Source organism: Channa argus, chromosome 14 (assembly GCF_033026475.1).
Source record: "Channa argus isolate prfri chromosome 14, Channa argus male v1.0, whole genome shotgun sequence".
Taxonomy (NCBI): domain Eukaryota; kingdom Metazoa; phylum Chordata; class Actinopteri; order Anabantiformes; family Channidae; genus Channa; species Channa argus.
Window position 1 is genome coordinate 10,052,113 of NC_090210.1, and position 142,120 is coordinate 10,194,232.

Below are 142,120 nucleotides of genomic sequence, written 5' to 3' on the forward strand. Positions count from 1 at the left end.
GATGACTGCCTTACCAACTGAGCCACAACCACCCTATCCCAAAGGCGCAACCGGTTCTTCTTGAAGATCTTCAAAGGGCTTTTCCACTTCCAAAACCAAAGAACAGTCGTGACCTGAATGACAGAATCTCATTAGACAACTGAAACAACTTGGACCTTGCCTTTGACATTGGCAACTGTAGACAAAAATGTACAATCACCAATAAGTAAATAAATGCAAGGAATAAGATCTACAGATACATATTCACAACCATTTCTCTATATACCCTGCTCCTCCTCTAATGAGAACCAAATATTACAACCAAAACGAATATGTCAGCCAAGCGATCAAACTGATTATCGTCCACCAAAACACGACCCTGATTCTACACTGATCTTTGAATCTTTCTATGAATAAATAGGGCTCCACACATCATTCTGTGGCAGTACCATATCCACCAAAAAATGAACGATGAATGAGGCATCATTTTGGATCATGGGCCTGCTGAGGATATTAATTGATTTAATGAAAAATAGGGAAAATAAGGAAACAAAATCTGACCATCTGTCCAGAGGATGAATAAATAGGAGGAATGAAGAAATGGTAAATATGACCCGACTGATGAAAACAGAAACTGTCAACTGTTAATCTGTATCCCTTAACTACAAAACAAGTGTATGATCAAGTACATGTACCTCAGACACATCTGGTACACTCTCAGTAAGCCAGTACAGTACAGAAACTCATCAGATGTTTTTTCAAAACTGTCTAGAGACTCAGTGTGCTGGAGTGCAATGTAGGTCAGGTGTGTGAGCTGCAGTGCCGATTCACAGCACTGACCCAGTAACAAGCCCTCTGTCCTGTTTGCTGTCAGCCCACCTTACCTGGCACATGATGATGTTTCAGTCCCTTTGACTGTGTCATACAGCGGCAAGAGGAGTAACAAGACAGGAAGATCCAGCTGTTTGATCATCTGCAGTTTCAGCAGATGAAGGTGTCCAGGTTGCCAGTTTGTTGCCAGCTGGTTGATATATATATATATATATATATATATATATATATATATATATATATATATATATATATATACACTTTTAGTAAAATATATATATTTTACTAAAAGTTTTCACCTTTGACTGTGTCATACAGCGGCAAGAGGAGTAACAAGACAGGAAGATCCAGCTGTTTGATCATCTGCAGTTTCAGCAGATGAAGGTGTCCAGGTTGCCAGTTTGTTGCCAGCTGGTTGTTTATATATATATATATATATATATATATATATATATATATATATCACTTTTAGTAAAATATATATATTTCACTAAAAGTTTTCACATATAATAAGACAAGCTAAAGGAGCAGTAAAAGTACTAGTAGGAGGTCATCTCAGATTTTAAGAGCCCAAGCAGCAAATACACAATCCACTGGCATTAGAAAATATGTAAGAGATTACATTTCTCGAAAGTGACTAATTACAATAATAATGCTTCTTTTAACACAGAGCTACGCAGCTGCAGCTTAATCTAGCCTAAATGCATTACTATTTTGTGTGAAGCAAAACATTTTTATCAAGAACATATTGAGTCTAAGAAAAAGTAAGAATTATTCTAAAATATGTTGAGGTTATGCACAGAGTGCATAATTTAAAAGTCTCTTGAGAGTACGAAGACTGGCTTTTGACATACCAAATTATAATTTCCTAACCTGGATTAAGTGTCAGCAACTACCAATATGATAATCTTGATCTGGGGATTTGATCCTGGTGACACAAGTCTCACAGCTTAATAGCAGACGTCAAAAGCTGTGGGAGCTCTGCTGTTCCAAAAAAGGTGATTCTTATATAAACACCCTGATCTTTAGGATAACTGCAAAGATGGTCCATATTTGCTGTACAGATAGAAATATGTATAAATGTATAAATAAGAGCCGACATTCAAGTCTAACATCTTGACAAAGGCCATGTTTCTCTAAGGTCCCTAAAATCAACTTAGAAAGGTAAACAGGAGGGGGGTTGGTGTCCTTTTCATTACATCTTGTTTCTTTCTCCTATGAAATTTGGACAAAATTGAATAAGCAGGTTGTAGATTAAGCAGCCTATGTTTAGTTTATGATGCTCACCCTCCCCTATCCTTTTTTTACCTCTGTTCCCTGCTCCCACTTTTCTAACATGTCAGGTCTCTCCCCAGACTGCTCCACCCTCCTCCTGTACCTGCCTGTGAGGCTCCACCATGACTCTGTGTTTGTTGACTTAATGCTGGAGCAATGCTCTAATCTGTCATTAATGCAGAGAGAGGCTTAACGGTGTTTCTCTTACAAATCCACTTCCAGAAAAACCCGACAGGGATGCTGCACTGCATCTCAAGAGAATGCTGTTAGGGTAACTGTTAGCTGGAAAGGTGAAGGGGGAGACAAAGTTAAAAAAGAAATGAGGTGATGAAAGAAAGGTGAGAATAAAAAGAAGTGAATGGCTACAGAACTACAAGGACAGCCACAGAGGGAACCTGTGGGTGCCTAAATTAAGAGTGTGTGTGTTCAATATTGCATTTGTCGGTGTCTACGTGGGAATAAATGACACAGGAAGGGAGGGGAGTAAGAACAAGAAAAGGAGGACAAAAGGGGGAGATGGTGGTGCTGTGTGGGTGCTCGAGTTGTAGAAGGAGGCTATTGGACTGTACCAAACACACATCCAGTATCCATAAATCATTTGCTTGATGTGCTTGATGTTGTGAGCAGTTGCTGACAGATTCCTGCTCGGCATTTTAACCCTTTTCATTTTGTTCAAACACAACAGATTTGTTTTCATTTGTTCCTCATTCTTTCTTGTTTTCTTCACCTACCCTTTACTTTCATTACAGCCAGACTATACAGCCCCCCTAGTGTTACTGAGATCCAGCCCAGGCATGACTAACACCTTTCTGAAGGCTGTCCATCTGTGGTGGGAACACCGGGGAACTAGAGCAAGGGTCTGAAATGGAGCAGTCCTGACAGGCAGATGGCTCAGCTCCTCCGTGCCAAGACTGGGCCCAGTTCCCTCCACCCCCACAGCTCACCTCCTCTTGGCTCAGTCCATCTGTGGACTGGCCTTGAGGGGAATCAATGTGGCCCACCTGGGTTGATCGGCGGCCCCCGGTACAGTGTCCCTTTTTGTTCTGGTTCAATTAAATGAGTCAGAGGTCTGTCAGAGAATAAAACATACTTAGCAAAGGAGAGACCGCCCACGCTCATCCAAAGAGCTGCCCTTCTAAAGGTAAGTGAAGGGTTTTTCTTTCTTTTTCTTCTTCTCTACCAAACACTCTTGGCTTTCCATGGGCAGTTGCCATGGCTACAGCAAAGTAAGCGACCACCTGTGGGCTCGCTTCTGATACAAAAAGGGGAAAAAAAGCAAAAAGAGACAAATCACCAGACCGCAAACTGATTGACCGAGAGTACCCTGGAATAAATCCAACATTTCAAATCCTCTGATGTTTCAAGACATTTACGCAGGCAGATAAAAACATCTTGATTCAGCAGACAGGCCAGTCTCTGGATCAGTCAGATAGGAGCTAAAGCACAGTGGGCACGAGCAGCAGATTTGAGCCCGGGTCAGAGAAGCTCAACCCCCCCCACACCCCACCCCCAGAGCAACTCACTCCACAGATTCTTCTTTTGCTGGACATCAGTCTTCAGAGCTGCTGTCTAGGCAAAGAGCCGATCTCATTTCTCCTCTGGAATATACTCAACCCTTGACCTCCCTCCCCTCAAAGCCCTGGTGGCTGTTGCTATGGTTACTGTAAATCAGGTGGTACTAGTAGTTGCAGCCCTACGGGATGCAGATCCCCTGTGAAAACTATAGGAATAGATATAAATTTGTACAAGCCTCTCACCAATTGTAATTGAATGTATTCAGGGAAGCCCCTCTGTCGATAAATTACCTATTTATTTCTGGCCTTAAACAAGGTGACTGCATGTAATGCGTGCCAGCACACTGCACCGCTTGATGCCCCGAGTGAGATCAGAGGTGGATCCTGTTTAAAAACACAGTGGTGCACTGTGCACACAGCAGCAGTGTGTCTGCACCAGTGTGTTCTGAATGTGTACGTACATGTGTCCAAACGTGTGCTGGGGCTGCAGTCATGTGAGGCAGAGCAGCGTGTCGACTGCACAGCTGCGCGCGGGCAGCTCCCATTGGTCGAGGTTAACAAGGTAAAGAGCACATCTGCATCGGAGCAGGCCATGGATGAGTGAAGCTGCCATGCTCTCTCCCTCTCTTTCACTCCCCAGCATGTGTTTTTGTGTGTGTGACAAATGCATGACATTGTGATGTCAGGAAGAGTGTCAATGTTTCAGTGGAAGAAAAATATAATTTAATCATTAAAAGAGGATTGTTTGCGTTAGTCTCTTAAGTTATATACCGAAGATTCAAACATTGGTATACATATACAGTTCACTGTCCCATGTGGTCATGCTGTTGCGACCTCTATCCAAGTGTTCACAAAATAAAGGATCTTCCCGCCATTTGATCTGGAAATCATAGACACTATATAAGTGTCTAGGTGCTTATTTGAATATGTCTGTAAGGTCATGCATGAAATATAGACAGCGATAAAAAAGTTCTTAAACTACTCTCTAATTGTGTCAGAGTAGTAAATCCACATGTAATTTCACATACAACTCCTGGGTTCAGCTGAATAATCATATTTTGCTCTCCTCCTGTTCTCTACTGTACTTCTCACCCTGCAGCATACACATTTATTACAGTTTGTGTCACTACACTGTGACTTCACAAAAACAGTAAACTGCAATCTTCAATCACTCTACTGTATAGTCATCAATTACATGCGAAGTGGAGTAAACACTGCAGTGTTTCCCTCTGACATGTAGTGTAGTACAAGAATGAAGAATTCTAATTCTGAAAAAGTAATTTGACTTATCTGCCATGCACAGTTACACAGTTTTAAATCTTTAATGTCCTCGTTGCCAGGTTTCTAAAAATTAAGGTTTTGTGTTGTGTATCTAAATGTCAAATACTGGCAAATTCTGAACAAGCTGTTGAGAAGTTTGAATATAATCTGAGTTGTAATATCTGAAACCTGAATATAAGTACTCTGGTATAAACTGGTATACTATATCATGTAAACAAGTTTATCTATTTTCTTATTATTCATTGCCACGTGTGCATTTGTGTCCTCAATCGGGTAAATAGAGGTCTGTTAGTAAAAGAAAAATTCACACCAACAGTCTATGAGTCTAGCATTGCTTATCTGTTGCTCATCTGTTACAATACAAAAATTGTATTGTAACTCCTGTTATGGTGATCAAATGGTGGGATACAATGTAGCAGAGTTTTAGCAAGAAGCTAGGTTCCTCCTCATCTGTGCAATTCACTATCTGAATCCTGTAGAAAACAATACACACAGTGAGATATCGGTGCTCAATGTAAATATCATATCCCCAAATGCAAATTCTCAAGATTCCAATAATGTGACATCAATATGTGATAAAATAATGTGAAATCTAAAAATCCCTTTTTTCCTGCATGGATTGTGAGTGCCAGTATACAAGGAATCAGTGCTTGACTTACAGGTGCATCGGGTGAAAAACAAAATCAGTAAACTTATCCTGGCAAGAGGTGCAGTCATGCAAAGGCAATAAGTTCTGGGAATAAACACGCACAAACTGCTTGGCAAAGAGAAGGCACAGTAATACAGTACAATTCCATTCACTATTCATCAAATTTTATCAACACCAGAATTCATTCACACGCCTTCAGTGAAGATTTTGGCTCTATCTCCACAACAACTGAACCTTTGGGGGATTCTATGTGGAAATATTTTCCCTGCAAAGAGTTCAGGGCTAAATGTTACAGTATCACAAGAGCACTGAAGGACATGCAGTGGCTGTATTCCTCATGGGGCACTTATTTATCTAAATGTGAGTTGCTGTCCCAGCCTCACTATGGTCTACTGCTAACTATAAATGTGAGTGTACTCAGTCATGCATAAGTATCTATTTATGCTTAATTGTGTTTCTGTGCACAGTAGTATCTAACTAGGACAGCAGCATGTAGTGATTGTTGTTTACACAGCCTATTTACATTAGAAAGCCCTGTAACAGACATTCTCACCACGTAGATACGATAGCCGGGCGTTTTAACGTTAAAGCCCATCGTCCTTATTGTCTGTCTCACCCAGGGAATGTAGAATTAACAGATTAGCCAAATGGAGGGGAGGGAAGAAGAAAACACATCTGCTGTTTGATTTAGAAAAGGAAAGACAGTGGTGATTGTTTGAGCAAGCATGTATGAATTCATGTGTCTATTTGAGGAGAAAGACTGTGTCCATAAGCACACAGGACCTGATGAATGTAAAGAGGCCTCGATAATAGGCTAATGCAAGTGTCTCCCTTTCCATGTTGGCTCCTTTTTTTTAAATATGTGTGTGTGTTTGTGTTGAGACGTGTCTATGAACTGAAGCGTGTGTTGAGAGTGAAAGAGAGTAAGAGAGGGGGCAAACATATTCCTCTTTACCTTGGATTCACTGGCTGAGTCACTGCAGATGGAGGGCATTTTTCATGCTGCATTGCTACACACTTCCCTTTACTGCGTTATTTTTTATGACACTCCTCCCCAAGGATGTTGGTGTCTTAAGGAGCCCCCTGACTGTGATTAATATAACAGGCTGCTGTTACAGACTGACATTTGATTTCTACTGCAACACCATTACGCGTATGCCTCATTCTTCATTGGGTGGGTTACGGCGACAGACGCACGTCACGCCACAGTACACATGGAGGGATGGCAGTTAGCTGAATATTCAAACCTCCATCTGGTTCTTCTTGTAGCTATTTTTTATTTTACTCTGATTGCCTTCTACCTTTGTCGCTCCTTCTGTCACTCGCTGCTCCCCTCAGATCCAGTTTATTTTCTCCTCCTTCAAACAAACAAGGAGCATCTCTCTCAATCTGCCTCATTCCTCATATACAGCTGCAAATATTTACGTTTCTGTTACAAACTGGTTGCAAACATCACATCTAGATGGCCGGCTTAAATGGAATTTGGCTACTCAACACCATACATCACTTGTTTACACTGAGAATATTTCTGGTGTAATTAAACAGAATATTCACGGTTCGTTAGGATATAGTGTTGTGTTCTGAAGCCATGTATCTCAGAAACGCCCCCCATGGAGCAACTCAAAACTGGGTCAGAGCCTCAAAATACCAGAAGAGGAGCTCTATTATAATTTCTCTACATTTCAAGCTTCATATTCTGCTACTTAAAAACTCTCTAAACCATAGGTTGACCCATTTAGGATGGAGATGAGGATACTGTGGGAGAAGAGACATACCCACACCCTGGATGCCATTGAAACAGGCTCTGTGGATGTCGATTTCTCCAAAGCACCCTCCAACTTCTAAATAACTCATAGTGAACATCTTTCTGAACTCACTCCTCCGTGATAATCAAAACCTCCAGTCTGGGCCCTGAATCATTTCAACCCCAGACATATCTAATCTCTGATCTGAGGGCAGCCCTGTACATAGGGAACTGTGAGTGGAACACCTCACTGTCTGTTAGCGTGCCTCTGTTTGCATCTTGCTTGCGAGTATGTCATTTGAAGTGGATGTGGGTGGTTAAATATATGTGTCAGACACTGTGAGGTGTGCAGCAGCTGCACCCATCGGTCTGCATGTGCACAGGAGTGTGATGATGCAAACATGGGTATGTAGGTGTGCCTGTCAGTGCTGTGCAGGGGAGGTCTGAAGGAATTTGGATGCTCTTGATAGAAAATCAAATGCTCCCTGGCTCCCTCCTCCTTTGCCTCGACTCCCTGTGCAGAGCTCCACTTTTCTGATGCGCTCCTAAAAGATGAGCTCCATCTGGGTGCCACACTGTAAACCATACCCATCTCAGCTCATCATTTAACTGGGTTTGAGTTTTAACATCTTATTTGCTTTTGAAAAAAAAAAGGTTATGGCAATAAAATCCCTTGTTTACAAAGCTTGATCACCTGTTCAAAAACTCTTATGACTTAAAATATGGCAGAGGACTGCTGAATTAATTGAAGATATTCTTGCATCAAGGAGATTTGTAGTGGAAACAAGTGAGGTAACTGCTGATAGTTTTTTACTGCTTGCTTGAAGAAAAGTAGGATATTTCAAATCTGACATAATATGACATAAAATGTAAAGAAATTAAGCGGGAAAAGATGCATTATATGTTTTTGATGTTGGTTCAAACATTAAAATGCAATAGTCTTTATCAACAATCTTTTACCAGTTTACCAGTCCACAATTGGTTTACAATTTACCAGTCATCAATCTCAATTCAGGAAAATGTATATTATTATGTTTTTGTCTTGGCACACAAGCTAATCAATTGTCTTTACGCATTTCCTATTTTTTTATACAAATACTGTATGATAATGATTAATACCGGTTTGCATATATCTTCATTCCTACAATTACATTAATGAGTTGTAATTCTGAGTCACAAATACTGTCATTTCTGACAGCTGCAATATCTTCCACTGCAAATAACTACTCAAGTAGTCAACAACCTTCTACACCCCTTCACTGGCAGTTGCATCTAAATAAAATCTAATATCAACAACAATACAGTTTATTTTGAATTGCTTTCTTGTTAAATTTAGCCAAATTTACAAAAAAATCTGTTTTAAAGTTAATTTTAAAGTTTTTAAAATGCCTCTTTTATACCTAAATGCACTTTCGGCCAGATATGTACAAAAACTTTTAACTTCAGTGTCATGGTTGCCTCCTTTAATCTCACTGCTGCTCGCTGCTAATCTCGCTGGATTACAGCTTTTGCATTTTACTTCACAGTCTAAATAAATCTGTGCATGATGTGAGCTGATATTTCAGAAATAGTTAAGGTTTTTCATCATATTGGGTAACCATAATGTAAACACCATCAAACTGTGACGTTCATTTTTAGATGAAAACTGGGCACATCAAGTAACACTAAGAGGATCCAGACAAAAAAACACACACTGCAGTTACATTAATAGAAGTATTCACAACACTGAAGGTAGGATTACCTTGGTAGTGATTGAATATGTTCTTTCTCTCAAATAGAGAATGGGCAATGAACTCACAGCACATTGCATTCTGGGTAGCAGTGGTAGCATCGCACTCATCATAATGTTACAGACATTTAGGAAAAATAAAAGACCTTCGGAACTGAAGGAGTTTTTAATTGTTTATTCTGGTAAGATGTATAAATGTATGCAGCCTTCGATTTGTGCGACGTCAGCTGTGTGTCAACAAATTAACACTGTCATGTACGTATATAAATGCAGACTGTTAAATGTAATTGGATTATATCTAACCTGTGTGAAAATGGAGCAGTGATGCTTGTTCACCTAACAGCTGTGGTATCTCTGCATTCTGAGTGGCACGTTTTTGGTTTCTACACTGGAAAGCTAAAAAAACACACTCCAAAGGATAACATTAACTTTTTCAGCTGTCAGAATGGATACGACAGTTAATAAGACAACAAGTTTCAAGTGCTTAAGTTGGATGATATAAACACCACCATAACTTTGACTTTCACTACTATAATTCCCTGGTCTCTACTTGTATTTTTTTATGATGTCACGATCCCATTCTCTATATGTGGCCTTATCTCTCTCCTGATTTTCACAAATCATTGTCTTCTTTTGGTCATCTCACCTTTACATGTTTTTCCATTCTACCAATATTGTGTAAAAGCAGCATCACTGTAAACACTTGTGTAACAGTAGCTATTCTGGTTTTTAGTCTTTCTGTCAGCTGGCTAAACTTTTACCATGCTTCTATTTTAATAACATTATCTTTAAAGGGTTATTTCATTTCGTAAATCAATCATGTTGTCCACAGTAACCATACAGATACTTAAGCCAACGCTGAATCTTCTCTAATCACTTTTGATTAATTGTCAGGCTGAAGAGGCGAAGTGTCTGTATGGTGACTGTGGACAATATGATTAAAATGACCGAAATAATCCTTTAAGTACACATTTGATAGCCTTTTCTGCTTTTGGAGCTCCTTAGACTAAAAGACTTGCGAAGAGGAACATTTTCAATGTGCATTTTCAAAATAGAGAGGCACAGTGGAAGAAGTGGTTCCCCGCCTGTACTGCATTTACTGTGTACCAGTCTGTACTTCCCCGATGCTTTACTTTAATCAGAGCAGCTCCCTCTGTGCATTCATTTGACACTTTGTGTATGTGTCTTGGGATTTTAATCATTGACATGTGCAACACACATCCACATGACATATTAAAAGCCACTCACACATGCGGAGGCACGCAAGATGAAATGCACATCCATACACAAAAACACCCCCTCTGTGTAGTGCAGTAAATACAATGATTGTATTTTGGCTCAGTTTTCTCCAGGGTGGTGACAAGTATTTTTCCTCTCACATGGTTGAAATGAAATCCAATTATATCTGTAATGGCTCTCCAACTTTTCTTCTGCTTTAAAGGAGTCAGCTTGCTTGAGTCACCACTGCTGGACCCAAATGTGCTCAGTAAATCACTGATGTGCAATGGCACAAATATGCGATGGAGACAGATGTAGTGTCTGAGTTTGTGTGGATGCCTGAGTGTGTGTGTGTGTGTGTGTGTGTAACGAATGGGCGGGGTGGTGGGGGGTCTGGTATCTTTTTTTAGGCAGCTAACATTCATGTGTGTTCAAGTGACTGAACTCTCGTCAAACTTTGTTACTCTGTTAATGTGTGGCATGTTACAGCTATAGCTGTCTATTTGCATATTTTAATTAAATAGCTAGAATTTAGAATTAATCACTTCCTAAATTTATGGGGTAATTATACGGTGTTTGTCCTTGACTTGGAATCGTCACCCACCGTGAATAAATTCATCACAGTCTTCAGATGGCAGGCAAAGTTACGCTGACACCTGCAAACTTTGTTTCCTCCGCTTACCCCTCAATTACCCTCTTTTACTTTCTTTTCTGACACAATAAATCACATACTGTCACACTGTCTTTGTCATCGGGGCCCTGTGACAACTTGATCACAGTGATGTGTGGGTGGAAGGAGCGCAGACAAAACGTGCTTATCTGTGTGTGTGTGTGAGTGCGTGTGAGCATGCGTGTATAGTATACCGTGTGTCTGTGTGAATGGAATGTCTTTCTATTGGTTGTGTGGACAAATTTTAATTAAAACTTAAAACCATAAGTTTGTGGACGTTTAGTTTGAGGTTTAAGCTAGGGGAACAATTTATATCAGACCGGTACTTGTGTTGGTTGAGGTCAGGGTGGGGGAAAGGTAATACATATTGATAACTAGTGCCCTCACAGCTACTTAAACTTCACAAATATAGAAAGACCAAAGTATGGATGTGTGATTGGATTTCTAAATACCCTCTGCACTCACTAAAATAAAGGGCCTCTTTGACACACCGGACATGAACGAGCTGTCATGTTTCCATGGCACCCTTTAGAGACAATTTTGTGCTCATGGTTACCTATTGGTCAAAACAAGTGCCATCTCAATGTTTTCACTTCTTCACTTCTTCACTAGTATTCACATACCCAGTAGATTGACCTGTTGGGTGTCTTACCAGATATGCAATGAGATTATTGTTAGGAAATGTCCACATAGCACAGTTTTAAATGTAAACATGTGGCATCAGCAGTACTTGTTATCCATTGAAACAGAAGCACCATACATAACTGTTTATGATTTATGAAGTATGCATGGCTGCTCATTCATTGCAGTCAAACAATATGCAGGAGGACTGTGACTGCAGGAACAAAAGAAATGCAAATGGATCATGGAGTTCAGACTCTGCCAAATTTTCACAACAGATAATAACAAAGACATTCTGACTCCCGATAACTGGCGCAAAGTATCTGTACACAATCCTGTATCCAAATAGTGTACAGATGCAATGTAACCATAGTGTCAGTGCTTTTAATTAAGAATTTAGCAGATGGGTATAAAACCATTGCCTTTTCCCTCCAAAATGCAAACTGGCACCTTTCATTGTCCATCTGCTTTATTTCCTGTTCTTGTGATTTAATATAAGCAACTAATAAACCCTTACACCTTGAGCTTAAGCTTTATCAATGTGTGTCCTTCAAGCTGTTGTTAGGCCGTATGGATGTATGAGGCACTTTGGATTTTAACGTGTGGATCATCCAATACTTTACCTGGAGTTACCTTTTTGTATGCATGTGTTTTACACCACAATAGCACAAATCAGCATACACAGATTTCCTTCTAGTTCGGTGTTGGTTCTTTTAAATTTGACTACTGTGTGACATTGAGGAACATTCAAGAAATACAAGGTTAGTCAGAGGACATTGAAGCCTGTAAAATGACAATTTTTAATCTTGTTTCTACCCAAATAGAAAAATAGGTTGCATGAGGTTTTTCGTGGTCTGATTATTAAGTTTTATGAGCGAGATTTTCTCTGGATCCTCAAGAGAACTGGTGACACTTCATGAGCTCAATGAACAGATTGTATTGCTCAGGCAATAGCAGAGATCAAGATGCGAGGACACAACAAATCTAAATGTGTGGCTCAGCAAGACATGTACATTTATTAACCCTAGTGAGCATCAATACTGCATTAGTCTTACAGCAGTTTGGCTGCATTAAACCTTTTGTATCTTGCTGTGTGCATGCTGTTTAAGTCTGATAATTGTATTAACCACTAAGTGAGTTTCTTAAAGCAAAACTGAATTGATTCATTAAAAAACGTTTAACCACTTGGGGCAGTTGAAACAAGCTGTTAAGATGTTTAGCACTGACGAAAGGTGCTGGCAACGAGCTGCCTTTAACACACTTAGCAAACTGAATGCAGAACGACATATATATTTAATCATTTTTCATATGCTTTTATGCAAAGCAACTTACATGTGAGGTACAACACAACCATCAAAGCTACAGTAAGTGAGGGATAAATGTCATATGTATTTTTGTTTTTCACCAACTCGGGAGAGAAGTTTCGGATTCTTGAGCACTAGTTGACTAAAATTGGCCAGTCTGAAATTTGATGCTGGCCCATTAGCATACAGTGGGTTTATCTGGGCTCTTTTTTTAAAAAAAAAAAAAGCTTCCAGCTACATCTGGTAATGATACTGAGGACTGTGCATTGTGGAGCAGTAAACGATTAAGGTGACCCGGCAATCCAAAACAATGAGCTGAAAGACACTAATGGTATAATCACTATATTGTCTCAGCTGTGCCTTTGTGGACACAGTCTTCACCACAATCACTCCACCAGTGCTTGAATTAAAAAATACAAAATGTATAGTCTACATGTGGCCTTTCAATTCAAGTCTCAAAATAATGATTAAAAAGGGGACCTGAAGCTGGTTGTTAATTTTCTGGGAATCTTTTCAAATTACATAATTATTTAGCTCACTATTATTGTAAATAATATTGATAAGGGTAACAGTGATACAGCATGTGAGATATTTACTAGTATTTACTATTGATTATCTGTTATGCTGCTACAAATTAAAATTTTAGACGGAACAGACAGAATGAATCACTCAACAGAATGAATGTTCGCACAGGACACCTGAGTGCATGATCTACGTCTCCTAATCCAATGTGGGTGAACTATTACCACAGGTGTTCTGCCTTTTTCCCCTGAGTGTGGCCTCCAGACTGCTGGTGTCTGAGTACATTGTGATTAGCCATGCTGCAGGAAATGACCTGGTGTGACAGGGATAAAAGCGGAGGAACTTTTCAGCACCCGGAGCAGTCAAGGTCGAAGGTCACGCGTCACTTATAAATGTCAGGCCTTTCCCTGCCCTGCCTTTCCAAAAAACGAATCGCTCAGACACTGCCATGACAATACGATTAGACTTGATTAAAACACTCCATTAGCATAGAAATACAAGTAGGTTAAGCAAACACTCCTCTGGGACATGCTCATTCTGTGACTTGGTTCTTATGTCAGGCATACTATCTAACCAGTGGTCTTTAGTAAGCTATGGGCCATTACGAACAGCAGGAAACTGTGGCAAATCATCAAGTGTTTGCATCAAGTACATTTGCTGCCTTTTAAGTACACGTTATGTCACATCTGTCATTGTAACCAGGGACTAGTTATTGATCAGCATTCACTCCAAGGTTGTTCAGGGGGCCACCAGTTAACCATCCCTCCGATGAGAGATGACTAATCATTTGCCGGGTGGCGAGATGAGAATTTTGACTGCACTAATCTGTGTTTTGAATGGAGATTAACCGCTATGTGGGGTGATGACTCTCCTCTATTGTCTTTTTTGTCTGGATAGGGATCTGCTCGCCTTATCTTATCACTCTGCCTCATCTCTCCGGGGCAGTTCCCTGCCGTTATCAACACAGCTCCATCTACATGGAAATCAAAGCTTTTGCAGAAGTGGAATATGATTAGGGGAGGGGGAGAGAAGTCTAATCTTTCCCCTTATGATTCATGCTAATAATACACCGCAGCAACCTACCGAGTGCTGACTGACTTAACGACAACAAACACTTTCCAGTTATTGTAAAGATGGAGGAATGGATGAACAAGGTGTCCTAAGAATGTTGTGTTTATATGTAATTCTTAAAACATTACATCTGCACTGCTTATTTTTGTCTGTGGGCCTTGAAAACGAGGATTAATTCTCGCCTCACGGGACCCAGCTGCCTGATTCCGCTGCTGACACTGACCTCCTTTGTTTTTTTATCAACCAAAGAGTAGATGCCTGTGTGTGTGTGTGTGTGTGTGTGCATGTTAACAGGGGTGGCCGCTAAAGGGAGGGCGGGTTACAGAAGGGATTAGAACACACACAGCAGCCTCCCTCCCCAGTAAACAAAAGTACATGGGACTGTAAAGTGTGTGTGTGTGTGTGTGTGTGTGTGTGTGTGTGTGTGTGTGTGTGTGTGTGTGTGTGTGTGTGTGTGTGTGTGTGTGTGTGTGTGTGTGTGTGTAATTGTATAACATGCCACTGCCACTGCTGCTGACACCAGACAAAAAGAGAAAAACTGAGTCCATCTGTGAAAGCATGTGGGATTAAGCTGTGTTCAAGCCAAGAACTACATGTCAGTCAACTGCTACATGTATGTGTGACTGTGTGTACTTCTGCTCTGTTTGTGTGTGTGTGTTACATATACAACTGTACACTCATGTAAACACGCGTCAACTGCTACATGTATGTGTGACTGTGTGTACTTCTGCTCTGTTTGTGTGTGTGTGTTACATATACAACTGTACACTCATGTAAACACGCGCCTGTCAGACGTGTGGGGGAAGGGGGACCCCAATACTGTTGCTTTGATTTATAATCTGCGGGATGGAGTTACACCAGCAGTAAATAAGAAACAAGACACAACCAACATGCAAAGAAAAAGGTTTTATTAAGCATAAAGAAAATCTTTTTGCACCATGACCCATGAATGAGATAGACCATCTAATACATATGGCATCTTTTTCTAAAGTAGAATTTAGAAAATGCTTTAGATGTGCTAAGAAACAAGAATGAAAAAAAAGATAATTCATGCTGATATTTTATCTGCTGGAATTTTGCAAGATGACACCCAGACAGTGTTTTGCACACTCCCACACATGGGTCACCCATTCCTAATAACCCCTCCCCTGTTGGATGGTGTTTCATTGAGAAGCTTGTTGTTGTGCTGTCGGGACCCCCGACTGTTCCCCCATAATGCACCAGTACTTCTGCGTGGCCCCCCGCTTGGGCCCGTCTGAAGCTAGCACTGTGCAGACTCCAGCCACTCACAAAGGCGAAGGCCGTCTTATAGGAGTGGGTGTGTGTTGGGGTCCTTGACCTGGATGTAGCAGCCTCGACAGTGGCGGCGCATGTAGGTGGGGGGTCATAAAACCCTCAGGTGTTGTGTACCAGTTATTGAAGCCGGCACACTCCCCTACACCTTTCACCCCTGCTAGAGGGGGAAATTGAAATCAATACAGACTATGATGAGGCGATGGGGGGGCCAGGGTCGGAGAAAAGAAAAGGGAGGAGGGGGAGAGCTCTGGGTTGATGGATGGCTGGTTAACGGGGGATGATCAATTACCCTGATGGATTGCTTTTAGGGTTTTCAGAAATGAGATGGATTTCTGCTCTTTAAAGACTACGGAAGAAGAGAGACTGCTCCACAGCAGTTTGTATAAGATTCTATAGGCTGGAATATCATTCACTTATATCTTTGTTGTTGTGGGAAGAGGCAACTGGTTCCTCCTCCTCTCTCCAATCCTTTATTTTTCGAAAATGTTTAATCCCCCCATCTCCCCTCCCCTCCTCCACACATTCTCCCTCTAACGGATCCCCTCTCTGTCTACATTATTCTCTGTGCATTTTAATTTTTTTTTTCTGTCACCGGGGGCCCAGTATCCCCGCCCACTCTCCTCATTTTAGTCTGAAACTGGAATAGTGGAGCCAAGAAATAGTTAATCTCTCCGGCTGCTGCTATGATTGGCCGCTGTATGCAGAGCTTCAGCCTCCTTGAATGAGAAACAGGGGTAACCAGGCAACTTCAGAGCTGGAGAGAAGAGGGAGAAAAAAAACAATATAGCGCTTTACGGGATCTTAGAATTATGGAAGAATTTTGAACATGTAAAAAACTGAAGGCAATGTGATTTCACCTTGGGTGTCCGGAAAATGGAATTAACAAATGGATTTTCTTAAACACTCTCTCCCTCTCTCTCTCTCTCTCACTGGGGGAAAAATAGAGCTCCCAAATGAAGGAGATACAGATGTGGATTAAAACGCATAAATGGGACACTCCAGAAAAGCATTCGCTGAGTAAAGGTGAGTGACATCTCGGTTCTGAGCTTTTCTACTAACGACACTGTTTGAAAACTATAAAGCTGTAGAGCTGTTTAAGGATGCAAGGCAGCTCGGCACATGTCAAGATTTATGGATAGGATGGCCGCTGAATGAAAATGGGCTGCGGAACAGTCCGCTATGGATGACTGGGACAGACACAGTCACATATTCAATATAACATAATAAGTGTGATCATAAATGAGTCTGTGAGTAAATTCATCGATGGTGTTTTGATTAATTTAATTTTGAAGTCCTTTAAAGCGCAAACGCCGGTCGCCTGTCAAATAACCTGCTGTCCCGTAACGAATTGCGCACAAACTGGAAATTGACATTTCGTTGTGAAATGATTTCGATACATGACCTACACACATAGGTTATGTTCTTTCACGAATTGCGTCCGAAATGCAATGATCAGGAATAGCCAAAAGCTTTTTTCCGCTACGGTTGTACCCCCTCCCTTTCTAAATATTCAGACGAAGAGATGTGCTGCTGCAACAGCAGTAAGTCATCTTCAAACGACAGCTTGTTAACGCGCTCTGATGCTACGCAAAATGAGTGAATGATGACGCATATGTTGATGCATGTATTGATTTCTGTGCAGAAACTGTTAGAAAATGCTCAGTGTTTGGCTGCATTGGGGGCTGAGAACCTGTGGATGGATCATTGGATGAGAGCGCGCAGCGCAGCGGCACCGGTCTGACCGGCAGCGTTAAGCCAAGGTCCGCTTCAAATCAGCACATAGGCCTGTAAGAGTTAGAGTTCTCTGGTCTTGGTTCAGTTCATTGGGTCATTGTGGGGGATAAAACAATCCTGTTAAATGGGGAAGTGTCCGGGAGTGTGGGCGTTTGAACTGCGTCACGGTGTGGAGCTGCGTTTATCCTTGGGGGGTTACTGATTAGAGATGCCACTTGGCATGACACTTTGTGACACTTGGCAGAGACTGCCTTGATTTTTATAATACAAAACCTATAGTCACTTATTGGTTCTGGTTCTGTCTGTTAAGATTCTGACTAAATCAAACTACCCCAAGTGAGTCTGCACTGTAAAAATATTAACATTAGCACATCATTGTATTTGAGTCTTCTTTCATTAATGAAAGTGAAAAAATAAGAGAGGACGCAAACGATTTTTTGTAATCTTCCTGATAGTGTTTAACCCTTATCTTTCATGTGTTTTCCATGGTTTTTAACCTCTTAAAAGCCAACCCACCCCCTTGGGCCAGAACTGAACCTCAGCCAATTTTGCCAGTTCAAAAACACAATTTAATACTGGACCATATGTCACACATATCACGATGCCCTGTGTGTTCTGCTCGAGTGCTCATGTAAGAGCAGCCCTACATAGAAAATGGCTAATGCTGGAGAAAAACAGCAAAAACACACAGCAGCAATAAAACAAGCTGCTGGTGATAATGTGACTCACCTTCACGTTGTTAGCTCAAATAATCACATCATCTGTATGTTGTGTCTTGGTAGGATATAAGCAGAGGTCAACGTTATCATTGAGACCCCCCCAAACTTCATTGGCGTCTTCTGCCGGCTGGACAAACTGCATTTACTAATCTCCTTACACAGGATGTTGTGCAACAGATCCTAAGCTGCACACTGGCTCGTTTGTAGGACACATGTGGTGCACACACACACACACACACACACACACACACACACACACACACACACACACACACACACACACACACACACACACACACACACACACACACACACACACACACACATTCTCTTTATACACACATACACACAAACACATATGCACTACAATGCCATTGCAGTCCAGTGTGAGATGTGGTGTTTAGGATGGAGCTAAACAAAACACTAGAGAGCATTAACTTTTTTCTGTAAGGACCTTTTGTTGAGTCTCTCAAATGAATCAAGATACTTAATTTAGCTTATTACAAAGAAATTAGCAACTGGATAAGGAGTTACTATATCTTGAAAGATTAAAGCCACATTGTCTTTTTTTCTTTTCACAATGAATGTAAAGTGCTTTGCATGTTTCCTTTTCATGTGATCTCACAATGCAAGGATGCAGTTTTTAGCCAGTAGTTGTTTTGCACTTGTTTGCACTTTTGTCACAGTTGTCTTACAGATTGGCGGTTGTGTTGCTTCTTGCCTTTTGTCATGCTGTAAGCCTGGTGTATTATCATTTTTGTTGTTTCTCTTCATATCGAAGTGGCATTACCCTAACTTGAACTCCCTTAACATTTCTCCAGTGCTTGGAGATAATGCATCTAACTAACAGGGCTTACACTGACATTAATGTAGTGCTTCACCATTAGACACAGAGTTACTGAAGTGGCTTAAATGTTTTATAAAACTTCATTTAATGAGCTTGCAAGATTGTGTCTGAGTTCTCATTTTGCTGGTGGCCTGATCACATCGAGTCTATTTATTGATGAAGATGTGGCCCCTGGCAGAGGCAGCAGAGGTGAGCTCGGAGGCCTCAGCTGAACAAAAGCAAGAGATTGCTCAGATAGCAGTGCATTGTAAGATGCTGAATGATACACATGCTCCATTCGGGGTGTAATCAACATGACAGGTGCATCTGAAGTTGTGTGTGCAATGGGAGGGGTTGTGACAGCTAAATGTGTCAGGAGCAAAGACTCAAACCACAAGCTGTTATAGTAGCTAAAGAAACAGCGTTCAGACCCCCGTCGAAAGAAGTTTAATGGGATAGTTTGGCATTTAGAGGTAGACTCTTATTTGCTCTCTTGCAGAGAGGAGAAGATCTTTGTACAAAGCTAAAGGAAAAATCAGGGTTGGCTGTTTTACAATGGTTGTTATGTGCCAGACAGCTTCTATTTGTGCATATTTATTTTCTGAAGATTTGCTAGTTGTCTTACAATTAGTCCCAGACAAGAAGGTCTGACAGCAACTTCTCACATTTCTTTTTATGAACATGAACCAAACCGGGCATTACTTGTCAGGTAGATAATTTAAAATATTTTTACAGAGGCAGGCTTACACCTTACAGTAATCACCTGCTGGCTCCAATGTCACATTGTGACTGTGGTATCAGTCTTCTCATTAAACTATCAGCAAGAAGGATAATAGACTTTAACATCTTCCCATTAAAGCCTTCTGCTAAGAAACTCAATACTTAGCTTGGTTGGACCTCAGACAAGGCAATATAGTGGAAACAATCCTCACTTATTACTTCGTCTCTCACTGGAACCAACAACTTTAGCAGTCAAGCAAAACACAAAACATGAAATTGGAACATTCAAATGAGCAATTTCTCTCCAGTATATTTGCTAGTCCTGTCATAAAACTGGAAACCAGGCCCACACATTTAAAATTGAATTCAACCCCCGCAGAAAAGTATGGGGACTGAATTAGACAAAGTGTTTTGCACATTAAACAAAGTTTTTTCATAATGAAGCTGTAAATTGTAACTCCATTTCCAGCCATATGTTTTGTTTTGTTTTTTGTCCTTTCGGCTTATCAGTAAATTCAGGGTTGTCATAGCACAGTTTTTATACTAGATGCCCTTCCTGACGCAACCCTCCCCAGTTTCTACCGGGCTTGGGACCGGCACAGCATTATCCGGGGACAGTTCAGTGTCTTACCCAGGGACACTATGGTGATTTGGGAACAAAGCTCCAACCCTATTGTTGTTAGGCAGCCGCTCTACCAACTGAGCCACAGCCACGCCATTTCCAGCCATAAGTTGTTATATATTAATTCATTAAAGTGTAATTGAGGAGCATTTTGTTCAAAAACGTGTTCAGCCATATTAAAGTGTAATTGAGTTAATTTTACTGAATTACATGCTGAAATGTGAGAAAACTGAGAACACTGGAAGTTATCTGGAAGGTAAAAGAACTGGGCCACTAATTAGTGCTAACTGCAGCCAAATGGTAATTTAGTCGCTTGTAGATATGTGTGCAAATTCTTACAAGCACAGCAGTCAAGCACCATTGACTTCAAGTATTTTCCCACAGTTATGTCCCTTCTCACACTGACCCTATTGAGTTGACAGTGAGGCAGTGACCCCCCCCCCCCCCCCCCCCCCCCCCCCCCCCATTATAGAGAGTGTTACTGGAATCAAATGGAGCAGTGAATTGCCAGCCCATCACACAATTGTTTCCATTGTGCAGACACTGGTGGTTAGTATTCCTGTAACATCTGCTGAATGAGTGAAGTGTTCAGTGTGAAGTCAGCAGTGTCATCCTTCCCCCAATTTTCAACCAGAGCAGCCGTCACAACCCACTTCGCTTCCAGAGGACTGGGCTTCCTCAATGCATCAATGACACCAGGCATCATAAGGGACATGTAGCATGCCAAACCAATGATTCATTAGGACTCAATTAGCTGGGAGGCATGGGGCGCCCTGCCATATGCCTCAAGGTTCCATGACAATCTGTACCCACTCCCTACTACTGTACTCTCAAATGACTTTGAGGCTGTACAGTCTGTACATGCATCAATGCTGTACAGTACCAGCACAGGGCTACAGTCTGCTCCCGTCTACAGCGCCGTCTTCTTTCTACTATTAAAACAAGTCAGCAGAAGAGATTTAGCAGCTCTGTCTCCAGCCACCCAGCTTCTGAGTTGGAAATGAGTCACAATGACCTTCAGCTCAACTCATGTTGCGCCAGTTGGCACCGTATGAAATACTCATCCATCTAGTGAAGTATGGGGCTGTGGAGCTCCAGATACTGTAAATCTTAGGAGGTAAGAAAGGCCCCGCTCAATATCGACTTCATTTCGCTTGCCAAGAAGCAGCGTGTGCTGCCGACAAGATCTATCCACTCTCAAATCTAGTTTGTCTTCTTATCTGCGCCAAGGTAAAGGACCCCCACCCCATCCTCTGTGCCCCCACTCCCTCGTCATGCTCTTCTATAACCTGGAGTTAATGAAATTGGATTATAGCACCTAAAGAGAACACACCAACTTCCAGATATTGGATGCAATTGTCAGGTGTGTATCCGGTATACAGGCTGTCCATACAAGCCTGTATACCGGCATATGATATGTGTTAATACTGTCGAGATTTTGAAGGTTGGTTCTCCTTGGTATTAAAGCTGCCACTGGACTATTTGTTACATGGATGTTTTTTCGTGTAAGGGTGATCTTATATTTATAACAATCAACTGGCAGTTTCTCAAGACTCCATTAGGTGGTATTTAAACGCAACAAGGAGACGGAACATGGTTTCCTAAGCAATTAGATCAGATTATTTAGATGTTTGATTGGATCACTAAAAGGCAGCTAAAGCTTCAGGGTCATGGGTTTCTAAAGTACAATAAAAAAAAGTGATCATCAGCCTCTGAACACACATCTTCAGTGGAGAATCTGTTACAAATAAATAAATTAGACATCAGCCAAATAGATGTGACTAATGAAATGTTAGTTATATAATTATAGTGATGCTAGTTACTAGGAATCGTGAGCTTTTAAAATACGTGATGGGGTGGTACAGCAGATCATTCCAAATCACATTTGATTGGATAAAAGATTCACAGAATGAGTCATCACAAATTGTAACCATGATGCAAACAGAAAGGAATGTTGGTTTAAACACTCAAACTTAATTCAAAAATATTTTTATACATATACGTATATGCAAGAAACAGGAAGTCACAAAACAATAACTTTTTTATTTATTATGTTTTTTAATTTCACTTAGCTTGTATAGATATATCAATATAAAGCTATACTTTTTATTCAAGCAATGACAATAATTTTTAGTTTATTATTATTAATGGTCTCTGGTATGTTATAATAATCAGGAAAGAATCTTATATTAGCAGAGGACAATAAGCTAATATGTGGAATCTTAATCTTAACAATTATATTAATATAAATAAATAAAAAGGACAGAAATAATGAAATATAAAAAATAAAGCTTCTCTTTTGGATTTTGTTTATATTATGTGACTTTTTTTGAGTGAGTGATTTCAAGAAATTGAAAAATCAAAGCATGTTTTGGCAAATGAAAAGCATAACTTTTCAATAATACCAGGAGCGTGAGAGGAACCCAAAAAAGGATATCAAGTCAAGTTAGAGCAGCTCTGCCCCAGTTGTTGGCACGTGCAGCCACCCAGCTACACTCCACCAGCATTTTCACCGCATTACCCAGAAACGCTTCACTCGTGTGACCCAATTTATCAGCCTCTCCTCCCCATTCATCTGCTCTCACAGATGCACTGCAGGAGGCTCCATAAGCAGCAGAGCATTCATCACCCCTGAGTGGTGAGGACCTTTGGTTTCATCCTGTTGGCCCATTCTACAACACTATTCCCCACAGGCGGGACGGGGAGCTCCATATGTGGCTGATGATTATAACAGTGTGGCTGGGTTGTAACAGCAGGAACTACTGTAGCCGAGGCGCATTTGTGCGTGCTTTTGTTTGTGTCTACAGAAATATGTAATCAAATATATGCTTAGCAGGGTTTTGTCTTCCACAGTCCATTTAAGTATTGTGTCTGCCACATCTCTTTACTGCAGTACTTTTTCAGCCCCTGGAGATAACCAAGATGTTCGGTTCAGCCTAAAGGAGCTAGAAGGCTCAATTCTCCTGTGGTTTCATATAATGTTTTTTTTTAATGTTTCGTTTTGTTTTGTTTTTAGCACTAGCGCTTTACTCCCTTTTCACTCATTTACGACTTTGAGAAATCAAACATGATGACTCAATTCAACAACACCACAAACTGCAGCCTAAAATAAAATAAAAGCTCTTTGACAAAAAATGATTATTAACTTGATGAATAAGGTATTTGTTGATTAGCATTTGTTGATTAATCTGCCTTGTTGTAAAACAACATGAAACCACCTTGAATGTATGTAATAATATAATTTTACAACGATAGTTATTTATTTCAGCTTCAAATTTGGTTAGTTCTCCTCTTGCTGTAAATTCTGCAGCAGGTATCTACCACCTTGCCACTTGGGCACCAGGGGCCGCCAATCAGATATTTGTCTACGATCCTGCCCCTGGCTATACTGAGTGCATATTGTTTGGCACTGTAAAAATGTAGTATGAAAACAAAAAGTACATACAAGGATTGCTGTGATTCAAAAGCTCGTTAGAAACACCAAAGTCATCTAACCTCGATTACCGTTAGATAAAATTTTGAAGAGCATACACAGAGAATGACTCATGCTGCATTTTTTTAAAATAATGAGATACATGATTTAAAGAACATATCTGTAAAGTGTTCAATGAAAACACAAATATTGTATCTTTGAGTCTAAACACTTATGTTTAGGCACTCAAAGTGTATGCATACAGGATAACATAGGAAAAATGAATATATGCAGGGTTGTTTTAAATGGCTAGGGTTAATCTCTGTTGAGCAGCACTTGTTCTCCCTCTCCCTGTGGAACATGTATGTACAGTATGTAGTGTGTAATTCATTTGACCACGCAAAGATGAGTATTCAATTCATACACACAACACACGCTGAAATAATTGTACATTACCATTGAAGCTTAGACTGACCTTCGTGGAGTTCAAGAGTTTGTTTGTTAATGCATCATTGTTACTAAGCAAAATACTGAATGTCTCTCCATGAGCATCAACTGAGCTACAGAATCTAGCATGTAAGTTCAGAAATAATGTTGTTCTTGTAATAGCTGATGACGTTTGATTCTCCTACTGAGTAATTGCAGTTGTTTTAATTTTAAACTTTGTACCCTTTTAATTAAATGTAGATCCATCTTGTCATGGCGTCAGCAGGGAATGGATTGTACATTTCTGATGTGGAGCTTCACTGAGCGAGAAGCTTCTGGCACAGCAACAGCGGTCAGCATGACGTCTTCTGACGAGACCCTTTAGATCACTTTTCATCAGAGGATCACAGTTTGAGACTACGCTGATGTTTTGCTCTAATCAGCCATCAAGTGTCATATTCAGAAAGCTTCACTCAAGCTCATATGCTGCCTCTGCTTTGGGTTTATACAAAACAGCAAGAATGACTGAAGAAGCACCACCTCAGACAGACAACAGTGGCACTGCCTGTGGTGTGTTCTCGATCTGCGTGAGATCTTGACCTTGTGATGCCTTTGTAATGAGAGGCAGTTGAATATTTCACTTATCATTAGCGGCATGATTAGCTGCCAATGGACTGTGCCTAGTGTGGTTTAATCCTCCTGGTCTCCAGAGTGCGATAACATATGAGATGACAACAGTTTCACACCCAGTTTCACACCTCCCGTGGTTCCATACGTCGCAGCAGCCTAATCACTCATGTGAGATTAATGAGCGATGTTGAGGTGTAGTGGAAGATTCACTAATTACACCTGCACATATTGTATTGCAGTCGTGGGAACAGACAGTCTGTGTGTGTGTGTGTGTGTGTGTGTGTGTGTGTGTGTGTGTGTGTGTGTGTGTGTGTGTGTGTGTGTGTGTGTGTGAGAGAGAGAGTGTTGGGCGGGGTTGTGTGAGATTCTTTTAAACTACTGTTTCATGATACCTGTTTCCCTGCAGCAAAGGTGTCCTCAGGAGAAAAATAGAGATAGCAAAATTCCTTTGTAGAAAGGATGACTGTAGCTGCAAAATCAAAAAATCTCCTCACCATAAAATGTCACTAATTGGAATGGTAATAAGAGCTGTAGTGCAAAACAAACAAATATAATAACCAGATGCAGTCATAATACTCCCCTTCCCCATCCAAGTTATCATAGCAGAAATTAGAAAACAGGTTAACTTTTGTTTTTTAATGTAGATGTCAGATACTCCCATAATATTTTGTGCTTGATACACCCTTTGTGTTATTTCTGATGTTGAAGAAATATGTGAATTAGCTGAATGTGTATTAAATGTTATATTTATGAAAAAGCATTTTTTGTTTGCAAACAGCCAGAGATGATCAAATCATAGCTACAATCAAGGAGAATCTGTACGTTGTCTGTCTGGCCTTACCGTGACCATATCCATTTAATGACAGCAAGTACAGTATAAACACCAAACTACAGAGGTGGACAAGTGAGTGGATCAAGTTCCAAAATTGGCATAATAATATTTAATGTTCCCAATGACCTCAGTAGTCTCTGTAGTAGACTCTAGTAGCCACTTGTAGCAACCACATGTGTAAAGACATGTAAACGCTCTAAAATACGTGGGTGGGGTATTTGCTAATGGATTTAACGTCGTAGTATAAAACTTAAAAATCTCTTGACCTGGTGTTAACAAAAGCCCTTATTTAATTCATCTAAGGAAAAACATCTATTCTAAAACATTCAAAAAGTATAGTGTTTGGGACAAAGGCACGAGAGGTGTAAAAATGCTAACTAATTTTCTGGGTGCATTAGGATGGAGTGGGAAAAAACAAAGTGAACTGGTACTGTATCTTCGTGCTTCTGATTAACTAAATACACCTGATCCAGGTAATCAGCAGTGGGTACAGTAGGGATAGCTGGGAAATGAGCAGGGCAGGGGCCCTCGAGGACCTGGATTAGAAACTAAAGAGCAACTTAAGGTGCCCTTGCATTAGAGCAATCGAGATAAGGTGCCGTTTACGTTGCACCCAGAACCACATTGTCTGCCCCTCATACAGCCTGAGTCTGCCACTGTTTACTCCCTCTGTTCTGCTCAACTCCTTACCTGTAATAATTCATAAAGAACCCCTTCATTCAACCCAAAATGACCACAGAAAGAAGAACAAAAATGGAAAGTTTGACTTTACCTAGTCAAAAATATGTAATCTTTTATTGCTGTTTTATTGACATGAATGTGTGTGATATGTCACATTACGACAGCATCAATAAGATAAAGTCACAGTAAGTAAGACAACAAAAAGGTTTCTGTTCTGAGGGGACTCTTTGGTGCTTCCCTTCAGCTTCATTAATTCTGTCTGGCACACTGCAGGTAATGTTTTTGTGCTCAATGGTTTTGATCATGGCGACTTTTATCTCCGCTACACTTGATCTCTGTTTTGTGTGATAGACATATTGGTTGTCCACATTGCTGCTGAATCAAATTTATGTCTTTTTAGACACGAATACAGTAAAACCAGCCAACAGTAAAACAGCTATTCACAGTCAAGTTTCATAAAGGTGCTGCTTGTGCATCTTAATTATATCCATGGCCCATGTACAATTAAAGAGGACACCTTTTGGCTATTTATTTAGTTCAAAGAGAACACAGAGGGAGGAAAAACCCTAATTGTCTCATTAATTACTCTCCACATGAAATAATGTCCAAACCAAGGTATCCACAGTTCCTTTGTAACTATCAAAAGCAGGCAGGGTGGGGGTGGCAGCAAAATAAAACATGCTCCAACCTTTTTTTCACGAACATCATTACGTTGAAAGAGAGCAAGACAAAGAAAAAAGAGGGCAGACGAAAACAGGAGTGGGAGGGAGAGTAAGAAGATGATAGAGAAGTAGAACAGAGTAAAAAGGCTACAGAGATTCAAATACTGAAGAAATCATACTGAGAGGGAAGATACACAGATTGAAAGAGAAAAAGATTGGCTGTGAGGTGACGTGATGTTTGTCCAGGCTTTCTGCAGTCTGCCCAGTTCTCTCTCCCACTGAACGTGGTAAATAGGCTGTTTTAACACTCTGTTCAGACACTGAGACACAGCACAACAACAAACTAACTATCAACAGTGAATTAAAGACTCCTCGGGGAAGCCAGCGAGTAACACAGGGGAGGTGTTTTGGAGAGCCACATCCACCAATTAACTATTGTGACAGGTGTCCTGGAGTCTAACTCAGTTTTCAGACCTGCTACTCTATACCCAATGGGTGGAATTAGATGACTAAAAGAGGAAATGTTGCTTTATGTTGTTTTCATGCTATTGTTTACTGTCACCATAGGGAGCTCGTGACACTTTATTAGCCTGAATATGTCTGTTAGAGAGGCAGGAGCAGGCTGAGAAATGCAACGTTCACAATAAACCTCATTAATATTTGCATCTTGAGAATATTGCTGCGCAAGCTTCAGTGTATTTGTTCATTTATGTCATGTATCTCAGACTTGACCAGACCCCCCTTCACACACCCTCAAACTGTCCTCGCTCTTCTTCCAATTAAATTGAACCCAGTTATCCTGCAGCTGAGCTGGTAAAAAAGATAATGCAGGAGCACTTCAGAGGGCACCTCTTCACTGCCCTCTTGCTTGGCATGCTCCACACTGGAGCCACGCCTAACTGAGTGCACAGCTCCAAGGCCTTTACTGACATAAATCTGCAGAGCAAAGCAACTGCGTGGCAACGCTTATTTAGTTTACCAGCTGTAGTTGCTGAACCTGAAGCAATGAGGCCTTTCTTTCCCTCAGAAAGTAAATGAGAGTGGTTCAAATGCCCAAACTGACATTTTTTATATGCATTTTCTCCTCCTCCCTGCTTGCACACTTGACTGTTCCATCATCAGAGGCTCTCCATCTTGTCAGAATGAGGTGAACTAATGGGCCGTGGCTGAACAGCCTGAGCTCAGAGGCTATCAGTTCCCCCTGGAAGGCCGGGAAGGCAGAAGGCAGAGAAAAGGAGAAGAAGAAAGGAAGGGCTCCTCTCTGCCATATTTCTGTTCTACTTCAGATAAATTCTTGGAGGAAGCAAAACCAACAGCAATGTTTCTATGCCCCCATTTATATTAAGTATTTTTTTTAATTTTGCATCTATTTTATATCAGTCAGTGTCAGTGTTATTTAGATTATTCTCTAAAGTTCAGGGTTGGGGCTACACCTCAAACACTGCCTTTCCAGTCCGGTGTCTATAAATACATACTCTAATACATACAATACGTTCTCACTTTTGGTACCCAACCCACACTCCCCTGCCTCTGTCTTTTTCTCTCCATTCTATTGTCTCCATAGGGCCTGGGGGCCTTCCGTGCATGGAGAACTAGCAGAGCCTGCCCAAAGCCTTCCCTAAAAATATAGTTGTTCCGTCTCATGGTTCAAACCATGGTTGCTCACTTCCATTACAATTCAGCTGATGCTCCATATTTTATCTTCAGTAAACTATTCCTTTATATCATATTTTAAAGTGTAGTCCTTGCTCACAAAATTCACATTTACTATACTATTGCTCATTTGAAACTCGGGTAATTTGTTCAATTAGAAACTGCCTTCTTATCTTTAATGCTTAATTTTACCCATACCAACAGTGTCTATTAGCTGACTGAGTAACACCACTGTGGTGCAAAGCCCTTCACCCTGACCGCTCCAGTGGAACTGGTCACTGGCCACAGTCCAGACTATGGTCGTACTGGGCAGCTCCCAGGTGTGAACATGTATGTACATGTGTGAATGTGATTCAGGTGTCCCTGAAAAAAAGATGTGAGCTCTAAATGAGTCTTCCCTGATTGATTTTGTATCTCTTTATACAAATAATGTTATATTGCTAATATTGGTGTTGCTGTTCATTTGGATGTTTCTGTGGCCAAACAGTGTTGTAACATGATATTGTGTTTATAAATGACAGCATGACTCCAAAGACTCCTGTAAGCCAACAACTAAAAAATCATGCATACAACTGTATTGTTGACTCTGAGGATGAGAAGATGTAGTAGTTGGTGGTCGGATGAGGTTTGTATAGGTGACACAAGGTAACACAGCAGGGCTATTTAGAGAAGCTTTGCTAGGCCAGGTTGTGACAGCCATGTCCCACTCCATAAGCTGGGGGGCATTTTGTAACAAAGATGACCAGCGCAAGGTGCCAAAGCCGGTCTATCGAACAAACGTTCCACCACCCCCAGGCTATGGCACCATTGGCCAAGAAGCAACCGAGATGGTATGGGGACAGGGCCTCCCCACTCCTCAGCAGTCACATGCAAGCTGGAGAGCACATACTGCTGCATCCGTCGGGACCAAACTGAATGGAGGTGTAATTGGCCATATCCACTGATAGATGGCTGTTCAACCTTTGCTGCTCATCGGTTGCAGGGTGTACGGAGGCTCATCTCACAATGTGAGGTTGATTGTGCAGCCTATTAAACACCAGTCTCAGGAGGAAATGTTAGTTATTGGAATGCTGAAGCTTAAAAGAATGATCTGATTTAAAAATGAGTGTGTGTTCTGTGATTGCCCATTATATCTCTGAGACAGTAAACAGGATTGAGAATTTGATCACACTTAATGACTAATTTTCACCCACAGAGATGTGTTAAAAACTGAAACTCATTGTAATTGTTGGAAATTACAACATTTTATCTCCCTGCAACATAAATCGAAGATCTAAATTATAGTTTTTATTTTATAGCATACAAATTATAGTGTCAAGGAAATTGTATTGTGTTGTATACGCATAGATTACACAATTATGAAGAACTAAAAGTAACAACATTGTATATGTGATTATGATGCCAATTTACAGCAGGACAGGTATTATGAGATTGACCTCAGGTTCACCTCACTAAAGATGAAGCCTTCTGACAATACCTTAAAAATGACAAAGAGAGATTGGTTTCTCTTCGTGATAAACATTCATATCATATTTCATTCCATTATGGAGGGTGCATGACGACATATGCACCTGCATCTTGCTCCGGGCGTTGTGTTTGTCATGTTAAGGTATAAAGTCAAACTCCCCTTCTGAAAAATCAATTGCATGCATGATTGATGCGCCTAATGTTAAGGAAGGGTTGGCACGCATCAGGTTTTTTCAAAGTGTTCCTGTTTTTGTTCAATAATCCGGTTACGGGGTAAAGATTCTGATGCAAGCAGGAAACAAATATCTCTAGAGATGATTTAAGAAATTCAAGCAGACAGGCAAAGACTAGGAGAGCTGTGGATTTATGCAGCAAAATAAAGAAATGCAAGCAGAAATGAAACTGACGACCTCCCTCAAGGAAGTTTTCCTCTGCACTTGAGAGAGGTAATATTAAAATGAACAAATTAATAAATAAAGGGTACCTTTTGTCAAGGGCTTTTGACATCCCCTAACAGTCGAGAGAAGCTAGAGAAACGAGTGATGCTCGTTAACTCTGACCCAAATCATAAGAGACACTGGGAGCTGTTAAAACACGGAACAGATTGGGGAGCCTGGGTGACCTAGATATCGTTAGTTTTGAAAAGCAGCCGTACATCACATTAAATCATTCTTCCGTCTAATACAATGAGGCATGTCTTCCGTTGGTAATGAAAATAACATTCAGATTCTCATTCTAAAGTTTCTGTGTGACATGGAAAATACCTCTACCTTCACTGATACTCCAAGGCACTGTCTATGACATATTTATAGTGAGACGACCCCTTTGCATGGACCTGGGTGCCATTATCTGCCACATAAGCACACATGAAAGGTGACGCATGGTCTAGACAGCAATGCACAAGGACAGCCGGTGGTGATGAGGCACTTGCAGTGGTTGGTTCATAGAAATTAAACGTGTCCCATTTTGCCCCCACATTGAGTTGAGTTAGTGGAGTTGATTGGGACATTTTAGATGCTCAGTGCATTACAGATGTCTTTAAATGTGAAATACCACAATCTCATTCCAGAACCAGTGTCCAGAGGACACACAGTCTTTTTAGGATTACTGTATTTCTGATGAACATTGAAATACAAAAATGGGCATGAAATCTACACAATTTAAATGTTTCCCCTTTACTGAAGTTATTAAAGTTAGCTGTGCAACAAAAGCAGTCATGCATACACATCATGAATTGCTTTGCATTTGACACCTTCTGAAAATAACATCTCAACTTTAGCCAAACAAATATCATAAACATTTCAAGTAACTAGTGTCTTCTTATTTTTTCCTTTGTACGACAATATATTTTTTTGTACGACAATATATTTTACAAGAGCTAAATTGTTGGAATAATGCAGGGTACTTGGCTGGTACTGTGTTGAAATAAGAGAACTCGATAAAACTGTTAAATACATTAGAAAATGAATCTTACATGCTCACAATGTCAAACAATGTCATACAGACTAATGTGGGCCCAGTGCTCGATGTGCAGCAGCTTTTTTCAGGCCAGGATAGGCTCAAGGCCTCTTCCTCCAACAATAGCCATCACCATGCCAACAGAAGTAGTGCCAGCCACGGTGCCAGCTTGGCACAGCCCCCTGTGTTAGCAGTGGATGATTCAAGGGCATTAAAGCACAATGTGGGGGGTTCCAGTTTATAGACAGTTGTGCCAGAATTCCCACTAAACAGCCTGTCATTCATTGCTCTCTGCTCCTTCCCCTCCTCTCATGTTGGCCTGAGCTGGGAGCATTAACAATCCATCTTCTGAAAATTAGCTTTGCATGCACAGATGCATCAGTCATGCCTTAATGTCCTATATTTACTCACAAGCAGTACATAGAAATAGTATCAAGCATTTCGCCACAGGTCTCCTTCAAGGATCGGTGCTGAACAGCAAGCACTTGCCGCACTCTCATTAAGGATTGATGATCCAGAAGAGATAATAACATCTTTGTTGATTTGGTAAATTGGTGCCTGCCATTTTGTATGTTAAATTAATGTTGTAATGAGTGATCAAGGGGCATGTGTTTGTCATTTTAATTTTTAACCACCTGCAGCTTAAAATTAAAACTGTCATCCCTGTCTCTTTGCCTTGCAGCGCTCAGAGCAAGTTAGTTTGATGAGCTGTCCGACTGCATCTGAAGTGCTCTACCAAAGAATAATATCCACTCTTGACCTACAGTGAAGAACAATACTTGATTCAATCAATGTTGCAATCTCCCCTGGAGGGAATTACTCATGAGCAATAGGTGAACCCTCAGAAAAGAGCAACAGTGGATCATGTGATACTTGACCTTAACGGAGAGAACTCAGGTACACACCAGAAGAGGTAAAATCTGATCCAAAGCTGCTCTCGAGGGGATCGCCAATCTCGTAATTCAATCATCTTTTCATGTGTTGTTTAGCAATACTAAAACACCATGGGCCAGCAGTGATGGAGCGTAGTTATTAAAGCTGGATCTTCATTTATTGAGGAGTACCAGACACATCGCTATGGATTTGAAGGAGATTTTCTTCAACAAACAGTGACTGTAAAGAAAGACTGGAGTGGGGGAATCAGACCCTGGGATTTGGGAGGATTAGCTAGTGTGCTGCTAACCCATGGTGGATCTGCTGTGAGCAGGACGAGGGACTCAGCAGTGGAGGATGTCAGCAGAGGCCGAGCTCCAGCAAGGCGTCAAAACCAGCCAGCGAAAGGAGTCCAGGAGGATCAAAGGTATTTATTCCAAGTGTATTAAGCTTTATTTGTAACAATACTTCTTTAATGTAGATGTACGTAAAATATGAAGCTGTTATGATGTCTGTATTTTGATGGATTCAGATATATTTAATAAAATAAAAACTGTATAAATAATGTTGAAGAGAAAGTACTCCAAAGACAATCAGAAACATAACGAAAATGAAGGCAAAATGGGGAACTGGCAGCTTTCTCATGTTTGGTGAGCACTTCACATAACTTGAAGTCATGTTTGGATGGAGCTAAATAATGATAGACTACATGGAAAGAAGCTCCACTCAGTCAAATCCTCTGAGAGGCTCCGTGTTTCATCCCAGGGATCCAGATGTATTAACAGCTATTCCATGTAGCCCCAGGGTTTGGTAGTTCCATGATTTAGGTTTCATGGACAGGGTAATTCACACCCTTTCGCTTTGATGAACAGCATAAGTGATGTAATAGGACAAGACATTCTGAGAACATTCACTGGGAGATTGAAATGGGATTGAATTGGTTCAGAGGAGAAAAGAAGAGGAGATGCAGAGGCAGAAAGAGTGGGAATCAGAGGAAAAATGTGTAAGAAGAGGATGCTCTTTCATTTGCCCTCCCTCTGTCATCCCTTTTTTCGCATTTCTCCATGAATTTGTCTGTGAATAAAGCCACTCCAGCTAGTCCGGTAAATCTGGCTTCTGCGGGCCAGCTGTAACGAGGCCGCGGGGCCAGGTCCTCTGTGGCTGTTTCACTGGCTCTGTCGGCTTGCTCAGATAAATGGCTTGGCTGGAGGAGGGCCCATCGATTTGAGTTAAGTGGAGGCGGGAGAGCAGAGTGAGGGGGCTATTACACACGTGGCCATGCAGCTCATCAGGGGGCTATCAGTCCCTGACTTTACCATGTTAATGACATGTGCTGCAGGGACCATTGTCACAATCAGTAAAGATGCTATTTAGATCCATATAAATGGAAATGGGGCTACATAAATACATGCAGGCTAGTGGCGGCTGTGAGCAGGCTGGGTCAGATAATAGACACTATTAAGGCTCAGGTCAATGGCACATTTTTAGACGAAGCACTGTTTATTTTTATATGGATGGGAAGGCTGGGAGAAGGCTGTCGTTATTTCATAGACTTTTCTTGTCAACAAATCCCATGAAAGAGCAAAACCTAGTATGTGTAAATCTGTCTTTTAATATTTTATGACTTCTCTACCCGGTCAGGTACAATCAAACCAAGGCCATCCACTCGTATCAAAGATATGAATCTTTCAAATCTGGTCACAGATGTATTGTTTTTTTGTTTTTTTTTCTCAAAGGGGGCAAGTAAGTTCACACAACATCTGCATATTGTAGTTTTTAGCCAATGTTAGCTACTTGAACTGGACTAAATCTGGATTGATATGCTTTAGTGATCATTTTTAGCAAAAGGGCATCTAATAAATTGGTTCATATTAACTTCTATGTGCATGTTCATATGTTATTATGTAGTGTGCAGTGGTGCGGCTCTTCACTTATTATCCATTATCCAAACTACTTATCATGTTAAAGGGTCATGGGTTGCTTCAGATGATCCTAGCTTTCACTGGGCAAATGACAGGGTCTATCTCAGGGCTGACACAGAGAGATGACCAGAGACAGACACTTAAGGCCAATTTAGAGTCACCAATTAATCTCAGATACATGTCTATGGACTGTTGGAGGACACCAGAGCACTCAGAGGCACAGGAAAAATGGAATCAGCATTTGAGATTGGAACCAGTGACCTTCTGGCTGTGAGGCAGCAGAGCTGACCCTTTTGCCACCATGTCGCCTCTTTACTTAATGTGTTTTGCAGCATAAGGCAAGTGGTAACACTACTTTATGTTACTTAGCCTGATGCCTTAAGTGCATCCTTCTCGTCCTGTCTCACCCCATATTCACTTTTCTGCTGTGATTTAAATGGCAAGATTTATTATCTTCTTTGTGTGTTACAAACGTAGGATCCAGAGGACTTTAGAAAGATTAGCTGGTAAAGACTAGAAGTAGGAGAAAACATCTATCCTGGCTTTGACAAAAACAATTTGCTGTAATTAACAAGTTTGGTTTGTTTAATCGCTTCAAAGCTTAAGTGTAAAAATACCAAGATGTGGTTTGAACTGGAGCTCAGTCAACCAGTCTCCTGGCTCCTGGTTTCATTTCTAACAGACTGATGGGTGGTTTGAATCCTCTTGGTCAATTTAGCAAAAAAGCAAATTAGCATACTCAACCTAAATGTTTACGTATTTGTTTAATGTGTGTAGAAGAAAAATATGAAACATTAAACACACTTAAAGTTTTAAAGCAAACATATACATGCACCCAGAAGCCAATGACATTGTCTCTTTCAGTAATATATTCCAAAATAATGATAACACAGCTTGAATGATTGTAATACATGAAACCCAATATTCCTCTAAGACGTCATTCTAAACACTAAATATTGTTTTAGTGATGTTAAACCACTTCCATTCTTGATTCCATTCTTGAAAAATCAAACCTCACTGCAGCAAACTCAAGCAAGCCCTGGTAAGGCCATTCTCTCTGCTGCCCATTGACAGAACTACTTTACATGTATGACTTTAGTCTATCTCCATAGCAACTGTTGCTCTCCAACTGTAATCTGGACACAAAAATAATTCCTTTTAAAAAGACAGACAAGGAATAGTGGACTGAGAGACACTGAGAGTGAGTAGGACAGGCACAGACAGAAGGAGGCTAACAGCTGATTAAATCAGTTATCACTCAAACTGAATGTATGACACTGGAAAGATTGTAAGAGGCAGTACAAATACTAACCATTTCACCCTGTTCAAACACTGTTTCCCACATTTGACAAAATAATTTCCTAGTATGCTTATCTAACTGTTTCATCACGCTGCTTCAGCACATATGTGAGATAAGAGCAACGTGGAGCCACTACCTACAGAATGTCCTGGCCCATCATCTCCCAGCACACATCAATAGCCACATGTAAGTCTGCAGTGAGTTCACTGCATTGATGGTGCACAATACCCCTCATTAACTCTGTTACTGTTTCAACGATCCGTTATTTCAGCAAAACAGTGATCTTGTGTTTGGTGCCAAATTTCAATAAAGACATTTTTACATCAGTGTGGGTTGGATGAGAGGACACACGCTGCTGTTAACGTTTGTAAATGTGTTTTCTGTGTGTTTGCTGAGGCTTATGAAAATTAGGCAGATGGCAGGGACAGATTTTCTTTCCTCGGACATCCATTTTCTTTACTACTGCTTGAAGTCATCAGCTCCATGTGCTGATAGGATATAGTGTATTTTTTTAGAGGCATCAAATGTTCTGTGCAGAGAGATACGCACAAAATAACGGTTAACATGTACACTGCATGTAGGTGAACACTCAGTAGTCGCTGTCGAGTAAAGCTAAATGCATGGTGTGTGTCGCCTACGAGCAGACAGGGACATTAAAGCAAAGATACAGGCACACACAGATACACACCCAGAGAGGTTCAAAGGTTAAGCTGCCTAGATGCCCAGATCCTCAACAAAAAGTTTCTTGTTGCCAAGTCCTTATATCTGGAGGGGCACGTCTGACTCTCCATCTGGTGCCATCTGTCCCCTCACTGTCCCCATTCTAGTGTGGCAAGGAGGAGGATGCAACACTGTGATCAGAGACAAACCCTGAAACAGTATGGAGCAGGTCTATCAGTAATTGCTCTCTCCGTGGTTCTGGTTCAGGGCCTGAGCAGCACATGGGGGATGCAGCATTTGATTTGACATCTTGGCTGTTAGATTTGAGCTTTTTTTTGAAAATCAGAGCAACAACAACCAGGGCTCCTAAAAGGCAGGCATGTTGTGCCTTGTGTAGGATATACTTAGACGCAGACTAACAGTAGACAATACTTTAGGCAACCCTCTGTCAAACAGATTATGAGCATCACGCTTATGGGCCAGAAATTTTGTGAAGACCATTCAACCTTGGGTAATTGTACATCCAGAAAGCCAGAGGAATATGTGTCACCCACTCTCACACTCACACACACACACACCTTCTCCTCCTCTCCTTCTCCTTTCTTACAGTGCGTAACAACATGAAACAGCATGCCCCGCAGCTCTCGCAGTTTTCAGATACAGCACACTTGCTCGTCTCCATCTGAACCCAGATCACGTAGTGTAGGAGTTATGCCACTGTGTCGAGGCTCTCATTAGGTATGCAAGGCCTACTTTTTTTTTTTTTGAGGATCTGTGCATAAGCTTCTAAATCTCTCCTGAAGTGTTATTAGGGGAAAGTGGCACTCTGTATGTAAAGAAACAAATGGCACAGAACATCTGGTTAAAGCTCATGTGAGAGAGCTGCACTGAATTGGACCAATTGTGTTTAAAATGCAACTGGAGCACCATGCATTTTACATTATATTGCAGAGTGTATGAATCAGTAAAATCAGGGTGGAATATATAATACTGTATGAATAGTCCACAGCCACTGTATGAAGGATGATTTGAATCAAGTACAGCTATAATTTTAATTTTAAGCTACAGTCATGTAAATACTGGATGTCAAAAAATGTCTACTCTTTGTCTCTTTACTGAGACTGTCAGAATGTTGTCTGAATGTTCACCTGTCTACCCAGCTGTTGTCTGCCAGGCAGTGTCTGCCTGTTTACAGCTACACCGTATGCAATTAGTCTATATAGGACTCCTTATCCTCTAACAGGGAAAGTCTGAATTAGACCCATATTTGATATTCACTTGCTTAGAGAATTTAATGACTTTACCATCCTCAAGTCACTCCTCTTCCCCCTTTAGAGAATTGTACCCTCATGAATTAGTGAGAGGGTGTGCATAGCCAAGACAAGTGCTTGCATTTGAACTAAGATGTGTTTTTTTTTTCTTCCATTTGCACAAGCCTATTCATTTGCTCCTATTCTGAATTTTCAATTTTTGTTTTTGATCTTTCCTTGGAAATTGCCGCAACAGAAAAAGAAATCCGGTTTGTGTTTGGGTCGATGTAGCATGGACAGCAATATGGGTGGAATAAGCTTATTTTGAAGTAATGTGGTCTTTGAGTGCAGCTTGATAGTCCCGATAGGGATATTAAGCATTGTCCTCTTTCGCTCAAAGCTTAGCCACTTAAATGTGCTGTTAACTGTTGTACTGCATGACCTAGAATTGAGTGACAAAGCTGCTTGAAAACTATGATTCTCCAAGGTGCTGGTGACCTTGATTCCAAATCCTCCTATCTCTTCGTGTAAATGTGGTGGAAGCCAGTGTTGAGGGTGACAAACCCCTCACAGGTTTGATGATTAATACAATGTAGACACACAAGACAGTGCTTGAGGCTTTCACCTACATAATCAAAATAGTACAAGGACAGACAGCAGAGAGACAAAATGAGAAAGGTGTCAGTGTCAAGGTGGTGTCAGGGCAGCGGCAGAGATTGACAGACATAATAATCAGCAACAGGGATGGGAGGGAGAAGGTATAAAGCCTGAGGCCACGCAGACACACACTTGCAAACGCCCCTGCCGTCTCCCACCAGCCATTCTGCCAGCACCCAACATCCATCAACCAGGGAGGGCCTTGGTGGATTATAGGTGAGCGCTGGACCGAAATGATTCATCTCAATAGGACCCATTCAAACTGGTTCGTCACCACCAATAGCACCCATGGGAACCACATGGGTAACGCATAGGGGTAAGCACCCCTACTCAGCCACCCGATAAACCCCCACCCTAGCTTTTGTGCCTGAATGCCCCACAGTATCCTGGAATTGGTGATAGTAGGTTGTTCCAGTGGTTTTCTCATTTATTCCACTGACTTAATTTTCCTAGTTCAATTTTCTCTAAATCTTTACTCACTGCTGCTAATTTGCTATTCATTCAGCATTTCCTTTTCCATAAATATTTATACCGGAGCTCACACACACACACACACACACACACACACACACACACACACACACACAGTAGCCTCTGTACCTCAAGCAGGGCACAATACTGACGTTGTAGGATTCACTTGAGCTCCTGGTTTCCTGTATTCACACTCCTTTTCTTTTTCTCCACCTTATTTGTATTCTGTCCTTCTTTCCCTCCACAGGTCAGGACCGCAGTGAGGCGGGGCTTATTAAGCGTTTTCGTGGAGATGGCGTACGCTACAAGGCCAAACTTATCGGAATTGATGAGGTGACAGCGGCACGCGGAGACAAACTGTGCCAGGACTCCATGATGAAGCTGAAGGTGCAGACCTGTTCGGGCATGTGTGTGTGTGTGCATGACTCTGTGGGGAAATCACTGAGCCTCCTCACTCATCTCAGTCAGATTTGGAAAAGACATGACATGGCATGTCTGTATCGTCTGTTGAATGAGTCATGCGAGCTGTCTTGTCCTGTACATGACTTACTGAAGCTCAGTAAAGAACTGACCAGATGGAACAAATAAAAGTCAACCCATATTATTCTGCAGCTCTTTGTCATGTGGAAATGTACTGTAAGCTAAGTAAATCTTTTGCTAAATAGTAGGAGCTTTGTGCTATATTATCCCTCTAATAGGCTGCTGTATTTTTAGTATTGCTTAAAGCGTGCCACATTTATTCATACAGCTTTCCTTGACCTTGAAGGCAAACTGGCTTCCTAACTCAAGACACTTACAGTAAAGCTGTATATCGCACCCCTACTTTGTCAGCTTCTCATATGTCTTCTCGTGCCAGTCACAGCCTTCTATTTTTACAAAAAAGTCCAGGATGTTGTACAGCGTAGCACATATGCAAGCTGTGATAATGTATCCCAGATAATAATTTATCCAGTGTTCTTCACAGAATGTTGCAAGTAAATTAGGTCAAATACAGCCCCAAAGTAAGTGACAGAGTCAGAAGTAAGTGCGAGCACTGGTGATTGTGGATGAAAGACTTGAGGATTTTAGATTCTTCCACACATACGTTTGAAGTATGTGTATAAATATGTAATACGTGTGCCCCACCATCCTTGTGCTTTCTGTCACTTTACAGAACCAAATTGCCACTTGATATCTTTGGTAAATTTATAAACAGTGGGTTCTTACTATCTGATATCAGGACCAGAATATTAATATTCAAATACTACATCAAATAATGTAGCATGAATAGGTTTTCACTGTGGCTGTTAAGCTCATTAGCCAGTTGCGCTTGCGTTTGCATTAAATATTAGTGTCATCCATTCCTTACACTTTTGTTCTAAAAAAACACCATTCAGACTTTTAATAGTGAGCATCATTCTTCTTAGATTCCACTTCTTGAAAGTTTATTCTGTATCTTCCTAAATGCCAGTTGTGTTTACTGGCTCTAAAGTTAAAGGCACGATATATTTTCAGTCTTTGTTGGGGAATAAAGCACTTAAGAATCTTTGCAGTAGGTGGCTATGGTATAAATCCTTCTTTAGAAAAAGATGTATATGCATGGCTTTTTAAGAATCTCCTCATAGATTTTGCTGGAGCTTAGAGGTGTGGGAAGCCCCATGAGCAGAGCAGTATAACCAGAAGGCAAAGCCTCTCATCACCCATATCCATTTCAAGTGATTTGTCCAATAAAACAACTTTTTCGCTGCCTCAATCTGACATTTCATCAGTACCCACCACATGACTCTGGTAGCCACCAGCCACCAGCCAGTCAATGCAGCAGCTGATGCAGACCTCCTATTATCTGGACAAGGGGATAGAGGAGGGGATGGGGCCTCTATTGAGCTGCCTTGAGGACTAATCCAGCAAATGGAGAAGCCGATGGCTGATTGACAGCCTCCATCGACCCTCTCGCCCCCCTGCCTCTTTCTCATTTACCTCCTCTCTTTCTTATCCCTGTTCTTCTCTTTGTCCTCTTCTTATAACCATTTTCCTCTTTGTACTCCTTTTACCCCTTCAGCTCCTACTCCTTTTCTTATATGACTATACAGTACATTTATGTATGTAAGAGAGATGGATATTTTTTGTTTTTGAAGCTACTTGGCCACGGTTTTAAATGTTAGCTACGCGTTAAAAGAACGTATCAGGTGGAAGGTGAACAGAGGAGGTCAGCAACTTGTCAGCGTAACTGAGCCTGCAGCTTCATATCATATTTTCAGCACAACAGGCAGGTTTTTCTTCCCTTCTTATCTCTATTCTTCTTTCTCCTTTTTCTATATTCTCTCAGAGGTTTGTTCCATGAAAGGCATGACATGCACACAGGTTGCATCAAAAGGAACACAGTCGAAATGTTAATTATTTTCTTTATTAGAGTTGAGAACATAATTTAAAAAGCAGCTTCCGAGATTCATGGGAAAAACATTCTTCAAAGGCTGCATTGGTTGTTCAGTCAGCGCTATGTGAAGTTGCCAGAGTGGGTTGGTCAGACAGCTGTACAATCCATTCTGTCAGCAAATCTCACTTTATTGTTGTTAGCTAGCACTTGTGATTGTCATGTTGAAATGCAGAAGACCTACTTCAAGAGAAGGGAGTGAAAAAAGGTGCTTGGTAAATAATAATAAGACTTACTGCACAAATCGATGTGTGAATTCCTCTGAGAGTGAAGCGACAAGAAAAGGCTCATGAAAAAAAATTACGTTTTATAGTACCTTATGTAACTTCTGTCACCTTCCTTCCTGATCTCCCCCCCTGTATCTCCCCTGAATCTCCCCCCTCAAACCCTCCCCCACTCCAAACCATCTCCCACTGTCACATTTACCTGAGTTGGAACAGAAGTAGGCTCACGATGTCTCATGCTGAGCTCCCATCCTTTCATCTCCTCGTGTCATTTCCTTTAATCTACAGGGAGCGGCTTCCTCAGCACGATCCAAAGGGGAGCACAAGCAGAGAGTCTTCTTGACGGTCTCTTTCGGTGGGATCAAGATTTACTGTGAAAGATCAGGGGTGAGTAGCATATCAGCAAGTTGGGCCCATGGCAGAGCTTCACGGTGAGGCCTCTGCCAGCTGCTGTATTCTGAACCTACAGTGTAGGACACCCAGAGGGCAAACACTTGCACGGTTCAGTTCACAATAGCTGCCAGGGCGCCATCTTGTAAGCCTGGCTGGCATGGTTGACATATTACTACAAATGTAATACCTGCACTGAAGTAGGATGATTTACAAGGGTGGCTGCATGGGCAAAAGTCAAAATTCTTAGCAATAACATGCTTTCTATAGCACAGTTTGCTCTTTAACCGCGAGAAATTTAACTTGACAGCATTAAATTGCAGAGCTTGAATTCGATAGATGAAGTAAAGCAGTTTAACATATAGGGTTGTACAATTAGGTGTATGCTGCAGGATCTGTTTAAGATCGCTCAGGCTCTGCAGGCCTGCTAATGATGAGCACTGAGCAATATTATGGTGATGTTATGAGACGGCCTGTTTCCACCTCCATCCTGGCTTCTTTCCTCCTGGCCGACTCAAAGGCCTGCTGTTCCATTACAGGATGATCGAGGGGCTCGGCTCTCCCCCGTCCTGGGGTGTAGTGTTGGGTGGATAGGCCCACTTTGCTCATCAGCACTAACCGATAATTAGCACTCTGTTCCACCCCTTAATGATGATTGCCACTAATGCTAATTACACCGTGGCTCCACCTCAGCTGTCGTTTGTGCTAAACTGATAATCATGCAACAGCATTTGTCCCATAGGTGCCAACCCCCACCCCACCGCCAACCATCACTTTCCCAAAAAAACACCCATTCTGGATAATATCTCTTTCCAATATGACAAGTGGTAATAGTTGCGTGTCTTTCGCCTGTAATGAAAAGAACATTAAGCCTCCCGCCACTACCAACTGGTTCGCAGGCTTTTGACAAGCTCATTTGTTGTTTTGGAAATCAGGCCCCCTAATGTTCTTCATTTTATTTACTGATTACAGGCAGTAAATAACACTCCACACTTAATATCCCTCTTGAGTTATTATAGTGGAAATAGGGATCACTCCAGTGCAGGCAGCATCAGCATGCATTTAGATGGAAATACTTTATGTTAAGCTGACATGATTCGAGTAGACTAGTCATATTAGTTTTGTATTTTACATTAATCTGAGGCATTACTAGCGATGCTCCCTGCTGAATATCGGCTAATATCCAAATAAAAGCTCCTCCCCAGTGCCTAGGCTTATCTGTGCTAATGGAGGAGAGGCAGGTGGGTGTCCCTGAGTGACAGCTGAATTACTCCGCGTGTGTGTATAAATGGGTGTGGGGTTGTGTTTTGTGAGATTTTTGGTTTTGGTATTACCCTGCGGTTTTAGAGCTGCCCATCTGTCAGCAGTGTTGTAAATACATCATGCAGCAAATATGGAAAAGACGATCGTCTCCCCACTAATTTGGTGCTTTTTTAATCACATTAAGCAGCATCTCAAAATTTGCTGATAATAAAAATCTATATTAGTTGTAAAATAAAAGAACAGAGAGATGTCTGCTACCCAACATAAAACAACAGGATAAAATACATTATAATACTAAATTACCACTTCTAGAGTAAACATAGTATCTAAAATATACAGTGTGACAGAGATTTGAATCTTGCCTCCTTCCTTCCACATTGACTTAAGGCTTAGTCTGAGTTGGTTGGTTGCAGTTTGCTCAACAATATGCAAAGATGTTTAAAACAGGTTTGACCTACTTTCTCTGCCAACACCGTCTACAGTGCTTATTTTAAAAGATTATATCAAAAGACGAACTGAAATGAAATACATGAGACATGAAACAAGACATGTTTTTCCGCATCATTTCTGATAGCAAGAAATACAAGCAGATGTGTGATCTCCTTTTTATACCTGGCCCACATGGTGTTTTATGTACCAACATTTTACCGCTTTACTATGTAGGTGCTCCTTCATCACCACTCAGTGCACGAGATCAGCTACATTGCCAAGGACACCAGGGACCACCGGGCCTTTGGATATGTCTGCGGAAAGGAGGGCCACCACAAGTTTGTGGCCATCAAGACGGCGCAGTCGGTATGTGCTTTTTGACCTGCCTTTAAGTCTTTTTGGATTATTTCAAATCCAGTATCAAGTCTGGAGTGTACTTTCAAATCAGAACGAGAATCAGAATCAGAAATACTTTATTAATCCCAGAGGGGAAATTGCTTCCGTCCAAGATGCTCCATGCCAGAGTAGGAAATTGGGTATGAGAACATAACATATAAACACAGAAAGACAATAAGATAAAAGGAAACATAATAATAATTTAATATAATGATATATATAATCTAATAATTTTATCAGAGTATCTGATCTCAGAGGGTGGCGTTATAAAGATTAATGTCCTTAGGAAGGAACGACTTCTAGCCAGCATCAGTGTTAATGTGGAATTACTGTACTTGTCACTTCTAATGCTGCTTAAATTGGTTTGTTCAGTATACTTACAACAGGACACACAGAAAGTGTTTTCTATGTGTCAATCTGTTTCAGTAACAAATTTATTTCCAAAAAGGGATTTTTGTTAGCTACAGAACTTGTTTGTGTCTTTTGAACATGCTTCTCCAAAGGCTTCTTTAGTTCTGTATTTTTGGAAAAGACAGTCTATAAAAGCCAAAAGTATGAGTACATTTTTTTCAGTTAATTATTATTCGGTTAATATTTAATCCTTATTCTCCAATTCCTGCTGTGCTGCAGTTGGTGTTTCATTTTTGGCGGATGATGAGTCCAGAACCAGGCAGACATTTATGCTGCTTGATGTTTTAAGATATTTTCCTAAAATGTAAAGAATCTCTCTGACATTTCTCCCTCTTCCACCTCTGCTTATCCATTTCCTTCCTCACTCCTTATATTTTTGCCACATCCTATTCTTCTTCATTATTATTTCACTTCTCCCATCCAGGCGGAGCCTCTCATCATTGACCTGCGCGACCTTTTCACGCTCATCTTTGACATTAAACAGCGTGAAGAGATGGAGAAGAAGGCCCAGAAGGACAAACAGTGTGAGCAGGCAGTCTACCAGGTAGGATGCTCAGAGCCCTTTTTTTTTTTCAGTTTCAAATCCCATTCGGAGGTGAGATCACACACTAACTCAGCCAGAAATCTTAACACTTTCAAGTGTCCTCTGAAATGCATGGTGGACTGGGTTTGTCTGCAACATTGATTTGTATGAATATTTTAATATAATGGAAGTGCTGGTCTGTATGTGTTTTCACTAGAGTGACAGGAAATATATCTGTTGGTGTCTGTGATATGGAAAATCACGCTGTCAGTCTGTGATTCTGCTTGGCTGCAGGAACAACCAGACAAGGATGTATTTCTCTGTTGCCATCCAACGTTCCTCCATTTCTTTTCTAATGAGACTGTTAATTCTCATATTAACTGATGGAAATACAAAACGTGTCCTCTGCATTCTGTCTTAAACCAACACAGACAATCCTGGAGGACGAAGTGGACGATCCAGTTTATCAGGTAGGTCTGTGGGCACACACAGTAAGAACCAAACACTGCTGACTTTAAAGCTTTGTAGCTTCACTGGTGCTGTTTTTACTCTTAAAGCTCGGAACCAAGAAAAGCACAAATGTTCCTTAATTTATCTTCTCCAATCACTGATCTGCTTGAGTTACTGATTCATATTTCACTATTCCAGTAATACACAGTAGACCATCCTAGTGGACAGTTTTGTTCAACCATTCAACTTCCATTTGCCAGTGCAGTGTTGTTTTTAAGTTGACCTTTGTTAATGTTCTGAATTCTTCCAAAGACCCCCCTTCCCCCTTCGACTGGTTGTTACTCCCATCTCTTTTTTGCCTTGTGCATTTATTTGGCTGAACATGATTTTTTACCCGTGTTTGCTCACACTGAATACAGACAACACTAACTCTTAATCTGAATATGTTCAGTGGTACGTCCAACCACCTCCCAGATCACCTGTGTTCTTTGCTCTTGAAGTGTGTTTTACATAAAGTCATTCCATTTGAAGCTTTCGATTATGTTGATGTTGGTTGACAAAACTCCAATCTGCGGCCAGAATCTTGAAAGGAGTAGTTTCACATTTTGGGAGATATGCTTAGGGGCTTTCTTGAAAAGAGTTAGATGAGAGGATTGATACCACTCACAGAGAACAGTTAGCTTAGTTTAGATGCAGACTCCTGCCCAAGCATGAAGTTTGTATTAGCTGGAAATCACTCAGGGAAAGATAGCCTTAAAGATAAAGATGGTTAGGGTTAAACAATTTCAAGTAGGTGGGGTATGAGAAACACATAACTCAAGGCGATATGCCACAGAAACCTTGCAGTAAGTCAAAATTTAATAAAAAGTTGACAACTTGTTGGCAGTCTATGACCTTAATATGAAGTAATGGGCCTCTCGAAACATGGGAAAACATGGGGAACCAGGTACAGTAGCCCCACTCTGTTCACTCTGTTTAGTTGCAGTTGGTAAAAGACACATTAGCAGTTTTCCGCTGTTTCTAAATGCTGGCTACTTTATTGGTCATAGATATAGAGTAGGAATGGTATAAAATCACCTGGTCTAATTCTCAGATAAGGAAGTGAATAAGTACATTTCCCAAAATGTTGAGCTATTTCAGTAATTTGAGATCCATAAAATAAATACTTATATCAACATATTTGAAGCTACACCCATGGATCTCAAGCAAATATTCTGACCTCTGGGTCACCTCACATTGCTGATGTTGAAGGGAGACCTCGAGTTAAGACCTCCACAGTGCCTTGAACTATTGCCTGACCTATTATACTTGTGCTCTTTCCTCTTCCCACCTCACTCTTTTTTTCTTTCTCTCTTCATTTCCCCATTCCCTCTCATTTCCCCTCAATCCCTACTTGACCCTACTCATCCCAACTCCTCTGTGCCTTCATTTATTCTCGTCATGTATCACTTCCTCATTGCATCTCTCCATTCGATATGCCTACTTCTCTCTCTGTCTGTTCTCATCTCATTATTCTCTGCACTTCTATGCCTTGCCCACTATTTCTGTAGTACATAGTGTTTGAGGCTGGACACGAACCCCTCCGTGGCCCCCAGTCAGAGGAGAGCGTTTATCAGGTACAAAGACAAGCATTGCCCTCCTTTTCTTCTCCCTCTTCCCACCCTGTGATAGATGATAATAGTAACATTACTAACATTTTTTAAAGAAGTTACAAAGTGCAGAAAGAGATTGGGTTCGGAGATTCAAAAGGAGATCAAACTAGGATTTTTGTTTTAATGTGGCTGTCTCCTGCAGCTTTTATAATAAAAGCCACTCCATTTGTTTGCTACTGGAACACTTTTGATGTGCAGTAGCAGCAGTAGCGTATTAAAACACCTCTGGTAAGGGGTTAGGGGATTAAACAGTAAACAAAGAGGCTAATGGCAGTGAAACAAAGTGCTAAAAATCACTGCAATAAATACACTTATATCCATTAGTCCATATGTGATTATCTCCACAGACATGGTTTTGTGGATCTTGTGTTTAAAGTCCCACTCAGAAATTGGTGGACTACTAATAAAATCTATTGTTTAGCTGGGTAAATTCAGAATTGTTGTTGCTGAAAAATGCTACTTTATATTTATAGATTTAAAGATGTTCAGGACGAAAAGACAGCAGCTTGTTTAAAATGTATGAGTCCTTCTATAGCATCTGAAACAGCTGCAGCAGAGTCAAGGTCAGTTGTTTAGTCTGGGTAGTTAACCCTATGCATGGGTTTGTTTTATAAATCCAACACTTTAACCTTTTGATTTCAGAACATTTAAAGGACCAGCTAGGGCTCCAGGGACCTGTTGTATGGTTTAATCCACCCCCTACCTCCCCACCCCTTCCCTCCCTTTCTTTCCCTCTGCTCCTTCTGCTCTTTTTTTGCCTCTCTCTATCTTGTGTTCGTCTGAAGATGAAAGATGCAGAGAGAGAGAGAGAAAGATTAATCACTTGCCATGCCATTTGATCTCGGAATGAAACAAGATCAATAGACTTTGGGAAAACGTAGCTGAAAGTTAACCAGTTAAGGGAGCAATCGGAAAGACAGGCAGCGAGGTCAGGAGCAACAGATAGTTTGGGATAATGTAAGAGAAATGCACAAAGATAACCAGAGCTGAGGCCTTTTCATATTGTCAGATGAACCAGTTGAGACATATTGTTGCAAAATGTTCTTTATAGTCACAGAACAAGCACACACCATCTTCAAGCATTGTTTGCAATCAATATTGATTTAAGTAGAACTGATTCCACAGCACAACTGTAGAATTTACATAATTCCATTACTCTGGAGGATACAATTACATCAAAGAAACACACTAAATCTAAATTGATGTAGTACGCTTTTTCTATTTCAACATTTTCGACATGTTTCAGTTATTGTAAAGCTCTTGTTTTAAATGCCCAGCCTGTAAAAAGAAACAGAAGAACGTATTTCTCTGTTACTTATGTTTGAATCGACCTCCAATCCAATGCAGGTCCCAACCAGTCAGCAGAAGGAAGGGATCTATGATGTCCCAAAACGCCATTTCATGACTGTAGGTGTTTTATTTTTTTATCATTTGTTTCTTTATTCTTCTACTTGCAAACCTCTCTTTAAGAACCTCTTGAAGGAAGTGCCATAAGCCCCTTTTGACAGTGTCCATTTGTAATATCTTGCTCAAATCTATTTGGTAGATTTTGGTTGTGTGTAATAGCCTACAGGCTCTAAAACACATTCTAAGTCAACTACAGGAGAGACTGGGGTCTGTGTCTACATCTGCTTTCTGTGATGACGATGATGATGACGATGTTGATGATGATGACGATGAAGCAAACCACATTGGTCATGCCAAGCTTACTTGAAAAGATAAGACTAAATGATTAGTCAGCCAAAGTCAGACATAGTCGCAATTTCACAGAACATTAGAGATGCAGGATTTGTAAGCGAGATCCAGTCCTACTCACATTCTGATGCATGTCATGATGAGATGGTCTCTCTCAGTTGACCAAATGAAAGGGTGGCTGTTCCATCTTCCTTAGAGGATGAGAGGTTTGTAGGTGGGGTGGGTGTTGGTTTGAGCTGCATGCAGTGTAGTCACGGCTACGTACAATCAAGGCCACTGAACACTCACAAAAGCTGTACCTTAATGAAAAGCAATATACAGAATGTTTCTCCAGTGAATGAGTCTGATCAGGGAACAGCACAAAAAGCATTTTTGACTCCTCCACCCCTCCACCCCTTTTCATCAAACTGCAGTTATATTTCATCTCATCCTGGTAGGTTTTATGATTTCTTCACCACCATGCAGTGACCACACTATTACTGTATATCTCCCAAATCGCTTATAAAACTGTTTTTATTCAAGTCTATTCAAGCAAACATTCATCCAAAGAGAATTTTCACACAAATTCTGAAAACAGCCCTAGCAAAGTGCTTCTCTGCTCTCCGCTGTTTGTGTGTGCTTGTTGTTCAGCATATCAAACAGATAAACTGTCCCGGCCCCCTCGCTATCTCGGCCAAACAGCCCATGCCAGTATAAGTAGCAGCGCTTCCATATCTCTAAGTGTTACTGCTTGTCTGTTCATTCAGTTGGAGCTTTTTGAGAGCCTCGAGCTCCCCTGATGTGTGTCAGTGCCTGCAGGGAGAGACCTCTATGTACAATGTTTACCTTTTTCCAAATTCCGACTCATTTTGTGCCCCTCAATGGTTTCTAAGTGCTGTGCAAACTTATTCAAGGAGGACATAGTCGCCCTGTGAGCAGCAACAGTGATTGCTGTGATTCCTCCCTTTTTCTTTCTTTTGTTCGAATGTGTTGCGTTTGTATGTATTTGTTTCTAGCATGCAAATCCTCTGTGTTCTGTGTCTTTCTGTGCTTTTACAGAGACTCATTGTCTGCTTGTGCATGGCCCCAGTAACATTTCATCCAACTTAGCCATTCCATCAACTCTTACGTAGCCACGTCCCCTCTCCTTTAATTAGTTCGATTAGAGTACAGAGGGGGCTAGAGCAGGGGTCACATCTGCCTATAGGGTAAGGTGGCATCATTGTCTTGGTTGGGTGGTTTTTGAAGCTTCTACTTTCATTCATTTAAATGAAATAAACACTCTCGCTTGTAGATTTCTGCTCACAGAGTAGAATCAGCATGATAAAGCGGCCTAGGCTCTCAGGGGGCCCCCCCTCTTCATTGGCAGACTTAAGAATATTTAATCAGAGCCTGTTTTATAGGATTGAATAGCCTTTTACCCACTCAATTATAGCGAGCCATGCAAAATTCATTTTAGATTCATTTTCTGATAATAAAATGAGCGGATAGTTGTTAGTTGCCATCCACAGCACAAACTGCCCATGTGAATAGATTTTCCTCCACACACCTACCCACCCATGCAAGCACCGAAACCCTATTTGGAGATGAGTTCAAGGTTTCATGACTGTGCTAATCTCATTGTTGTGATGTATCACTGGCCTTTGTCTCTTTCTCTTTCTCTCTCTCTCTCTTCCTCCCTTACCCCTTGGTTCGACTCACAGAATATCAACCATTTTGATCTTTTTGGTGACATGTCCACACCTCCCTCTGTGAGTAGTATCACACACAACCAGCTCCTTATTTTTAAGTTTAGTGAATTGATTTTAGCCAGTAAAGTAAAATCATATTATAGTTGTAAAGGTGTTTTTTTAGAGTCAAAAATTGCCTGAAGGTCAGACAGAACTACAGATTGCAGATAAATGTGCAGCACAGTGACTTCTAGGTGACTTTGATAATGATGACATCTGGGCGCGCGTGTGTGTGTGTGTGTGTGTGTGTGTGTGTGTGTTTGTGTGTGTTTGTGTGTGTGTTTGTGTGTGTGTGTTTGTGCATGTGTGCTTTGCCTCCCAGATGCCCCCATCACCTGCCAACACACTGGACCCTAGCAGAAGCAGCCGCCAGCAGCAACATACTCCTGCTGAGATGTATGCCCCCTTCAGCCCCACCTCTGTGCCATCAGGTAGAATCTCAGACTCAAACGCGGCATCTTTTTCACACAACTAAACCTTTATTGGGAACTAAAGATTTATTACGATGGGAATTTTTATTGATTTATACTTTTATCGACATCACATAGTGTTTGGATTATGCATTAAGCCACAAAGATAGTATAAAGCAATGCTTCTTTCATTCTAAGAGTTTTGTATATGCAACATTGTGTTTTCCAAAATACCCATCATCAATTAATTCCAATATTTTCAGAACATTCGCTTACTGTCTGTTCACCAGGAGTGAAAAGTGAATAGGATTTTTAGCTCATGGGCTAAAATCTTTCAGTACCACTGCTGTGGTTTGCTCTTTGTCACAAGAGCACCTCATCTCTCAGCTGAGTGTAAGATACAAAGGTTTATAATGTGCTCCATAATGCACGTTTTTGCAGTTATTTTCAGCATTAAATAGCTGTCTTTGTTAGACAAACACTCTTTGACAACAATACTGAAAATGAATGTGATGAATTTGTAATTACAGGAGACGAAATGTATTCTGTGCTCATAATATTAATCTTCATTTCCTTTTCCCAGTTCAATGTTGTTCTTCTCTCACTTCGTGTTTTTTTTTTTCCAGGTTATATGACCATGGGCCCAGTGCAGGCGGCTCAGTGGGCGCAGCAGCCGTTTACTGCCCAGGCTCAGACTCTTGCCTTCCCTGTGCAAGGGCCTCTCCAGGTGGCTCAAGTGCTCCCCGGTGGTCAGCCGGTCATCTGGAGCCAAGCCAATATTTTTCCTGCCACTCAGCAGCAGTGGGCAGCCATGGCAGCCTACATGCCGGCCCAGACCATGGGTGTGGGTGGCCACGCCATCCCAGCTGCCATGTTACAAGGCCTGGTGCCCATTACCACCATGTGCCCCCAAGCCTGCGATCTATCAGCCCCATCCTCAGCCATCACCAGCCCCCAGCACACGGCCGACCCCACCCTGCTCCAGAGGCAGCTGAGCCTGGGGAAAGAGGGCCTGAGCTTGGACTCAGATGCTGGTGAGGGCCCATCTACATCAGGAGCTGTAGCAGCAGGTGTGGGACCAGGTGTTGCGTCAGCAGCGGGGAGCAGGTGTGGGACCCCAGGCCTCATGAGTGTACCGGATACACTGGCCTGCAGTCAGCTGTTGCCAACTTCAGCTGCTGCAAACCAGGAAGAGGAAGAGAGTTGTAGTGACCTTGATCTCTCTAGGATGACCCTGAGCCCAGGTACTTCAACATCCCCATCCACTGAATCTCGTAAGTTTACCTATTGCAGTGACATTCTGCAAAAATACACCTGACTGCATTAATATCTACACTATTTACAAGAACTACTTGCATGGTAGTAGATTGTTACTTTTGTTTTGTTCTATCATGAAAAAATAAAATAGTTTTGTATGTGTGGCCAGAAATTCTATTGACCTGTGGCAAGACAACAAAAGTTAGAATTTATTAGATAGTACATAGAATATAGATGTACAGGTACGTCAGGTATAATACAAGTGAAACAGAGGGGAAGACATGCAATAAAGGTCATGATCTAAATTTAAATCCACAACTTCTCCGTATAGGTTATGCAAAAATATATTCACAGGACAGATTACCATTCAAGAGTTTCCACATTCTGGAAAATTTACAAATCAAAGTTGAAATACCAGAAAACTATTTTTGTATTTTATGCATATGTTTTTTCATTCTTTAAGGGCATTTTATGTTTCTGGTTTTCTATCTTTGAAGCATCCACTCCAGCCCCCCAGCAGAGCTCCTCAGACTGTCCACCCTCCCAGGCTAGTGACCCGCTTACAGATTACTGCCCCGTTGACCCAGAAGGCAGCTCCAGCAATGCAAGGGAGGAACAATCGGTGAGCCCCATCCCCCTGGGTCACATCCCTGATCGATAAAATTCATGGATTTGATTTAACAACTAACTGACATGGTGCTATAATCTATAACTGTCATATTGATGATCTGTGCTCGACAAGTAATCACACAGAGTAGAATGTCATGTGATAAATATGACCAAATAGAATCAATTTTATCTGTTTTTCAGACAAATATCAAGTAAATTAAGCATGAAAGGGCAATCACGATTTTGTCATCATGATTAGAGCTAAGGTAAAATTGTTTCTCAGAGTAATTATAGTTGTCATTTGGCTAAATGTTGGCTGATGTTTTTCTGGAAAATGTAGAAGGAAAGTCATTCACGCTGAGTTGAATTCAATAAATATGCCACCTCCAAAATAGAAATTTTACAGTTTCTCTCTTTCTTTCTCGCTATCTTTCTGTCAGGGTATTGTTGTTGCAAGGTCGGCCTCTCCGGTGCCCAGTGGAGCTCCTGATCCCCCGCAGGATCAGACCTGTCCACAAGAAGAAGACAGCTAGAGAACAAAACACACCAAGTGGGTATTTTACAATCCCTCTGTTATCGATCAACTCTCTTCATACTGTGGCATTTTGTGTCCTGTCTTCTCTGATCTTTTCATCTGTGATGTCCAACTCTACTCCCTCTCTCATTTTGACATAATCCTTTTTTTTATTTATTTTCTCTTCACTTGCTTTAGATTTGCATTTCTCTCATTTTCCATGTGGATGTGTGGTTTGAAAAGAACCTTGGTTATTTTCCATCTTTTAGTCATATGTCTTGCTGCGTCACCCTTACAAGGACGGCACAATGTTGCCTCCTGGTGGTCAGGGTCGTATCTGCACGATATGGTTTCATGAATACATTGTTTTTCAGGCGATGGAAGCTCTCAAGACCAAGACAGAAGCTCATGAGAAAGAAAATAGAGAGATTATGGACTGTTAACAGCAGCATCTCTCACAGCTGGATCTCACAGACTTGTTCTGCTTTTTTGACCTTTAAAGGATATTTTGGCAGTTCTGTAATAAGCTGGCTATCCTAGGATTTGCTTTCCTCCACCTGCCACATGCTGTACTGTGCTCCTCAGCATGTTAACCAGGCTTTGGCTTTATCATCCAATCAAATAACCTTTCAACCAGGAAGTGACCTTTGACCGAAACCTGCAACAGGAGACAACTCACCCTCCTGTAATGAATTTATATCTATGAGGATATGTTAAAAGGCCATGACGATGTTGATTATTTTTGGGAAACTATCAAAGGGAGCAGCATCCTACTGTATGCAGTTGACCTTCAGTCTGGCAACTGCCACCAGCAAAGACTGTGCACAGCAGATGGATTTGCCAAATGTTCTCATAGTGTTGCTCCACCGATCCATTTGCATGAACAGACTCAATGTGGATTCAGCGTACTGAGCTGTGAGCAAAACTGTTCTCTGCAGCTTCTTTCTGGGTCTGAAACAAATACAAAAATATGATTTTTCCTTTTTCTTATTTTATAAGCTGTGAATTCTTAGTTGATGACACAGAGTCATGGGAGATATTGCAATGACTTTAAGGCATCAATGTTGAAATCTAAATTTGCCAAACATCTATTTTGTAAATAAGAATCTTCCTGGGCCCCCTGTACCTGAGCCTCTGTGCCATAAGCTCTTTGCCTCTTGAATGCCAACTACCTGTGTTTCTCTCAAGCAATGTCCTACCAGCACCTCTATTTTTGACGTCTGGATGTTTGTTTCGCTTTTGCAGGCAGTTCTTCTGTTTTTTCTTTTGGATTTCTGAAAATGTCTCTGTTGCTGTTTGGTTGGTGAGAAATGAACTGTGAATCTGTGTTACATGGTCATTCAAAATATTGTACCAGTTGCATCCATTTTGAACTTGAGGGATGAAAGAAATAAAGAGGTTTCAAACAAAAATCCCTCTACTTCTAAAAGGTCACCAAATTGTCTTTTTTTTTTCAGTAATAGGAGGCAGATTTTTCTGCATCTCTTTGTTTTTAGAATACTCTTAATTTCCAACTGAGGTCATATTGTTTACAATTTGCCTCTAAGAATCAAATCTGTTTAGTTTCTTGAATAAAAGAGCAAAATAAACTGATGCAAAGTGGCTTAAAGGCCACAAAGTCACAGACAATAGAGTGCATTTCTAAGCCTTATCATGTTATTTTAATTTTAGTATTTTTTTTAGTCAAGCCACTGTTCTTTTTGTTAGATCATTGTATACAGCAAACAGGTCATATTGGATATATTGTAGGTCTGCTCCACGAAGCTAAACAGTCAAAAAGAAAGGTACCTTTATATAATACGAACAATAGAAATTTCACTATTAAATGCTAGATTTACAATAACAAACTGTACCCCTGCTTGTGTATTAAAATGAGAAATAGTCCAACATATTTTGTAAATTTTATTTATGGAATTATGAAATGTCATTAAAAAAGGAGAAAATGACTTTTGTACATCTGTAACGTCCCCATACACTGTATCCATGCCACTGTTCAGCCACAAATAAAATATCATGTGATTCCCAATTTTCTGTTTGCTGTTTTTTTCTTAACTTAGTCTTCTTGCTTTTGATCACCGTAATTTTATATTACGAGGCATAAAATGCAAACACCAATATGGCACTGAAATATCTTCCACCACTGCTGTCCATATAAACAAAGTATTATTAGTTGATTATATTGAGAGGTTGTTGGTGTTTTTTATTTATATATTAAGTAAACTACTGCTGAGTCATGAGTTGTGTCATTGTGTAAAATCCAAATCAAACGTTTAAAGGTCACACGGGCACAAGAAGTAATTCTCTTTATCGCAAAGCTTTGTTTCATCATCTCATGAATGTTTTGTCAAGGCTCATCACATAACTGATAATTAAATACCATCCAGAGGTTTACATGTAAGTGGCTGTAGCTCAAGATGTTCAGCAACTCAGAGTCAGCAGTTAAACCCCCAGATCCTCCAGTCCACACGCCAAATTGTCCTTCAGTAAGACACTAAACCCCACATTGCTCCTGTGTCAGTGTCTCTCACTAGTATGTGGCTTTAGGTGCCGACATTCTGACTTTTATACAAAAAGGCCTGTTATTCAATCTTCATTGATTTTTACCATGTGAATATGTAGTTTGGGGCTCTGAAGGCCAGATATTGTATATTCAGCTCCACTAGCACTGAGTTTATATCCAGGTCAGTATTGATTAGTGTGTTCACCCAGAGCACGGAGCAGTGTTTCTCCTTGTTCATAGTCTGTCGTGACACACCACCATGCTTACCGCAGTGACACTGAGGAGTCTTCTTCGGGTTACATTGATTTTGGTGTTTATAAGGTAGGAAAATTATTTGTCTGCTTAGTTTTATTGGATTTTTATTCTTTGGTTAAATGTATTTTTCACTGATTTTAATTAATGTAACTATTTAGGGGTCAAAACCAACCCTATACTTAATACTGCTCAAAGTTTTCTCACTGAAATTCCTATCAAATCAACAACGTTTTCTTCAATTAAGGCCTGTCAGTTTTTCTGTTTCCAACCCTAAAGCAAAACGCTTTTTAGAAACAAAAAATGTTTGAGTTCAGCGTAATAAAAATGTCTGGTATTATGGTGTGATTTTTATTCACATGTCACAGCATATTTGCCATCACAACAGCGAGCAATGAGGAGCCTGGTCTGCGTGAAACTCGATCAGTGGGTGATCGGATTGTAGTTCATCCAGTGGACTGTGTTTTATCTGAGTGGAGTGCATGGTCACGCTGTGACACCTGTCAAAAGAAAAAAGTAAGTATTATGATTACAGACAGGTGATAGTGAGGCTTTAGAGGATGTGCTGGTTTACGTGTTTGAATTTCAGTTCATTTCAATGTAAGAAATGGCTTACAAACAAACTCTACATTTCTTTTTTTTCAGGGCAAACTAACCTTTCTCTCATTTTTATTACTGCACATGCTGTTGCAAATTCAGTAAGCCGCTACAAAATAGGGGTGTAACAAATAATATGAATATGGTGCTTACAGAGGCCCAAGAATACTTCAACATGTAGTTAGGAGGGATCAGGAGTTCAACCACTGACCCTTTGGTATGTGGACAACTGCCTTGCCTAACTGAGCTACAGCTGGCCCCAGAAATGAAGCCTATTTAAATATTGTTCATTGCGATAATAACTTATTTCTGCCTAAAATATAGTTCTTCTTATGATAAAGGGTCTATATTAGTATGGCACTGTTTGACTCTGGCAGGAGGGCTCAAAGGTCAACAAATCCGATGTTTGAAGGGGCCTATGCAGGCTGTCCACGCCCCTGTCCCCTGTTTACAAAGAACAGGCAGTACATGACATTAAAGATTATACTTTCTGAGGGAGCACTGACTTAATCAATTCAACTATAAGGTTTCCACTATGAATATATACATGGATATTTAAGGTTTACATTGCCTGGACATGGAGTACAGTCAGGTGACCTGACTGTTATATCTAATGAATCAGCTGATCAGCAGTGTGTCAGTGTTCTTTAGTGATCTCTCTGAACTAACACTTTAATTTTTCAAATAATAATAATAATTAATATTATTTTCTATAACAGGAAAGCTTCTGAATGCACCTTATTATGTGACACCAAATCTCACCATTGACATGTTAGCTGAGATCATTAGCTTCCTAACAGGCCCTAAAGGAAAGGTTTTAGGGAAAAAAAGAGTGTTAAAAAAGAAATATTTTCATACCTGCAACATAAGGACCCAACTGCAAGATTAGTTGACCAAAGTGAAATATCAGCAGACAATGGTTTTTGTAATGGTTCTTTTTATTTTCCAAAACTGTTGATTTTTTTCTAAAGGAAAGAAATACATTTTACACAAACTACAATGAAGTAATATATAGTCACTATCGCGCAGATGAATGAATGTATCTGATTCTAATGCGCAGGTTATCATAAATGAGGTTAGATTTGGAGAATAAATCGTTCAGTACCTTTTAAGCCTTGTGGGTGTTATTTCTATCAGATAGAGCTCTCCACTGCTGGCAAACGTCTCTGCTTATGTACTCCAGTGATCTATCTCATCCACTTTACAAGGAGGAGGATTAATAGCCTTGACATGACAAAGTGAAAACAGCCTTCTAATGTGATATTGGCTGTTATAGTTCCCTGGAGCTGTTTCCAAGATCTTCCTCTGCCTTTATTTAGGGGTGAATCTTCCTTTGTATTTCTCTGACCCTTTGTGTGTCTGTCTTCCTCCACCACCCAGTACCGCTATGCTAAGCTCAACCAGCCCTCTCAGTTTGGAGGGGAACCGTGCAACTTTTTTGGCAGAGAGGAGGAGGACTGTAATGTTCCATCCCGTTACACCTGCGACAATGTTCCTTTGTGTGAGGGATTTCTCTGCACCCAAACAGGTGATTCCTACACCCATCGTGCTGTCCTTACATTTTTTAAAAGTCATGTAGAATTAATACCATTTGTGTTATGCAGTCACACAGCAGTTCTGCTGGCAAAGTGGTTGTGTATTCAAGTCAGGAGAAGAACATTAATATTTTGTGTCAGATGTGAGTGAGTCAGCTCTTCGTTCCAGTCAGGAAATTTCAAACTACTTTGCATTTAAAAGCTTTATTCTTAAAGAAGTATTTCGGATATTTTGGAAATATGTTTATCTTCCTTGTCAAGAGTTAGATGAGAAAATGAATTCCTGATACGCAAAATATGAACCTACAACTAACAGCCAATTAGCTTAGTAATATAACTACAATCAGGGGGGAACAACCAAAGCTAAACTCTTAATTTTTAAATTTTTTTAAATTTTCCTTTCCTATCTCGTGAGTTCAGGGTCGCCACAGCGGATCATTGTCCGCATGTTGATTTGGCACAGCTTTTAGGCCGGATGCCCTTCCTGACACAACCCTTCCACAACTGCCAAACCAATCTTTTAAGATGAAGTCCTGCTAACGGCAACTTATGGCTTTCCTCTCCTTCAGGTCGCTGTATTCACAGGACGCTGCAGTGTAATGGGGAGGATGACTGCGGGGACATGTCCGATGAAGCAGGCTGTAAGAAGGTTCCCAAGCCCTGCAGGCAGCAGGCTGAAGAATACTGGGGAATTGAAAACCTTGCCAAAGGGTGACTCATGTTCAGTGCATGTTCGGTGCTCACATACTGTGTGTAAACATATTGCTCATCTCAAATGAGTCTACTTATTATTACTCTTCTTTCAGAATCAACATCTTGAACAGTAACCTGGAGGGAGTAGTGCTTGATAACAGATACTACGCCGGCAGCTGTTTGCCACACTACATCCAGGATGTCAGATTCAGGAAGCCTTATAACTTGCAACAGTACACGTCACAGGTGGTTGATAAACACAGTTTTTGGTTAGAGTTGATGTGGGGGATTGTGGTTTCGTGGCGACTTCTCACCTGTGTCATTGAATTAGATTTAGTGGCTTAGTAAATTACTGACTTATTTGACTTGTCAGTTATTAGCTAACCATTACAACAGGTCTTGGGTTGGAGAGGGTCTAAAACAATTTTTTTTTAATTTATAAACATTTAACAATGGATTACAAATATTTATAGCTGCATCATTTTGTTACTATAAATATTTTTAACAACAGAAAAACAGCTCTTATCCTGTCTTTAGAACTGAAAATTCAGTGTTTAATTACACATCTTCTTTTCCTTTCACCTTTTCCTTTCAGGAGTCACCACAGTGAATCATCAGCCTCCATCTAACCCTGTCCTCTGCATCCTCTCCTCTCACACCAACTAACTTCATATCCTCTCTCACTACATCCATAAATCTCCTCTTTGGTCTTCCTCTAGACCTCCTGCCTGGCAGCTACAACCTCAGCATCCTTCTACCGATATATTCACAGTCTCTCCTCTGAACATGTCCAAACCACCTCAATCTGGCCTCTCTGACTTTATCTCCAAAACATCTAACATGAGTTCTCCCTCTGATGTACTCATTCCTGATCCTGTCCATCCTCTTCCATCCTCCCAAAGAGAACCTCAACATCTTAGGCTCTGCTATCTCCAGCTCTGCCATTTGCCATTTTACCACAGCTCCTCTCTCCGCACCCTGTCAAACCTACAAAGACAAAATGCAACTCCCTCTGACCTTCTCTGTACTTCTCCATCAGCATCCTCAAAGCAAATACTGCATCTGTTGGACTCTTTCTAGGCATGAAACCATATTGCTGCTCAGAAATGTTCACCTCTGCCCTTAGCCGAGCTTCCACTACTCTTTCCCACAACTTCATTGTTTGGCTCCTCAGCTTTATTCCTCTGTAGCTGCCAAAGCTCTGCACATCTCCCTTGTTCTTAAAAATGGGCACCAGTACACTTCTCCTCCAGTCCTCTGGCATCTTCTCACTGTCTAAGATCAAACAAACTAGTCAGAAACCCAACTGCCACCTCTCTTAGACACTTCCATACCTCCACAGGTATGTCATCAGGACCAACTGCCTTTCCACTCTTCATCATCTTCAATATCCTCCTCACTTCATTCTTACCAATCTTTGCTACTTCCTGCTCCACACCAGTCACCTCTTCTACTCTTCATTCCCTTTCATTTTCCTTATTCATAAACTCTTCAAAGTTCTCCTTCCATCTTCCCATCACACTCCTGGCACCTGTCCATACATTTCCATCTTTATCTTTAATCACCCTTTGTCTGGCCGACCTGTACAATTCCACCTCTCCCTCTTTAGTGTCCAACCTAGCATACAAGTCCTCATATGCTCTTATTTTGGACTTTGCCACCTCTACCTTTACCTTACGCTGCATCTCCCTGTACTCCTGTCTACTCTCTTCAGTTCTCTCAGTGTCCCACTTCTTCTTAGCTAACCCTTTAAACCCTCCTGAACTTGTCCTGAACAAGTCTCCTTGTCCACTTTTCTCTTTCCAGATGACACACTGAGTACCCTCCTACCTGTTTCCCTGATCACATTAGCGGTAGTGGTCCAGTCATCTGGAAGCAACTCTTGACCACCTAGAGTCTGTCTCAGCTCCTCCCTGAAAACTACCTGTCTACCTTGTCCTCTGCTCTGCCTTTGTCCTCTTCATCTTCCTCACCAGAGTCATTTTACACACCACAATCCTGTGTTGTCTGGCTACACTCTCCCCTACCAATTTTTTACAGTCACTGGTCTCTTTCAGATTACAACGTCTACACAAGATGTAGTCCACCTGAGTGCTTCTACCTCTGCTCTTATCTGTCACCCTATGTTCCTGCCTCTTCTGGAAGAAAGTGCTCACTACAGCCATTTCCATAATCTTTGCCTACCACCATCTGTCTTTCTGCATTCCTGTCCTGAAGACCAAACCTGCCCATCACATTCTTATCACATCTGTTCTCTTCACCTACATGTCCATTAAAATCTGCACCAATCACCACTCTCTCACCTCTGGGGATGCTCTGCATCACTTCATCTAACTCACTCCAGAATTTCTCCTTCTCTTCTAACTCACATCCTACCTGTGGGGCATAACCACTCACAACATTGAACATTACATCTTTAATTTCCAGCTTCAGACTCATCAACCTGTCTGATACTCTTTTCACCTCTAGAACATTCCTCACAAACTCCTCCTTTAGGATACCTCCTACTCCATTTTTCTTCCTATCTGATCCATGGTAGAACATCTTGAACCCAGCTCCTAAGTTTCTAGCCTTGCTTCCTTTCCACCTGGTCTCCTGGACACACAGTATGTCCACCTTCCTTCTCTGCATCATGTCAACAAACTGTCTAGCCTTCCCTGTCATAGTCCCAACATTCAAAGTCCCTACTGTCAGTCCTACATTCTTAGTTTTCCTCTTCTCTCTTGAACAAGCCTTCCTCCTCTCCTTCTTCGACCAACAGGGGTCCAATTTCCACCGGTACCCCGTAGGTCAACAGCACCGGTGGCGGTCATTGTTAACCCGGGCCTGGACCTATTCGGTATGGAAGTAATTTTCAGTGTGAAAGTCATGATTTGCTTTTTCAATTTGGCATGTGTTTTATGTCGGATGCCCTTCCTGACACAACCCTCTGCATTTATCCAGACTTGGGACGGGTACAAGAAGACATTGGCTTTTGTCCCCTTTCGGTTGCATTCAGTGTTTAATTACCAAGGTTCTGCTTATTTTACACTAAACTTTTTCTCAACATATCCACAGACAAAAGGCTCATTTGATTTCACTCTTCAGTCTTTTGAGTCCTACTCTGACTACATGGACTACACCATGAAGGAGCGCAGTTCCAAAACCACTGTTTCATTTGGCTTTGGGATTCCAGGTGTATTTGAATTTGGCTTCAACTACAATGATAACAAATACACCAAATCTGTTCAGAAGATTCGCCGTGCCTCTGGCAATGTGAGTGGTGTCAGATCTCGCTTTTCTTCTAATGTCCTCACAGTCCACTGATGCATGTAATTTTCTGCTGAATTGTGCTCCCTGCTGATTCTCTCCCTAGACCAACAGCTTTATAAGGGCCAAAGCAGAGCTGGAGTTGGCCCAGTACATGCTAAAGTCAGACAATTTGATGCTCCATCCTGAATTCCTGCAGCGCCTGCGTTCCTTGCCACAGTCCTATGTTTATGGGGAATACAGACAGATATACAGAGACTATGGCACCCATTACATCACAGAGGCTGCTCTCGGAGGAGACTACGAGCACACCGTCATTCTGAACAAGGAGAAACTTGTGAAGACAGGTCAGAATTAGTGCTGATACTCATGGGCATCCTAAAGTAGCCTATACCAAGCCTTGTTTAATTTTACAGGTTCTTTATTTACCAATTGTTGCAACAATGCAACAATTTTCACACAACCAGTGCCATAATCTATATGCTGTTGTTCTAAACACTGACAACTACAGTAGCACTTAAATGCTCCACTTCTTGGCCCAATACTGAGAATCGCTACTTAACACAGTCTTGTTTTTTTAGATTATTCTTTGGAAGATTACAAGTCCTGCATGGATTTTGGCCTTAAGGTTGGGGCCAACATTCAGGGTGTTTATGTGTCAGTGGGATTTCAAAGTGGATCCTGCAATGGTCTGCTGAATGAGATGGGAGGTAAAGCTTTATTAAATGTCTCAGAATCTGCAAAATTTCCTGTTTTACTACATCAGACGTGGGAACTGACGCTAAGACTCTGAATTCACTCTGTCTCTCCAGAGGACACAGTTCTTGGCAGCACGGTGGAGGACTTTGTCGCTGTTGTACGTGGTGGCAGCAGTGAATCCATCACTGCTTTGATGTCTAAAAAGCTTCCCACCCCACAGCTGATGAGGCTTTGGGGTGACGGTGTGCGTTTCAATCCAGATTTTATTCGCACTACAGTAAGTTTTTCTTTCCCTAAACACTCAGCTTTCTGCTTTGTTTCTCATACCAGCTCTTGCAACTGTGACATAATTAAATGGTGTTCTTTTTTGTTTTTTTCCCCAATTTGCAGTTCTAGGAAAATGTATTCATTAGGGATTTAACCTGACTAGTTGATGTACAAACATTCAGAAAACATTTAGCCAGTGGAGACATGAGGATTGGCAGAATTACAAAGAAGCAAAGTGCAGTTAGGCTGATCAATAGCAAGTCAGAGAACAAACAGCAAAAGGTGCCAAATAGCAATTGTGCCAAAAACAGCTACTGTAGGCTGCCTTGCTACAACACGTTTTAAAACTTGGGCACTTCAATAATACAAAGATCCCAGTTTGAAATATAACACTCTTTCTGAATAGACACGTCCGCTGTATGAGCTGGTGACTCCAAGAGACTTCGCCAATGATGCTACCCTGAAGAGAAACCTGAAGAGGGCCCTGTCAGAGTACCTGGCTGAGGCTAGTTCATGTCGTTGTGCTCCCTGCCAAAACAATGGAGTGGCTGTTTTAAGAGGTAAGGTTTATTGCTTGTGTTTTTCACTAAAATCTCTACAGATTCAACAATTGCTTCACATAAGCTCCTATGTTAATTAGTATTTTTTCTGGTAGTGTACTTTTTTCCTTTTACAATACTGATATATTTGTCTTTACTGTAGCTTTCATTGATCAGCAAGTTTTAGATTTAGTTTAAGTAAAAGGGACATTTATCACCATTTATCAGCTGAGGACCAAACAAAGTGGTGGTCTAAATGTTTTGATGGATAGTGGTTAGCATGGGAAAAATGAAATGCTTGCCATGATCGACAGGTGTCTGATCCAACGGTCAAACAGTGAGCTGTGAGTGTTCACGCTTACATCTGTCCACCACAACATTAACACAACCAGGTGGCGTTAACAGTGTGTCCTACTGAATTATTTTGTCACAGATTTTAGGTTTTTATTATCTGTTTGCTGCTAAAAAATAAAAATGAATATCCGATATTGCTTTGGCAATGATGATGGTGAAGGAAATATAACTTCTTCCTCAACAGGCACCAGGTGTGACTGTGTGTGTCCCACTGGTTACACTGGACGTGGCTGTGAGATCACTCAGAGGCAAAAAGGTTATTTCTCAATTTCCACACCATAACTCTATGTATACAGCATAGCATTTTCCTTCAGTTTTTGAAGATACTGACACATAGTGTGATTCATTTTGACAGAAATAGCAATTGATGGCAGCTGGAGCTGCTGGGGTGCTTGGTCTTCCTGCAGCAGACGTACAATGACAAGGAGTCGACAGTGTAACAACCCAGCACCAAGCACTGGAGGCCTGGAGTGCAGAGGCCTGAACCAGGAGTCCACTGAATGCTTTTAAATAGCTGCTCGGCACCACTGACATAAAGATTTAAAAAAAAAAAAAAAAGATACTTCCTATGACTCTTTGGTGTGTTTTTCTTTTAACAGCAATGTGACAGAATGATTCAGATTTAAATAAAAACTATGTTGCCTACTTTGAAGATGTTCAGTAAATATTCTATAAACGATATTAAACTCTGTCTGTTGCTTCTTTTCAACTCTTCTCTTCATTGTAAGCTATAACTGCCTAACACACTGGATTCAGCTACTGTTATCCAAACTAATCAGAAGAACATTAACACACACACACTTACGTCTCTACAACACACATTTATTCCAACTTTAAAATTCAGCATCTCACATAACATTGCATGATAAAGGGCAGATTTCATTTTCAGATCCCTGTCATAATTAAATGTTTGCAAAAGAGCAGTTTCTCTGATTCAAAAAATGTACGTCAATTCTGGTTTGCTCTCAAGAGCATCTGAGTCTGAGAGAAATGATACGTTAACAGTGCTGAGTCTGAGAGGATGAACCCAGGCAGGTTGCTCCCCCTCCTTCAGGTGGAGGATTATTACAGGTTCTTGTCCGAGTCTTACTCCCTGATGTGCATGATGACCAGGCCCCCCAGCAGGTCCACAATCCATCAGTCTTGGTATCTGTCAAGTTAATTTAAAATGCTTATAAGCTAATCTCTACTAACAAATATGGATTTAGTGAGAGGACATTTGTATTACTCCACCACATCCTCTGAAACAGGTAGTTGTCCTGCACACCATTTAGCTGACAGCTGTAATCTTATAATCAATAAGACTGATTATTATTGTTATTAGTAGTAGTAGTAGTAGTAGTAGTAGTAGTAGTAGTAGTAGTAGTGAAGTAGTGAGCCAATATATTTATGTATATTTATATATTAATATTTGATGGTCCTTATAGAACAGATTCTTTTGACATTTATTTACTGCCACTATGGGGCTGACATTTGCAGTTCAGAATAAAATCTCTTGACACCTTTCAGATAGATTCCTGTGGTATCTGTGTGAATATCTGTGACTCCAGCCTGAGGTACCCAGAAGATAACTTTGAATGACTTTGGGCTTTACCTGCAACACTAAGAGCACACTGCACTAAGTCAAATCAAAGAGTTACACATCTTTAAACTAGCAATGCAGTTAATACGTTGTTTGTTTTTTTTAAATCAATACTGACTGATACCATCTCGCTATTTTACTGCTGCTCTGTGCTGCTATCCTTTTTGCCTCTTTTCACTTTACTGCTACTGGTTTTCCTGCAATTTTCTGCATGGAGAAGCAAATTTTCTGTCTAGAGTCGGAGATTTAAATGTTAACACTGTCATTAGCTTATGACTATAAAGTACATAAATTAAAAGCAAAAGAGAATCCAGTTTGGGTTCAGCATGGTTGTGTTACTGCAACACTTTTAAAATTTCCAGAAACCAAGGGAATTTATTATTTATCTTAGATTCCAAAATGTTGAGAATCCAGCCACAATTATTTTCATCTCTAAACTTTAAGTTGATAACAAACACGATAATTATTTAGAAGAGTCACATTGACAGAGAACTGTGATCGATATCATAAGAGCATTTTAAAATTAGCTTTGACGCGTGTATGATTATGTTAAAAAAACTGCTTTCTACAAAGTTCAAACCAGATTCAAAATTCTAAAAGCATTAGAAATTCAAAATGTCATCTTTTTGCAATTTTGAAATGTTTTCTGTGCTGCAATCCACATGGAGAGGATATTGAGAGTCTAACAGACTGTAAAATAGATTACATCAACTTCTGTGTGGAGAACACTGTACCTACCAGGACTGTGCGGTGCTTCTCCAACAATAAGCTGTGGAAAAACCCTGATGCAGTATAAAAGCTGTACTTAAGGAGAAACAGCTTTTAAATCAGGAAACAAAGAGGAGCTGAAAACTGTGCAAAGAAGGTTGAGAAGAAAGACCAGAGCTGAAAAATCCAGCTACAGGAGGAAGATGGAGGACCAGCTGAAACAGAGTGCGGAGAGGACTCAAAACCATCACTGGCCAGGAAGATTCAAGTTCCCAGATTGAGGGTGAACAGGAGTGGGTGAATGACCTGGAACTAATCTTCAGTATGTTTGATCAGCTGCCAACCCCTGCATTCACCCAATTTTCTCAGCTGCAAAACCTTCTCTGCACCCACAAAGAGTTGCTCCAGCCATTGTCGGTCTGATGATGACAGAGAGTACAGAGAACTAATCCAGGAACACAAGGAGCTGGTGGTGGACAAGTACACTTTTCACTTTCACCGGGGAACATCTAGGAAAAGGACCAGTGGACTCATACAAATACCTTGGTGTTCACCTAAACAATAAACTGGACTGGACAGATAAAACAGATGCCCTATGTAGGAATGGACAGAGAAGACTCTTTCTGCTGAAGAGACTATGGTCTTTTGGACTGCAATGAGCACAACTGAAGACCTTCTTTGACTCTGTGGTGGCCTCAGCCATCTTTTATGGTGTGGTCTGCTGGTGCAATAGCTTCTCTACAGAAGGATAGAAACTGGATAAGCTGATTAGGAAGACAAGCTCAGTCCTGGGGATGCCCCTGCACACAGTACAGAAGGTGGGAAAAAGTAGGATGTTAGGCAAGCTCTCATCCTTGCTGGAAAACGAACCTCACCCCCTTTTATGACAAAGTGACATCTCGGAGCAGTGACAGACTGTTACATCCTAAGTGCCTGAAGGAGCGATATCGTAGGTCTTTTCTCCCTGCTGCTGTCAGACTTTACAACCAGACCTGCTCCCAGTGAACCAATATTCACTATAATATACATTCCTACTACTGATTACTGACTAGTGCAATTATTTGTTTGCTTCTTGATCCTATATTTATTTGTATTGCACACTGACTTTTTGTTTTTTAATCTTGTACAGGAATTCTTCCTGTGCATTGACACGTTTCTTTCTGTTGCTGTAACAAGGAAATTTCCTCGCTGTGGGACGAATAAAGGTTTATCTTATCTTATCTTATATTTTTCATCTTCTTCAACCTTAGTCACAGATCCTCCTGTTTTCATGTTGTTATAGATAAACTTTGTACTAAACATTTGATTTGTTACTGTTGTGTTTACAGTTACAAGTATATCTAAGTAAATGACTGAATTGTGTTTACCTTCACTCCACCTTATTAAAAAAGTCTTACCTCTTCTGAGCGTCTTCTCACAGGCATCTCCATAGTAGCCGGACTTACAGATGCAGCTACAGGATGTACCTTTGAGGATAGGGATCCCATTGTGCCTGCAGGGGGCGCAGCGACAGGAGTCAAACTGCTGCAGATATTCATCCCAACCCCTCTGCATGTTGGCCAGTCTCGCACCTACATGATCTGCGGCTGTACTAAGGCGCACTAACTCATAAATCGGCATGATCTGGGTCATAAGGGAGGAGAAGCAGAGAAAAGATAAGGAGAAAATGAAAAGGTGATAAAAGGTAGCTTCACCAGAAAATACACAAAAACACTGTGAAGTCATAAATCTTGTGATTTATCACAGAAAAATAATTTTTCCACCAGTCACCTCATAGTTGATGAGTGTTGGGTTGTATTTGAGAGATGCTCCCCATTTCCTGTAGGTGTCTGGATTCCTAATAGCCAACAGGCCACTGCTGCTGTAAGTGTTTCCACCCTTCACTAGAGTAATAATGTCCTCAATCATAACAGAACTAGATTCATCGCCTGCATTTCAAAAGAAATACATACAAGTTAATGTTATCACATTACACAGCAATCCTTTGATTATTTGAAAATGGACGAACAATAACAATAGGAATAGTTTCAAATAAAGCTAATGAACCTATATTCAAAAGCCCAAACAGGTATTTCCTTATCATTACAGGTCAGAGTGACCATCAGTAATTAAAGTGATGCACACCTACCCTTAAACCTAACATCATAAACATCATCACTGCACATTCAGCAAGTACAAATGTTCTTTCATTCATAAGTAACTAAAATGGTCAAGGAGCGTATAAAAAAAGGTTATAGTAAAAACGAAAGAACGAAAGAACATTTTTACTACTAGCTACATATTTATTAAATACTATGGTGATGAAAAAAAACTTTTATTCCTTTGGCTGTACTTGAGAAAACTTAAGTACGTGTAAACAGAGTAAATGTCCCACCTTGATTAAAGGTTTTATGTCTAGTGCAGTGGTTCAGACCCACTTTGAGATCTGTTGATCCATGGGCCGAAGTTGCCATGTTTATGCCAATAGAGGCACTAAAGCAACTACCATACCTTTGACTCTCAGTAGCTGTAAAAGTTAGAGAAGATAATAGTTACTTTTTATCACAATAGCTTACATTCATTAATAAAATACAAAGACCACAGTACTTGATTCAGCTGTTGCAGTTTTGTTGAAAATCACAACATATTCAAGGCTTCCTCCCATTGTTCCCTCCGTGACATAGTGGGTTCCAAAGGTGTTGAAGAAGTGGGAGTACATCCCAAAGTCGTACTGCTCTGGGAGCTCCATGAGCGCAATGTAGAAATCTTCATGAAGCATCAACTTGTTACTTCTCATCTTGAAGTGAGCTGTTTGTACTTTAGACAAAAGTCGAACAAATCCAAAGTTCTGTGGACAAAACCTAAAGTTTTTACTAATAAGATTAACAAAATACAATAATATAAAACCTTTTAGATTTGGAGAATTTATCTTTCTTTTCTGCCTGAGCGTTAGATTGGGAGATTAGTACCACTTAATCTTATGAAATTCTGGAGCTTCTGCTGGCTGGAATAAGTGCACCCAACCAAGAAATGGTTACTACAAAACATAACCCGATGAAACATGTTTTTGTACAGAATAAACAAACAAATATAATGTTTAAATTGAGCTGAGCCTTAGTAGTACTGCTATATGTTTTTGTTACATTTGGACTGAGCTGTGCGCCCAGTTTCCAGTCTTTTTCTAAGCTAAGCTGCTCATGGCGGCTTCATAGTTAATGGACAGAAGGAGTGGTAACAATCTTCTCATCTAATTTCTGGTGAGAAAATGAACAAGCATATTTGGCAAAATGTAAAACCTTTGCTTTCAATACCTGTGAATGCTGACCTCAAACAATTAAGAATGATTTATTTAACACAAATACACGTAACTAATTGCAATTGGCATCATGTGAAACATGTTGGCTCAGAGTACTGTACCTGGCCTTTATACTTTGTTATGTTCTTGAGAAACTCAGACTCATCACTTCCAGCCAGGCCCACTTGAAATTTATTGATCCCAAATGTGAAACCACCACTGGAAGACTTCATAGTATTCCTCGCATTGAGGAGGCTCACCGCATCTTCAAAGTATTCATCTGAGCCCTCTGATGTAGCTTGAGCCTGTAGTGTTAACATATTCATTTAAGTGTAGAATTAAATGTAGAAACCGTCCTTTTGTTAATTTGCACAAAGTACTACTTCACAATATTACAGTACCACAAAACGGTAGTTATGGTAGTTGTAGGGTTTCCGGTAGTTTTTATCATCCTCATTGTAGTGCAGGTTCTCACAGAATGCATCATAGGTGAATTTCCTCCATTCACCATTGTAGACATATTCACACTGGCCTCCAAAGTACTTTGGGTCAAGTACACGATCCACAAAATCTCCAGTCAAGATATTGTAGCTAGTCAAAGAAAAATAGTTAGGACAAGCTAACACCTAATGCTATTTGCCTGGATTGTAGCACCAGCAATTAGCTTAGAACAAAAGTAGGAAACAGGGATACTCAGCTAGCTCTGCAGAATCTACCCATGGGCACTTCTAAATATCATAAATTAACACATTGTAATTTTTGTAAACAATCCATATAAAAATGGATGAGATACAGCCGCCCCAATTAAGAGCTCGTTTTCAGGTTTTATGAAAACCTAACAGGGTGCTGGCTGTATTGTCATATTTAACATCACTCTTTCAATCTAGCTCTCACCACAGGCAGCTTTAATTAAATTTCAGTTTGCTAAAAGATGGGAAAATTCAATTGGACTAAAGTTGTAGCTGAGCAAGTTGTTACCACTAATGTAGGACTCATCACTCTTAACTGTGGTGTGTTCCTATATGGGTGACACCACAGTCCACGAGACTTGTAATGTAATTAACTATGTAATGTAATTTAATGTAATTTGCTAAACAAAGAAGAGTGATTTTCCACTTGTCGTTACTTAAAAGTACTTAAAAGTAACGACAAGTGGACTTGAAAGTCCTTTTTACAGCTGGACTGATTTAAGTTTACTTTCATGTGATATAATCCAACAAAGCAAAGTGCATAGTTATAATAACAGCAGTAAGAGCTATGCAACATTTACCCTTGAGTGCCTTGTTCAGCACCAGGTATTGGTAGGAGGGTGGAGCATATGTCATCTCTCTGCTTGACACTCTCACAGTCATCTTCATCTGAAGAATCATCACAGTCTAATTCCCCGTTACAGCGAAGAGACTGGCTGATACAGCGCCCTGAAAACACACACGCTGACTTACCCACACATGTACAGTAACAGCCAACATCTTCTCTCTAAAGAGAACGTTGCGTCTGAATGGTTGTTGATATCACTTGCCTGTTTCATTGCAGGTAAAGCTCTTTTCACAGTAATCAGGCACCAGACACTGTGTGGTTACTGTTGGACATTCCAGCCTCTCCATCAGTTGCTCAGTGCACTTTGTGCCTCCAAACTGAGAAGGTTTCTCCAGGTATCGGAAACGGAACTATAGCAGAATTGAAAATATCATAATCATTCCCTTATTCCACCAATGACAGTTTAGATTTACACAGAAATAGGTAGGACAAATATTTTTCCACTGTGAATAATAATATGCAAAATTCAATATGTGTCAACATTTCAGAAGCATCTACATAAAGTATGCTAGATTTGTTTTGATGTCTACAAATAGTTTCAAACAACCTAAATCAGCTGTAATTTCAAGAGGTTTGTTAGGCCACAAAGTGCATTGAACATTCACTTTTATTGACCTTTTTGAAGCAGCAGTGCTGATTTAGGATGGTCATACTGCAGCTCCCTTTGGACCTATTGATCATCTCTCACTATTGCATGTGCTGTATTGATCTGAGCTGCCTCCAATTTCTGCCATGCATTGCACAACCCACCCATAATAAATAGTGTATTCATCAATCATAATTTTCACTCAACATCTTTAAAAAAAACTGGTGCATGCATTTTATTACAGTATGTATAAAACCACTACCTTTTTGTCTGTGCAGGAGTTACAAGGAGTCCAAGATGACCAGCTCCCTAGCTTACAGTTGATAGGTATCGGACTGTTTACAGCTCTGGCCCCCCTCTTCAAAACACCACTACTCCCAAGAACAGCCATTTGTAAAAAAAAATATAGTTAATCTTACAATTTAATCACAGCTATCATGATGATTTTCATCGAATAAAAGAGGCAGTGAAGCAAAGAATACCACACCTGTTATCAGCAGCTGGCCATGGCCTCCTGGATGCATTCACAATTGTACTACAATTTATAAAAATATGCAATGTGCATAATCCAACGACTAAGCTACTAAATATTATCATGCTGAAAATGAGAAGCTACTCCTTAGGATTCAAATACCACATCACAAAATGGATGCTGTGACAAACAGTGATCCTTCGGGGACTTCTACCACTGTGGTCTTGACCAACCAGAGGGAATGATTAATCAAAAGTAAACACATGCTGTTACAACAACTTGGATTTTTTTTAAACGCTGAGCAAACATTCCATTACAAACAAAAGCAGACCTGCCTAAACACTTTTAATTCCTCTACCAACAGTTTAAGTATGACAGACACCTTTAATTGTAAACATAGTTTTACAATGATATAATCTATTATTATTATTCTAACACCAGTAGTGATGGGGGTTTAAGAATCACTGTTATGATTATTTTACTAATTATCTAAAACCTGTCCACGCAAACAAAACGCAAATGTGAACGCTTCTGATTTGTCAATCAAAGCACCCTTAACGCGCACGTAGGTCGCGCGCGCACGCAGGTGCGTCTCACACAGCGGATATTCAAATTGCTTGAATTAGCGTCATCCACTGGTTAGCGTAAACAGTTCGCTGGAACTAACCTGCTTGTAGCTGAGTAGCTGAAAAGTTGGCGTTATCAAAGCTAAATTCCAAACAGTGATGAACAAAACGATCTACAATGGGAGAGGTAAACTTCAATGAGTTTTTTGCGTCTTTTTAGCTGAGGAACTGATAGAATAGAAGTATGTTCTGCCTTATCGCTATGCCCTGTGCTAATGTTTGCTAAGACCTTTGTGCAATCAAAAAATGGACGACTTAACGTTATTATTTTTATTATTGCTTATTAGTGTTTTTTTTCATTAGGTGTTAGCTTTTTGAAAGATTAGAAATAGTGAAAATATGTCCATTGCAATACCCAAACGCCCATGCGAACACTTTTTTTTTAATATCTTGTCTTTACACCAATCCAAATCTTAAAGATTCTCACTTTACGAGTATTGAAGTAAAGCACCAGATACTCAAATTTTAACATGTTAAATTATAATACAATTATAAAAGCACTCTGGATTTTTCATAAAAATGACCGAGAATACATTTATCTGCATTTTTGGTGGTTTATTGTATGTTGGCCAACTCATCAATGAAAAGATGAATTATTGTTCTTTCAATTTTATGGAAGAGAGACATTTTAAAGACAAAATTTATGACCAGTTCGAAGTGAAAGAGAGATTGTGTTATTTTGGTAAACAGTTCATAAATTATGTTTAGTAAGTGGTGGGTTTTGGCTCCCCAAAATATATTCTCTTCACTAAAGGTTCTGTGAAAGTAATAGGTATTTTTATTAATCAAATAATTATCAAAATATAAAATCAAACAATTAATAATTTTTTGTTTTTCAAAGGAAGCACCAATCAACTTCAAAGCTCTGAGGGCCAAGTTTCAGGAAGAGGCTCTTCTGGCCCAATCCAAAATCAGTCGACCAGCTGTGGCAGAGAAACCCAAACACATCCCGCCTCCTGGAGGACACTACAGCTCCATGGTCAGCAGTATTAACAATGCTATAGAAAATAAGATACCAGTGGTTCCCCAGGCCTTCTTCAGAGATGGGCTGCGGACATCTGGAGGCAAGCGACCAATTTCTTTTCCACCACAGCTTCAGCAGAGTTCTCCTCCATCCCAACTTACTAATGTAGACAGCACAACAAGGCAATCCCTCAAAGAGCGACACATGCCTCTGGTGCTTCCTGTCCTGTCTAAGGAACCAGAGCGAGGAAAAGAAATCCCACCACAAACTAAAATCAAAAAGAAGGGTTTGCTGCTTCCTTTCAAGTCAACCAAAGCATCAAAAGCCGGTGTAGAAAATGAAGAGGATCCCACATATGCTGAGTTGACTACTAGACCTTCTAGTGCTCCTGGACAACTGACCTCTGCAGAAAAACTCACAACAGAAGATAGGGTTTCACTCCAAAATGACAAGTCAACTGCTGAGTGCCCCCTCTCCAGTCCAGATATACAGACCCCCCCCCTTACTGCACAGACAAATGCTGACTCTGACAACAGAAATGTTAGCACCTTGGAGAAGGCCAAGAAGAAGTTTTCATGCCGGCAGATGTTGATCTCCACCAAGCCCAGGATCTTGCTTTCCCCTGACCACAACTCAAGAGACAAAGCGTTCTGTTCTCCACCAAAGAACAATGAAAGTGTGAACCGTATCTTACCCTCACCTCCACCTGTCAGCCTGCCGCACCTGGCTTGTATTTCAGCCAGGCCGTTCTCCAAAGTCCACAACACCACACACAGTAAGTCATATTCACTGACATTTTTGTCAACATCAAAAACCTTATGATCTTTTTGTAATGCATCTGCAAACATGTTTTTCCCAATGGCTAGAGTCACCATTGGAGAAGCAGTTTGGCAGAGATAAAAAACAACATTTTTCTGTGAGGATTGGTGAACCTCATACAGCCTTTGTTCCACCAAAGAAGCCTCTACCTGATTTGATGTTACTGGGGCCACTACCAGCAAAGCCCCCCAGACCTCCATTAGTAGATCTAACCCACTACCACATAGTCCACGGTACTGTATATTTGGATTTTTTTGGGGGGCGGTGTTCTGTAAATTTTTCCATTTATCTACGTTTATTCTGTTTCACGTAGTCTTTTTGTGGCTACAGACTAAAGGCAAAGAGTTTTATTTTTCTTGGACCAGCAGCTGTATATTAGCTGTGCTGCAGTTTGCATTAATTTTCCTGTGGTAAATATGAACATCTGTTCAAGTGCTGATTGCGGTTTCCTTTTAAAGAGGTGTCACCAGGTCTAAACCGAGCACCAACTAAGAAGCCAGAGCCGGAGCACCCATCCATATCCAACCCTGTGCTGGATGCTCCAGAGTTTCCAGACTTTGAGAATTCAGAAATTGAAACAAAAGGGGGAGAAGCTTTTGATATTGCAGCATTGGAGCTCGAGGCATTAAGCTTGGTCTGCACCAATTTTCCTGCCCAACTTGACTTTAGGGTCACCGATTGTAAAAAACCACCACCTTACTCATCAGTGTGTGATCCTGCAAAGCCCAGTGTGAGCTCTGTCGTCCAAGATCTGAACCTTGGCAGTCAAAACATAACACCCCTTGATCCAGCAAACTTTCCTGAACCAATAAACCTTTCAGAGTTCCCAGAGCCTTTTGCACCAGACCAGTGGTCTCAAAGTAAGGAGGCGATCGTAAATCCTTCTTCTAAATCTCACATTGATGAGACTGATCTGGGAGTTGGTGACTATCACTCTGCATCAGAGGAAACCGAGCTTAGCAGCCATACGGAATTAAATGAAGGCATTCAGCAACATCCAGTGTAAGTTTTAATGTATATCCATATCACAATTTTCATTGACATAGTTTGTGTTTATGATTTAATGTACTTTTTTCTTTTTCAGTCTTAATCATCGGAACAGTTACTGTGAAAAATGGGATAATGTGTATGAGGATGTTGAAAATGTCAACAAATTCATCTTGGGCCAGAACTCTCGTAAACGTAAAGCAAGTCTGAAGAGTAAGAATGTTATCATAATATAATGTTAATATGAGACCTTTTTATTTATTTATTTATTTTTAGACATTTCTTCCTTCCAGTACGTTTTTTGTTTTATTTTTACAGATCCATATGCTGAGAACCACCCTGTCGTAAGTCCAAATTCAGAAATGATTTTAAATTGAGTTCATAATCAGTGACAAATTCTATATACCCATCATCTGTGTTTATATTAAATCATCTTTTCATTTCAAGAAGGAGGCAGCAAGTCTTAACATGTGGTCACGGAATTCATGGTATGTCTTTTTCTTTTCTTTGGTCCCCAAATATACATGTTGTGTGTTTTAATATTGACATTGATTTTTTTTTTTTTAAGGAGAGCGGTAGCCATTTATTTTCTCTGATTGTGGTAATCAAATGCTGCCACCACCAAGCTTTACTGAAGGGATGGTATTCAAAGGTGATAAGAAATGCTTGGTGCTTATCAGGCATAGTGCTTGGAGCTCTGCCCAAAGAGGTTTATTTTGTGTCAGAGAAACCAGAGAAATGTTTCCCTGAAGTTCTCAGTCCTTTAAATGCCATCTGGCAAACTTCAAATGGGCCATCACAAGCCTTCCGTACAGTCTGTCTAACCATTCACTCATAAAAGCAAAGATGGCAGTCGCGGCACAATGAAGAGAGCAAAATATTAAGGGGTCTGAATGCTTTCTAAAATGTTGGTAGTAACAATAAACAGATCAACTGATATCACTGTATCCCTCCTTTTTTGTTTTTAAATTGAAATTTACTTCAGTTTTTTCTTATTTAGTTTTACTAGCTTATCCATATATTCGATTTAGTTGTATTTATATTTATAAATGTGATCTTTATGGGAAATCAAAGTCTGATTTTGTTTTCAGTAAGGAACGCCAAAGCCCCAACATAACTGACCATAAGGAACAGAAGAAGCGGGAGAAGCAGCGACTGGAGAAGGCGAAAAAGGAGCAAAAGGAAAGGGAAAAGAAGGAAAATGAAATGAGAAAGAAATTCAAAGTAAGTTACATAGCCATGTTACCTGATCGTTTCTTCCATTTTTGTACAGCTGTTTATTTATGATTAATAAAAATTCTTCAAGACTGTAAATAACAGCAATTCCCCTGGTAATAATTGTTCAAAGTCACAGCCTTTAACCACTCAAAACCTTACTCTGTAGGTGACTGGTGGTGAGGAGCCCATGTATCATGCAAAGGTTATGATGACTAGCAAAGTCCGTAAGAATGACCTCCCTGTGAAGAGCGGTGACACAGTTAGCATCATCCGGACCACCAACTGCCCCAAAGGGAAATGGTTGGCCCGCGATGCCAACCACAAATGTGAGACATACGGTTTATTTTTATATGATCACTCCCTATAATTCAGATTTTCACTAATAATGGGCTGATGATGCTGGCTTTATTCATTTGCTTTATTTATTTGCTTTATTGCTTTTCAAGTTTGATTCAAATTGGAATCTATGAAACAGAAAAACAATTAATATCAGCTGTTGAGTTCAATCTTATTTTCACCAGATTATATGAAAAATAGTGACTGTGCTAATTCCACCTGAAATTTAAACTTCAACTCTAATTCACAAAAAGTTGGGAAGATGTGTAAAATGCAAATAAAAGCAGAATGCAATGATTTGCAAATCTCATCAACCCATATTTTATTCACGATAAAACATAAACAACATATTAGATGTTGAAACTGAGAAATCTTACATTTCATGAAAAAAACATTTCATGCATTCTAAGTGTTCACAATTTCTCTAAAAGTGTTCCACAATTTTTTGAATGTTTGTCACAGATTGCTGAACCCCTACCCATCTGTACATTTCAGAGGCTGTGCCTCTCTGAAATGCTCCTTTTTTACCCAGTCATGTTACTGTCCTGTTGCCAATTAACCTAATTAGTTGTCAAATGTTCCTCCTTTGTTTTTGATTTTTGACAATTACTTTTCCAGCCTTTTGTTGCCCTATTCCAACTTTGTTTATGAGAGATAATCCTTTGCATTTTTATGGAATTTTGCAGATGGCTATATTTCAGTCATGAATGTGGAGCTGAATATCAAGGATATGCTAGAACTTGGCAAGAAGGCCCAAGCAGCAGGACGAGGAGGCAACCTGGAGGGGGACACTATAAGCATTGGGAGCAGGTAATGATACATTGCTTAGCTTTCTTTTATTTAAAAATCTAAATGTTATTTTATTTTATTTTTGTTAAAACACTTGTCAGCCCATCACTTTTTGTAAAATATTGTTTTCATGTCTTTTCCTTGTTTTGCAGATCCTCTAGTCACCCAGTATTGACAAGCAGCTGTAAGTGTCACTAACCTCTGCACAAAGTCTACTTTCTTGACACCTCTAATCTTTTACATATTTAATTAGCTGCTTTACGTATTAAAAACAACGTAAACCGGGTGATATAACATATTGAGTTGCTGATTGACAGAGTCTCTCAAAAGCCTGGTCTGAAAAAGGTAACTAGTTTTCATGTGCTTGACAGGCATGTGTTATTTTATGACTGTAAAGGAATCTCATGTATGCTGACGGTTTTCGCTGTTAGTCTGCCCAACATCTATCATCAGAGAGCATGCTGTGCTTTATCAATCCAATTTGTTTTCCAACAGTCACAGATGACAGTGAGGAGTGGTCCTGCGAAGATGAGACTCTCTCCCCTTCCAATGAAAGCCAGTAAGACTCAAAAGTGTTTATAGTCTCTGTGCTGGCTTTAGATCCCTCATCAGTTTTAAGTCATCAGTCAAGATATGAGTGAATTTATGTGGCATGCAGCTAATGCAATTTTTTTTTTTAATTTCCTTCTTGTATTTTCATATAGTAGCTGTCCCCAGCAGAATCCCTTTATGCCTGACATGTGTGAGTACATTTTATAGCTACTCATTTTATTGTGATTTTCTTTTTTCTTTTATTTTATTTTTATAATACTTTGACGTGCAGAAAACTGTGAGATGCCTTTGATGTGCACCTTTCGTTTGTTGTTTTCCTTGCTCTCTCTCCCTCCTCCTTCTCACTGTTGTTGCATAATTTACCTCCATCCTTTCCCCACCCACCTCCTTCATGTGTTCACTGTGGCAGCTTATAGCCATGTCAGTGCCCAGCACACACCGGTCGATGCAAACCAGGAGGACCCACACCCACAGTAAGTTTTAATCACACAAAGAGCAGAAAGTTTGGTGTGTTTATACATAGTGTATGTACAGTCTTTCTACATACTTTTCTCAAGATGTTTAATTTGTATACAAGTCTTTTTAATGCTTTTGTTTTTACTAGTAATTAAAAGCCAGTGGTGAATATGAATGTTCTCATTGTACTCGCTTAATAAATACTATACATGGATGTGAAGATTCTCCATTATCCAGGTCAGGGTTGTCCCAAGGGTGGCAGCTGAACTTGATTGTTTTCTCCTAATGGGTGGCAAAAATCTACAAATTACCTATAAATAAAGTTGTTCTCTAAAACTCACAACCAATTTTAATCAGGAATTTTGTTCAATTCAAGTTAATTTTAAGTTGAATTTTAGGTTTTATCCAACATTGTACTAAACTCTTTATTATAGATGGTGAAATAATGACCCACTATTGTGCTTTTATTTTTTTAAAGCAATACCTGCATTTAGAAAACATGCTTTTTAGCATTTGGCCTTTATTGGGTTTGTCTTGTAAAGCTGGGGAGGAATTTGAACCCCACCCCCACTCCCTTCCCAAAAGTCTTGAGGGCAAGTTGAATACAACTGCAATAAAAACATTTAGGTTGTCTGTTTTTATGGTAGGTTATATATTTTGGTAGAGCCAAATTCACTTTTTTTATATAATAAAGTTATGGCTACTAATTACTTTACTTTACATAAGTAATACAGTATTGGACCTCACCTATCACTTGTCCTTATTCTAAACAATATATAAGCTTCTATGTTATTTATGAGGGTTTTGTGTTAAGTAAATCGTTAAATACTGTTTGTCTTCTGTTACTTAGTGTTAAGAAGTCATGCCCAACCTACGTACTCGGTGCCCTGTTAATCTGTTGTTGCTGAGTGGCAACAATTTCAATGTCCCTGTAAAGCTCATTAAAGGAGAAGAATAGATGATTGGAATGCTGTGACTGTCAGCCTGCAGAGACTTAAACAAAACTTGAGACCATTTGGATGGAAATCTGCCCAATCTAGGAACAATGCTGCAAGTACTTAGATCAGTGAAGCTGAGGCTACTACTGTAGTTCAGCCAGGCAACAGCTCCCAGGGCTGTAGACCAAAGCCCATGTTAAGTATCTCATATTGCAAAGCCACTGAAGGCCACTAGATGCTACTTTCCTGCCTCCAGTCTGTGTTGTTGTTCTTCGTTTTGTTTTTCAGGAGACATAATGGTCTCTGTTACTTCATTTTGGCTCTCTAAGATGTGTGCTCCTTTAGCTGTGTTTCCTCTGACTTATTGATCACTAGTTTGTATTTGTTTATTGTCTTGGTTTGTGGAACTTCTTTTCCTGTCTTTCTACTTTCACACGGAGAGCAGCTGTAACAAGGCAACACAACTTCATTACGGGATAAATAAAGTTGTTGAATCTTGAATTTACTGGCGGTAATTTTAAAAGTTATTAAACCATTAATAGGTCTTTGTACAGCAGATACAGTAGTTTATTAGATACATGTATTACACTGCATTCACTGTCGCTATAACAGTTTGCAATAACTACTTTTATGGAGGTTATAATGTTCTGTTTTCGTTGAATATTTTGTATTGGTAGTATCCATTTCAGGATTAATGTTTGAAATTGTACACATTTTCATCGCCCCCGGTGGACCATTAATAAGTATGAAAACTGTTTAACAATTTATTATTTTCAATGTTTAGAACCAGACATGAAGCCCTGCAGAAACTAGCCATCTTCTTTCAACACAACAAAGATCAAGTTGGCAATGTCCTTAATTGTGAAGGAGCAATGCTCACAAAGTACAGCATTTTTTATTACATCAAACATTATTCAAAGTAGTCCTTTTTGGCTTCACTAACATGATCTATTTTTCATTTTTCCCTTTTGAAAAGTGCTGAGCCAACAAGTAAGTTTACTGAGTTCAGTTTTTTCCATGACTGCACTGTTGTCACCACTTATCACTCTCACTGATAATGGTAAAGCTAAGAAGAGACACTTACAAATCACAGTGGGCGTTGCATTCTAAAAACCGGTTGGAGTCTTGCCTGTAATGGGGGGGGGGACTTCTGAGGAGCACGTATCTGTTTCAAGTAACCTGGAGACACAATGTTGGTGTTAGACATTTTGCAGAGACAACAGTTCAAACTTAACGCGACATTTCTATCTGCTTTTCTTTAACCAGACCTCATGTGTGCTGTGGAGGAGCCACCTTATCTGTAAGTGTTTATGATTTTCCTTCCAGTCAGCAAGTGGAACTCAGTTTGAAATCTATTTTTCTTTTTTTTTTTTTTATTCATCTTGTCAAGGAAGCACACACAGCACATCAGGTTCTTTGGCATCCTCCTTGTGAACGGCAGTGTCCTATTCTGTTTTGTTTACAGTGAACAGGAGCTTGACTTAATAGAGCTGGAACTCCTTCCTCCCCCACCACTATATGCTGACACTTTCTAGTAAGAGCAGTGGCTGAAGCAGGATATGCTGCTATGAAACACATTAAACTGCACAGATCACCGTTAGGATTTGATACCATGAGAAAGACTCTGTCATCAAGACAAGTTTGGTCTGAATTTGAATAAGGAAATAAGGACTGTATTGTAACCACAAATTCACTTTTTGTTTAGCTTGTTGTGCAAATTGTTGCATTATGATTTTGTGTTCTGCACTTTTTCACTTTTTCTTTTCCCTGAAGTTGTTGTTAAGTGTAAACGGTGCACAAATTGCATTTGAATATTGTTACTGCACTTTGTCCCAAGTGAAGTGACATAAAGTAGGCAAACTGTGCACTTGTAGTAGCTGTAATTTAAATACATTTAAATATGTTCCAGTGTTTTTGATTTCCCATTAAGTTTAATAAAAACCTGTCAATAATTAATGCTGCTCCTCATCTGTTGATCTGTTTCTTATCATAGCATTCATTTTATACTCTGACACTGTCACTATAGAGTGTATGCATCGCATAATAAACTGGGTTGAACTTAGACATTTTGAAAGAATTAGACTGTTTAAGATTTACATGTGCTGTTCTGTATCACAGTATAACAGGCAGAGAAAACGAAGTTAGAGAAAGTTTGACTCATCTTGGGGGTGGTTTAGTGGTTTTCCTGGGGAAAGGCCAGGCTATAGGTGTCATTAATGACTTAAAGTAAGTACTGTGGAAAAACATCACCAGCCTACTTAATGAATAATAAACATAATCTAAGATGTAAAACACACCATGCATGTAACAGACCTTGGAAAAAAAAAACTTTTTAGAGGTGCTGTGTTGCAGCATCACTCCTTACTAAGAAGAGGTGTGTGGGAATAAAAGGCGGCGAAGGAACTCGCATATGGCATTAATTGAAAAAGGAGGAGCTGAAGGAGGGGCTTTCTTTGAAGGCAGTCGCAGGACTCCCACTACCCCCATAGAAAGGAGCATCTTTAAAGCGAGAGCAGCCGCCGGTTACGTCCATTAAGAGCGTATTTTGTCGGTAGTAGTAACGATACTGACTTGCATGACTACTCCACCTTAGGGTTTCGAGTACAAGCGGTACAGGTACTTGGAGCAAAGTTTAAAGCTGCATTGCATTAGCTTGTAACAAGGTTTTCATTCCCTTTTATCTGAACCGGACAAAACGTTTTAAATGCAACGCTGTTTGATCTATGAGAAGACGATGGCAGCCGAGACGAGGAACGGCGGGGGTTCACTGAACAACAACAACCACGGCAAAGACCACAGCAGGAGGAAGCTGCTGGTCGGAGTGGACTTCTTCTGCTTGTTTTTAGGTAAGTCACCATCAAAGTATTACCAGGTCCTAGCAGAGACTTTGGCTCTTTTGTTTTTGATCTCCTTCGTTTCATTCTCAACTTTTAAAGGGCTTAATTTAGGTTCAGGAGGAGTTTAGCTACTTTGCCACGTTTTGCTACAACGCGACTTTATCATTTATAGGCTGTGCCATATATTAATTACATTTAGAGCAAGCTTTCCTATTGGTCCTGATAGTATGGACATAAGTTGTTTTGTCAATACCGTTATTTGTTCTTTCTTCTGAGCCTTTTTCAACATCTGAATTTCCCTTTTGGTAATAAAACATTATCTATAGGTTAACTTTAGGTGTTTGAATAGTACATTTATTACTTGTAAATTGAAACAATTATTAAGCCACTGGAGAAACTATGATTTTCGTTGCTAAGCCTCACATTTAAACCATGTATTATGAGGACCTGTATTAACTAATGTGAACTGTTGACATCAGCTTAAAAATGCGTTACCAAAGCAACAAGTGATGCTCCATCAGCTGACTGGCTGTAAAAGCTATTGCAGTTTTCATAAAAGAACATCGGACTTTTTTTTTTTCCACAGCCAAAAATGTGCTGGAGAAAAGTGAATTAATTAATATACTGCTCCACATTTCGTTGGTGTCCACCCACACCTGTTCAATAAGTATAGCCTACCTCTGCTTTGACTGCTCATTATATTTTCCAGAATGGCCCACATTCCTCACCAGCAGGAATTCTCTTGATCTCAACATCTGGCATAACATATCTGTTTGTGTGGAGTAATTAAGGCTAGTAGTGAAAAGGTCAGATCGAACTCTGTGCATGTTCATTCAGCAGTAACATCCAGGTGCAGACACTGGGTTAGTTTTGTTATTTAGGGTGGGATGCAAAAGGTTCTTAAGTCCTTGGAACGTAAACCTTTGGCTGGTGGCTGATTTCACTCCTTTATTTTCCTCTCTGATATAACCATATGTTTCCAGTGTGTTGTTCTGTGGAACATTTGAGTAAGCTCATGATGGCAAACAGCAAAGCAAAAAGTATAAAACAAAACCGTTGCATTTGTGTGGGAAAAGCAGCAGTTCAGCTTTTCATTGTGACATTCCATAAAAGATATACAGCGTAAAAATACCTTTTCTGGAAACGTATTTTTAGTTTTAGTCTAGTTATTGTCTCTGTGCAGGGTAAACTCCCATGAATTGCTCTGAATACACAATATCTACCTCCCCACAGAGAAGCTTGTCAACAAACCAGCAGTGTTTTTATGGATAAAATGTGGTTTCAAGGGAGCAACCACGGAAAGGAAATGGTTGGCCGGTACTGGTAATCACCCCTCTTTCCTTCCCACACACTGATTGCAGTTCTACTATTTCTGCATCCAGGGATATCTATCTCCTGCTCTTTCATGTACTAGTGATTCCTAGTGATCAAAACTAAATCCCAACAGGCAATGCTTTTTGTTTTTTGTTTTTAATTTTTCATTCACTGGGGGACTGAGCATGGTTAGGTTACATTAAGCCTTAGCAGGTGGCTTTTTTTGTTTTAATCTTTACAGTGTTTTTTCTTTTTGTTCTCGCCCTTTTTCAGAATTAATCAAAAGATGGTCACAAGTATAATGTTACATTTTGTGATCACAGCCCATGTTGACCTTGGAACAACAATCACCTTGAAAGAAGGGGGTTACCTAATTTTATTTATTTTTTTTAAGGCTTTGCTCACTAAAATCCCACCACTTGGTTCCCTTGAAAACATTTGTGTATGTGGGTGGTATTTAATGGCTAGAGGGAGTTGTTGGGAAAATGAATCTCTCTGGCAAATACCTCAAAACCTCAGCCAGAGTCAAATTGAAACTGATGATGGTATTAACTATTAGCTTGATCTAAATCTGAAACCATACACATTATACAGCAGTTATGGGCCTAAATAAATGGATTTTTATTTAGCACAACACCCCAGAGTGGAACTGTGAAGTAGGTTTTATTGTTTATTTTTATTTAACTAATTTTCAGTAGACCAGACAGTAAAGACAGCAGGTTATATGAGGGCTGCAGTGAGTAAAAACAACTGCATGTGTGTATACACCATGTCTACCTCAGACGTATACATTTCTACACCAGACAGTGGTAGATCCCCTGCGTGTGGAAAATGTGTGTCTGTCTGTTTTAATGGTTACACTGGGAGTTTATGTGAATGCCTCCAAAACGTGGTGGAGTTCAGCATACATTGATTGTCGTTTCCAGAAGTTGCAGCTATCAGTTGAACTGTTGTTGCTGAGCTGGAAGACAGGCGAAGACATTTTCTAAACATAATAAATTTTCTACCATACTTCAGTTATGTGCTGAAAAAGTCTGATGTTTGCGTTAGGAATCTGAAAAAGAACTACATCCCTCTAACCATATTGTTGTGTGGATGTGGAGGTAATGCGAAAGACATAACCACACTTGCTATCTGGTGTTTTTTCTGGCAGGAGGAGAACTCTTTCCCACTGCTCCCCCCCCCACAAACTTTTAGAACCGGGAAGGGAGGAAAAGGGTAGGAGGGGAAAATCCCAAGATGCCATTCACAATGCTGATGCTGCAGGATTTAGACGGATGGATGGGGTCAGGGGGCTGAATGTCTGGAAAGCAGGACCTGTTTGTGTCTAGTTGTGTGTTTTTTCCATCTCTTCAGTAAGCTTTTAGAGCCACTTGACCCTGTGCAGGTTTTTTAAATGATCTGGACACTTCATGTCATCAACCCACTCACTCTGCCTCTCTCCCCTTCTGCTTCTGGACTTGTGCTTTGAAATGGGTCTGTGAATGTGTTTAGAGGCAATTGCAGGGGTCAGGACTCTGGGGTTAATGTGTCTCTCATCCAGCACGTTCAACCCTGTGCTGTGATTTTCAACCGCTTTACATCAGCAGTTTAGTGAAGGCCCGGTTAATGTGTTTTTGTGAGGACTGTGTGGTTTTGTTCATGGCCAGGCAAAAAAACTAAAGGAGGATTCAAAGTAGGATATATTTTCATAGCTCTTTTAGATCTGCTTCAGAGCTGATTGTTTCTATTTGTTTTAAAAACGAGAATGAAAAGAGGGTTTATAATGACTATCCTGCTGAATGTGGAGGTAGAGCCAGTGTTTTGGAATTTCCATCAGGCAGCAGAACTTCATGTAACCAGAGCTCGACCCAGCTGGACCTTCAAAGATTAGTGTGTGGGTGTGAGGGGGTGAGGGGATCAGCAGCAATTAAAGTGTGTGTGTTGACATTTTGGTTTAAGAAATCATGCCCCCGCCACTACCTTTTGCAGCTCTCAGTGCTGACCTCTACACCCTTGTGTTTTTTAGCTTTTAGAGAAAGAGCAAGGGAGTCTGTAAAAGACCATGTTTGTTTGGTTTATATTAGTAGATCGCAGAATTATTCAAAGAGCAACTTAAAAGCTCCAGCATCAGTTAAGTGCTGCTTTGAAGGGATCTGAAAGGGTTTTTTTTCACATTCTGTCAAAGATCTGAGGCCTCTCCTGGGTACCACATTCACACCCAAATTTCAAAGTCCTCGACTGAAGCCTTTACTAAATGGGGAAAATAAGCTGCCGTCTGTGGATTGCATCTTAGTACTTTATTTTTTGTCAGGAGATAAATTAGAACTTTTTTATCATTTAAAGTGTCCAAAGACACTAAATTGATAAGATGCTGACACCCCCCATGGCATCCTAAAGTGGGCCTTTTTAAGTGTGCTTAAAAGATTCAGCAGCAAAGCAATGAAGACTTTATAGTGTTTGTTTTTTAACTTGTCACTTTGCAGTGATCCTCTCACCAAGCCCTTTAGTGCTAACGTAGCCTGTTGGAGACCATCTTAATCTGTTCGAAGCATAAATGCTTCAATCAAGTTAAATACAAATATTTAGCTTTGACTTTGTTATTTATTTCAACTGATTTAATTTTGTTTATTTTGTTTTCTTATCACAATCTCTGTCAGTTTAATAACAGGACGTGATGCATAAATTATGGGATAGATGTCTGCTGGGAGTTTCTGACGTGTTTATATGAATGTCTGGTATCTCTGATTGTGTCTGCCTTTATGTAATTTTCTGTTTGTCTTCCTGTTGATGCAGCTCTCAACCATTTTGCTTTTTAAGAGTTGTCTGACCTATGCTCAAATATCTGCCCAACCATACAGTGGTGCTTGTTGCCGTGTTTTTGCACAAATCTCCCTTCCCACCTTACCAGAGGGGATTCTTCTGCAGTGACGACACCATCAGGTTTCCCTTTAAGAGCAGCACAGTGTCCAATACTGTGCTCACAGCCGTGGGTGTCACTGTGCCCGTGGTCTCAGTAAGTCCTGGTGTGGTGCACCAAGAGAACTAGGGTGCATTTGTTGGGACACTCTCAATTCATCCAATGGTTGGCACCTAAAGACATCATTGGTTAGACAGTCTCTGACTGACAATCAGCGGTGCATGCATGTTGTACCTTATTAGCTGTAAATCATGTGTGGAGCATATTACTGCCAACAGTTTTCCAAAGCACGTTATGATAAACTTTCAAATTGTTTCCTACCGGACTGACAACTGCTGGTCTCCACGTGGAGTGAAAATGGCATACAGTTGCTGAGTTTGTTGGAGCTGTTAATTTACTAATAGTTAAAAAAATTGTGATTTGAATTGAATTCTAGTAAGTGAGTTTTAGTTGAGCTCTTTCTTTTCACTTGTTTGAAAATTGCCAAAACATCTTGTCTATTGTAATTTATATTCACTGTTTGTTGCTATTAAGTTATTTTTCATGGCCTAGTAAGAAGATCCTACTAGTATAAGTATATGTTTACTGGAAAATTGCCGGCAGTAATGATTAAGCATGCACAATGTCTAAACTAAAATGTGAAAAATCTGTGTAGTGATCCTTAAAATATGTCCAAAGAGCTTTCCCACTGATGCTGGATACTGAACAATGCTGGATTCATTATTTCTTGATAACAGCCACAGAATGGATTGAGCGAGTCCCAGATGTTCCCTTGTTGACTCTTGTGCCTTTGACCTCTGTAATTTGCATCTCATTAACCGAGCACCTCCATCTCTCTCTCTGTCTCTCTCTCCCCCTCACCTCTTCCCACCCCTTTCTTTCTGTCTGTGCCACCTCCTGCTTCATCACACTAGCTGGCCTGCCTTTCTTGGTCATAGAGACCAGCGCAGTTCAGCCTTACCGTAGAGGGTTTTACTGCGGTGATGAGTCCATCAAGTACCCAGCCAAAAATGGAGACACCATTAGCGACGGTGTGCTTAGTGCTGCTGGCATTCTTATCACCATCCTTTCTGTAAGTCACCTCACTCTTCTCACTAATATCATCATCACTTCTGTTTCAGCAGCCCTCACCATGACTTCACCTTAAACTAGATGTTAACCACATCATCTTGTAACCGCATCCTACGTGCATTTTAATACTTCTTATAGTCCATTTGTTTAACAGCACTGTTAACACCATCCGAGTGCTTCATCTGACAGACTCACTAAGGTCATAAACTGAGATTATTCTACGTAATTTCTCAAACAACACATCGTCTTAACCTGTGTTATCAGTCCCTCTGCTTCCCCTATTGGTCATTATCTAGGATAATTAATTGTTTTATTGGAATACAACCATTCAGTAACATTCGTGCAAAGCTTTTTTTCCCCTAGTTGGCTTAACATGACTCGGTTGGTTAAGCCATTTGAAAAGATAACTGCTGAACTTTTTCTCTTTCTTGAATCTCCTGAGAGAGAACAGTGAGGATGTAACCAAAATTACACTGTAATTCTATGATTCAAATTAAGTTTATTGAGCTTAACACCCAGGCTGCACTAGATGAATAAATACTATAAATTAAAAATATATATCTAACATGTGTAACAAGTTGTACTCACATTTAACTGCATTTCGATCTCCTTTTATGTGCAAGCTTTTTAAAAACACTGCTTAAGAGCAGTAGCCTTTGCAGAGGTGCCCTTTCCATTACTACCTAAGACGTAAGGCAAAATATAAGAGCATCCTGACGTCAATACCCAAACCACCCATTTCCACGCTTAAAAAGAGACCAATACCCACAACACAAAGAATAGTAATGTATGAAAACTGTAACATTACTGCAGCAGTCTTAGATGGTAAATTAAAAGATTGCAAGTTATCCCCTACTGTACTAACACTGCTAAAACCATAGCAATCACTTAGTAACCAGCTAGCTATCGTGTAAGTAGCATGTGCTGTTGCTGCATTGGAATCTCTTGTAATACCTTAGCAGCTTTAGCAGTGTCTCTAATTACTTACCATAATGAAAAAGCAAATTTATACCAGTAAATTTATATTTACTGTTTAGGAGTTGACTACCATACATCGATTAATAGGATATGAACAATGCAACAACAACACCGTCATTAAAATCCCTCAGAAACCCGCTGTTGCTCATCCTTGCCATACCACGTGTAACTCTCACCTGGCAGACCTACAGTGAGACGGTGCCTTGCCTCATGGCGTGGAACAGCTCTCCTCAGTAGTAATGCAGAATACTATATGGGCCTGGTGCCACAAGGGTTTTCATGGTGAGAAGGAGTCCTGGCTCTGTGTAATTATGGTTGATGCAATGGTTGTTTGGTTAAATACTGTAATTGGTGGGGTGGCAATGTGGGTATGGCCTCAAACAAGACGATTTTGCCAGATAATGTAATTTTCCCCTGGCATAAAGTTGACTCTACCCCCTTTAGAGCATTCTTGCTACTCGTGTTTTCTGAACCAGAAAACATGATCATTTGGTAATTTAGTGCCTTGTTTCCCACTGAATGCAGCTGAGAAACATAAGACGTCCCATTCATTGTAACTTGTGCAAATCATTCTTTTTTTTTTTTTTTTTTTTAGTAATTTCATTTTTTTTAGAACAAATGTAAACACCACTGTGTCTTTTTGTAAATGGAAGACTTTTGACATAAGCCATAAGTCTGTGTTTTGCCTTAGTCATTATGACTGAGGTTTTAGTTTAACAGCTACATACCCTACAAAGCCAATTGATTTATTCATTCACATGGTTAAAGCTTTTACACAAAGGGAAGCAGATGTGTTTCTTCGCTTTTTCCCATGAAACCAGCTGGACTGTATTGAGCTGGCTCTAAAGGCCTGGATGGTGGAAACAACATTCTATCAGCTTTTTAAACCTCTTCAAGGGCTATTCCTCTGCAGAGAGTGTTTTCTCAGAATGAGATTTGCCTCTGCACCTCTCGCAAGAATTTCTGATGAAACCGAGATACTAACATGAAAACAGCCAGACTCTTGTGAAATCTGAGCCATTTCATAGAGACAGCCAGAGCACTGAAAAACAAACGTGCCCCCGATGTGTGCCTGGTGGAGTCTAGCCACCAAAATCAGGCACATCGCGTAGCTCAGCGTTTCTGCTGATTGAAACCAGTGGTGCCTCCCTACTCTTCCTCCCACTCAGCTCCTCATTCCTTCTCCAGTTTTTATCCTTTTTTTATTTTTTATTTTTTGTTTTCATTCCTCCCTTCCTTATGTCCTCCAACCTGACACTTTTTTCCTGGAAATTTTCGCCATCTCTTTCTCACTAGTCCTCACTAGAAAGGCAAGTTTGGAAGTTTTTTTTATTTCTTTACTCAACAGCTGTTCTGAGTTATGGCAGTTCACCCCCCCCCCCTTTCCTCTCTTCCTGTCAATCATCAGTTTTAGACTGTGGTTTATTTGCACACTCTACATAGACAGTTTAAGTTGCCTCACACGTTGCCTCACTGCTTTTTCTCAGAAGAATAATGGCCTGGGTAAATACGTTTAAATGCAGGCTCTTTCAAAATACTGTCAAAACATATTGATCTTAAACATTATAATATATGTCTTATGTGCTCCACTCTGAACTCTCTAAAGCCTGGTCCTAAATACAGAACACTTTGTTGAACATTACTAAAATATTATCAAAAGTTGTGTACAAGTGTGTTTCTCCACACATTTACTTTATATTTCAGCCTTTGCTTGAGGGAAATGCCTCATGCCTAGCCTAATAATCAATCCTTAGGCAGATAATGTTTACGCCACAGTAACCAAATAAATTGCTCCGCCACGAACACAATTTCACAAGTGCTGTCCCATTCCTTATAGAAGATTTTGGGTTTCCTCTACTCACAAATTGTCACTGAGCACTCAAGAGATTTGAATTAAGTTCATATTAATTAGCCTGGTCACAGACACTGGCACAATTGCATAATCATAACATAACTCTCTGTCCTGTCTCATCAGATCATCATCGGAGAGAGCTACCGGATCTACTTTCTGAACGAGGGATCCAAGTCTTTTGTAGGAAACCCCTACATTTCTGCTCTCTACAAGCAAGTGGGAGTGTTTGTCTTTGGCTGTGCCATCAGCCAGTCCTTCACTGACATTGCTAAAGTATCAGTAGGACGTATGCGTCCACATTTTCTTGATGTGTGCAAACCTGACTTCTCCACTATAAACTGTTCCTTGGGCTACATCACTGACTACGAGTGTCAGGGGGACGAGAGCAAAGTTCAGGAGGCCAGGTATTGTAACAATGTTTTAAAAAATGCAAAGTTGCAGAAAAGCTTTCAATACATGAAAAAATAAAAAAAATATTTATTATGATAGTATCTGTATATTTGTAAGTTGATTTGTGCTTATTAAGATTTGAAGATATGACACAATAATGATCGTCCCCTTTTCTCCACAGGAAGTCTTTCTTTTCTGGACATGCATCTTTCTCCATGTACACCATGCTGTATTTGGTGGTAAGTTACTAAACTATTATTGACATTCACAGTCACATGTGAATCGCAGTCACATACACTTGCTATAAGTATATACACATGTACATCAACCCATACATCTGTCCTTTGCAGTTTTACCTGCAGTCGCGTTTTACTTGGCATGGGGCCCGTCTGCTGCGCCCTTTGACCCAGTTCACCCTCATTATGATGTCTTTCTACACCGGCTTGTCTCGTGTCTCCGATCACAAGCACCACCCCACTGATGTCCTGGCCGGTTTTGTACAAGGAGCCCTGGTGGCCTACTGCATAGTGCGTAATTTAACTTCATAATTTATTACAATGATAAAAGCATGACAGCACTCAAATAAACATTTCCATGCAAAAGAAAGAAATGGTTCCAAAATCAGAACTAAAATAGGTTAAGAGTTATGTTTTGTTTAAGTAACTGATAATGTGTCACTATTATTAGCATTACTCCTAAAGCAATAATACAATACTTATATACAGTTAAAATAGAGTTAAATGAATCAGTGAAAATGATGAAAAGTGCATTAAAACATAGTTTTAGCTTTATCTGATATTTGATAACAATGTATCTATGATATAAAGTTAATGTAAGTTTGTAAAAACATGTATACAAACGCATACATAAATATACATAACCTAAAAAGCTAAACGTAGGGCCAGCTGTTACTTAAAAATGTTTTCTTCCTTTTTTTATGCACTCCTTCACATTTCATTTTTGTCAGAAGAAATTGCATGTACAGGGATGCTAACTTAACCCTAAACCTAACATGACAAAAATGCACATTCAGTTCATCAGAAGTGAATAAAATTGGTTGAGGAGTGTTTGCAAAAACTTGTAGTAAAATAATGACAATTACATCAGTACAAAGATTTGCATTGCCATGATAACACATTTGAAAAATAACTTAAATTAATTTCTGGAGAAGGAACATTTGTACTAGCTAAATGTACATTGAAGTGTGTTGATGGGGGGAAATCTTTGTTTTACTCTTTTGACATTTCAAAATAAACTTTTGCACTCAACTGTATTGGTAACAGCATTTATACTGACTTTTAATGTACCACTGTAAAATGTTCAGGTGTTCAAATAATTAATTATTATTATTTATTTTATTTTTTGTTTTTTATCTATGCCTTCCATAGGTATTCTTTGTGTCAGACTTGTTCAAGCCCAAAGGCAGACGTTCTACACTATTACCAACTCCAGTAAAGAAAGAGCTGGTGCCTCCAGCAGACATCCGAGACCGGAGCAACCATCTCATCATGGCATAAAGAAAATGTATAATCCTGACCTGCGCTGTTTACATCACTAGTACAGCCACTGATTGATACTGGTTAAAATTAACTCACCAATGCAGATAAATATGAAATCTTGGTCATCTCAGAGGAAAAGAAAAGGCTACAGAAACACTGTCTAGGAACATGTGCTGTGTCAGTGGAAATGAATCTATTTCCGCAGTCTCACCAGGCTTTTATTGTGGAAAGGAGTTATCCCTTTTCTGTTATGAAGATTACCGGAGATTCTCCTCTATTAAGGCATTTTCATGAACAAAACTCTGAAATTAAACTAAACCAAGAAATGGCAGCTGGTAACAAAGCTATCTTTAGCTTTTGTTTCCTCTTAGCTGTAACCAGCATGGTAGCAGCTAAGGGATACTAATACTAATACTGTATTAGTGCAATAATAATTTTACATCCACTCACTGTGTGACTGATACAAAAATCACAAACAAATTCCTTGATTTCAGGAAGGATATTGGTTGAGTTTTAGTTGTTTTATAATTGTAAGCATTGCATTTTTGATTTATAGCACTATTTTAGTTGAACTCAGTACTATTTGTCACCACTGAATGACCTGAAAGTGAAGCTTTTGGAAAGCTTTGTAAGATTTTTATAATTTCCAAAATGTAGTGTTCCTAAGAAGGTGAACAGTAATTACAGTAGGTGGAAAGTACAATTACAGTAGGTGAAAAGTACAGTAAGGGGTATGCATTGAATGTGGGCCTCTTTCTGCTGGCTAGGACGAGCCCCCACTGAGCCATTTAATGAAATGTCTGTTACATGTACCAGATGGGTGCTCACGAGTGTGTGAGTTTGTGTCAGGTGTGTGTGTGTGTGTTACGTTGGTGAGGCCTTTCACTGTGTTTGCCTGTGTGTCCTCATGTCATGTCTATATATTTCAGTGTAGCCTACAAGTGCGTCACTCCAGCCAGAGAGCAGGCACCTACTTCAACAGTCACATGTAACTTGAGACAGGTACACTGTGGGAAAAAGCATCACATGCAGTACATGTATTTAACTGTTACTAATCATAGTGATGATTCACATCACTGAGAAATCCTGTGATATACTGTATGAATCTTTAGGACAAAGACTAGAGTAAGTGTGCAGTACAAAGCAAAATTTACCAAAAGACTAGTGGCGTTTGGCTTGTCCCTTCAGGGCGACAGCGAAACATGTTCCGCACTTGAGTTTTCATGCTGGATGCCCTTGCTGGGGCAAACCTCCCATTTTCTCCATGCCTGGGACCCACACCAAGGTGGGCCTTGGTGGGGCAACACCTGGATTCGAACCCACGTCCTTCTGCATCCAACCCAATGCTATGCCACTGATTAACCACCCCCCCCCCGGTTACAAAAACACTAAAAGATGATTCATTATTTTTGGAACATTTTAATTGCCCAATATTTCTTGTAAACCAAAGCATCGGGGCTGGTAAAGTGGCTTTGAAATCTAATAGATGAAAATCATTACATTTAAATTTAAATTCATGATTGTAGTATGTTTGCATGATATTGATATAACTAAACACAGTATTTAAAACCACTGACTGAACACATAATCTTAACCAATTTTTAAGTCACTGATGAATTTTGACACCTATAGAGAAACAAGTTCTGTTTTTTCTTCATACTGTACATTTATTGAAAGTGTTATACAGCATCTAAAAAGTCTGTATTTTACCATACATTATAAAATACAGTATGTAAACTACCCACTATGACTGTGTTGAGACCTGTGTAATTGTAAAACATGCTGCTTTAAAGGGGCAAAGCTTGGCAGATGTCATATATCAAAGTTGACAACTTGTGAAAATTACATTTTATGAAGAACAAAGCTCTCAAATCTGACAGCTTCAGTACATTTTTGATAAAAAAATTCTTTAAATATTTTTGTAATGCCTTGTGAAATTTTGTACAAAGAATGTATCGAAGAAAAAGTGTCTTTAATAAAAGACAAAAAGAAGAGCAGTGATTTTTTTTTTCTTGTTCTTTTTTTTTTACCTGTTTTCTCCATACATTTATAGTAATTTTGTACTATAAATCAGTGGCCGGCCAACTGTGCATGTGGAGAGACTTGGGCGTGGGGCGAGCTTCCATGCTCTACTTCCTGGAGGGAAATGGTGTACATTCCAGGCTTTAACCCCTCTCCCCAATGGCCCTCTGGAATAATATATGCTCAATACAGAAACTGTGCAAAAGTGTGGCAAAGTATTTTTTCATATAAGAATGCTTAAAAAATGTATACTTTGCCTTTAGTGTCCTTTACCAAAGGACACTAAAAAAAACAAAAGCTGTATAAATCATATACTGTTTATACAGACCATTTACAAGTTGTATTATTGTGGCAGCATATTATGAGCTGTGTTTTCATCCAATGTGTTCACATTCTAACTTAAACTGATTGATTTGGATGTAGAACAGGCACGTTGCCCAGTTTTAGGGTTGCTTAGTTTATTAAACCACAAAATATGTTTTGTTTTTATTACCATTCCAAGGGTGGTACTATTGCTTAGCAGCAGTCTTATGTTATGTCTACGTCCAATGTCTTAATTGGGCGTAAGACTGCACCCTAAAGAATGTATGTGGTTTTGGGTGGGTTTTAGTTTTTGTTTTGTTTCTCCACAGTATCAAGTTCTACAAAATGTTCATCATTCAGTCCATCACTTCCAACACCAACTGCTGAATTAGCTGCTAGAAAATTAATTTATGGTCCCTAAAAGATTAAAACTATTGACTTTAGTACTGTACACCACAAGGCAGACAGTTTCTGCTTGAATTGTTGTATATTTACTTCACATATCCATGCAAGTGGAGAAACACTTATGCTTTGAAATATTTCAGCAACTGCTTGGATTTTTGTACACATAATCACTTTTCCTCTAGCTTTCAGAGGTTATATGCAGTTGCGTTCTACATTATTCAACCCCAATTAAAAATTAGGGGTTTTGGCCAAATTTACAAACTTTTAGCTTTTTGTACAACAACAATTTTAACGCCTCAACACAACTAATGTTACAAGTTGTTCCTCCAAAGTTAGCACAAAATGAAACTTTTAAAATTATTAATGAAGTTTCAAATTATTCTGCACACATCTGCAAATCTGGTATTGTCTCTGATGCCACTAATCAAGGTCGTCATTAGTTGTACCAGGTGTGCTTGAGATAGATCACATCAAAACCTGAACTTTCGTTTCACTGAGTGTCATATCTGACTGCATGTTAGAAATATAGCGTCTTCTTTTATTTTCGGTTGTTCCCTTTCAGGAGTCGCCACAGCTAATCATCTACCTCCATCTAACCCTGTCCTCTGCATCCTCTACTCTCACACCAACTAACTTCATGTCCTCCCTCACTACATCCATAAATCTCCTCTTTGGTCTTCTTCTAGACCTCCTGCCTGGCAGCTCCAACCTCAGCATCCTTCCACCAATATATTCAGAGTCTCTCCTCTGAACATCTCCATCTCCAAATCACCTCAATTTGGCCTCTCTGGCTTTATCTCCAACATGAGCTGTCCCTCTGATGTCCTCAATCCTGATCCTGTCCATCCTCGTCACTCCCAAAGAGAAGCTCAACATCTTAAGTTCTGCTACCTCCAGCTCTGCCTCCTGTCTTTTCTTCAGTACCACTGTCTCTAAGCCGAACAACATCGCTGCTCTCACCACCGTCTTGAAAACCTTTCCTTTCATTCTCGCTGATACGCTTTTATCACACAACACACCTGACACTTTTCTCCATCCGTTCCAACCTGCTCGCACACGTCCCTTCACCTCTTTTCCACAGTCTCTGTTGCCCTGAACCGTTGACACTAAGTACTTAAAGTCCTGCACCATCATCGTTCCAATTGGGTCCCTCTCATTCACACACATGTATTCAGTCTTGCTGCATCTAAACTAGTCAGAAACTCTACTGCCACGTCTCCTAGACACTTCCATACCAACTCCCTCCGCTCTTCACTCCTGCTAATCTTTGCTACTTCCTGCTCCGCACCAGTCACCTCTCCTACTCTTTGTTCTCTTTCATTTTTGTTTTCACAAACAAGATAATCAACATGTACAGGAGTAAAATAAAGGTGGCTACTCACCATTGTATTAATACATGGTAGGGGAAATGATGAAGAAATAATTTCCTTAAATTTATTCACAGCATTTTCAGATGAATTTCAGTGGAATTCTTTGGAAACAGCTATATAGTCCATTGTTGTAAATTCAAATGTTACTAGAAAATGGTCAGACAAAAAGGAATTATGAGGACATACAGTTAAATTATCAATTTCAAGCCTGTATCTAAGGACAAGGTCCAGGTCGTGATTAAAACAGTTAGTGGGTTTATTTACATTTTGGGAAAAAACTATTAAATCTAATAAAGAATTAAATGCAGTGTTGAGGCAGTTACACTAAACATCTACATGAATGTTAAAGTCATCCACTATAATAACTTTACTCAGAATAAAGGATTGGAGGACGGTACACAGTAACAAATAGAAGTGTTTTTTTTTTTTGTTTTCCAAAACTCAAAAACTGCACTACAGTGCAGCATGGTGGCAGCTCATGCTCTGGGGCTCCTTTCCTCCGTCTGGCACTGGGAATCCGCAGCGTGTGAAAGGCAACATGCATTTCAGAACATCCCAGGAGAAAATGTCAGGCTTAAGCTTAGGTGTCATTGGGTTTTCCAACAGGACAATGATCCCAAAGACCACCAAGGCTTGGTTACAAAAGAAGTCCTGGAAGATTCTAGAGTGGATGTCCCAGTCTCATAAATTAAACACAATAGAAAATCTTGGGCGGGATTTGAAGAAGGAGGTTGCAGCACATAAACTCAAGAATATATAATATATAATATAAGTGATATGGAGGGCCATTGTCCATAATGAGTGGGCTAAGATTCTTCAGAAAGCTGCCAGAAGCCCGTATCTGGTTGTGCATCACGGTTGCAGCAGGTCATAACTGCAAAAGAGTGCTCGACTGAGTACTGAAGACGTTTGCCATGAGCGGGTTGAATAATTTTGAGACTGCAGTAGTCATTAAAAGTTGCATTTTGTGTTGACTCTTTAAGAACCACTTGTTAATTTTGTTAGCTGAAATAGCTAAAAGGGCCAACACATCTAATTTGCATGGAGGTTAAAACATTTTTATTATGCAACTATTTTTAATGGACTACCTATCATTAAATCACACAAACATGCCCACCTCAGGATTATTTGTAATAATTTTTGTGATCCTGTCACATGTAATTTAGCATCATCCTAAAAACAGAAAAAACGAATCCCTGTAACCTACGCTTTAACCCGTGAACTATGTAAACATGCTGAACACACTGTTGTGTGCACCATATTATGTTAATACTATCCCAGGAGTGACACTATTTTGTGTAGCAACTGCTTTGTGTAATGTTGTAATAACGAGGACAAAATAACAATAATAATAATTTCCAGTGTGTTAAGTGGGAACATGCATAGATGGATTAAGAGAAAATAGGCCCATAGACAAAGACATGAGAAGCCCTGCCACCATTTGTTTTTTCCTGTTTTTTTAGTCATTTGGTTGACACTTTTATCCAAAACAACTTAGAATTGCCCGTCTATCTATCTCTATCTTACATTTGTTTTGGAAACCTTGTCTGAGATTTTTTAACTTTTGTGCATTTTTGGTCGTTTGATGTGTGTTCTTAGTCATTTTATGCCAATTTTTAAACATTTACTACATGTTTTTGATCATTTTGTTTCTGTTTTTTAGGTTTTGTGTCTGTTTTGGTCATTCTGTGCATCTTTTTTCTGTGCGTAGTTTTAAGTCGCTGTTTGTCATTTTGAAGTCAACATTTTCTATTTTTGTGGACATTTTGTTTTTCACTGGGTTTTTTGATCCAAGAATAATTAGCAGTAACGACAGATGCTCTGGCCCATTGGCCCTTTGACCTTTGGGCCTTCCTTTGCCTGGCAGGCTCATTCAGTAATCCATATGTATGTTTCTTTAGGTAGATATTGAAATCCTGTGAGAATAATTTTAAAGGTCTCTGCTTCTACTCTCTAAACCTAACATGGATTCTGCAAATGGTAAATGATCTGCACTAATATATATATCACTTTTTTACCTAACCTTACCCAAACACTCACACACCGATGGGGGAGGTGGTATGCAGCTGGACTGCACCTACTGGAAGCAACTAAGTTGAGGTTCAGTGTCTTGCTCAAGAACACTTCGACACATCCCAGGAGGAGCTGAGGATCTAACCAGGAACCTCGGGATTAGTGGACAACTTCTACCTCTTACCTTCTAAACAACAGCTGCCCCATAAGAGGGTCTGAGCTTAATAAAAAAGCAAAGATGCTACCGAACAGTTGCTTTAATTTCAGTTCTAATCCGTCATGACAACATTTTCATCCGATTTGAATGTTCATCAGGTAAAAACATTTCTAAATAGTCATTTGCGCACCTTTCTATTTCACTGACCATCAATAGGAAAGTTCCATGATGGTTCGAGGTGAGGTTAATGAATCCCTCCCAGTGACAACACATCTCGTACATACTGATTTCATACTATAATTAGTTATCAATACCATTAGTCGCAATACCTCAGAAAGATTACACACAAAATCACAAAACAAAACAACGCTGGATTTTACAAATCGAAAAAAAAAACATTAAACAATCATTGCTGCATGATTTTCCTAAATATCATCAGCTGTAATTGAAAGTGATAAAAGTTGCACACTGGGTGTATTTTTAGCGTTAAGCAGATAAGGAAACGGCAAAGTTTATGTTTTGTTTTTTCACTTTATTCTGCTGAACACATTTTCCTCATTGCAATTCAAAGAGGCTTTCATGATCAGCAGTGCTTAACATTGTAATAAAAGAATCCTTCTAACATGGTTTGGGGGCAAAAAAACGTAGTGTTTCTCCACCACAGCTTAACCCGTATTACTGAAGTAATTACCCAACGTGAGTTGCAAATTCTTCTCACGACACCGTACCAATGTTGTGGTCACTCTAAAGTCATCAGTTACTGTAAACGCTTTCTTGTGTACCGCCTACACAAAGACAACACCAACCCCTAAGCTTGTTGTGAGTGGCAAATCTTTCAATTAATTAAAACATCATACAAACATACTAAAATGTTTACTCTCTGTTTCTTTGGTAGCCCGCAGGCCTGTTCTTAGGTCACCATAGCGCCACTTACCAATGAGTTGCATTTAATTTTTTTCTTGCTATTCTTTTTTAAATCACATTTGAAATTTATTGTAAGAAATCATTAACGTGATCCATGCCTTCACATATATGAATATCATTAATTTAATTAATTATTAATAACAACATATAATTAACAGTAAATTGAGGGGCAGAGAGGGGGGGGGGGGGGGGAGATGTGCGTGGCCTCAGTCCCAGGCATTTTGTTTAAGTTGAAATGTTCTAGAAATGGGTTCCAAGCTTCATCGACGTTTGCTGTATCGTTTTTGTATGTAGCTGATGTTTTCTTTAAGGTTATGTTTTCTGTGAGAAGATTTGTCTAGTGACATGATATGTGAGATTTCCAGTTTTGAAGAATAATTTTCTTGGTGATTGTTAGAGATGAGTACTGGGTTTTTATATTTAACTTGATGATGATCAACTTCTGAGATGTTTCCAAGTAAACATATGAATGAAGATGTGGGCATTCTGCAGCTCAGGATAGCGGAGAGTGTCTCTGTCACCGCTACCCAGAAATAAGGCACTGGGTTGTAGGCCCAAGTGGTGTGGAAGTAATCATCTGTGCTACCTGAGGTGCATTGTAAGCAGGTCTCTGTGTTGTTCAAGCCCTTTTTGGGGCATAATTGGCGTATATTTACAGGGTGCTGGTGTTGATTTTTTGATTTTGGGAGCTTACTCTCTGTTAAAAGTTCATCTTTGAGTTCTACTTATGATCTGTCAGCTGTTTGTGAAGTATGTGTTTTATCTATTAAAGAAACAACTTGTTGTTTTTGAAAAGCATTTGATAAGTTAAAATTGGAGGAAAACAATCTGATCTGCTTCTTCTGAAGTCTGTACATCAGAAGGTTTGCCCTGTCTGCTCATTCAATCAACCTGAAGCCTGTCAGAGTCTGACACCACATGACATTATTGGCAGTAGTCACAAAGGGATGCTGGGAGGAAGCAAACACCCTTTAAATGCCCTGGCTAATAAATGACCTCATTACAGCTCCACTGGGCATGTTGTTCTTATTCACAGAACACCATGATGATGGCTGGCTCCTCAGGAGAGCCCAGCTTTTGATCTGTCCCAAGCTCTTGGAGTTTCTGGCAGTTCTTTACTGGATTCATATCAGTCCAGGCTGAAACACGCACTGAGAGGCATCGTATCTTTAATTTCTCTACACTGGATATTTACACAAACATTCATCACTTTTGTTGAAGGACTGAAAACAAAAACAAGGCAATGACGCGAGGCCTTAAAAATGTTGTAATGTAAGCTTCCCTAACCTGCTCTTTATTCATCCACATTCAACACACGAACCCCCTTGAAAAACCCCCAATGTTAGCCATAACATGCTCGTGTTATGGCTTTAGGTTGCATTACTACAGCAGTAAGTAATTCTTTCTCTCTTTCCCTCTTCATCCTCCAACGTGCCTGCAGAATGTAAACATCATGGGGGAGGCCAAATGTCTACAATCACAACTTTTCTTACAGCAGATATAAAGACAGAGCTGCTCTCACGGGGAGTTTGAGCTTTAAACATTTTAACGTACACAATGGGTGACGTCTGATTAGGGACTGGCCTGCAGTGGTATAACCTTCTGTCAACAGTGTAACTCTTTCAAGGAGGTTTTCCAGATCAACATTAACATTTCAGCCGTCCAACTCGTGAAGGAAGTCTCTTGAAGTGCTGGCTTGATGGATGCAGAGTCATCAGACAAATGCGTTCCTCCTTCACTGTAGTATCTTTCACTGACTGCCATAAGGTCTAAGTATGATTCTCTTCAATCACCAGCATTAGGTAATATTTTAAGATTAAAAGATTTTGAAAGCAATCTGTGGACTATTTTCTCCTTCCATAATATGCTGTTACATAATGCAAAATGCTGATTGCTATACAATCCCACTCCTCAGGTCCAAAGGTGATTTCACTTTTCAACATTTTGTAGTTCTATCCTGGGTTAAAACAGAACTTTTATGCCCCTCCATAATCAAAACTCTGTAGTTTTTCATTTCATTCTGGATGTTCAATAAGATTTCCTCTGGTACAATCCTTAGGTGAAATTCAAACACATGATTCCAAAAACTAATCACTAAATGAAAAAGAAAAACGATAAATGTCCACATTCAGCTGTTTTCATTCAGCTCCTAGAGTTTTGTCATGGCCTTTTCACTTGTTTTCACTTTTCACTTGAATTTTCACTTCCATCCATGTTATAATAACCACACTGAAGTGGTGACATTGAGTGACATTCAGAGGTCTGTCCCCCCCGTGATGGTGATCAGTCAGAGACCAGGCATGCTGGTGAGTAATGGGCAATAGAAGCTTTTTTATGGTGAGGCTTTTTTGGCTGTTTTCAATTTGATGTCAGTCATGTATCAACTTCTATAAAATCTCTAAATGCAGGGCAGTAGATTTCTTAAAAGCCACCCCCCAATCACATACACCCCCAACTAGTCCCAATCTCTCAAACGGATTTTCAACCCTGAGATCCCAAGGCCCTCTTCTCTGCTTTTATTTCATGCTGAAGAATTTGAACAAATTACCTCCATATGTGTCTGAAATAGCCCCATGGGAAAGGGGCCAAGAAGAATATAGTGCTGAAGGAACACAAACATTGACCTCATCAAACATAGCAAGCAGCGTGCTCTGATGCTCTCCATATGCTGACCTGGCACCGACAACCATTTGCTGATAGCACAGCAACATCTCCCCTGCGAGGTTCTTTATCTTCCGATGCCACATGTATCTGACAGGAGGAGGCAGATGGAGGTTGGTCATGCTGTTTAAAATCAGCTGTGAGGCAACAAGTCAGTATTGAGACAAGGGTTTGGATGAGGCAATTGAGATAAAAAGAGTTTACTATGTCTAACGAAATGATTCTTATGTACAGTGTATAAAATCCCAGAACCCATTTTATAAGACCACAAGTGTTTTCAGGTAGTAACGAGAGTAAAGACAGAAGGGGAAAGTGAGACGAACAGAAAAACGGACCAAAGGATGGACAGGGTACAACCTTCTTTGAGTGATTAACTTAAATCTTTGTTGCCACACTCATTCACGCATCACACGCATTTAGCACCTGGCCAGAGGCTCTTGACCTTGTTCCCTTTCTTTCTCATGTCATTAAACAGGCGGTTGGTTGGACTTTTCCGGCAAAGAACATACATCTCTGAAGAAAGACCCTTTACAGAAGGTCCTACTGACTTAAAAAGATAAATCATCCAAAAGAATACAGCTATATTTCATACAGCCATCAATGTGTCTAGAGCTTCAGTCCTCCCTCAGTGCTGACCTCCAACATAAGGAATGTGTGATTCACCAGGGGAGGAAAAGGGTGGACTTACAATCTCCTATCTCACAAGCTCCAGGCTGCACTGTAACAGAGCTACAGGCTCATCCAAAAGAATCCTGTCAGTGAGTCCTGCCTCCTCCTGAAACTTTTCTAACATGCACAGAGTGAACGAAGGGGAGCGTACGTGAAGGATTTGGCGATGACAGATTTTACAAGCAGCAATACAGATATTAAATGGCAGGGGGTGGTGGGGTTAGTGTGTTGCATTCACACTTGTGTGCTGTTTAACAGGTCATTTAATGATGATTAGAGGAGAATTAGAAATCCAAAGTGTAAGACTGAAGAACTGCGAACAGTGAGACTGGTTGGTTGGGTTTATGTTGTAGTGGAAAATGTAAACTTTAAACGCTGACCTGGCAGCATATTTTTACACAGTAAAAGTACTGGGTGTTGACTTACATTACTATGATGATATGTGAATAAAAGTGGTGAGGTATGCCCTTGATATGAAGCTGCTCATTGGATGCTCACATAAGGTTACACGTGTATTGGTCTTAGTTATCCATTGTGTTCAAAGCTGCAATAATCAATATTTTTTTATCCTGGCAATATGTCAAATGGATATGTTTAATGTGAAAGAGGGCACTTGCAGTGATAAAGCCTCAGAGAATTATCAGCCAGCCACGCTTTTTTCCCTCTGCTCCCTTCAACACTTAAAACTTGTTCAGCTCATTGTGTTGATTTTATGGCCCAGCAACTTTACTGTTTTCATTCAGCTCTCATTGTTTTGCTAAAGACCCCCTGTAGATACTTTCCTCAGATGTTGGGAAGGAGCAAAACACAAGGCTAAACTGTCTGTGAACCTTTAACACATATTTGTCAGGTGGACACAAACACAACCATACATTAAGCATAATGTTTCACTCCCTGCACAAGTCATTTCACCAATGATTAAATAATTTACATTATTTACATTATGGTGTCAAAATTGTGATCTGCAATATTTCAGCTGTTGTACATTCTGAGTACATATATGTAGTGTGTGTAATGGTAGATATGAATGATGACTTTAATGTGTCAGTGTAATGTGGACTCACATGTTGTTTGTGGTTATAAATTTTAGAAAGCCTGTTGATAGATTTGGGATGTCGTTGCTCGGGCTGGAAAAGAAACAAAGGTGGAAAAGAGATCTGACAAATAAATCACTAAAGTGGTTAAACGTTGCTACAGTGTCAAGGTTCTGTATCCTGCATCCACTGACCCTAAATATCCTAATATTAGACTAGAGACCAGCACAGGTAACAATTAAAACATATGGTTCCTTTGTGTCTAAAGGGTGACCACTAAATTATATAATGCTGTTCAATAGCTGGGAACCCAGGAAAGATTTAAAAACAGCTATAAAATTTTTATATTGAGGAGAAGAGAAATGAGAGAATGTATGGTGTATTTTATTAACCATGGACCCTGTTTAACTGCTAATATTATGTGCTACAATTCGATCTGCATGTCACAGTAAGTTCAACTACATGTACATAATAAACTAAAAACAGAGCATATATTCTTATAAGATTAATTAAAACCCTAAGCACCTGCAAATATTTTCTATGGATTATACAGGGCACCAATGCAAACTGAGGACAACATATTCCAATTTACAGGATCCAAAATAGGAGAATGGAGACATCTGATGTGTAATAAAGCAATGTAACATATGTGAGCAGCAAAGGCTCCAGGTCAAAAAATTATGTGGTTTAATATGTAAGAAAGAATAAAATGTTATGTGTCTAATAATTCAAATTCAGTATAATATACACTACATTAAAAGTAGTACAGAAAAAAACTGGTAAAATCACCTAAATGAGCATCAAATGCATTTTGAAAGTCTCTTACAATTTTTAGCCTGATCACCCCAACACGTCCTCCTGAAAGTCTAGTATTACAGAACAGGTCCATAGAAAAACATGTGGAAAATGGGACCCCCATGGTACAGTAAAGATCCCAGAGTTGAAGATATTGCTTTCATGGAAATTGATAAAAACTATATACAAAAATAACAATGTATGATTTGATCAAATTGCGCAGGCGTAAAATAAGGGATTTCAAGATAAAGATGAAATATCTAAATAAAAGAAAAGAAATAAGTCTGTACCAGGACAATAAACCAGGACTTTTTATGTGGTGCATAGCCTACAATTGTAAGTGTTAGTTTGTTTATTTATTTATTTTTTAGGGAAATGCAAGGATTCTAAAAGTTTATAAGTCTCTTCTTTTTGGCAGAGGGTTCTTAAGCTCCTCCTAAGCCCAGGCGATGTTTAATCTCCACAATAACATTCCCTGCAGTTATTTATTCAGGAATGTTAATGTGCTTAGAATCCAGTGGCCCCTGTGGCCTCTGACACAGGCTTTCCTATCAAGCACCAGATCAGCCACAGCACAAGCTCTTGGTGCCGCTGCCATTTGTTTAACCAACAAAGATTGATGCAGAAGAAATCCATTGATGAGCGAACCATCAGAGAGCTTGGGCTATCTCTCTGTGCACGAGCTTGTTTTAGCGTATTCTCTGTTTTGTAATCTCATGTTACAATATCCACTTAGGAAGTTGCAAGCCTTAAGCAGAAATTCCCGCTATGTTATTCACTCACTGTAAATACCCTATCTGTGTGTCATCTCGTTTCAAAGATGTCTGTTGTATGTAATGCTTTAAATAAACACATTTATAGAATGTAAAGGGGCCTCTCCACACACATGAGATCCATTAATTTCCCAGCTTCATTGAAACTATGTATGTTCCTAAATGGAAACAGATGCACAGAGCAGCCTGATTCTACATGATTTACCCTTTAACCTTTTTACAATTTGTTTTAGCTTTTGTACAGAAAAAAAACAACAGCATAAATCATATTCATTGTAACAATAGTTTTGTTTGTCAGTAGATTTTTTTACATTTCAACCGTGACACTGGTTCTTCCTGTTTCCAGTCTTTGTGTTAATTGCTAAGTTTGAATGATAGTGAAGGAAGCTGCACATTTAGCATAAGCATGCAGGCTTGAAGCTTCTATCAATCTTCTCACCTAACTCTTGGCCAAATGTTGAACTATTTTTTCCTTTAAATTGGTCTGTGCACGCAGGTATAAACAGCTCCACTGGAACACTGGGGAAACATGTTCCCAGATTTCTTAAATCCTGTACACTTGACATGTGCAGATTTCCACACGTGAAAGCTTATTTTTCTTGGGAAACGTGAGCAAATGCCTGATTGTTTTCTGACCTCAATGTGCTTTATAAATCTAGTTCAGCAGCCCCCCAACACACACACACGCACGCACACACACACACCCTCCTTCCCGCCTCCTATTGGCTTTGTGTGTGAGGACCCTTTATGAACCATGTGGAGGCGTTCCTGCCCCAGTGGCCTCATTTGTTATGCTGTTTTAGCGATCCTTGACTCAGTGCATCCAAAAACGCATGCCAGGCTGCACGCTAGTTCACGGGGAAATTAAGCTACACCCTGAGGATGTTAAAATATCTAGTCCTCTCTTAAGATTAAGAGAGGACTAGAGAGGATTAAGTATTGATTCAGTCCACATCAGTAAATGTTGTTTAATGTCTGTTTCAGGTGGCCTGGAAAAAACTTAAGGCAACTCTACCAATAAACCTCACATCCTCTATATGATTCATGGTAAATCAAACTTAATTGCACAGATGCCGTAAAATTGTATCTGAGCATAATGCCGGCCTTTGCATGATGCCCACATTTTGACCATATTTTAAAGTTTGTTTAACTTTATGATTTCCCTAAAACTGGAAGTCGGAGGCCCTGACTCATAAAAAATATAATTCTTTCTGTGTGTAACATGTTTATGATTGCCCTTTACTTTATGTAATGCTGAATCAGGGGTCACTTTTAGCAGCCCTAAAAACACATACCTAAACGTGGGTAACATTTTAAAGCCCCCACTGGGTGTAAGGTAATCTCATTTTTTATTCATTCCTCATTCCAACTTCCCAATCTCTTTTTCATTACCAGGAAATTACAAGAATATTATGTCAAGTATGACAAATTTGCTTTCAGAATTATACTCTGCTGATGAAATCATGGAATGTGTTCACAGCAGGTGACCATATTTGTCATGATATTTTATCAATTAATGGCTACAACTGCTATAAAATTACAAAAAAAGCATATTATTGAGGATTCTTAAGGGGATGAGACGACCTCAGAGTGTTGACTTAGGCTCTGTTTTCAGGGTTGCTATGTGTTATGGCCTCATTGGTGAAATTTTATCAGCGCTCTTGAGAATAGAGTCATAAATAATCTAATCCTAAAGGTGCACAAATCTAGCCGGATTTTTCAGCCTTTCCAAATGTTTTCAAATGCCTGAGTGTTCACAAAGGTTGATTGTCTGCTGCCATCTGCAGGCCTTTTCGCAGGAAACTATTAAGAAGCACTAAGGTACAGTATGACTAAAAGTCAGTGTGGCAGGTTCAGTAGATGTCCCCTTTTTTCACAAGTACTTTCATGCTGTGTCCTGCAACAGAGCTAATGAGGAGGGGCTAGTATCATTTCAGAGAACAATCCATAAGAGCATTGTTGGTCGTTGCAACTGTCCAGCAACTGTTCATTAAAAGATTTATTATCTTCAACAAATTTCAATCTCTCTGAAGGTATACAAATGAGGAAAACACACAAACTAACAAGAGGTAACTCTACCCTGAGATACAGACTTTTATTTTATTAAGCAAGTTTTAAAAAATTGCACAAGCAATAAGAATATATTTTTACATTTTCTAGGGAAAGCATTTCAACCACTTACTGTCTGTCTGTCTTATTATTACTGTCTGAATATCTTCCTCTTATTTATTGATTCTCCACCTGGTAAAAGCCCACTATAGCTACAGTTTTACACTGATGGCCACAGAGCAGCTTCCGTCAAATCAGCCATGGGATTCTGTTGCATTGTTGAGATTTTAGCGTAAAGGTGAATGGATTTCATGAGCCTTTAAACTGTGGAGTAACTCACAGAGGAAGGTGAGGTGACCGACCTGGTACAATTACATACACATATTTTTTGTGTGCCTCTAAAACACATTTTCTCCTATTTATTCATCACCAAAAACAAACAACAATGCAATGGTTTCTATTGATTGTCAGACAGATCTATCTGGCTGCTTTTCACAGCTCTGTGATGGGTGTGGCAGTGTTTGTCTCCCTCTACTGTCACCAGTGGGAAAACAAGTTGTAGGACAACATGTTAAATTGATTGCTGCTGTCACTGCAGACTGCTTTGCCTTTCCTCATGCCATCAGTGACTCAACGATGTGCTTTCTTGCACTCAAACAATGAAGTTGGTTTTTCCCATAACAAACAGATTTCTGCTTGCCTTGTACCTCACTTGTAAGTCACTTTGGATAAAGGGTCTGCTAAATGACTAAATGTAAATGTTAAGGCAGAAAACCTGTTTGTTGACCTGATTTTGAATAACTTTCATGTGGGGAAATATGAATAAAAATAAATCATGTATTTAGGTTTGTGCCACAATTTAGCTTCCTAGCTGTTTATGTGGCCTGTTTCTGTGTCTAGTGCACTGTGTGCAGCTGGACAGACCTGTTTTCATCCACTCACTCTCTTTAGAAAGACCTGAGCACTTAGTCTTCATAGTTATAACATTTTACTTATTAATAAAAATGAGATATGAAATTAATTATTTCTCACTGTGTCTGGCGTCTGCAGTTTTGTCCAAACATTCTGTGAACTCACAACCCCTTTTGAATACTTTATTTAACTCATTTAACAGAAACTAAAATTATCTTCACATTAACATTATAGTTTAAAAAGTGTGTTTTATATGTCTAACATTACATACATCAGCTACATTTAGTAAATGCTTTATCAGAATTCCCCCCAAAATATATTTTCCTTTTTATAGTAGCTACACTGTGTCCAACTGAGTGTTGCAGTATAACTGGATTACTGTACAAATTCCTCTGATTTAATACAAGCAAAGTGCCCCATTATTTACATCGAACCAGCACATGCGCGCAGGAGGAGCTAATCGCTGGTGTGAAGCTCGCGCCATTGTTTGACAGCATCACAAAGAGCGCTTCCACTTTCCAGCATCACGTTTGGGCTATAATACTTGGGCATTGTGAATGGTGACAGCAGGCAGCAGGACGGATGATTTGCTTTTTCACACTTGCAACCCCCCCTCAAGTCCATACCTGTGGAGGTTTTATGAGTGTGTTTTCTCTAAAGATGCTGTAAAGGTGAAGTGACTGCGCGCCAGCTCTTCACAAATAAGTAAAAGACTGCACAGTGAGATGGCTGAGGCAATGTTCAAGGATTCGTTTCCACCTCTGAAAGAGCTGGAAAATAAGGTTGGCCGGAAGACACCGGAGAGTCTCCTAGTTTGCATAAGGGATGCTGAGTGCGACGGCGACGGCGCTCGGGGGTCTGACGTGGTGGACAGGAGCGAGCATCCTTCTGCCTGGAGCGATGGCATTTCTGACAAAATCAGCTGCTTAAAAAGAGAGATGGTAAAAAACAAATAAATAAAAGTTTCTCTGCAATGATTCATTCTATTAAGAACTGTGGAAAAAGAGTTTGCTGTGTTAGTGTGCTTTAGCATACCCGTGCATACCTTCATAGCTGGGCATTGCTAAAACTTGCACAACTTGTTTCAGCAATCACCACTCTCTTTGTTCTGATGCCATGTTTTACTATGATCCTGTCACCTGTCACCTGTCCCTCCACCACACCCCTCACCTGTTTTCTCTGTCCCTCACCTCCATTCATTTTACACATCCTGCCTAGATTCCTCTAACATCTGTGTTCTTCCCTCCCACATCTGTTTCTTTGTCTTATGTATTCTGTATGTCTTCTGTCTTGTAGTCAAATGAGCATACAAACAGGGGCTTCACTAGTGGGGGCATGGTGACCTCGAACCAAAAGGGCCATGTGGTTAAGTGCTGGTGAAATCCATTCATTTGTGTTCCCGTATAAGCCTGCATTGTGTTTTATCTAACTCCATGCATACAGCGGTGGCTGCGTTCTGCTGATGTGAGGATTCTGTGCCAGCTGGTGACTGTGCATGAAGGTATTGAGGCTGTGCATTGGCTAATGGACAACCGTGGAGCCTTAGCCAGCCGAAGTAGTAGTTTAACAGGCAGTCTGAGCAGCCTGGTGACTGTGGAGGAGTCTGGGCCCTGGAATTCTCCCTGCAGGTAATTACCCGATTTACTTTTGCTTAAATGGATCACTTACAGCACATCAGAAGTATTATTAGTAAGTTTACTTTTGAGCTTTTATCAAAAAACCTAAAGAAGCTTTTAGCTAAACCAGTCTGAGTGCAGCCTTTGTTCAGTTTTCAGTTTTAGGGCTCATACTATACTTCACATGTGACTTCTGTGATTTCTGCTATAGCTCCCACATTGAAAGAGTGAGTCCAACCTGCCCTCAAGATTTGACTGAAACCACTGGAGAGGAATCAGAAGATCCACCAGCACAACACAAATATGATGGTGATTCAGACTTCAAAAACTACATTAATGTGACGATGCCCAAATCTTCTGGAGCAAGACTTCCTTGCCACTCCAACTCTAATGTTGAAGAAGTCATTTGTTCCACACATAGCGAGCGTGCTCGGGCACTGACTAGTGCCAGTTTACAAAAGTCAGAACAGCCAGACGTAGATACAGGTCCATTACAAGCCTGTAGATCTGGTGCCAACACCATCAGAAGAGCTCTGCTCAGATCTAGCAGGGTAAGAAGAGAATTGAATGTAGATACTGTTTTTTTCCTCTCTAAACAGTCAGGGGAGACACAGACAGAGCACCGCACTAAGGAGAGTTTCAAAGCTCATCACAACAGTAAAGTGCAACATGACCAGAGCACACCCGATATGGATAAGCTTCTGGTGGGCTATGATGCTCAGTGGTGCTGGGTGGACTCACAGGATGATGTGACATTTTTATGATCTTACTGTGAGCACAATTTAAATGGTTGCAAGCTGTTTGAACCGGGATGTAAAATACACTTTGAAAAGATAGAGGTTTAAATATGAATGTCATTATTAGACCCCTCAGTCTGTCCTTTCCTGATTTTGTTATACGGTTTAATTATCTATTTTCATAAGCGCTATCTTTTTTTCATATTCCAACATACTGTATCAAGCACGGAAAAAAATAATATTATTGTATTTTTGTTAATGATATTTGACTTAAATGTGTTCTACACACTGAGTATTTCATTAATAATATTGGTTAAGAACTTTTTCATTTAATTGTATAAGAGAAAAAAAACTATTGATAAAACCACTACAGTAATGAACTATTTTCTCTGATTATTTCATCACTTAATGTCCTGCCCTGTTAAAATATTTTATAACGCTGGCTATAATCCAACAAGAAACAGTTAGGATTTTGGACATGATGCCATTGTTCTGCCAAATTATTATGCAGTCATGAGCCTAAAATATATTTTAAGAAACAAGGCAAAGAACAGTTGGGGGGGGTTTTGTGCTTCTGTTTTGTATCTTAACCAAAACAGCAGAAAAGTGTGAATGAACGTCTGTAGCAGAGGTGTTAAGTAAATAAGTACATTTACTCAAGTACTGTACTTAAGTGTAAATTTGCAGTACATGTACTGAAGTATTTCAATTTTAGACTACTTTTACTCCACACCAAGTGGAAGACAATATTGTATTTTTACTCCACTATTTTTACTCCATCTATTTTACTGCTTTAGTTACTAGTTTGCATATGAAGATTCTTTATACAAAATGTAGTAACTTTATCAAAGATGAGGTTTTTGTTTCAAAATTGGTCATACTTTTAATTAAGTATTTTTTGCCATTTTCTTTTACTTTTTGGAGTTTGTCAAACTCTTCTAGAATGGACTTGTGGATTCATGTTATCAACAGCTTCAAATTCAGTACAATAAAAATGTAAATTGTTGTCAGAATGGAGTGCTTGTAGTTTTGATGTTCAAGTAAAATTTTGATTTTAAATACATATTTAAATTGAATTAAATTCAGAGCACTGTTGCACATCACCTTAAGTACAGAAATTGAAGCAGTACTTCTACTTGACTGTATTATTTTTAGGCAAATACTTTTACTTAAGTTTTGAGTTTGTGTACTTCCACCACCATTGATGTGTAATGGGTTGGTCATTTTGGGAAAAAATTAAAAACATTACCAAAAACAGAAATGTGTCTGCAAACAGAGAATGCAAACATAAAAAACATAACTACGTGTATCAGTTATCTCAACCAACCATTAGAAAGTAAAAAAGAAAAAAGAAAATGTTTATCGCACTTTGGCTACCCAGTGAGTACGTGTCAGTAATTTTACTATTGGTGTAGGGATTTGTCAAAAAATAAGAAAAATACCGCCTTTATCCTTAAATTGTTGGCATAAGTAAAATAAATGGTAAATCAAATCCTAATCCTGTCAGCTTTACTAAACTTTGTAATTTAATGCTTTTCAGTCTCTTCCCGTCGAAGCCCATTTGCTATAGGCCGGCGTTGCATTCACTGTTTTTCTCTCTCTTATATTAACTGTTATTTTAATTTGGAAGCGTGCATCATCGGTGGAATATGTGGTCTGTGTATTACATTTTGCACTGCTCCCCCCCCCCAAAAAAAAAAATTCTTTTATGTTTATGTAATTTTATAAGCACAAAATCTCTTGTATGTGTATCTTTGCATCAATTCGACACTCCCTTGTATTTCCGACAGGCCGTAAAGGTTGCACTCATGGTATTTTGTGACGTCGTGTATTGACATAGAAACCCGGAAGTTTTGTGAAACTAATGGGTTTTACCTGTAACGGTAGGATAATGTGGTGAAACTTAGTGCCTAAAGAACGATGTAACAGTTCGGACAGTCTGAAAGGAATTATGGATGTTTGTTTTTTTCGTGGTCTCGTATTCGTCGCTCTGACGGCTTGGACATTAGGAGAGGGTATGTGTTTCTAGCAAGAGCAGCGAAGTCAGACGAAAGTGTTAGCATGTTTGCTAACTGTTGGTTTAGCGCTAGGTTAACGCCGCCTGAATTCAAGTGACTCTGTCATTGCACAGCCTGTAGTGTGAAATGACGATAGGCTTAAAACAACATGTAGACTTTTGAGGAGTAATAGCTAACAGGTATGAAGGTTACCACATTTGTCTTAATTTTCTCATTAATTTAAAGTCCTAATAGTTTTTTTTTAACATGACTGTTACTGCCTGACAGTCAACAACGTTTAGCCTCTTGAAGTTTTTGTCTTGACATCATTCCTTTGGTAAGGTATAATCGGTAAACAAAGAAAGTTAATAAACTTCTTTATTTGACAAAAGAAGACACAAGACTATTATATGAATGTCATTTAATTTCTTGAGCTGCATTATAAATCAGATAGAAGATCGGGAGGAAATAAACGTTAAGCAGTAGCTATTTTGATAATCAAACTGTTGAAATAATGTGTTTGCACGTTTGATTAGAAGGAATTTGTAGATGGATATTTTTATGTGATTTGAATTGCCATCATTGCGTTGCTTACACAATGAAAACCATGTGCTACACAGATGGACAGGTGACGTTTGTATCTGAGCTGTCATCCAAACTGGCTCAAAAGTTATCAAAATATGCTTGGTACGGCAACGTGAGGCTGCAGAGGTTTCAGATACCAGAGGAGACTGCAATCGCTCGCTGGGTGTTTACTGTCACCAAGGGCCACAACTTCTATTGTGGACAGCACAACGTCAGCATGTAAGTGTCCACCTGGCTTTACAGTTCTTTACTTTTAATCGCTTCTGTTGTGTTGTGTTGTGTTGTGCTGTGCTGTGCTGTTCTGTTGTGTGTAATGATGTCAGGCTTCCTGATCTCTCTTCATACTATGTTTTGCAGTTTCTATGCTGAATAATTTCTTCTTTTTCTCTTGTAGCCATATTCGATGGGCTGCCCCTCCAGTCATAAACCCAATAGGTCTGGTGTTTCCCAATGCAACACTATGGAAACCCAGCCTGTCTTTGACTCTACCGGTAACATCACACACCTCTACAACTTTTAACCTCACCAACCCTGCTCCCGGTGATTGGTACATTGCTGCTCACTTGCCTGAGGATGATGGGCGCATCGAACAGAAGGTCTGTGTATTGTTTACAGAACTTGATTTTGGGTGTTGTAGTCATTGCTGTCATCAGTGTTTTGCTGAGAAAGTATGTGCTTGGCTCACCTATTAATACAATTTCCTCTTACTATTTGCATTTTATCTTTTGTAATTTTTGTGTGCGTGTGTGAGAATTCCCTATTGTTGTACTGTTTTCCGTCTTCTGACTCATTGCGGATCTTAACTTACTCATTAAACCAGGATAATCTGTATAAAGATGGAATGCAAATTCATTAACGAGAACCATGCACACAAAAATGTAAATGTTATGTAATTTATTTATTATTTTTGTCTAACTTTTTGTATAACTTTTATCTGTTAGGGCTTTCCATCCTGTTCCTACTTCTTCCAGCCTCAGCTGTCAATCAGGAGGGCAGTGGATACCCCCATTTTACAGCAGGGCTCACTTCTCCAGCAGACTGCAGGCCCTGACAAACCTGCACGCCTTAAGTAAGAAATGTTCAGGCATTTATGTGTAGCAATTTTATTTTAATTGGTTAAACTGTCTGTGCTGTTTGTTTAATTACACAGTTAATGTATTTTTATCTGTGTTAGGCTGTATGTTCCGGAGTTTGCTTCTTCTCTCTCCGTCTCTGTGGCTGACTGTTTATCAGGAGAGGGAGCAGATGGTAGAAACTGTTCGCTCATTCTCAGGCTTGGCTCCATCGCTCCGCAGCAGTCCCCAGTGACAGTGAACTGCTCAGGGATTAGCTGCTCTGCAATGCTCTCTAACCCACCTTGGGACACCTGGTTACGAGTTTTTGTTGAGAGCAGCAAAGAAAACCATACTGTGACCTTTAACATTGTCTCGAGCTACACAGGTGAACACAGAAACGTCTACCTTTAAGAGAGAACTTATGCCATTATCTAAATTATTGTAATGTCAATGCAGACATTACAACCAACAATAAATTGTCTAATATAATGTAAGTCTGAAACCAGGATTAGCTTGTTTGTCTGTAACTTATACCTCTGTTGTTGTTCAAAGACTGATTTGAACTCCAAGGTCATAAAATTGCAGATGCTCAACCAACTGCTTAGGAATGTAGTAAAAAAACAGCGGTGATCTGTGCGTCTGGCTGATGTTTTACCCCTAAGTACAGAAAATTGATTGTTTTTTGTTTCTCTTTTTTGTCTGTATGGGGAATACAGTTAATTTTGGAAACTTAGCGTTCTTCCTTTTGTTTCACACATTTATTCTGTGCTCTAATTCATTAACTTACATCCCATTCTGCATTCTCTGTGTATTCACCTCAGTGAAATGTAAGCCAACAAGTGTAGGCCTTAAAGCAGAAGATGGCATTAACGGGCTCCGTAGCAACAGCAGCTTTGCTAACACAACATCAGCAGGGAACCACTCTGTGGTTAGCGACACAATCACCCTTAGCAACAAATCAGTGCTAACACCGCTGTTGCCATCGGCCTGCGTGTGGAGCATCCCCGTGCTTTACGAGGAGGTGGATGTCCTGTCGCTCAGATTCATGGCTGTTAATGGACCAAACGTCAGTGTTACAAATACACACCCAACCCTGCTCACCTACCCCCTGTTCACACAGGCCACTGGTGGTACACTGAACCTGCAGCTTTCACTTAACATTGTGAGTAAGACAAAATAATGAAAAGTTAAACATCTGGTACAAGAGTCACAAAGCCAATCACTTATACTGTGTGTGTGTGTGTGTGTGTGTTTGTGTGTGTGTGTGTGTGTGTGTGTGTGTGTGTGTGTGTGTAGACTAATGTAACCCTTGGGAACAGTAGTAATGTGGTGGCCTGTCTGTCTCCCTGGGCTCCAGTCCTCGACCTATACAACTCTCAACCTTGTCACACAGGTAGTACAGACACCTAACAGCTAACTGCTGTTGCAGTTTTACCATAAATATGTGCATAATAACAAGATTTTTAAAATAACATTGAAGCCTTCATTGTTTGTGTGTTTATCTGCAGCTTTGTTTGGAGGATACAATATTCAGGTAAATTCCAGCACTCCTAAAGCTGTGCTCAGGCTTCCTTTCCCTGAGTCAGCAACATGGTACCTAACCCTGCAGCTCACATGCAACAGGTAAAATACACACATTCCAGCATATTGCATTTGTATATAAAAATAGATTTTTGCATTTCTAAGTCTATGAAACATAGTCCCTGCACATTTTCCATTAAATTGGGATATCAGTGCTTTCCATGGGCAGTAGATGTTTTCGAATGTAATGCATACAAACTGACACACTGTAAGCCTTCAGTAAATAATGGCCCCTGTTTGTGTTGACATTATGCACATTTTGTACCATGAGTCACACATTTGCTCTTTATCAGTGCCCCTTATCTCTGTCCATGTTAAATTTGCTTGATCGCGAATATTTGTTTTTCTCAAAGATATACAGTATAGTTGATATATCATTTAATACATGTTTTCAACACACGTTGATGTATAGCTTTTTTCTGTATTTAAACTAAAAGACACACTTCAAATCTTTGAACATGTAAATCTGAGTTAGGATGTTTAGCTCACCCTTACATTCCTTTAGGTTGTGTTCATTTTAAAACAAATAGATTATCATAATTGGACAAAGGCATTGAGATTAAAATTTCTATAAATCATTCTGAGAATATGTCATTGAAGATTTTCTGGCATCCAGGTTTGGTTATCCAAAGATTTAATAATGTCAACTCTTGGATAGAAATGTTTCGCTACTTATTCAAGCAGCTTCTTCAGTCTGAATGAAGTGGCTACGGAACCCTGTTATATACTCAAAATTATTCTTTGTTCCACCCTGGCCTGAATAGGCTTGTTAAGGTGAGAGGTGGGAACAGAATGGAGTCATCAAGATGTAACGATTATGTTAGGTGTGGCCCTCTTGGTGGATGTGTGAAGTGGTCCTAATCTTCCTGGGGATGGATGAAAGGGCAGCATGAAAAATGGGAGACAGATTGTACCTGAAGCCTCCTTCTCTGTTGAGAGAAGGGTTCTCCATGTGAACATAAATTGCTTCACATGCTCCTCACTCATACCATCTGCCTTCTCTGTCCAAAATGTGTACATTGTCATCCGCAATCGAGTGTCCTTTGTCCTTCAGGTGTAAGTACACTGCTGAATCTGATCCTGATGTGTTGTGTTGCTTTGCCTGTGCTGGGCCATCCATCTTGTGTAGAGGCTGTTTGGTTTCTCTAATGTAGAGCTCTGAGCACTCTTCACTGCATCGGACTACATACACTACATTGTTCTTCTTGTGTTTAGCTTCCTGCCTCTCCTTCTTGATCTTCACATGCAGGTGCGTCCCTACTCACATCCTTTTGAGTATTCAATTGCTTTGCAGTAGTGGTGAAGCTTTTTTTTTTACCACCCTCTGCCCTCCCTGGCTTGATATTTGAAGGACACTTTATGTGCTCTTTAGGTTTGTCTACTATGTCCCCATAGTAAGGGTACAGTGTTCACAAACTCCACTACATCTATAAACATAACCTTACCCTCCTGTTTGTTATAAATGTCATAAGCCACATTCCTCCACTTCTTTCTCAACTTGTATGTTGGCTGCAGCATTAAGCTCTTCCATATATTCCAAATCTGCCATTGCTTTCACACAATTGGTTAGAAAAAGAGCTAATACATTGAGCACTTCACCATCTTCAGCCTTAATTGTTTGCCAACTTAAGGCTTTTTCCATTTAGGCTACTGATATTTTATACTCATTGCCAAAATGCTCCTTTAAAAGCTTCCGGGCCTTTTGTCATCCGTGGCTTGTGTACCAATCTAAAAGGTAGAGCTGATCACTGTCATCCCCAGTTTTACTCTGCACCCCGTGTTCAAACATCATTATCATTAAGGTTAGTAATTGTTGCATCTTGATGACTCCATTCTGTTCCCACCTCCCACCTTAACTAGCCAATTCAGGCCAGGGTGAAACAAAGGCCTACTCTTGAGGATATAATTGGTTTCCCTAGCCACTTTTTTCAGACTGCTTGGATAAGTAGCGGATCGTTTCTAACCGAGAAGAAAGAGTCCAGTTGACATGATCATTCTGAGAACTTTCCTAACTTAAGGAATTTATATATATGTAATGAGGACTACAGTTTTCAAAACCTTTGTCTTTTTTCATTATTTGTTATTTGTTGCTTTCCCAGCAGTGACTGTGGTAATACATCAGTGGTATCTGTGGTCCCAGAAGTGTTTATCAGCGCCTGTGTAGAGGACTGTGGAAAATATGGAGAATGTAGATTACTGAGATCCTACAGCTACCTATATTCTGCCTGTGCCTGCAAGGCTGGTACAAAATACACACAAACAAATCTCTTAAATGACTGCAGTCCTATCTTTAGTGTAATTACACTAATATAAATACTATTCCCTCACTGTATTCAATCTTGTAATAAATGTTCTATTTTTCATGTATTCATCTTTGTCACTGCGTCTGGGATTTCTTGTCTGTGTCTATGCAGGATGGAGTGGCTGGGGCTGTACTGATAATTCCACAGCTCTGTCGTACAGTCAACAGCTGACAGCAACTATGCTGCTCACACTTAGCAATCTGTTCTTCCTACCTGCCATCATAGTGGCCCTTAAACGATTCTACATCACCGAGGCATCTGTCTACCTCTTCACAATGGTCTTCTCCACGGTAATACACAACCTGAAACATGCATATACTTTCTGCGTTCTGTAAATGACAAAAAATTGGAGAAAAAAAGTGTGTGACAATTCTAGTGTATAGCCTTTAACCTCCATGACTTAAGTGAGCTAATTCTGTGCAACACAATGGCATGTTAATATGAGGATAACAAGATCAAGACTTTGCATCCTCTAACCATAGTTAATCATATTTATGTTTTTGTTTTGCTATTAACAAGAATGTCAGCTATGGCCCCTGAGGTTAGATATCTTAATTTAAGCAAACGCTGATCCGTGGTCCACAGGGCTTACCCAAAGTGGTGTGTGAAGTGTTTTAGCATTCAGAGTGACTGTTCTTCCATGTTTTTGTTTGTTTGTATATGTAGTTTTACCATGCATGTGACCAGCCAGGTGTAGCTGTACTGTGTATAATGGACTATAATACCCTACAATACTGTGACTTTCTGGGGTCAGTCTGTTCCTTCTGGGTCACCATCCTGTGCATGGCTCGAGTCAAAGAAACATTCAAATATGTAAGACACTTGAATTTCTTAAATAATACTATAATCACTTTTAAGTCGTACATTGTAATTGCTAGGATTTGTTTAATATTGTCTTTTTTATGACTGTGTGCGTGTGTGTGTGTGTGTGTGTGTGTAGACCTTGTTCATGCTTGGGGCTTTGCTGATTGCCATGTCAATGCAACTGGACCGGAAAGGCCTATGGAACTTGCTGGGTCCCATCCTCTGTGCACTTCTGTTCATGGTCACAACATGGGTAAGATACTCTGCTGTTGATTTCTGTTTAAATGCAGACTACATTTACAAAGTCACACAGGACAAAAAAACAACAAAAGGATTATGATGAAACTGATGAAAAGTAATCAGTTTCCTTTGGGTGAGGTTTCTGAATCCAGGTACTGTTTGTTTACAGGTCTATAGAGGCGCACGGCGACGACATTGTTACCCGCCCTCTTGGAAACGCTGGGTCTTTTACCTTGTCCCCGGGATAGCGTGTGCTCTGATAGGGGTATGCTTGTACATTTTTGCTGAGACAGAGGATAACTATTACTACACTCACTCGCTTTGGCACATGCTTGTGGCAACCTGCGTTGTATTCATGCTGCCACCAAAGGAAAGGAAAAGGGAGGACCTTGGCTGGAGCAGGGGTTGGAGCTGGAACTGGAGACCACGGGTTTGTGGGTACACTCTTTGTCAGAGTAGCAAGGAGGAACTCTACACAGTCACATAGTAGGCTAGAGGTGTTGTAGGAAAACACTGTAAACCTTCACACAAGATGCAACCACTGGGTTTTGCTTGTGAGGGTTCCGTTTTATATTGTTTTTAGATGTGTAACCCTGAAAGGTTTCCCAGTTAGCATTTTAAAATGAATGTCACATCAATGTGCTCATAGTTCTAAAGTCTTTGAAACTGTTTCCAAAAGTTTTAAATTATCATTTAAAAAAAAAAAGCAAACCAGGAGACACCCTGAAATGAGCACACATGCAAACATGCAAACACCACATTAACCCAAATCAAACCTGCTGAAACCTCAGTGGTCGACTCAAGCAGATTAAATTTAAACATCCAAACCTTCAGGTAGTAGACCACCTGACCTTTGACCTCATGACCAGGAGTTTGTACATAGTCTATATATAGATACACTATATTGCCAAAAGCATTCGCTCACCCATCCAAATAAATGAATTCAGGTGCACAAAGGAAGGTCCATAAAGACCTGGATGAGTGAGTTTGGTGTGGTATAACTTGACTGGCCTGCACAGAGTCCTGACCTCAACCCAATAGAACACCTTTGGGATAAATTAGAGGGAAGACACTGTGTATTATGTATTTCATAAACACACTCCTAAACCTCGTGGAAAGCCTTCCCAGAAGAGTTGAAGCTGCTATAGCTGCAAAGGGTGGGCCGACGTCATATTAAACCCTATGGATTAAGAATGGGATGTCACTAAAGTTCATATGGGTCTAAAGGCAGGTGAGCGAATACTTTTGGCAATATAGTGTATTTTACTAGCATAGGAAATTAATATTTAAAAAAATTAAACTACAGAAACTGTGGAACTCTTATCCATCATTGTATAAAATATTTAGCTCTATACCTTTTAATTGGTACACACAATATTTACATACAGCTTGTGTGAAAATGAAACCCGTTATCTTTTATCCCTTTCCCTCTATCTAACCCAACCAGTTGTATTTCTGAAGCAGTTTTGTGATTGGAAAGCTGATTCTATTTGTACATAGCCCATATGTAAATTAATGCTCAAAATATGAATGTATAGTCACATTACTGTACTCCGGTGCCTCTTCTTTTTGTGAATGACTGGATTTTATGCATGTGTGTTTTGTCGCCTCTACCAGTAAAGTTTTCCATATTTTTATATATATTTATGTGTTGTCTGTATTGAATTTCTCTCTGATTTAGTACAGGTTCAGGTTGAACATCTCTTATCACAATATGGGTTTTTTTTGCACTTCCACAGCTTTCCTTTTATTGCTTCAATATTGTTTTTCTTGTGTGAGCGAAAATAATTTTTAAGGATGAAATTATGATGTTTAAATTAAAATACGATCAAACTTTTCTTTCTGTTAAAAATCCAAACAGCATTCAGTCTACCAAAAATAAATATGCTGTATAAAGGGAAATGATTCCTGTTTTGTTTATGTGATCATACTGTAGTTTCTCACTGCTTGTGTTTCCTTGGACACTTACATGTAGTGAGAGTGGATGGGGGAATAGAGAGAAGCAGATTATCATAATCCTTTGAAATGTAGAGAGTGCTTCCATTGAAATAACAATTTCATTCTGTGTGTGTGTGTGTGTGTGTGTGTGTGTATTTTTTATGTACCAATTTGTAGCATACATCCATTAGTAAATTTGATGGGCTGTTAGTTTCTGCAATGCTGACAGTGCTACAGATTACACACAAAGTGTATCAGGTCATTGGTCTGGTGGGGTTGGCATGCGGACTTAAAGATGTGCGTTCTTCTGCAATTCACTTTTCCCACAATTTCTATAATGCCACCCAGTAGCATATGTTGGCCCTTTCTTGTAAATTATCTGTAAAACCTCTGTTGCCCAGCTCAACGTCCCCCAACAGTGTCATCTTGAGCATGATGATGTTGTCTTTAAATAAATCTCATCTCTCCAGATCATTAAGAAGATATTAAAAATTATGTGACAATAACCCAAACAAATATGGAAACCACTGAATTATAGCAGGAAATATTAACAGGACTGCGTGCAGCCAGCAGAGGGAGCCAATCCAATGGAGGAAACTAGAGTTCCCACAAGACCAGGAAAAATAAAAAACATCAATAATTGAAGGTTATTACAGGGATAAGTTCAGACAAAGTAGTGCAAGACAAAGTGAGGAGCATGTGCAGACCTTAGCTCTGTACAAAAGAGTGAAGCCTATTTTTTGCAAATAACATGTCAGCAAGAAGCAATTGTGGACAGTTACACAACATATTACAATTATAATTTTAAAATCTGACTGAGTTCCTATCTGGCAATTTACATTTGTAGTACGGTAGATCCTAAAGCAAACCATGTAATATCATGGTTTGCTTATGGTTTGCTTATGGTTTGTTTATGTCAAGATACAAAGAGGAAGTCAAAGGAAAAGTAGATTTAAAGATTAAAGCAGCGATTTGCACAAACTTGTAGCAGCATGCAGAGCACCACACACTGAACAGTGACTGCTGTTTTGACATTTTATTGAGATTAAAACATGCCCAGGCAAAATAAACACCAACAAGAAAGTGAAAGTTCAGCATGTAATGAACAAAACACACTGCACAATAATCACAGACATCCTGAAGCAGATTTCTATTTCTATATATTTTACATATCTATTCTCTATTTAAAGGCCCTTTACATAAGCCTGTCTATAAGGGACAGAGCAGATGTGACGGACTGAGGGAAAAAGGAACGCAGTTAGGTCCCAGGACCAAGATGGGATGTGGAAGCACAGTGAATATGCAGCAGTAAAGGCTGTAACAGTAGCATTAAAAGCTCTCGGTCTGGCTTTGATCATGGTCTGGGAATAAGATCTGATGCTACTGAGGTGCATTAATGTCTGGGCTCTAAGAGGAAACTTTAAGTGAAATCCTAGCTCCTGTATTGTTGCAGCAATGAACGAAAATATGTGGCTTTCATTCAGTCTGATTTAAAACTAAACACAGAGATTTCCTTGAGTGGTTGCTATGGTGATCAATACATACTATGGAGGCCACGTTGACTGACGTGTCTGACGTGTTTCTGGCCCGGCATCAGACATGGGACCCCGCTGCAGAGTCGGTTCCTGCTTGGCTGGTCGGCTTGACACACCCATCTTCCTCGGTTGCCTGGGATACGGCCTGTGCAGGGGAAGGGCTAAAATGCCGCTGACGTCTCATGAAGGGGAATACACTAATAGGAAAGGGAGGAAGAAATGTAAAGTACAAAGGAGTAAAATGAGAATTAAGTGGTAATGAATATAAATTGGCACCTTTTCTTAGTTTCCTGGGGGACAATAGCTTTGGCCAGCATGTTCTTGTACAGGTCAGACTTAAGATACCTCGGGTAGGAGTCCTAGACACACACCGATACAGCAAAACTACATTAGCACAAAGTGTTACTTTTATTAACAGAAGAGAAAAGAAAAGGGGTTTCTGCATGATTATAAATTTGAATTTGTTTTGTTGTTGTTTTGACCAGATATTATATGCTTGATTCACTTTCTGTCAAAATGAATGAAAGTTTTGGAAGTTTTCTTGGAAGTGTCTGACGCCTTATGCAGCATTCGTTTAGGAGTCAATACTGGTTTCACGGCAATTCGCTTTTTTAAATTACATGTTGAAGTACATTAACTACGCAGGTATATGATTTCTAGTAAATGTCTAAAATATGAACAACCACTAGTTTGGTCCTTTGGTCATGTATTATTAAACTATCAGTGAGTTGTCAGTCAGACCTTTTTCATAAGGAAGTATATGTGCATTTGTGCGTCATCCATGACAAAACGATGAGGGTTTTTAATCCCCTCTAAGGTTTTATCCATCGTCTTGCTGTCGATGTTGACCCAGCGAGCAGCTCCCGGAGCCAGAAAAGTTCTGAAGCATACATAAAACAGGAACCGTCACCTTATAGTGAATGTGAAATCATGTGTTTCTAGCTGCTTGTGCACCTTTTTACTTACTTGTAGACCTCTTCCACTTTCTCTACAATCTTGGAACTTTCTCCATGTCTGATATCTTCGCAGGCCTGCCAGAAACACAGGTTCTCCGCTGAGAGCAGAGACATACACAGGGAAGCATTGGGTATGGATGAAAGTGGATTCATTTTTAAAAATCAAGATACAATGATGATTCTTAAAGCATGGCTGGCCTGAGTGGCTCAATGGTTGGCGAATGGAAATATTTCCTACATTATATCTACATGCATAAACAAATCCCTCTCCTGCCTGATGTGTCTCCTCTCTACCCTTACAATCGCCTCTTTCCATTGTCTCAACTAACCATGTTGTCAAATTAATCTTACTTTCCACTACCTCAACGCTTCCATCTCTCACTACTGGGACTGGAACATGTCACTAGGGGAGATGATAAAATCACGGATGCTACTAACAGTAAAAATCAATTAAAGGTTATGTGAATAACAATTTCATAACAAAATTATAATTTCAATGTATTTTTATTCAGCCTGCAGAACTTCACTCCCTGTTTTTACCACAAGTTTGTGAAACATGTGAAACAAAACAATACGTATAAAAAAGGAGAGTGAATATCAGTGTTGCATGTGTAACTTATTAAATGCATTTTGAATATAATCCTGCTCTTCCTCACCACTAAACTCTTTCTCAAGGTAGGTCATAAACTCCCGCATCCCCATGGTGTCATTGAGAAGCTCCATGAAGCTGAAGCTCCAACGCTCTACTCGAAGACGTGTTGGTATAAGCACTCTGCCCTCAGAAACACAACACAGACATAAACACAAATTGACATACATACATACATAAGACATCTTGTGTTAACCTTGAACTAAAGTATGAGTTAAGAAGAGTAGCTCATAAAGCTGACACCTATGTGGACCATGTGTGGATTATTAGTGGACTGTAGTGTGTTTATATTCTCTTACATTTGTGCGCTCATTGTCCAGTGTGCAGTGTCATCTGAGATCCAAGGGTTACTGGGAAGGCAGCCTTGCATAATGGGATCATGGTTCTGGTACTGATCGCTGTATTTCACAAAACTGAACACCCACACACATGCACACATGCAGAGGCATGCCCACACACACACAGACACACACACACACACGTAAGGCTTAGTGCTTCCGCTATAAGAGCTGCTAATGGATGCTTCCAGAGGCAAGTTGGAATCAGTGTCCATTAACTGTTATGATCTGGAGCGCTAACACTATAATGCTGTGTGTGTGTGTGTGTCTGTGTGTGTGCACGTGTGTGCAGGCTTGCAAGTGTGTGCTAAAGATGAAGAGTTTGGTTAAGGCAACATCATGTCCATTAAACCTTATTTTAATCTGTACAAGTGTGTCTGCACATTCATGTACATCACAGTGAGACACACCCTTCTAGACAGATGGATGACTTAACACGGTTTCTTCCCAGGGCTCTTCTGCAGGTTTCAATCTGTAAGCAAAGACGGAAAGTGCACACAACTTGAACTACAGTACACTCATGTTAATTAAAGAAAATGGTTATAAATTAAATAGAACATTTACCTCTTTCTTGTAGTAGTCACTGTTCTAGTTCTGTAAACAGAAACACATTGTCATAACCTAACACCCCCATACTGACTGCACTATATGTTTACAGGGTCTTTTCAGAAGAGTAGAAGACATGCTGTAAATATCAAACTTGGGTATATTAAGGTAAATGAGGCAAGTACAGTATAATTGCTCATAATAAAATGAGTATGTCATTTAGTTTTTATCACAGGTGGATATAATTCAGACTGATTGGTAGAAATCAGCTATACCTTGTATGATGAACATTCAAGAAAGTTATGATGTCATGCCTGGGCCTTTGGTTATAAGTATATATATTATGCAAAAGTTGGTGCAGCTCATTTGAACACTTACTTTGAAACAATCCCAGCAGTAAGGAAGAGGGACAGTAATGGAACAAGCAACAAAGACAGATAGCACAGTTGTTATCACAGTGCATTTTTTCCAGAGGGGAATATTAAACAGGAGTGTGATGTGATGACGTCACTGACCAGCGTAACACGTGAGCTGAAATTATTTGGTCTCTCAAGACCCATGTCCAACACATTATGAGCCCCAGGCTAAAAAAAAATTACACACAGAGATGCCCACAAATAACTACACGTTTGTCATTTAGTGTGTGTGTGTCTACAGCGTGTGTGCATGTGAGTGAGCACTTATCCTACATTGCACTTTCCACTCCACTTGCTCTGACTTTTATTCCCAGGTTTCTCTTTCTTTTTCTCTGTGCCTCGTCCCTCATTTATAAGGGACAAGATGGAATCCTTCCTGCAAGCCCTTGTCCTATGCTACGCTTCCCTTCATACACTTCCCCCAACACACACACATTGTTAGTTTCTTGTTGTTTCATCTTTGTCGCTGTCTGTATGTATTCACCTAAAAATTAAATGGACAAACAAAGTGAACTGTGGAGATTTTTTTTCTTTCTCCTTCTTGTCAGCTAAGGCTTTTACCAGGGAGGTTGAATATTTCATGCAGGAGGCAGAAGCAAATATGGGTGAATATTAGTGCAACCTCTCACCGCTTCATACAGTGTCATACACTCTTCTTTAGATGTGTGCATTATGCACTCTAGCTGATGATATAATATAGTGTAGCAGCTTATATAGTATAGCATAGTATAGTGTAGGATAGGATATTATGAACACACTCAGTACATCATATAATTTTATTTTACAGCACAATCTAGTGCAGTGATGTGTATATAACAATACAAAAGTAGTATATTAAAGTACATTACACACACAGTTTAGCATATTGCAGCACAAAGCTGTGTAATACTGTACAATAACAGAGAACATACCGGGGGTCTGTTGACGAGCCAGAAAGCCTGCTCCTGACACTCGAGAACAATGCGGTCAGCCTTCCGCCTCTGTTTGGATGCTCTAAACATAAATCACACTGTAAGTTTGTGTGTGTTTTGTATCGTGTGTGTGTGTGTGTGTGTGTGTGTGTATGTGTGTGCGTGTGTGTGTGTGAATCTACCTGAGCTGCTCTCTAGCTTGCATCACCACAAAATCCCAGGTGTGGTTGATCCTCTTGTGCAACAGGCTGTACCTCTCCTAAAAGGAACGACAGAAATGAAGGAAGTGAAATGATGACAAAAGCCTTTTACTCCACATTTGCTACTGCTTAATTCAAAATAGACACACACACATACTCTGTCACATACACATCATCTCTCTGTTACATAGACACCTTCCTCACCTTTTCATATTCCATCAGTTCTCCTTGTTTCCTTATGTTCTTTTTAGCCAAATAGATTGCTGACAGGAAAGACGAAGGAAAACCATAAAGAAAGAAATGGACAACAGAGATTTGTACTATGGTTTATGTCGCAAGTGTAGTTTAAACCACATGTAAATGCATTCAGGACTCTCTGTAAGACAGAGTGGAAATTTTCCTGCTTAGAATAATTGGTAATTATGGGCGGTGTAATACTTTTATTTATTGTTTGATCACATGTAGTAAATTGTTTTTTTCTTACAATTTAAAATATAATACAGAATTTGAGTAGGTTGTTGTGCTGACCCTGTAATCACACTTCACTCCTTTAGCTGCTTTCTTACCCCTTCAGGTTACTTTGGCCTTACCATAGTCCAGCTCTGAGGCAGGCCACCGGGTAGTAGTCCAAAAGTATGGAGTCTGAGAAGAAAACCAATTAATTAATTTATTTTTTTTAGATCTGTAAGGGCTTTTTAGAGATGGCTGATGCGTGACGGTGATTAAAAAAAAGTTGGGCTAATCGAGTGAGACAGAAAGTTAGAGATAGACAGTGATAAAAATGCTGATGAAAGTAGATGTAGTTAAGATGGTTTTTATAAGTAGCAGGAAAAAAGACACTCACCTGGAAGCGGTAGGGTGACTCATCAGGCTGTAACACAAGAGATCTTGGCTCCTTAAGAGGGTAAATATATCCGTATCTCACCAGCTTGCCACCAAGGTGCAGTGCTTCTGGTAAACCACAGAAGAAGAACTCATCACCAGACCAGCTCACAGATTCTTTAATTACCAGAAATATAAACTTATAGTGGTTTTATTCAAGTTTATTTACCTGGAAGGCAATTGTGAATTTCAGGTGTATTCATGAACACATTGTCATTTGGCACGAGGGTTTCAATAAAAATAAAGTTTCAAAATTAACGGTTATATCAATAAGCCACAAGGAATAAGAATACATTTTGTTGGACTCATTTATCGTACTTTTTTATAATCAAACCCATGGACTCTGTCAACAATCTCTCTCAAATGAAGGCTTTGTTTTAGTCATGACATGCTTCATCAATCTTCCTTCTCTCCTGATTTATTAAAGAGCCCTACTTTTGTGACTGACAGCTACCAAATAAAGCTGTGCAATGCATTTTAATCAGCTCTCTTCTTTGCTGACTGACTCAACTATTTTCTCCCTTAGTCTACTGTACTCTGAGGCAAGAGGGACCAATGAGCTACTTTTTCCAGCCTCTAATTTGGTTTAGATATGGTAAAGTCTCCTGTGGTGAAAAGCTCCAAGGGGACACTAATCAAACCCAGCTCATCAGGTGAGTAATTCAAACTTGGATCCCCTGGGGCTCACTCCATTCCTGTTTACTGGAAACAGCAACCCCACATCAGACCCACACAACCCTATGCCAGCTTGAGAGAAAACACCATATCCTGACAACACACAAGTCAGTGGCACAGACTGAGAATCATAGCAGATCCTTGAAAATCTTTTACTTCACACATGTATGTATCAGTATAATTACTCACCCTCCTCCAAGATATTATATTTCTGGATCAACCAATCAATTATATCACGACCTGCAGGAAAGGAGACAAACAGAAAAGGAGACAAAGAGAGGACAAACTTTCTCCCTCTGCAAAGCACACAATATTCTCCAAATTCCAGTGCTGCATTATGCATGACCACTGGGACAAACACAGGCAGCAATGTGCATGTCCACACAGATGCTAATGCACATTGGCATAAAGAGACACACACATAAACTATGGTAGCGCACACCTGTCATGGCGTGTGGAATGACAGTGATAAGGAGCCTCTGGTTTCTCATCTTTATGCCCATGTCAGGGTCTTGCATGGCCACAACCACTTTCTCCATCTATAAAGGGAACAAACACACACACACACACACACACAAAGACACACACACACGCACGCGAACATGCAGATCCGCAAATTATATAAACACAGTAAAAAACACACAATACGCAAGTCTTTCATCCACACACATCGTGCACTTCCCTTTCACAACTGTTTTCCTATAGACACACAACGTAAAAGGTACATGTTTACCGGAACCATGCCGGGTTACATCCACAATACATCAGTTCACATTATTAGAAAAACCAAACTAAATATGACGAACAATTTTCTGTGTAGTCGTACCTTTTGGAAGCATGCCATTTGTTCCCGGTGCCAGCCTCCTTTAGCCAGGGTGTTGATGGTCATCTTGCGGGATGCTCTGGATCCCTTGACGGGACAATAAAGTGCAAGACCGAACTGAAGTGCGTCCGGGAGCGCGCAGCAGAGAGCGTGTGCCACTTTTTAGTTTTTTCATCAGTGCCCGGGGGGCGTGGACTCCTGTGTAGATTAGAAGAGATTACAGTGCGCCGACTGATTTTCAGTATAAAATATATATATATATATATATATATATATATATATATATATATATATATATATATATATTAAAATGTTTATATTATTCTATTAGCCTATTATTCACTCATAGCACACGTGTTACACAATTTTAACAATAGAATGTGTTATGATATTTAATAATAGCACAATGACACATTCATCCCCTCATAGACTGTAACAAACACTGTGTTTCTTGCTGCGTATTTTCTGAAGGCTTAAGTTACAAAACAAAATGCATAAATCTACAACAAATCCACGCCCAGATTAGATTCAAACCCACATAGGCCTAAAACAAAACACAAATAGGCTGTTGTCTGTTATGAAATTGTGACATTATAATAAAGGACTCAGGGTCCTGAAAATAAAGTTCTAATTGTTGTATATTAAACTAAACTTAAGAAAAATGACTTTTGCTATGTAGTTGTGAGAATAAACGTCAATTACTTTATTTTTTAAAAAACATTTAAAAGATAATAAAAACTATAATCTATAATTATAAACTTTTTGTATTTTGATTTTAGATAAAAAATTTCAATAAAAATTACTAAAGAAAAAGCTTTTGTTGACGTTTATTAAATAGCACATGCACTGACTTAACTGAAAACGTCTGTGGCTGTAGTCTTGTCCGAGCAGGCTTCCGTAGAAGCAGGAAGTGGTCGCGTTGTCGTTTGGAGACCATTCAGTAGACCTGTCTTCGGGTAATTTAAGTAAGTTTTCGAGTAAGTTAAGAGCTTTTTGCAAGGTAAGAGCTGAATCGAATATCTGTCGTCTTTTGGGATAGTTCAAGTTATAATTAAGAAGTTTGGAGTTTCTCAATAATGGAAATAACTGTCTTAGCTAAGCTTGCTATCACTAGCTGTAGCAGGATGGAGGGGACCGACTCGCTCTCGAGCTTTTGGTCCCCCTCACGAGTGTTGAGTTGTAGCTCTGCAACTGCAGTGTTAAAACCCGATTTTGTAGCTGAATGTCTTGTATCTTTGTTCAGTGTACTTGTGTTTATTTCTTGTTTATGGAAAAATTACTCAAGGCTGATGATAAGGGCAATGTTGTCCTATAGCTAGATGTACATTATATATTGTTTTTCTTGTTATTATTTTAAGAGTTTGTGAAACTGAGTCAACATTAAAATAATAATGTCAGATTTACAATGTCAAATGTTGTATGGGTCTCTGTCAGGTGGTGATGTCTGACATTCGCCAGTCATTGCTGCCTCGTGATGTCCTGAGTGCAGCCAAGGAGCTGCTCTACCACCTGGACATCTACTTCTGTAACCTGGTGCAGTCTGGGAGGCAGCCTCCTCAGGTTGACTCCAAAACCCTTGAGTTGGTGGAGGAGTTCATTCTGCATGCACCCAAGGACAGAAATACTCCAGCCAGGGTAAGATACTGCTGCCATGAAAGCTCAAAGCACTGCAATCTCAAAAGACACACGTGAATAGACAAAACACAAGCAAATAGGAAAATACTATGTTTCCAGGGGAAACTAAAAAGTGATGGACATTTAGATTTTTAGTTGCTCCTGGAACCAGTTCTATTGTGTTGTGGCTTTTTGCAGCATGTTTCTTAATGCTGTGCCTGTTTTGTTAAATTGATGGGCCACTTTAGTAAGATATGTTTCTGCAGTGCATGTGCAACGGTATACTTTACAAAAACACAAAAAAATGTATAGCATAAAGTCAGTAATGAGTGACAGTTTTTTTTTTTTTTTGGTTTGTTTGTGTTTTTTCAGAGGATGAGTGCTCTCCAGGAGTTACACCTGCTAGAGATCATGTGTAGCTGTTTCCAGGAACAGAGTCGTGACACGGTCCGCCAGCTTATGTTTTCTGCCCTCTTCAGTCTACAGGGCAACCAGGCAGATGAAAGCCGAATGGCACTGTTAGGCAAGCTGGTCTCCATGGCAGTCGCTGTGGGAAGGGTTCCTATATTGGAATGTGCTGCTACATGGTTACAGGTAAAAATTCAGACATCTATAACGTGCTGATATGTATGTACATATCAGATGTTCCTCTATGTACATGTGTTGATTGTGGATGTACTAAATGTGTTACGCAGAGAGCACACCGTGTGTACTGCGTGCGTCTGGCACAGGTGCTGGTAGACGACTACTGTAGTATGGTGCCTGGTTCAGTGCCCACCCTGCACAACATCCATAATGCCAGTCCACGCTTCTGCTGCCAGTTCATTACTGCTGTCACTACCCTTTATGACCTCACCACAGGTACTTTGTTAGGAAAACACTAAAGTACAAAACATTTACATATATACATATATTTTTGTTAAATAGCTTAAAATAACAATCACACACATCACGTTTTTTTTTGTTTTTTTTTACAACTTTTTGTATCTCTTTTATCATATCAACTCTGTGTGTGGTTGTGTGCATAGAGGAGCTCACCCCTCCTGTAGAACTTCTCCAGATGATTGTGTCATGGATCCAAGATGACCCTCGCCTGGTCCTGGTTACTTTCTTGAACATGCCCCTTTCCAGCAGCCAGCCAATCAGTTCACTTGATGTCACACCATTAGGAGGCTTGGTACGTTGGTGTGTCAAAGCACCCCTGGCCTACAGGAGAGACAAGAAGCTGGCTGTGACAAATGGCAGCAGTGAGAGTGACCAAGCAGTGGGGCCTCTTTTCTCCGCTCTCCATTTAAGTGTCCTACAAGTATGTCTTAAAATAAATGCATTTGCAGCACACAAATACTGTCATGTACTGCTCATACAACAAAGAAAATCCAGCCATATTCCATACTACTATCTATCTCCTGTCTATTTTAGGTCTTAATGCTCCTGCCAAACATATTCAACGAGAAGGGGCTTTTTGGTCGCCTGGCACTACTACAGCTGGAGTCCTTAGCTGCATTAACCTCTGATCTTTCCCGCCTGTTGGACCAGGCCGACAAACAAACGCACACATCATCTGCAGACACACATGCATTGTCCCAGCTAGTTCTTGACCGGTTGGCACAAGCTCTGCAGGTGGCCATGGCCAGTGGAGCCCTGCTGTGCTCGAGAGGTAAGTGCGTTGGAAGGGGGGATAGAAACATAAAGGTTGCACTGAGGTAGAAGCTTGGAAAGTAGAGAAAACAGAAGAATACTGGAGACTCCTGTGTTGTATAGGTCAAGTCAAAGACCTTAGATGATTCAGTAACTGGTCTATTATATATTGAAAAATAATGAACAATTTCAAAAGGAAAATTGCAATTGCAAATTAGTAAGTGATTTTCAGTGGTGGAAAGTAACAAACCACAAGTGCTTTGTTATTCTACTTAAGTACAATTTTCCCATATCTCTAGTTTATTAAGTAGATTTAATTATGGGTAGTTTGACTTTTACTCCATTACATCTGAGAGAAAATATCTTTACTTTTTACTCCACTACATTTCTAATGAATGTTGTGCTACATATTACAATCACGGTATTTTACACATTTTGGTAAGTGGTAAATGGCCATTTATATAGCGCTTTTATACAAAGCGCTTTACAATGTCGATTCCCATTCACACACACACTCACACACCAATGGCGGTGGCTGCCATGCAAGTGGGTTGTCCAAAGACAATTCAACATGTACCCGGGAACGGGGATCGAACCACTGTGGTCCGTTGACAACTGCCTTACCAATTGAGCTACAGCCACCCCAGACATCAAAATGTCTGACTCACATGCAAGCAAACTCCCAAATCTCTTCAGCAGAGATAACAAACACAACAAAGTTTTAGATGAAGAGTTTGGTGGAGTGTAAATTAGGGAGAGAGGGTGCAAGGTGTGGCGTTGAGCCTCACAGTAGCCCAAGGAAATTTCCTAAACTTGCACATGCTTTAACTGGAAATTATTTAGGCGTAGTCTGGCACTGTGTAAATAATGCATATAATGTCTTGCCCAGAGACGCTTCGACATATAGCCGGGACTGGCTAGATCGAACCACTAAGGTCCGTGGACGACTGCCTTACCAACTGAGCTACAGCCGCCCCCATGTTCATGTTTAACTTCCACGATATTCAATTCAAATTAATTTATATCCAAATAATTTAGATCAGTTAAATTCACAACACAAATAATCTCAAGTTGATTGGTATAGAAAGGTCAGGACAGAATTTAGGAAAAAGGAACCAAAAAATTCCCCCTTGAGCAAGCACTAAGGCAACAGCGAAAAATGTAAAAACTCCCAACAGAACCCAGCTCAAGGTCAATCTACCTCGACCTTTTGGGCTGAGTAGCTATCGGAGAGAGAAGAAAAGGAGTAGGAAACAGCAGACAAACATTGGATAGGTTCACAGGGCCAGCAGCTCCATACTGTAAACATTTAGCTCTGGAGCCTGGGATACCTGGAGACGGTAGACAGAGAGGGTGAAGCACAACTACAGGGGAAAAAAAATAGAGGTCTGTACCAGCATAAGTAAGAGCTTGTTTAAAATCACATGAGCCAGCTCTCATAAAAAGAACATTTTAAGCCTAGTCTTGAAAGTAGAGATGTTGTCTACATCCCTAATCTGAAACGTTAGCTGGTTCCACAGCAGATAAGCTTGATAGCTAAAGGCTCTGCCTCCTATTGTTTTTTTGGACACTGTTCAGCTGCAGTAATATAGAGAGTAATATATAGAGATCTTTAAACTTTATGGGCTTTGTATGTGAAAGGGAAGATTTTAAATTCTGTTCTGGATTATAAAAGGAGAAGCTAATGAAGGAGAAATATGATCTGTCTTTTTATTTCCGGTGAGTACTTTTGCTGCAGCACTCAAGAGTAACTAGAGGGTTTTTAGTGAGTTTTTGGGACATCCCAGTACTAGAGAATTGCAGTAGTCTAGTCCAGAAGCAACAAATGCATGGACTAATTTTTCAGTATCACTTTGTGACAATTTGCCCCTAAGTTTGGCAGTAATCTGCAGATAAAGAAAGTTTGGGACATGAGATACCTAAATACATAATTTATGAATTGTTCATATTTATTTTCACTGGCTTATTATGGTGTAAGGATTGAGTGCGTATTCTATGTCATGTTGTCTCCACAGAGGACCTAAGAACTATCTGTTCCCGCCTGCCCCACAACAAGTAAGGAACATTTATGTTCACTTCTCATTTATGTTGAAAACAATTTGTACTTGCTTTGATTTAACGACCACTGTGTGACGCACGGGCCGTGGCACACCAAGCCGACTGGCCAAAAGCGTTTGGCCTCATTTTTGCAGTTTTCCGCACCTTCTGCACTAATTGGACCCCTGTCACCTTTTGTTTTTCATTACTGAAAAAGACCACTCTCACTGGCTCTTCACCTGGGCAAATCAGTGCATGAGAATAGACCACAGTATTAACAACACAGTACAGTTTGTTGTGAATGAGAGTGGTGTGAAAAAGGAAATAACACTGTTTGGTTTATGGTATGTATAACTGCTTTCACTTATTCTTGCACAAGTGCAGAACGTGCATGCTACATGCCGGTCAGCTGTCACCATTGCTGTGTTCACGTGCCAGGCACAAGGCAAAGTGAGCAACACAGCAGTTGGCTTTGGTCACTATTAGTTCTTTGAAATGTCATGTTCCTGTGAATTTAGCATAAACATTAGCTGTTATTTGTGGATAAATCTAGAAATCAATATGTAAGGACTCGGGCTCTGCTGTGCCTGTTCAAGGTCATACAAAGTCAAACATGCATAGTATCAGTTTTAGAACCATAAACATATTTACAATAAACATTGCCAAAGAGGGTCACATATTTAGGTTGATTCCACACACATTAGTTTAGTTTTTAATTTATGTAAAAACCCATTGCATATAAACAGTTTATGAGAAATTCTGAATTCTTTTGCAGTGCTTATATAAATAAGTATGTTTAAGAAGGACAATTTTCATGTGAAACTAGAACTGTACCACTGTTTTTATTCAAGTGTAGTTCTGATAATGGCGTTTGCTTATGAATATGTTTCAACCTTAGGTTTTTGTTGTGATGTACAACAGTGTTATATTTTATAAACGTAACTTATAACCGTTTTGTGTTCTGCCGTACTCTTCTGTATTCTTATTGTTTGTGTATTTGTGTGTCTAGTTTGCTGCAGTTGGTGTTGTCCGGCCCAGTGATGTACTACAACAACATCCACACTCCTCCATTGGCCTTTAGCCCCCACGCAGCTCATTCTCCTATCCCCTCACATCCTGCACATCCTGCACACACCCCACACACACCTCTTGCCACACACCCATCCACTCACCCTCAGTACCCCGCTCAGCCTTTCATGACGGGAATGCCGTTTCCCTTCCGACCCAGCCATTAAAAGAAAATATTGGTTTCAGATGCAACATGTTATTGTGTGATGATGTCTCTTTGTTGGTATGTGTGGAATAATGTATGTATGAGAGGGATGTATTATGATGTTATTAAGCATATTTCCTTCACAGAAAGTCTGTGAGGCTAACATGTTTCTCCAATAAATATTTTTTTACTTCAATAATGATGCTGTTCTATATACAACCACTTGTGGTCACTGTTCATCAATTTTCATATATGCAGGCTTTTATTTTGGGACTTAAGTTAAATTTTCCAAATACACGATGATATAGGTTTACTTTTGCTTTGCTAAATATACTATACTGTTATTTTTACTGTATGGACGAATGTTTTAAGAGTGCTTGTTTGCACAGTTAAAAATAGAGCCATTATTATTGGAGTAAGCCTAAATGCTTGTTAGAAATGCCACCATACAAGACTTGCATTTAAATTAAAAAAAATAAAATATTCATGAATGGAAATGCAGAAAACTCTCTCGATTTTACACATGTATGTGCAGGGACATGGCACCAGTCGCTCATGCTAAGCACAAAAAGAGCAGATATGAGGTAGAATGCTCACCTCTGTACTATACTCTGTGTATTTTATTACATAACCAAAGATGTCAGAGACTTGTGGAGCCAGACCCTGTGTGCATAAGTTTGTATCTGTTTTCAGACAGATAGTGTTATCATTTGTCTTCAGCACACCACAAATGCAAAAAGCTGTTGGACCCTACCCGAGTACCCCAGCTGCCCTCACCCAGGATATGAATTGCATCATCCATAGTGGTCCCTGCACTGCATCTGTGATGAAGCCTTTGACGTCAGTATTTTTGCATAGTATGAATTAGAGATATAGTAAACGCAGTTGGGTTTTGAGAATCTAACAGACATGCGTGATACAAATGTATTCCCCTTTTTTAATACCTTGCTTCCTCATTATGTACTGTACAAGGCATGTGTGCTGGGAAGGAAATGAATACAGAGATGACTTAATGTAACTCTTTGTTGTTGTAAGGACACTCTACTTCCTGATCTATTTGTAACAGAAAAGACTTGTAAGTCAGACAAAACAAGCTCTGGAAGTTACATTTGGTGTCACTGGTATAAGATATGTCCTAATTAGGACATTTAAACAATACTTTAAAAACTTTAGGGATCACACATATCACACATACTGGAGCAGCTGTGCTATCACATCAAGTCACACAAGTTCTCTACATGTTGCAGCGTTGTAGATTCCTGCTGTCATCTCCATTTTTCTCGCAGGTGTAGAGCGGATACTGTTAAAGGCTGATTGTGCTGTTTTCACAATCTGTAGAATGTACTATCTATGGTTTTCCCCCTGCAGAGCTCATGGGTGGGACAGTGATAAAGATATCTTTTCAGGGACGGTGATGCATTTCTGTGGCTAAGGGAACGTGACACATGAAGATATCATTCAAGTGAAAAAGGCGGCATCAAAGTTAAAGTCTCTGCATTTCTTCACTCTAAAGACAAACTATTAGTGTTGTTTCTGTACCAAAAGTTGTTCAAGTTTTGTTCATAATAAGGGGCTTTCACCATGTGAACAAAGCTCAGAATACCTCCTTGTGTCTAATTCAACCTAATAAGGACCAGTGATACCAAATGTAATTTCCATAGCTGGTTTTGTCTGGCTTATATTTAGCTAAATTAGGCTGAAAAGCAGATTTTCTACAGGTTTGGGTTGTCTTTGCAGGTGTGTGCTGGGGTTGCTTAGCACTTTCTATGTCAGCAGTTTCCTGTGGGTGAGAAAAACCACAAGTAGAAAAATAAAATCAAGTCGGTTTATAAGAGCATTCATAGCTAACCAAAAACCTTACTTTTTTGTTCCTTTGATTTTAAGCCACTCTGAATTGAACCATGTCATTAGCCCACCTACACTCACTGTGCTTCAGCTTTTATTATCTAAATAGCACAAGGTGAAACAAATGAGCAGAAAAAGAACACGTTAATTTTACATCCTCTTTTACTAACAGAGCAAAGCCACCTCCAGTTTCAGTATTATTCAAGCAGGCAGCAGTTTGAAAGTATCATGTTAATATTTGCAAAATAAGCACATGTCAAGCAATGATTGGAGGAAGCCAAAGAATCAAAACAAATCTTGTTCACTTGTTTTTTTTTTTTTATTATTTATAGATTATTTACAGATCCTTCAAGATAGAGAAAGATTTAAAGTCCGGCTGTGGCTACAGTGAGACCCCAATCATTTGCTTTTCCCAAAGAGAGGATTACCACAGCTGAGATTATACCCTGACAGGCCTGATCTCATAATTGTCCTCTCCTTAGAATGAACAGGTTTGAGAGTTGAAGCCATTTTTTGTGGGGGTTTAACAGCATTATGAAAACGGAAGACATTCTTTCCCATACATTCCTGAGTTCCTCAAAAACCTCTCAAGATCAGAGTGGGGTTTATTTGATTTACTTACTTATTGCCTACTCTATATCAAAACTCTTTGATATACATTTATTATGATGCAGATCACCCACTCTCCCATTGCTAAATACATCATCAATACAATCATCACGTTTACACCTCCATGCTTCACTGATAGTGTTAGGCAGGCAGCTATCAGCTTTTCATTAGCCATGCTTCTGACACATGTTCCGCACACACCTGCAAACACCTCAAACTTTAAATCATCAGTCCACATGACTGTGTTCCAGTCATCTAAAGTCCACTGTGTCTGCATCTTGGCCCCCTGCAAGCTTTCCCTTCCAATTTATCAAACTTAGTAGGGTTTTCTTTCTTGGCATTCAAGCCAGCAGACTTAATTCTCCAACACAGTGTCTGTGAAAAGTGGTTTCTCTCTTGTCTCATTCAACAATACAGCCAATTCAGGAGCATTGAGATGTATCTGTTTTTCTTGTCTCTGAGCAGATGTGCACTTGGGACCTTTTTCTTTGTTCTTTGTCCTGATTGGATCCAGTCACTGGAGATTATAGTGTACATCTTTTGAAGTAATCTTTAGTTTCTTGGCTATATCTCTTAGAGAATACCATTCTTTTCTCAAGACAAGTATAGAATTTCTTAGGCAAGCTGTTTGTGTTTGGCCATTTTTTGTTCTATTTACACTGAAAATGACAGATAACTCTCCCTAATGAAGAAGAACCAAATGTAAAATGTATTATTGGATCATTGGACATTATTTTAAGATGATGGTCAATTTAAGGCATCTGTCTACTAATGTAGATTTAAAACATCCTGTGCAAAAAGTTGTTCAACTTCCCTTTCTTGAAGTGTAGTAATTTGTGGTTAATGGTATGTGTTTGAGAATGAAGAAGAATATGTTTGGTATGTGCAAGTACTGCACACATTTTGACCTTATGATGATGGAATACAAAAAGGCCAGGATCCCAGCAGTCATTGAATTTATTTCTAAGAGACCATGAAGATATGTAACAACTTTCCACAGAACATCTAATGGTTATTAGATTTGGTATGAGCCAACCAGGGTTTCCTCTGTCTTTGTTTATGTTGTGTATTGTAAGGTTAGTTAGATTAAGAAACCTATGTATAAGCATTGTGATGACATCATTAATTACATTACAAAACTGCCTTTGAAGTCTTTGCATTTTAAGTTTGTCTTTGAAGTTTATTTTTTAAGTTTGTTTAACTAGTTGTCGTACAAACACCTTGTTCGGTGGAATTGATTTGTGAACGTGAAATTACCGTTCATAAACGTGTATTGTTGAATTACTCCGTTAACGGCTAAGTTGAGAAACGTGGAATTCAATAAATGTTCAGTGTTTGTCATACAATGGTCTCTAGAGTGGATAATTATTGGACCACCCGATACGAGTAAGATTGCCTCTATAGATATACTTCAGATATTCAGCTGAAAATATCAACCTTATTGTGACAGGAGAGGGACTGTTGGGATCAAAAATTAATTAAGATACATCTTCTCGGAACTATGTATGTCTGTACAAACTTTTGTGCTCATTTATTTAGTTCATGCATTTCACAAACTGAGAAAATGTTGAACACTGTGGAAAGTCTGTGTAATTGATCTTTTATGCATCCTCATTATATGTATCAAATTTCACAGCAATTCAATTCAATTCAATTCAATTCAACTTTATTTATATAGCGCCAATTCACAACAAAGTCATCTCAGGGCACTTTACAGAATAAAGTCAAGATTATAAAGATATATAAAGAGAACCCAACAATTCCCCCTGGAGCAAGCCATAGGCAACAGTGGAGAGGAAAAACTCCCTTTAGCGGAAGAAACCTCCAGCAGAACCATGCTCAGGGTGGACGGCCATCTGCCTCGACCGGTTGGGGTGAGTGGAAAGGGGAGAGAGAGAGGGGGACAGAGGAGGACAAAGACAACTACGGGAGAGAACACACAGAGTTAATGACATACAGTTGTGACAATTGCGGGATGAGAGGAGAGGAGAGATGGCCAAGAGGAGGAAAGGAGCTCAGTGCATTGGGGGGTGGGTCCCCTAGCAGTCTAAGCCTATGGCAGCATAACTATAACTGACTATATGCTTTATTAAAAAGGAAGGTTTTAAGCCTAGACTTAAAAGTAGAGAGGGTGTCTGCTTCCCGAATCTGAACTGGGAGCTGGTTCCACAAGAGAGGAGCTTGATAGCTAAAGGCTCTACCTCCCATTCTACTTTTGGAAATTCTGGGAACCACAAGTAGGCCTGCATTCTGAGAGCGAAGTGGTCTACTGGGATGATATGGTGCTATGAGGTCTTCTATATATGATGGAGCCTGACCATTCAGAGCTTTATATGTAAGAAGCAGGGTTTTAAATTCTATTCTACATTTAATGGGAAGCCAATGGAGAGAAGCTAGTGAAGGTGAAATATGATCTCTCTTGCTAGTTCCAGTCAGCACTCTTGCTGCAGCATTTTGGATTAATTGCAGGCTCTTTAGGGAGTTACTGGGGCATCCTGAAAGTAGGGAATTACAGTAGTCCAACCTAGAGGTAACAAATGCATGGACCAGTTTTTCGGCATCAGTTTGAGACAGGATGCTCCTAATTCTGGCAATGTTCCGTAGGTGGAAGAAGGCTGTTCTAGAGATTTGTTTTATATGTGAGTTAAAGGACAGATCCTGATCAAAAATAACTCCAAGGTTCCTTGCAGTAGTACTGGAGGCCAGACTTATGCCATCTAGTGTAACAATATGGTTGGACATCATATCTCTGAGATTTTTGGGCCCAAATACTATGACTTCAGTTTTGTCTGAGTTTAAAAGTAAAAAATTGTGGGACATCCAGGCCTTTATGTCTTGTAGGCATGCTTGAAGCTTTATTAACTGATTATTTTCATCTGGTTCCATAGATAAATATAGCTGGGTATCATCAGCATAACAGTGGGAATTTATGGAGTGTTTTCTAATAATGTTGCCTAAAGGAGACATATATAAAGTAAAAAGTATTGGTCCTAACACAGAGCCTTGTGGAACTCCATAGCTAACCTTTGTGTGCATGGAGGATTCATCATTAACATGAACAAATTGAAATCTATCAGATAGATAAGATTTAAACCAACCTAGTGCAGTTCCTGTAATTCCAATTTCATGTTCCAGTCTCTGTAATAAAATGTTATGATCAATGGTATCAAATGCAGCACTAAGATCTAACAGAACAAGTATAGAGATGAGTCCAGTATCTGAGGCCATGAGAAGATCGTTGGTGACTTTTACCAGTGCTGTTTCTGTACTATGATGAACTCTAAATCCTGACTGAAAGTCTTCATACAAATTATTCCTATGAAGGTGATCACATAATTGTTTTGCGACTACTTTTTCAATTATTTTAGAAATAAAGGGGAGATTAGATATTGGTCTGTAATTGGCTAAAACACCTGGGTCAAGACAGGGTTTTTTAAGTAATGGTTATGGAATCATTTTAATAACTGTTAATATAAAAACTAAACCACAAATGAATGGGAATCAGTGGGTTTCACCCTCTGGGGGGCATGAACATCTCTACAAAAAAAATTGACTAGCATTGTAGTCCCCAAAGCCTGATCACTGTAAAATCAAGCTTATCTGCATTTGTGATATAACAGGAAGTGATTCGTTGCAAGTTCCACAAAAATATTAATAAGTAATGTATCTATGGTCTCAAAACTGAATGTGATACACTGGTTAATTTGAACCAACTAAAAATCAAATACAAATTTTGTGCTTTTGACTGAGACATGAAGTTAAATGATTCTTAAAAATGTATACTTAGTGATATTCTGAAAAGAGGATGTTCTTTTGTGTAATAGGTTTTGCATAAGGTGTTTCATGAGTGTTTCCTAATAATTTCAGCACAGTGGTTTGAACCTCCATCCTTCTAAGTCTGTTTTGTACATACACAGTACATGTTTTTTTTCTACACTTTAATAAGTCCAGACATTTCTAGTCAAAGTCCAGAAACCCTTTCAATCTGAGTAATAATTTCTTCCACTTTGTTTGCATTGTTGGAAAATTGTAACAGAGTCACTGATTGGCAGCAACGTCCTGAAACATATTAGCTTGCTGTGCTGTTCACCTTCAAAGTTAACAATTTAACCAAACAACG

At 39.8% G+C, this 142,120-nt stretch overlaps 8 protein-coding genes across 21 annotated transcripts; 6 read left to right on the forward strand and 2 right to left on the reverse strand.

The window, feature by feature from the left end:
* The first annotated feature begins 16,271 nt into the window (after nt 1-16,271).
* LOC137098431 (uncharacterized) lies at nt 16,272-64,415 on the forward strand. Its single transcript, XM_067474654.1, has 25 exons — nt 16,272-16,727; nt 32,229-32,846; nt 38,927-39,066; nt 41,602-41,700; nt 43,630-43,761; nt 44,627-44,746; nt 45,157-45,195; nt 46,726-46,791; nt 48,175-48,234; nt 50,205-50,252; nt 50,554-50,662; nt 51,268-51,915; nt 52,396-52,520; nt 52,948-53,039; nt 56,142-56,289; nt 57,751-57,898; nt 58,475-58,616; nt 58,712-58,844; nt 61,656-61,853; nt 61,954-62,194; nt 62,429-62,557; nt 62,660-62,823; nt 63,220-63,373; nt 63,891-63,962; nt 64,062-64,415. Exons 2-25 carry the CDS (start codon nt 32,777-32,779, stop codon nt 64,214-64,216), a joined length of 3,432 nt encoding a protein of 1,143 aa, XP_067330755.1. The 5' UTR covers nt 16,272-16,727; nt 32,229-32,776; the 3' UTR covers nt 64,217-64,415.
* A 97-nt stretch (nt 64,416-64,512) lies between these two features.
* Nucleotides 64,513-71,872, reverse strand: c8a (complement component 8, alpha polypeptide). Of its 2 annotated transcripts, none has more exons than XM_067473819.1 (11): nt 71,661-71,872; nt 71,436-71,544; nt 70,790-70,937; nt 70,541-70,688; nt 69,672-69,861; nt 69,393-69,575; nt 68,583-68,823; nt 68,371-68,502; nt 67,767-67,924; nt 67,394-67,619; nt 64,513-64,856 (listed from the first exon to the last, which is right to left on the reverse strand). In XM_067473819.1, exons 1-11 carry the CDS (start codon nt 71,768-71,770, stop codon nt 64,705-64,707), a joined length of 1,797 nt encoding a protein of 598 aa, XP_067329920.1. In that variant the 5' UTR covers nt 71,771-71,872; the 3' UTR covers nt 64,513-64,704. The 2 variants fall into 2 exon arrangements, with proteins under 2 accessions (XP_067329920.1, XP_067329918.1); XM_067473817.1 differs by having other exon boundaries at nt 71,436-71,547.
* A 368-nt stretch (nt 71,873-72,240) lies between these two features.
* Nucleotides 72,241-81,286, forward strand: si:ch211-188c16.1 (uncharacterized protein LOC562677 homolog). Of its 7 annotated transcripts, none has more exons than XM_067473811.1 (18): nt 72,241-72,398; nt 73,113-74,010; nt 74,102-74,287; nt 74,513-75,056; nt 75,139-75,254; nt 75,360-75,385; nt 75,489-75,529; nt 76,133-76,265; nt 76,426-76,585; nt 77,282-77,405; nt 77,537-77,568; nt 77,880-77,943; nt 78,089-78,126; nt 78,346-78,409; nt 80,115-80,213; nt 80,307-80,320; nt 80,597-80,630; nt 80,796-81,286. In XM_067473811.1, the coding sequence occupies exons 1-18, from the start codon at nt 72,390-72,392 to the stop codon at nt 80,863-80,865; spliced, it is 2,652 nt and encodes an 883-aa protein (XP_067329912.1). In that variant the 5' UTR covers nt 72,241-72,389; the 3' UTR covers nt 80,866-81,286. The 7 variants fall into 7 exon arrangements, 6 of the variants coding, with proteins under 6 accessions (XP_067329912.1, XP_067329913.1, XP_067329914.1 ...); XM_067473812.1 differs by having other exon boundaries at nt 78,092-78,126; XM_067473813.1 differs by having other exon boundaries at nt 75,492-75,529.
* Nucleotides 81,287-81,815: 529 nt separating this feature from the next.
* On the forward strand, nt 81,816-94,169 carry LOC137140622 (phospholipid phosphatase 3-like). Of its 2 annotated transcripts, none has more exons than XM_067529020.1 (6): nt 81,816-82,176; nt 86,322-86,476; nt 90,405-90,685; nt 90,853-90,910; nt 91,022-91,198; nt 92,060-94,169. In XM_067529020.1, the coding sequence occupies exons 1-6, from the start codon at nt 82,035-82,037 to the stop codon at nt 92,186-92,188; spliced, it is 942 nt and encodes a 313-aa protein (XP_067385121.1). In that variant the 5' UTR covers nt 81,816-82,034; the 3' UTR covers nt 92,189-94,169. The 2 variants fall into 2 exon arrangements, with proteins under 2 accessions (XP_067385121.1, XP_067385120.1); XM_067529019.1 differs by lacking the exon at nt 86,322-86,476 and adding an exon at nt 87,295-87,452 and having other exon boundaries at nt 81,817-82,176.
* Nucleotides 94,170-107,472: 13,303 nt separating this feature from the next.
* On the forward strand, nt 107,473-112,056 carry LOC137140626 (leucine rich adaptor protein 1-like). Its single transcript, XM_067529025.1, has 3 exons — nt 107,473-109,198; nt 109,701-109,885; nt 110,085-112,056. Exons 1-3 carry the CDS (start codon nt 108,983-108,985, stop codon nt 110,635-110,637), a joined length of 954 nt encoding a protein of 317 aa, XP_067385126.1. The 5' UTR covers nt 107,473-108,982; the 3' UTR covers nt 110,638-112,056.
* Nucleotides 112,057-112,438: 382 nt separating this feature from the next.
* On the forward strand, nt 112,439-119,939 carry pgap6 (post-glycosylphosphatidylinositol attachment to proteins 6). Of its 2 annotated transcripts, none has more exons than XM_067529021.1 (13): nt 112,439-112,625; nt 113,228-113,411; nt 113,587-113,788; nt 114,134-114,261; nt 114,367-114,632; nt 115,069-115,409; nt 115,544-115,640; nt 115,756-115,870; nt 117,928-118,070; nt 118,243-118,421; nt 118,798-118,944; nt 119,072-119,188; nt 119,345-119,939. In XM_067529021.1, the coding sequence occupies exons 1-13, from the start codon at nt 112,562-112,564 to the stop codon at nt 119,660-119,662; spliced, it is 2,301 nt and encodes a 766-aa protein (XP_067385122.1). In that variant the 5' UTR covers nt 112,439-112,561; the 3' UTR covers nt 119,663-119,939. The 2 variants fall into 2 exon arrangements, with proteins under 2 accessions (XP_067385122.1, XP_067385123.1); XM_067529022.1 differs by having other exon boundaries at nt 117,931-118,070.
* A 1,153-nt stretch (nt 119,940-121,092) lies between these two features.
* On the reverse strand, nt 121,093-129,224 carry rgs11 (regulator of G protein signaling 11). Of its 2 annotated transcripts, none has more exons than XM_067529024.1 (17): nt 129,048-129,224; nt 128,664-128,760; nt 128,411-128,461; nt 127,509-127,612; nt 127,255-127,306; nt 126,869-126,927; nt 126,647-126,723; nt 126,465-126,546; nt 125,653-125,721; nt 125,156-125,179; nt 125,002-125,063; nt 124,553-124,666; nt 124,261-124,376; nt 123,615-123,702; nt 123,390-123,528; nt 122,925-123,007; nt 121,093-122,845 (listed from the first exon to the last, which is right to left on the reverse strand). In XM_067529024.1, exons 1-17 carry the CDS (start codon nt 129,108-129,110, stop codon nt 122,707-122,709), a joined length of 1,419 nt encoding a protein of 472 aa, XP_067385125.1. In that variant the 5' UTR covers nt 129,111-129,224; the 3' UTR covers nt 121,093-122,706. The 2 variants fall into 2 exon arrangements, with proteins under 2 accessions (XP_067385125.1, XP_067385124.1); XM_067529023.1 differs by having other exon boundaries at nt 127,509-127,615.
* Nucleotides 129,225-129,905: 681 nt separating this feature from the next.
* Nucleotides 129,906-135,745, forward strand: ints15 (integrator complex subunit 15). 4 transcript variants are annotated; one of them, XM_067529026.1, is made up of 8 exons: nt 129,906-130,009; nt 130,479-130,679; nt 131,031-131,252; nt 131,354-131,519; nt 131,687-131,964; nt 132,078-132,315; nt 134,312-134,351; nt 135,343-135,745. In XM_067529026.1, exons 2-8 carry the CDS (start codon nt 130,485-130,487, stop codon nt 135,566-135,568), a joined length of 1,365 nt encoding a protein of 454 aa, XP_067385127.1. In that variant the 5' UTR covers nt 129,906-130,009; nt 130,479-130,484; the 3' UTR covers nt 135,569-135,745. The 4 variants fall into 4 exon arrangements, with proteins under 4 accessions (XP_067385127.1, XP_067385128.1, XP_067385129.1 ...); XM_067529027.1 differs by having other exon boundaries at nt 129,950-130,044; XM_067529028.1 differs by having other exon boundaries at nt 129,961-130,021.
* Nucleotides 135,746-142,120: the final 6,375 nt, after the last annotated feature.

What these genes read in the sequence shown, in the direction of transcription:
- LOC137098431 (XM_067474654.1), top strand. Translation starts at nt 32,777, where the DNA reads ATGTCAGCAGAGGCCGAGCTCCAGCAAGGCGTCAAAACCAGCCAGCGA. An exon ending in TGGACGATCCAGTTTATCAG is followed by an intron (nt 45,196 to 46,725) that starts GTAGGTCTGTGG and finishes CTATTTCTGTAG; the next exon opens with TACATAGTGTTTGAGGCTGG. An exon ending in GATCACTCAGAGGCAAAAAG is followed by an intron (nt 63,963 to 64,061) that starts GTTATTTCTCAA and finishes TCATTTTGACAG; the next exon opens with AAATAGCAATTGATGGCAGC.
- c8a (XM_067473817.1), bottom strand. Translation starts at nt 71,770, where the DNA reads ATGATAATATTTAGTAGCTTAGTCGTTGGATTATGCACATTGCATATT. An exon ending in GCTGAACAAGGCACTCAAGG is followed by an intron (nt 69,862 to 70,540) that starts GTAAATGTTGCA and finishes TTCTTTGACTAG; the next exon opens with CTACAATATCTTGACTGGAG. An exon ending in AACTGCAACAGCTGAATCAA is followed by an intron (nt 68,503 to 68,582) that starts GTACTGTGGTCT and finishes TAACTTTTACAG; the next exon opens with CTACTGAGAGTCAAAGGTAT.
- si:ch211-188c16.1 (XM_067473811.1), top strand. An exon ending in CAGGAGGACCCACACCCACA is followed by an intron (nt 78,410 to 80,114) that starts GTAAGTTTTAAT and finishes TTCAATGTTTAG; the next exon opens with AACCAGACATGAAGCCCTGC. An exon ending in GTGGAGGAGCCACCTTATCT is followed by an intron (nt 80,631 to 80,795) that starts GTAAGTGTTTAT and finishes TTTTGTTTACAG; the next exon opens with TGAACAGGAGCTTGACTTAA.
- LOC137140622 (XM_067529019.1), top strand. Translation starts at nt 82,035, where the DNA reads ATGCAACGCTGTTTGATCTATGAGAAGACGATGGCAGCCGAGACGAGG. An exon ending in TTCTTATCACCATCCTTTCT is followed by an intron (nt 87,453 to 90,404) that starts GTAAGTCACCTC and finishes CTGTCTCATCAG; the next exon opens with ATCATCATCGGAGAGAGCTA. An exon ending in AGCAAAGTTCAGGAGGCCAG is followed by an intron (nt 90,686 to 90,852) that starts GTATTGTAACAA and finishes TTTTCTCCACAG; the next exon opens with GAAGTCTTTCTTTTCTGGAC.
- LOC137140626 (XM_067529025.1), top strand. Translation starts at nt 108,983, where the DNA reads ATGGCTGAGGCAATGTTCAAGGATTCGTTTCCACCTCTGAAAGAGCTG. An exon ending in GCTGCTTAAAAAGAGAGATG is followed by an intron (nt 109,199 to 109,700) that starts GTAAAAAACAAA and finishes CCATGCATACAG; the next exon opens with CGGTGGCTGCGTTCTGCTGA. An exon ending in CCCTGGAATTCTCCCTGCAG is followed by an intron (nt 109,886 to 110,084) that starts GTAATTACCCGA and finishes TTTCTGCTATAG; the next exon opens with CTCCCACATTGAAAGAGTGA.
- pgap6 (XM_067529021.1), top strand. Translation starts at nt 112,562, where the DNA reads ATGGATGTTTGTTTTTTTCGTGGTCTCGTATTCGTCGCTCTGACGGCT. An exon ending in GACAAACCTGCACGCCTTAA is followed by an intron (nt 114,262 to 114,366) that starts GTAAGAAATGTT and finishes TATCTGTGTTAG; the next exon opens with GCTGTATGTTCCGGAGTTTG. An exon ending in TGCAGCTTTCACTTAACATT is followed by an intron (nt 115,410 to 115,543) that starts GTGAGTAAGACA and finishes GTGTGTGTGTAG; the next exon opens with ACTAATGTAACCCTTGGGAA.
- rgs11 (XM_067529023.1), bottom strand. Translation starts at nt 129,110, where the DNA reads ATGACCATCAACACCCTGGCTAAAGGAGGCTGGCACCGGGAACAAATG. An exon ending in AAATGGCATGCTTCCAAAAG is followed by an intron (nt 128,761 to 129,047) that starts GTACGACTACAC and finishes TTCCCTTTATAG; the next exon opens with ATGGAGAAAGTGGTTGTGGC. An exon ending in AACTGATGGAATATGAAAAG is followed by an intron (nt 126,724 to 126,868) that starts GTGAGGAAGGTG and finishes CGTTCCTTTTAG; the next exon opens with GAGAGGTACAGCCTGTTGCA.
- ints15 (XM_067529026.1), top strand. Translation starts at nt 130,485, where the DNA reads ATGTCTGACATTCGCCAGTCATTGCTGCCTCGTGATGTCCTGAGTGCA. An exon ending in GTGCTGCTACATGGTTACAG is followed by an intron (nt 131,253 to 131,353) that starts GTAAAAATTCAG and finishes TGTGTTACGCAG; the next exon opens with AGAGCACACCGTGTGTACTG. An exon ending in CCTTTATGACCTCACCACAG is followed by an intron (nt 131,520 to 131,686) that starts GTACTTTGTTAG and finishes TTGTGTGCATAG; the next exon opens with AGGAGCTCACCCCTCCTGTA.